The 121,896-nt window shown below is 48.6% G+C and overlaps 1 protein-coding gene across 2 annotated transcripts; it reads right to left on the bottom strand.

The window, feature by feature from the left end:
- Nucleotides 1-212: 212 nt before the first annotated feature.
- On the bottom strand, nucleotides 213-66,108 carry GAS8 (growth arrest specific 8). Of its 2 annotated transcripts, XM_068260958.1 has the most exons (12): nucleotides 65,976-66,108; nucleotides 57,383-57,532; nucleotides 31,591-31,695; nucleotides 29,465-29,662; nucleotides 26,161-26,367; nucleotides 25,960-26,014; nucleotides 19,306-19,511; nucleotides 13,462-13,629; nucleotides 8,160-8,246; nucleotides 5,124-5,333; nucleotides 2,972-3,037; nucleotides 213-1,202 (listed from the first exon to the last, which is right to left on the bottom strand). In XM_068260958.1, exons 2-12 carry the CDS (start codon nucleotides 57,473-57,475, stop codon nucleotides 1,053-1,055), a joined length of 1,545 nt encoding a protein of 514 aa, XP_068117059.1. In that variant the 5' UTR covers nucleotides 57,476-57,532; nucleotides 65,976-66,108; the 3' UTR covers nucleotides 213-1,052. The 2 variants fall into 2 exon arrangements, with proteins under 2 accessions (XP_068117059.1, XP_068117060.1); XM_068260959.1 differs by lacking the exons at nucleotides 57,383-57,532; nucleotides 65,976-66,108 and adding an exon at nucleotides 34,421-34,604.
- Between the last annotated feature and the right edge of the window lie 55,788 nt (nucleotides 66,109-121,896).

Genomic DNA, 121,896 nt, shown 5'->3' with positions numbered 1-121,896 from the left:
TTAACCCTAGTAAAAAAAATTCCTAAACACATCAGATAGATAAGAAATCTATCTGATGATCTATCTGCTGCTAATCTGACGAGTGTATGGCCACCTTTACTGTACGTAGACAGATAAGTCAGTGATTGTATGATCTCCCAATGTACAGGATAGATGACAGCAATCTTACCATACACACAGAAAACATGTCAGAGAATGTACGATCTCCAGCATTTTGGATAGATATCAGCAGAGTTTACTATACAAAGAGAGATCCATATAAATATATCTGCAAACAGCACTCAACCAAAGAGTCTTAAATATTGTCCACCAATAATAAAAGTAAAGTTAGATATCCTCATGTAGTGTCTGGTGCATAGCTTATTGAGGACACGCCTCTTCCTTAAACACGTGATATCAGACAAGCTGCGCTTCATGTCTTTTCCCTGAAATTCTTTGTGTCCAGACCAGAACCAGCAAAAGCCATACACGGCAATGATAACTCCTCCATGATCTCCTCCTTGTGGTGAGAAGACTCTCTCTATCCAATATCCACCAATAACTGCCAACCACCACTGAATACCAACCTCCGTTACAGTAGATCAGAAGCAGTGCTGAAGTGTAGATCACCTCTTGCCTTTCTGGCTGCCCCCCCCCCCCCCCCACCCCCACTCCTGGCCGTTCTGACTGGAACTAGAGTAGTATCTCAGGAAAAGAGCAGACTCCTCAAATATAAGTAGATGCCTCCATTGCATTAAACGGATGAATCAATTAAAATGTGGTTTGTGTTTGCACTTGGAGAGGAACAGGATCAAAATAGGTCTGAGTGCTAGCCAGCTCCCCCCTGATCACCATTCTGGGTCTGGTGGTCTGGTTGCCCTGTCTTTTCTCATGGTAGGGTTGGTCTTCTCACCGGGGGGGGGGGGGGGGGGTCCCTTTGCCCTTAAAGGCCGGGTTTCTGGTGTAGATACTGAGAACCTGAGGAGATAGACCTGGAAGTGCAGCTTGTCTACTATACACTGTGTAATGGGCAGATGCAAGTCAGATCTTCCAGCGTCTGTACAAAGGTGGCCTCAGGTGCTGCTTGCCACCAGTCCTGCTGGGCCTTGACCCAATGTCTGACCCGGAACCAGGCTCTCCAGAGGCTTAAATCCCAGCTCTTCCACAGGGATGCCAAACCCTCGCATCTTAGCCTCGTACGTCCGCAGGAGGTCATTATGTGCCTGGAAAACACAAAAATAGTCACAAACAGGTCACTTACGGCACTGCTCAAGTACTACATTCAGTTCAAACTTTTCGATTCTTGATGGTTACCCTTAATCTCTAAGTATCTGTATGAGAGAAACCAGCAGCCCGATCAGGTTTCCGATCAATTTTAAAATCGCCTGCGTACAAAAAAATTGATCGGAAAATTGATTGAACACCTGATTAGACCCGTCTGAAATTATCTATTCGACCTGTAGACGGGAAATTGCATGGTGCGTACCAGCCATAAAGGAAGTAAGACTTTATGGAACTGAATGGTCTCAAGTTGCTGCATACACACCCGGAAAATAATATTTCGATTTGTACATGTAAAGAAACAGATTTATACGGTTCTGATCCAGTTCTGTACCATGCCCAGGGCTGGTTCTTTCATGAAGCAAGGTGAAACATTTGTATCGGGCGGCAGAGATTACAGGGGCAGCATGTTTGTATTGTGTGTACAGCATGCAGTCAGAGTAGGAGGAGAAGCGAGAGGAGAGCGAGGTGAAGAGGTCATCATTGGGGAAAAACAGCTTGTTGTGCTGTGTGAGGAGTCTGACAGTGAGTGAGGAGGGGGGAGGCAGGAGAGCAGCAGTGTTTCATTAGACTTGCACAGCAGGAGGGAAAGGTGGCACTGCTGTCCTGAATATGGAGGATGGCTGAGGGTTAGCAGTTTGTTTGTCACAGACTGTGTGTTGAGCTGCAGCATGTCATGTGAGAACATTGCTTTGCGATAATTCCAAATCGGAGAACGGGGCATCATTACAAGTTTGCCTCAGGCAGCAAAAAGTCTCGAAACCAGCCCTGATCATGCCTGAAGAAGAAACGTAAAGTTTCGAAATCTTGTACAGTTAGTCATTAAAGGTGCTACCTAAACAACTTTTGTTGTTGTGTCTTTGGATTTTCCCCTTTATCTATGACTGAAAATACACCTTAAAGGGACTCTGGGCACTCCTGGTCCAGACTCCGGTAATTCAGCCACTTCATCTTAAGTCGCCCCCCCATGTGTGGTTCTCTAAGACCAGGACCACGGAAGGGACCAGGAGGACCTCGCGGGCTATGGAGGGCTGGAGGAAGCACCAGGTAAGTTCAAATTTCATTTTAATTCAGAGCTCAGGGTCCCTTTAACAGGGGAACCATCCACTGCTGGCTGTGTGTGATTCTCTATCCTCTGGGTTAGTAAACAACCGCCGATCTATCACTGGCAAGAGTTGGCCTCGTCATGTTTCTGGGGTGATGAAGTTAACCAGAGTTTTCTTCCTGTTCTGTAAGATTTGCATCGTATCAGCAGTGTAGAGCAGAGCAGGGACAAGGTCCTCGACCTCCCAAGGCTGAGACACCAAAGTGCGCCCCTCCATCCCTCCCACCCCAGCCGTCACACACTGATTGCTATTAGACTAAGAGGCGGCCCAGGGACCCCAACCACCTCCAACACCTCAATCTCTAGTTATCTGGCTTGCAGTCACCGTCGTGTATCCTCTTTTCTTATTTCTCTCTGCTTCAAACACAATAGGGGAATCATAGCTAAGTGAGTTGTGCTCCCCCTCCTACACTGTGCCCTAAGGCTGGAGCCTCTCTTGCCTCTGCCTCACCCCTGGTGTGGAGGAGGTATGGAGAGCTGTAGATGCTGTGCCCTCCTGCCTGTAGTGTCATTGTGAGCAGTGCCCTGGTCAGTGTGGTGTAGATACACAATCCCAGCACCACCCGCCACACTCCCTGCCCCCCCTCCATGCCACAGGACACTTACCTTACACACTCTGGCCAGTTCATACTGCAGGTCCTTGATGGCATTGTTTTTGGAGTCTAATACATCCTGTGTGTAAAGGGAGAAACAGACATATTAGTCACAATGGGAGATTGAATATTTCACATCATCTGACAGAACTGCAACACGAGATGGACTTTCCCTGATGTAACACTGCCTGGATAGTGTACTGGTTAAGGGCTCCGCCTCTGATGCAGGAGACCCGGGTTCAAATCTCGGCTCTTCATGTTCAGTAAGCCAGCACCTATTTAGTAAGGAGTCCTTGGGCAAGACTGCCTAACAGTGCAGGGTGGCTTACTGAGCATGTCCTGGTAGCCCAGGAGAAAAGTGCTATACAAATGTTAGGATTATTAACAGCCAGGGAGAGGGGAGCTGAAGGACAACATCAATTTAACATCTGTATTAAGTTTGATTTGATAGAAAAATATTAATCCTCCTAACTTGTTCGGAATAATATATATATATCTTGTACTGCACTGTATTTCTCTGAGTGACTATTTTTCATGTATCTGGCTATGATGCTCTTTGACGCTAATTAAGAACATTGGGCTTTGGCCCGGGACTCTGGGGCTGATGGGTTGTGGGAGGGGTTGGGTACGGGACGTTGTATGTTATGTACTTGTCTTTTCTTGTTATAAAACAATAAAATTGTTTGCCACAAGTCTGATTTGATAGGTATAGTGAGGACTGAAGAATAGTGATGAAACACAGAGCGGAATCAAGAGGCACAAGGCAGAGAAAGGGATGAGATGTATTGAGGTGTGTTGTACAGAGAAGGATGAGGTATTACAAGACAGGGGGGCAGCAGCACTGAGTTGTGATGACTCAATGAAGGACAGGTGGATGTGTCAGCCCTCCTCTGCCATAAACCAGGTCTCTAAATGAGTGTTCCCCAGTAGTGTACAATCATTGGTCTTCGCAGTATATGACTGCATCTAGGCTGTCAGAAGACTATTCCTCTAGTGATATTAAATTATGTAGATTGACCCAGTCACAAATTAATGTTGGAATTGGTATGGACAAGTGCTTTGGATGAGGGGGGGGGGGGGGCATTCTTACAGAGGCCCCCCCAACATCATGCACCATGCGGGTTGGTATAGCTCAGGGTGTGGTGCCCCACGCAGTCCAGGTTCCAAATTCTAGCTATACCAGCCTGCACGGGTGATAGAGATGAAAGAGGCTTGGGAGGGGGAGCCCTACACTGTCCATTGATACAATGGATGAAATATGTGCACAGAACTCACTATATAAATTATAATATTAAAGTGTACCACAGCAAAATGTCAAATCTTTAAAAAAAAATTAAAAATCGATTTTTGAAAAATGAGGTGAGGTCTTTTTGAAAATTATTTTTCGTCTTGTTCCTAAATAATTACATTTTTCATTTTTGTGTGATCACAAAAATTACGGAACATAATTAGTTATGCACAAAATTACAAATCTGAAGAAAATGTTACATTACGATTCCGCGTTGTAATGGCAAATTTTGATGTGTAATGAGGATTATGCGAAATTCGAACTTAAAGAGAAACAGTTTTACTGTAAAAAAATAAATAAAAAAAAGAGAAACCGTAACCAAGAATAGAACTTCATCCCAATCACTAGCTGATACCCCCTTTCCCATGAGAAATCTTTTCCTTTTCTCAAACGGATCATCAGGGGGCTCTGTATGGCTGATATTGTGGGGAAACTCCTCCCACAGTGTGATGTCAGGACCATATTGCATTGTGGGAAATAACTGTTTACAGCTGTTTCCAACTGCCAAAAAAGCAAGCAGCATCTCCTTCCAGTAACATCACCTGCCAGCAGTAAAAATGTCACCATGTGATAAAATGTCAGAATGTAAATCAGGGAGAGGAAAGATTTTACAATGGGCAAACACTGACAATCATTTATACATAATTATTGTAAAAATGAAGTACTTTTTTATTACATTATTTTCACTGGAGTTCCTCTTTAATACTAGTAGCTGCATTCACACAGGCGCGTAAGTGCTCAGAATGCTTTTTCTGGATTCATTGAGGTCCCTCCTCCAAACACCAGTTCCAGAGAAAAAAAGTGAGCAAGATCTGCAGCTGGGAGGGTCCCTGATCAGTATGCTGGTAATAAACCTGGTCGGCTATGTAAAGCATACCTCTAGTTTGCGGGTGACAGTGCTCAGGGCGGTGGGGTCCAGGTTAGACGCTGCCAGCACTTCATTCAGCTGCGCTTCCTTTTTCTCTAGAGTGTCACCGAGCGCCTGTAGCTTCCGTTCCAGTAGGAGGTTCTTGAAGCCGTTCTTCTGCTGCACCTCCTGAATGGCAGCTGTGAACTTGCTATACAGCTCATCACGTTCCACTTGTATCTATATTAGGGCACAAACCAAAAAATGTTAGTCACAAACAGGGATGGCTCTGCCTTGAAGAACTCATGGAAAAGCATGTGATCAGTTTGATCAGCTGATAGATTTGTAAAGGTCTGATTTGCTGTAATGACTTCCTGGATGGGGTGCTCTACAGAAATAAATTGAGATGTGGTTCTTTACAGAGATCTGACCTATAACCGGACCTGAGGCCATTTGTGACTCTTCACTATGAAACCTTCCTCCTCCTTCCTGTTGAATTGTGCCTCCTTCCTGTTAGACACTCTGAAGCCTCTTAAAAATCCTTTTTTTATTAAACCATCCTGTTTAATACCTTAATCCTACCTAAACCGCCGCATTCCCGCGGCTGTAAGCTATCTAGAACCCCCTAACTCCCCGGGGGGCGATCCGAGGAGCGCTTCCGTGTGAGGCAGAGCTATGAGCTGCAGCCCTGCCTCACGCGCGTCTGTCAGCGGCAGATCTCCGCCTCTCCCCCGCCACTCTCAGTCTTCCTTCGCTGAGAGGGGCGGGGGAGAGGCGGAGATCCGCCGCTGACAGATGCGCGTGAGGCAGGGCTGCGGCCGACCCGGAAGCCGACCTGGCGAGGTCGGCTTCTTCAGCGCTGGACGCCTGGAGGGAGAGGAGCTGCGCCCAGGGCACCGATCGACTGCCAGGAGCTGGAAGAAGCCCCAGGTGAGTGCAGTTTGGTTTTTTTTAGATGCGCGGATCTACCCTTTAATAAGTATTAGAGGTGAAATGCCGCATTCTCGTGGCAAAACGAGGGGTTTAGACCCCCAAAATCCCGGGACAAACAGCCATTTTGCTGCCCGGGGAGGCAGAGCTGTGAGCTGTAGCTCTGCCTCACTGAAGTCAATCTGCCCACAGATCTCCACCTCTCCTGTGAAGGAAGATTGAGAGGGGTGGGGAGAGGTGGTGATTGACTTCATTAGAGGCAGAGCTGCTGACCTCTGCCTCTTTCAGGAAGCTCTGCCCAGAATTCCCTCCCGGGGATTTAGGGGGTCTAAACTCCTCATTTTGCCGCAGGAATGCAGCCTTTCACCTCTTCTTATACTTCTTAAGCAAACTAGCAGGTAAAAATAACTATTTATTTTCACTTCAGACTCTCTGTAACCTGCTGAGCGGTCTGGACGAGCTCAGCTCGTCCAGTACCGCCAGAGCCTGCCGCTCAGGCCCTGCTGGGCCGATTTGGCTCAAATAAAAAGCAGCACACGCAGCCAGCACTTTGCCAGCCGCGTGTGCTGCCTGATCGCCGCTGCAGTGCGGCAATCCGCCGCATGCAGCGGCGAAAGAGGGTCCCCCCAGCCGCCTGAGCCCAGCGTAGCCGGAACAAAAAGCTCCGGCCAGCGCTAAGGGCTGGATCGGAGGCTGCTGACGTCAGGACGTCGGCTGACGTCCATGACGTCACTCCGCTCGTCGCCATGGCGACGAGGTAAGCGAAACACGGAAGGCCGCACATTGCGGCCTTCCGTGTTACTTCTGGCCGCCGGAGGCGATCGGGAGAACGCCTCCGGAGCGCCCTCTAGTGGGCTTTCATGCAGCCAACTTTCAGTTGGCTGCATGAAATAGTTTTTTTTTTATTAAAAAAAACCCCTCCCGCAGCCTCCCTGGCGATCTTAATAGAACGCCAGGCAGGTTAAGTCCTGCACAGGCCCGGATTTAAATCACAGGAGCCTATAGGCACAGATCTCCTGGCACCTTAGATTTCTCCTTCCATGAACCTACAATCCCCTAGTGAATCACACCGCAAGTGTGCTGGCTGGCCCAGCTGTCACTTCTCCCTTACTTACCTTGCCCATCATAGGTAGCTACATGTGCCCCTTAGTATTAGGTAGCCAGAAGTACCCTCAGTATTAAGTAGCTAGTGGTGCCCCCGACTGAAGGGAGATCTCATCAGAGGAATGCAGAAATAACCTTTCATTTACGCTCTGCTCAGGACACTGCATAGGGAAGGAGAGAGGGAGCCGCCTTTCCATCATCAGGCGCCTGTAGGCACGTGCCTACAGTGCCTTATGGTAAATCGGTCCCTTGTCCCGCTTCACTTTGCCCCATCTGCTTCATCGAGCCCCCTTCCTGTCAAACTCTGTCCCCTTCTTAAAAACCAATTCAAATACATTAGAATCCACGGTATCAGTGCAAAGACTGATTCAAAAGTCCACTTAAAGGGAGTCTGAAGTGATTGTAAAAAAAAATAATAATATATAAATAAGGAGAGGCTCTGGGCCCTATAGAGCCTTCCCACTCCCAACATTCCAGCGCTGGTTCCCCAGTTAGCAGTCTCTAACCGATGGGTCTGATGACTGCTCTCTGCCGCTGCGGGAGGCTTCAGCAGTCTTCCGGAGCCCACGTGCTCCTGAAACAGGCCGCTCCGAACGGTACCTGCGCTAGCATGCTCTCTCGTGCATGCACAGTACGGCGGGGGATTTGAACGGGGATCCTATGCTGGAACGAGCGGACCATGAGAGGAATGGGAAGGCCTTAAAGTGACACCACCACATCACCCTATAAAAAGGGGCACTCACCTTTTCCATAGACCCACAGTAAGATTGGGTCAACAGTGCTTTGGGGTCATCTAGCTTACCCTTTCTGCCTTTCTCCATAGCTATGACCCCTGACTGCTAAGCCCCACCCCTATTTCTTGCCCGTATCAATACCGTCTGCAAACAAAATATTGTTTTCATGGCTGTAAGAAGGCGAAAGGAGAACAGTCTGGCCTGTATGGGGTATTATGGCTGGGAATGGAGAGATTATTACTAGGAACACAACCTTTCAGGATTAGTGTTCTGTGTCACGGATTCTCCCAATAGTTACCTTGTAGAACCTCTGCATTAACACCTCGTGTTCCCACTTCACGTCATTCAGCTCCTTCTCGGTGGATCTCAGACGCGCTTTCGTACTCTGTAGGGAAAAACACACCGATCACAATGATGTACTTACAGGGGCATAGCAATAGGGGTTGCAGAGGTTGCGACCGCATCAGGGCCCTTGGGCCAGAGGGGCTCCTAGCTCCCATCTGTCCCTTTTTCGGAGGGACAGTCCCTTTTTGGGAGCCCTGTCCCTCTGTCCCTCTTTCACCCTCATTTGTCCCTCTTTCAGGACTTTGTCCCTCTTTCTACGTAAATATATATATTTCTATACTAAAAATGTGTTTGATTGACTCTAAACTTTATTCCCAACTTTTAACTTGATATATTACTAATTTTAAAATGTTACTATGAAGGAAAATAAACCAGGATAGAAAGGACCAGCGTAGTTTGAATTATAATACATATGTTTCTTATGAAATCTTTATGGTATGCGTGACTAGAGGGGTGGTGAGGGCGTGGCCAGGGTGTGACAGGGGCGGGGCTTAAGTGTCCCTTTTTCTCATCTCAAAAAGTTGGGAGGTATGGCTCCATAGGACCCTCCCTCAACTGCAATATTAGCGCTTTATTGACCCTGTGCTTATAATAATCACTTCTATAGAAGCTTTGAATAGTAGTAATAATTAACAAACTTTTCCCCATCTCCTTCTTATCCTCTCCCTTCCCTCTTCACAGGATGGAACAGGCTGTTGATCCTCCCCTCTCCATAGTACACCCCCCCCCCCTTCCATAGCACAAATCATGCTGCTCACCCCCCACCCCCCTCCCCATAGCACAAATCATGCTGCTTACCAATCTCCCTCTTCCCATGCAGTTCCTTTCTTCTTTCTCCATTATAAAATGCATCCAGCTCCTTAGGACAAAATATACTGCCCCTCCACTCTTCACAAACACAAAATGCAGTTTATCTTCTCCCTTCCTGCCGCCATCCTGCGTTAGGCAGTCACAGAGTGGTTAAACAGGGGTCCCATCTCAACCCCCTATACAGGTAAAACTGGAAAAATTAGAATATTGTGCAAAAGTCCATTTATTTCAGTTGTCCAACTTAAAGCCAATGGGTACCGTATTAAAAAAGAAAAAGTCAGATACTCACCTAAGGAGAGGGAAGGCTCGGTCCTAATGAGCCTTCCCTCTCCTCTCCCGGTGCCCTCGGTGCTGCGCTGGCTCCCCCGTTCGCGTCCGCCGCCGCAGGGACTTCGGAGGTCTTCGGGAGCACTCGGGCTTCCGAAGACGGGCCGCTCCATACTACGTATGCGCGAGTGCGTCATAGAGGGCGCTCGCGCATGCGTAGTATGGAGCGGCCGCGTCATCGGGAGCCCGAGTGCTCCCGAAGGCTTCCGAAAGCTCCCGAAGGCATGCGGAAGTGGCAGTATTTGACCGAACTGGTCGAATTACTGCCACAGGGGATCCTGCGCGGGAGCGGGCACCGGGAGAGGAGGGGGAAGGCTCATTAGGACCGAGCCTTCCCTCTCTTTAGGTGAGTATCTGACTTTTTATTTTTTTAATACGGTAAACATTAACTTTAAAAGGGAAAGCTAATATATGAAATAGGAACCCTTTGCAGGTGCTTTGGATGAATTAGCTGATTAGAGTGTGACAGCTGATTAGAGTGTGACATTTTGAGCCGAGAATATTGAACATTTCCACAACATTCTAATGGTCTGAGATTTAGATTTTGGGGTTATCATAAGCTGTAAGCCATAATCATCAAAACTGTCACAAATAAAGGCTTGGAATATCTTGTGTTGCATGTCATGAGCAATTTCAAATATTGGTTTCACTTTTTACCGGTAAATTGAATTACTGAAATAAATGGAGTTTTGCATGATATTCAAAATGTTCACGTTTTACTCGTATAGCAGTAGTAGGCAGCTTTTTTTTTTCTCCACCACCCTAAATCAGCAGTGGGCACAGTGGAGCCTGATGTACGTCCGGACTCGCTTATCATGACTCTGTCTCTCTTGATAAGCTCCCAGGCTTCTTTTCAGGCAAAGAGGAAGTGGTTGCCAATATGCACTGGGTGCGGAGTATCAGTAGGTGCAAAGTTGCAGTAAGTGCCGAGGTGCAGTGGATGCAAAGTTGCAGTGGGTGCTAAGATGCTACAGTCCAGTTTGTGCTCAGTTGCAGTGGGTGCTGAGGTGCCAAACTACAGTCTGTGTCAATTTGCAGTGGGTACAAAAGGTCTAGTTTGTGATAAGTTGTAGTGGATGCTAGGTACCATTTGGTGTTAATTTGCAGTGGGTGCTAAGCAGTATTGGGTGCTGACTGAGAAGCACATGGTGCTAAACAGTAATGGGTGCCATATGAGAGCTAATTGGTACAAAGTGCCATGTGAGTGCAGGGCCAAGGGTGGGTACTGGGCGCATGTAGGTGCGGTTGATAAGATATGAGTAGATAGGGAGTGCCATGTGTGTTGGATGTGCACCATGGGTGGTTACTGGATGTTCAGTATTTGGGTTCAGACCATGGAAGGCAGGGGCGTCTCTAGCCATTTTGTCACTCCAGGCGAGAAATCCTGTGGCACCCGCCCCGTGATTGCCCCCAGTCCCATACCCCGCACCCCTCATGGTGAGCACCACTCCTGTGGTGAACCCCACCCCCAAGACCCCCGAAAATCATAATGCAGCAGCGTTTCACCAGAAAATGTACTTATTGCGGCATGGGTTCACCAGAAAATAGTTGTTATGCAGCAGAGCGTTTCACCATAAAATATACTTATTGCGGCATGCACTCACACACACCACACACAGTACACACACACACACAGTGTACACACACACACACACACAGTACACACACACAGTGTACACACACACACACACACAGTACACACACACAGTGTACACACACACCACACACAGTACACACACACACACAGTGTACACACACACACACACAGTACACACACACAGTGTACACACACACACACACACACACAGTACACACACACAGTGTACACACACACACACACACAGTACACACACACAGTGTACACACACACTACACACAGTACACACACACACACAGTGTACACACACACACACACAGTACACACACACAGTGTACACACACACACACACACAGTACACACACACAGTGTACACACACACACACACACACACACACACACACACACTGCACACAACATACACACTATACACAGTACACACACACACACACACTCTAGACATGCACAGCACAGTACACACACTATACACACAGACACACACACACACACACACACACGCACACACACACTGCACACAACATACACACACACACACAGTACACACACTGCACACAACATACACACTATACACAGTACACACACACACACACACACACACTTTAGACACGCACAGCACAGTACACACACTGCACACAACACACACACACACACACACACACACACACACACACACACACACACACACACACACACACACACACACACACAGTACACACACTGCACACAACATACACACACACACACAGTACACACACTGCACACAACACACACATACACACACATACACACACACACACACACACACACACACACACACACACACAGAGCACACTATACACAGCACACAGTAGACATACACTATACACATACAGAGATAGGAGGAGTGGAGTGAGACTGAGAATAGCCTGAGATGGAGCAGTTTATCTGTATTGCAGTCCCACATTACACAGAGACTAGTTGCTGGTAATAGGACTGCTGTCCCTGCCAATCTCTTACACAAGTCAGCAAGCAGCCCTCCTGGAGTCTAGGGACTGTCAAAACTTTTCAACCTGTTTAAGACCTTATCTGCACATGCAGTCATTATAACAATGGGGAGAGACCAGACAGATTTTTTCCCACTGACCCTCCAGACGAGTTCTACATCATGCTGTGTATATTTACCAGCTAGCCTGCCCTCTAATTGCACTTTTATCAGCTAGCCTAGTATTTTACATTGCCTTACATCAACAAACCTGAATACAGCAGACACAGGACCAACCCTAAATCATTGAATGAAAGGCGGCCTGGGGGGGAAGTCAATGCCTGGCTGCTACACAGTCTCTACATCCACGCAGTTAGCAGTAGCAGAGAGAGAGGGACTGAATTCTCAGGAGTCGGACTCAGGAGCTGATGATGCTGTACTCCTCGGATCCCTGACTATGATGAGTGCCTTCTCTCACTGACTCATTCATTACTGTGGTTCTTTGAATCATTGAGCTGAAGTCCAGTCAGCCCCGCTGCTGCTGCTGCTGCTGTGTAAACTGACACCTGAGTCAGCTGAGAGGCATTTCTTCTCTCACTACTCAGTGCAGAAGCGCCCTTGCCTCTTCCTGTCGCCTTAGGCGAAAATTTATAGCTGCCTAATGGCTCGGACGCCTCTGATGGAAGGGTACATAATGGCTAGATACTGGGTGCTATGTGGGTACAATCTATGGGTACTGGGTGTGGGCCATGAAGGTTATTTGGTGTCTTGTGGGTGCTGGCTACTGGGTGCCATATGGGAGCTAGTTGCTAGGTATGGGAAATACTAAATCCCATATGGGGGCTGAGCAGTGGCGTAGCTAAGGAGCTGTGGGCCCCGGTGCAAGTTTTACATGGGGCCCCCCCAAGCACTCTATACATAACAATTGATACGGCGCACCAAAACCTGCTAAGGACAACCACAGTGTCAGAGTTGCAAGAAGGGAATGGGGAACAGTTTGTTAATGATTACTACTATTCAAAGCATCTATAGAAGTGATTATTACCAGCACAGGACCAACAGAGAGCTAATACTGTGATAGAGGGTGGACACTTCGGGGCCCCTCTGGCCCAAGGGCCCTGATGCGGTCGCTACCTCTGCACCCCCTATTGCTACGCCCCTGGGGCTGAGTGCTGGCTATGGGGAAAACTAGTTGCCCTGGGATTACTGGGTGTGATGTGGGTGCTGGTTATGGAGGGGGTATTGGTCATTATGTGGGTGTTGAGTGCAGGTACTCAGTTCCATATAGGTTCTGGGTGCAGGTACTACACCCACTATCGCAAATACTTTCTGTTTTTAGAAAGCAAACTTTTGATTAAAAGTAATCATTTTGAGCAACAGCTGTAATACCTTTTGCCAAACAGCAGGTGGTGACCACGTTCCTGTCTATACCATAAGGGCAGCATACCCAGCCACTTGTAGAGCATTGCAGCTTTCTAGTCTGTGCATTATGATGATCACATGACTGATATGAACGTGTGTTTGAGAGTCGCCACTTACAGCCAGGGACGCCTTGTCCTTTTCATAGTTGGCCAACTGTTTCTGGAGATCAGCCACATCCTCCCGCGCCTTCTGCAGAGGCTCCGTCAGCCGCCGATTCTGTAACTGGAGGTCGGCCATCTCCTTCTCTAGCCGGTCCTCCTTCTTCCTCATCTCCTCCATCTGCTCCTGTGAGGGGAAAACAGAGGCATGTATCTGCTGGAGAACAGACTTGGTAATGGGAGAGATCAGCAATGAATCAGCCTACTACAAACAGAGATGACCCGTGTGATTCCCCTATCCCATTATTATCGGCCACTGAGAGCAGCCACGTTATGGGAGACACAATCCTCTGTCCATACATAGCAGCCATGCCACTGAGGCAGCCACGTTATGGGAGACACAATCCTCTGTCCATACATAGCAGCCATGCCACTGAGGCAGCCACGTTATGGGAGACACAATCCTCTGTCCATACGGAGCAGCCATGCCACTGAGAGCAGCCACGCTATGGGAGACACAATCCTCTATCCATACGGAGCAGCCATGCCACTGAGGCAGCCACGTTATGGGAGACACAATCCTCTGTCCATACGTAGCGGCCATGCCACTGAGGCAGCCACGCTATGGGAGACACAATCCTCTATCCATACGGAGCAGCCATGCCACTGAGGCAGCCACGTTATGGGAGACACAATCCTCTGTCCATACGTAGCAGCCATGCCACTGAGGCAGCCACGTTATGGGAGACACAATCCTCTATCCATACGGAGTAGCCATGCCACTGAGAGCAGCCACGTTATGGGAGACACAAACCTCTGTCCATACGTAGCAGCCATGCCACTGAGGCAGCCACGTTATGGGAGACACAATCCTCTGTCCATACGTAGCAGCCATGCCACTGAGGCAGCCACGTTATGGGAGACACAATCCTCTATCCATACGTAGCAGCCATGCCACTGAGGCAGCCACGTTATGGGAGACACAATCCTCTATCCATACGTAGCGGCCATTCCACTGAGGCAGCCACGTTATGGGAGACACAATCCTCTGTCCATACGTAGGAGCCATGCCACTGAGAGCAGCCACGTTATGGGAGACACAATCCTCTGTCCATACGTAGCAGCCATGCCACTGAGGCAGCCACGTTATGGGAGACACAATCCTCTGTCCATACGTAGCAGCCATGCCACTGAGAGCAGCCACGTTATGGGAGACACAATCCTCTGTCCATACGGAGCAGCCATGCCACTGAGAACAGCCACGCTATGGGAGACACAATCCTCTATCCATACGGAGCAGCCATGCCACTGAGGCAGCCACGTTATGGGAGACACAATCCTCTGTCCATACGTAGCAGCCATGCCACTGAGGCAGCCACGTTATGGGAGACACAATCCTCTGTCCATACGTAGCAGCCATGCCACTGAGAGCAGTCACGTTATGGGAGACACAATCCTCTGTCCATACATAGCAGCCATGCCACTGAGGCAGCCACGTTATGGGAGACACAATCCTCTGTCCATACGTAGCAGCCATGCCACTGAGAGCAGCCACGTTATGGGAGACACAATCCTCTGTCCATACGTAGCAGCCATGCCACTGAGAGCAGCCACGTTATGGGAGACACAATCCTCTGTCCATACGTAGCAGCCATGCCACTGAAAGCAGCCACGTTATGGGAGACACAATCCTCTGTCCATACGTAGCAGCCATGCCACTGAGGCAGCCACGTTATGGGAAACACAATCCTCTGTCCATACGTAGCAGCCATGCCACTGAAAGCAGTCACGTTATGGGAGACACAATCCTCTGTCCATACGGAGCAGCCATGCAACTGAGAGCAGTCACGTTATGAGAGACACAATCCTCTGTCCATACGTAGCAGCCATGCCACTGAGAGCAGCCACGTTATGGGAGACACAATCCTCTGTCCATACGTAGCAGCCATGCCACTGAGAGCAGCCACGTTATGGGAGACACAATCCTCTGTCCATACGTAGCAGCCATGCCACTGAAAGCAGCCACGTTATGGGAGACACAATCCTCTGTCCATACGTAGCAGCCATGCCACTGAGGCAGCCACGTTATGGGAAACACAATCCTCTGTCCATACGTAGCAGCCATGCCACTGAAAGCAGTCACGTTATGGGAGACACAATCCTCTGTCCATACGGAGCAGCCATGCAACTGAGAGCAGTCACGTTATGAGAGACACAATCCTCTGTCCATACGTAGCAGCCATGCCACTGAAAGCAGTCACGTTATGGGAGACACAATCCTCTGTCCATACGTAGCAGCCATGCCACTGAGAGCAGTCACGTTATGGGAGACACAATCCTCTATCCATACATAGCAGCCATGCCACTGAGAGCAGCCACGTTATGAGAGACACAATCCTCTGTCCATACGGAGCAGCCATGCCACTGAGGCAGCCACGTTATGAGAGACACAATCCTCTGTCCATACGTAGCAGCCATGCCACTGAGAGCAGCCACGTTATGGGAGACACAATCCTCTGTCCATACGTAGCAGCCATGCCACTGAGGCAGCCACGTTATGGGAGACACAATCCTCTGTCCATACGGAGCAGCCATGCCACAGAGCAGCCACGTTATGGGAAACACAACCCTCTGTCCATACGTAGCAGCCATGCCACTGAAAGCAGCCACGTTATGGGAGACACAATCCTCTGTCCATACGTAGCAGCCATGCCACTGAGGCAGCCACGTTATGAGAGACACAATCCTCTGTCCATACATAGCAGCCATGCCACTGAGGCAGCCACGTTATGGGAAACACAATCCTCTGTCCATACGGAGCAGCCATGCCACTGAGAGCAGCCACGTTATGGGAGACACAATCCTCTGTCCATACGGAGCAGCCATGCCACTGAGAGCAGCCACGTTATGGGAGACACAATCCTCTGTCCATACATAGCAACCATGCCACTGAGGCAGCCACGTTATGGGAGACACAATCCTCTGTCCATACGTAGCAGCCATGCCACTGAGGCAGCCACGTTATGAGAGACACAATCCTCTGTCCATACGTAGCAGCCATGCCACTGAGGCAGCCACGTTATGGGAGACACAATCCTCTGTCCATACGTAGCAGCCATGCCACTGAAAGCAGCCACGTTATGGGAGACACAATCCTCTGTCCATACGTAGCAGCCATGCCACTGAGGCAGCCACGTTATGGGAGACACAATCCTCTGTCCATACGTAGCAGCCATGCCACTGAAAGCAGCCACGTTATGGGAGACACAATCCTCTGTCCATACGTAGCAGCCATGCCACTGAGGCAGCCACGTTATGGGAGACACAATCCTCTGTCCATACGTAGCAGCCATGCCACTGAGGCAGCCACGTTATGGGAGACACAATCCTCTGTCCATACGTAGCAGCCATGCCACTGAGGCAGCCACGTTATGGGAGACACAATCCTCTATCCATACATAGCAGCCATGCCACTGAGGCAGCCACGTTATGGGAGACACAATCCTCTGTCCATACGTAGCAGCCATGCCACTGAGGCAGCCACGTTATGGGAGACACAATCCTCTGTCCATACGTAGCAGCCATGCCACTGAGGCAGCCACGTTATGGGAGACACAATCCTCTATCCATACGTAGCAGCCATGCCACTGAGGCAGCCACGTTATGGGAGACACAATCCTCTATCCATACGTAGCGGCCATGCCACTGAGAGCAGCCACGTTATGGGAGACACAATCCTCTGTCCATACGGAGCAGCCATGCCACTGAAAGCAGCTGATTACTATGTGTCTACTATTATACTGGATCACCTTCATGTGACTGCTAGGACAAATGATCATCCTATTCCTTTTAAATAAGGGAAGCCACTGTTTAAGAGGTTTGGGGAGGCGCCCAATTTTTCTACTAATGGGTCTAAGTGTGGTAGTGCAGTAATATAGAAAGAGGTTTCTTACTTCCAAAGAAGACCCACACGATGGGGTATAAGGAGACTTTATTAAAGTGGTTAACTGTAGACAACGCGTTTCACGGGTCTAAGCACGCCCTCTCAGGTCAATAAAAATAAATAACCTTTAACAGGAGCTGTGTGGGGTGCGGGCACCCCCCACAGCTCCTGTCCCGGTCTCCCCCCCCCCCTTTTCTACAGGCCGAAGGATCTCCACTCCCATTGTGAAGGGACCTCCAGAGACCTGGACCAATTCTAAATAAGGGAAGAATAGTTTAGTTTAACCACTTCTGTAACTGCGGTCTCGGGCCAATTAAAGGACCTCTGTTGCGAAAATCTTAAAATTTAAAATACATGTAAACATATAGAAATAAAAATAAAACGTTTCTTCCAGGGTAAAATGAACCATGAATTACTTTTCTCCTATGTTGCTGTCACTTACAGTAAGTAGTAGAAATCTGACATTACCGATAGATTCTGGACTAGCCCATCTAGGAGGAAGGGGACAACTGGCAAAAAAATATTTTATATAAGCCAGTGCCCGCATAATAGCAAATACCTCTATGAGTGCTGGTAGTGATAAAAATGCACTTTGTTTAATAATTGATGCTTAACTGTTATTGTATTGTTGTTTGCACAGCCCTGCTGTGGGGGTATGGGTGCATGTGTGTCTCCACGAGTTTCATCCTTGGGGTCACACATGCACGCAGCCCCACATGCAGCGCATATATGTATCTGTATGCACGTTCATGTTAATGTTTTTTGCTAGGTTGCACAAAGTTGCACCTTGTATGCACTGAGTCACTTTATTAATCATAGAGGTATTTGCTATTATGCGGGCACTGGCTTATATAAAAAAAAAATTGCCAGTTGTCCCTTTCCTCCTTCCTGATTGTTTATTTAACATTTTTTAATTTTTTCTGTATACATAAAGGACAGTAGCAACATATAAACACTTTTTTGTTGGGTCCACACATTATCCACTTTTTCTGCACTCTTTTTTGCACATTAATGGCGATAGAATATATTTTTCAGCCTGCTGTGGACATCTACATATAATTAACACATTTATGATTCAATAATGAATGTCTGGGCTGAGTTACCAAGAGCCCTTGGTTTAATTTGGGAGATTTTAATTTGTTTTAAATTGTAATTTATTGGATTTGCTGAATACATTTTATTTTTTACTCTTTATACTATACATGCATGTTAAGTATCTATTACTTTTCTATATTTGCTCCGGTCTAGATTGGCTTCTTTTGCTAGTTAAATAGTTTATGATTACCAGCCAATTGGGTCAATTACCTTGCTAATAAATTTGTATAAGACCCTAGGGTCTAAATCGCCCTTTTCAGAGTACTTTAGGCCTCGAGTCAGAAGTCGAGAAACGAAACAGAGCGGCGGCGGGAGAACGGAGGATCGTGGAGGACCGGAGCGGGACAGGAAGGCTGCTGGGGGCTTTCAGAAACCCCAGGCAAGTGAAACTGTTTGTTTTAAACCAACTTCAGTTTCGTTTTAAGTAAATCTGAACTCCAAACAGACAGTGAACATAGCTAAATATTTGTACAATATACAGTATGTGTAAATATTTTCACTTCTGTGCTTAGTCTTGTGATTCAGACAGCCCTGCCTAACAGCACAGCCAGTTTTGTGCTCTATTCTCCCCTCAGTACCAGATTATTGTAATCTGGGCAAAGCCTGCAGACTGGACAGGGAAGATCAGCAGCTTATTGATAACTGTACAGGGCAGTTGAGGCAGATTGGCTTGCAGTGCAGCCCTCCAGCTCTCAGCTTTAGTGTGCAGCTGTGAAGGTTATATACTGTAAGGATATTTATGTGTCTGGAGTCTGACTTTATTGCTCCACGCTGGGCAGCTGCTATTATTATACATAGGACGCTGCAATTACTTGGCCGCTCTACCTTCAGTGAGTTGATCAGAGCCAGATTGTTCAGTGTGATGTCATTGTAGTAGTTTTTGATGTCACTGAAGGCCTTCTCGTGGTTCTTCATCAGTGTGTTAATCTGCCCGTTCTTCCTCTCCTCTACTTCGTGGATTTCTGTCTTCCGGCGCAGCTCCAGCTCGTCCCGCAGGATGTGCATCTTCTTCTCATACTTCAATTCAATCTCTGCGAGTCAGAGAGAGGTCACAGCATTAACATGCTCCACTTTCCTTATACAAATGTTATAAACACAGAGCAGGACTGTTCATGTTAGGAGAAATGATATCTCCACTCAATAGGCAGCCAACTATGGCTTGTCAAAGCTAACAGCAGTTAATTTTGATGCACCAGTTGCATACCTCCTAACTTTTTGAGATGAGAAAGAGGGCCACTTAAGCCACGCCCCTGATCCCGCCCCGTCACACCCCTAGTCACACATACCATAAGGATTTCATAAGAAAAATATGTTGTTTTATAATTCATATCACACTGGTCCTTTCTATCCTGGTTCATTTTCCTTCATATTCATATTTAAAAATTAGAAATATATCAATGTAAAGATTGGGAATAAAGTTTAGAGTCAAACACATTTTTTAGTAGAGAAATCTATATATTTACATAGAAAGAGAAACAAAGTCCTGAAAGAGGGACAAATGAGGAGGACAGAGGGACAGAGCTCCTAAAGAGGGACTGTCCTTCCAAAAGAGGGACAAATGAGGAGGACAGAGGGACAGAGCTCCTAAAGAGGGACTGTCCTTCCAAAAGAGGGACAAATGAGGAGGACAGAGGGACAGAGCTCCTAAAGAGGGACTGTCCTTCCAAAAGAGGGACAAATGAGGAGGACAGAGGGACAGAGCTCCTAAAGAGGGACTGTCCTTCCAAAAGAGGGACAAATGAGGAGGACAGAGGGACAGAGCTCCTAAAGAGGGACTGTCCTTCCAAAAGAGGGACAGTTGGGAGCTATGCCAGTTGCCCAGAAATTCCCACCTACCACATAAGAAATAATAAGACACTGGCATCAATTCACTAAACATCACCGCATTTGGCGTTGCAGAAAACAGGAGCTTTCATCAAACATCTTATTAAACAATTCACTAAAGCTATTACTGCACTGAAAAGTTAAATTACTGACTTGCAAGATAAATTACCGACGTGTGCTGTATACCTCACATAGCACTTGTCTAACGTCAATTCACAAAGATCAGAGCAGTAAGTGAAGCAAGAAAAATGTTCAGTATTTTAAAGGGGTTCTGTGATCATTAAAAAAAAAATCTGACACTTACCTGGGGCTTCTATTCGCCCCCTGCAGTTGTAATGTCCCGCGCCGACCTCCTACGATCCTCTGTTCCCGACGCCGGTACCGGTCCAATTATTCTTCTGACACAACTGCGGCTGTCGCTCCCGCTCGCATCTCCGGGAGCTTACTGCGCAGGCGCAGTATGGGGAAACTTGCGCCTGCGCAGTAAGCTCCTGGAGATGCGAGCGGGAGCGCGCACTATTCGTCTAGTTAGACGTACAATTGACCGGTGCTGGCGGCGGGGAACGGAGGATCGTAGGAGGACGGCACGGGACGGCATCCCCCCACCCCCTCTGGCGATCAGGCCAGTCAGGAAATACCGTTCTGAATGGGATTTCCATTAGGGCTTCCCCCGGCGGGAGTGATGACGTCACCGACGTCATGGACATCGTGACGTCAGAGGGAGTACCAATACACCCCTCAGCGCTGCTTGGCACTGATTGGCCAGGCTGCGCAAAGTGCTAGCTGCGTGCATCAAAAAATTACGCAAATCGGCCCAGCAGGGCCTGAGAAATACTCCTGCGCGGCATAGCCCGAGCTCAGCTCGTGCTTACCGCCAGGAAGGATAATCAAGGACAGATTTACCATAAGGCACTGTAGGCGTGTGCCTACAGACGCCTAATGATGGAAAGGTGGCTCACTCCCCTCCCCTAGTGCCTATCTCCTTCCTTCCCTATGCAGAGTACCGAGTGGAGTGTAAATGAGAAGTTACTCGCCCAGCTCTTGGTTTTCCAGTGATGAGATCTCCCTTCACTCGGGAGCACCACTAGCTACTTAATACTAGGGTACCTCTGGCTACCTAATGGTCAGGGGCACCTGTAGCTATGAAGGGAAATGGAAGGACACTTGTGGTGCAATTCGGAGGGGGTTTGTAGGTTTGTGGAGGACAAAGTCTAGGGTGCCAGCGAGGACATCTGTGCCTATAGGCTCCTGTGATATAAATCTGAGCCTGCCCATAATCAAGTCTCTAAAGTTAGCCAAACGTGTCAATTTACCCGGTAGATTCGATCGCTCAGAAAGAAAAACCCCATAAATCAATCAAAATTATGGACTGGACCAGATAGAAGAATTTAATTGATCAGGGGCGGGGTGGGAGTGGCAGTAGTTTGACAGTCCATAGCATTGCACAACATTGAGCAATGGAACAGTATGGTTTTAAAGATTTTTTTTTTTTTATCAAAAAGTGGACCCTCGAGGCCCACAAAATAATCGTCAGAGTGATGGCCATATGCCTATGTAACAATAAAGCCTTTGGTTCCTGTCAACCTGTTTGTGTGCAGACTCACTTTGGATTTAAAGGACCTCTGTCGCAAAAATCTTAAAATGTAAAATATATACAATCAAGAAGTATGTTTCTTCCAGAGTAAAATTAAAATGAGCCATAAATTACTTTTCTCCTATGTTGCTGTCACTTACAGTAGGTAGTAGAAATCTGACAGAACCGATAGATTTTGGACTAGCCCATCTCCTCATGGGGGGTTCACAGGGATTTCTTTATTTTCAAAATGCACTTAATGACTGGCAGTTGCTCCGTCCAACTGCAAAAAAAAGTGTACGGTGAGCAGGCAGGCTCGTCAGCATCTTTGTATAAATCTTTTTCAGGGAGTGTCTTTATAAAGAATAAAGGCCATGCTGAGAATCCCCTATGGAGAGATGGACAAGCCCAGAACCTGTCGGTAATGTCAGATTTCTACTATTTACTCTAAGTGACAGCAACATAAGAGAGAAGTAATTTATGGCTCATTTTATTCAGGAAGAACCGCACTTCTCAGTTGTATGTGTATTAAATGTTAAGATTTTCGGATACAGTTCCTCTTTAAGGGTTAGGTATAGGACAGCAGGTGAAGTTATGGTTAAGCGAAGTAGTGGTTAAGTATGGTTAGGCACAGTGTAGGGGGTGGAGTTTACAGTGAGGCAGGTGAGTAGGAGTGAGGTTAGTGTTAGGCACAGGAAAGGTGGTGAGGTTAAGCTGAAACACATGAGCAGGGGGTGATATTTGATTAGGCTAGGTAGGCGTGTTTGGAAGACTTGCTAAGACCCGTTAATGCAAATATGGGCAGAAATCGCCACAGCTGATACCTGGTTCCCACATTGCCAGGCACCAGGCCCGTTTCTAGGGCCATGCGGCCGCCCTGAGCGCTGACAGAAGGGGGCGCTGTAATGGAGGGGGAGCTGCAGCCGCGGGGAGGGCAGCCCGACCTCTCCCTCCCTTCCTCTCCATTGCTGCCCTCCGTGCTCCCCCTCTCCGATGCAGAGCACAGCAGGAAGCGCTGGAAATAGTCACTCACCTCCCTGGTTTCAATCGCTGCTCACTAGCCGCTGGTCTCCTCTCTGCATAAACGCGTAGACACACGCTTCCTGTTTAGCTGGAAGCAGCATGTGTATCAGCGTGTATGCAGAGGAGGAGACCAGCGGCAAGTGAGTGGTGATTGGAACCAGGGAGGTGAGTTGTGACTATTACAGCGTTTCCCTGCTGGCTGCTGCGCTCTGCATCGGAGGGGAGAGCACGGAGGGCGGCCCGGGGAGAGGAAGGGAGAAGTCGGGCTGCCCTCCCCGCAGCTGACTCCCCCCTCCATTATGGGGAGGGGGTACCTACCTACCTACCCTGGGGGGCAGCTACCTATCTAACCTTTACTGGGGAGCACCTGCCTAACCTAACCTATACTGGGGGGCAGCTACCTATCTAACCTATACTGGAGGGCAGCTACCTATCTAACCTATACTGGGGGGCAGCTACCTAATCTAACCTATACTGGGGGGCAGCTACCTAATCTAACCTATACTGGGCGGCAGCTACCTAATCTAACCTATACTGGGGGGCAGCTACCTAATCTAACCTATACTGGGGGGCAGCTACCTAATCTAACCTATACTGGGGGGCAGCTACCCATCTAACCTATACTGGGGGGAAGCTACCCATCTAACCTATACTGGGGGCAGCTACCTAATATAACCTATACTGGGGGGCAGCTACCTAATATAACCTATACTGGGGGGCAGCTACCTAATCTAACCTATAGTGGGGGGCAGCTACCAATCTAAACTATACTGTGGGGCAGCTACCTATCTAATCAATACTAGGGGGAACCTACCTATCTAACCTAGACTGGGTGCACCTACTTAGCTAACCTGTATTGGGGGCACCTACCTACCTAGCTAGCCTATACTGGTGGCAACTATACTTGCTACCTATATTGGAGGCACCTACTTAACTAACCTATGCTGCGGGGCACCTACCTAATCTAACCTATACTGGGGGCAGCTACCTATCTAACCTATACTGGGGGGCAGCTACCTAATCTAACCTATACTGGGGGGCAGCTACCAATCTAAACTATAATGGGGGGCAGCTACCTAATCTAACCTATACTGGGGGGCAGCTACCTAATCTAACCTATACTGGGGGGCAGCTACCTAATCTAACCTATACTGGGGGGCAGCTACCTAAACTAACCTATACTGGGGGGGCAGCTACCTAATCTAACCTATACTGGGGGCAGCTACCCATCTAACCTATACTGGGGGGAAGCTACCCATCTAACCTATACTGGGGGCAGCTACCTAATATAATCTATACTGGGGGGCAGCTACCTAATCTAACCTATAGTGGGGGGCAGCTACCAATCTAAACTATACTGTGGGGCAGCTACCCATCTAATCAATACTAGGGGGAACCTACCTATCTAACCTAGACTGGGTGCACCTACTTAGCTAACCTGTATTGGGGGCACCTACCTACCTAGCTAGCCTATACTGGTGGCAACTATACTTGCTACCTATATTGGAGGCACCTACTTAACTAACCTATGCTGCGGGGCACCTACCTAATCTAACCTATACTGGGGGCAGCTACCTATCTAACTTATACTGGGGGGCAGCTACCTAATCTAACCTATACTGGGGGGCAGCTACCAATCTAAACTATACTGGGGGACAGCTACCTATCTAACCTATACTGGTGGGCAGTTACCTATCTAACCTATACTCGGGGGGCAGCTGCCAATCTAACCTCTACTGGAGGCACCTACCTATCTAATCTATACTAGGGGCACCTACCTATCTAACCTATACTGGGGAGCACCTGCCTAACCTAACCTATACTGGGGGGCAGCTACCTATCTAACCTATACTGGGGGCAGCTACCTAATCTAACCTATACTGGAGGGCAGCTACCTATCTAACCTATACTGTGGGAAGCTACCTAATCTAACCTATACTGGGGGGCAGCTACCTAATCTAACCTATACTGGGGGGCAGCTACCTAATCTAACCTATACTGGGGGCAGCTACCCATCTAACCTATACTGGGGGGCAGCTACCCATCTAACCTATACTGGGGGGCAGCTACCCATCTAACCTATACTGGGGGGCAGCTACCTAATCTAACCTATAGTGGGGGGCAGCTACCAATCTAAACTATACTGTGGGGCAGCTACCTATCTAATCAATACTAGGGGGAACCTACCTATCTAATCAATACTAGGGGGAACCTACCTATCTAACCTAGACTGGGGGCACCTACTTAGCAAACCTGTATTGGGGGCACCTACCTACCTAGCTAGCCTATACTGGTGGCAACTATACTGGCTACCTATATTGGAGGCACCTACTTAACTAACCTATGCTGCAGGGCAGCTACCTAATCTAACCTATACTGGGGGTCAGCTACCAATCTAAACTATACTGGGGGACAGCTACCTATCTAACCTATACTGGTGGGCAGTTACCTATCTAACCTATACTCGGGGGGCAGCTGCCAATCTAACCTCTACTAAGGGCACCTACCTATCTAATCTATACTAGGGGCACCTACCTATCTAACCTATACTGGGGCACCTACTTAACTAACCTGTATTGGGGGCACCTACCTACCTAGCTACCCTATACTGGTGGAAACTATACTGGCTACATATATTGGAGGCACCTACCTAACTAACCTATGCTGGGGGCAACTATTCTGGCTCCCTATTAGAGGCACCCACCTAGCTAACCTGTACTGGGGGCACCTACCTATCTAACCTATACCGGGGGCACCTGCCTATCTAACCTATACTGGGGGCAACTATACTGGGGCACCTATGCCTGGATACCTATATACCTATACTGGGGTACCAGTGCCTGGCTACCTATACTGGTTGGACCTATAGCTGGCTAGCTGGGGGGGGGGGGGGGGGGGGGAGGGGCGCATTTTAGCCTAGAAAATGCCCTGCCAGGCACCCAGTTTAAACATCCCCACTCCCCCAGGCACAGACACGGGTTATTGAAATACTTTCCAGTACCACAAGCCGTTACGCAATTCATGTTTTGGTGAAAGGACAGGTCCACTTCAACACTGACCTCTCACTTGTCTCTCAAAGTCATTCCTCAGCCGTGTGATCTCCTCGTCTTGTTTCTGCAGAGAGGGAACAAGGCTGTGAGAAATGGAATAGCTTCTGTCCTTGAATAGAGTGTGAAGGTTATATTCCCCCCGAAGCAGAAGCACACAGCGAAGTGCAGCTGTAAGCTCTGCTTAGCCGTCACCCTGCTCCCTCCTCTCACCAGCTTCAGGTTCTTCAGCAGCATCTCATTGGCCAGCTCCTGTTCTTTAAGGTCCACCCGCAATCCATGCATGTCCCGACGCAGCGTGTTCTCCTGCCCGTGATGTTCCGTCTGTGCCAGCTTCATAGCAACGCTGCCCTCTGCCTTCAGCTCTGAGATGTTATTCTGGTGCTCATATAACAGATGCTTCACCTTCTGCTTATACACCTGCAATACAGGAAGGACAGCTAAGCACAGGTGCCTGTGTCTAAAGGGAAAAGCAATGAAAGAGACAGTTGGACTTACGTTTACATATCCTATACCTGCTAGATTCTGTAAAATGTGTACCATTCTTCAATGAACAGAAAGCGATCAGGCAAGCGATCAGGCAAAACATCTCTTTTATTGTTAATGAGATTTAAAAAAAAATAAAAAAATAAAAAAATTTAAATATATATATATATATATATATATATATATATATATATATATATATATATATATATATATACACACGTGTGTGTGTGTACGTGTGTGTGTGTGTGTACGTGTGTGTGTGTGTGTGTGTGTGTGTGTGTGTGTGTGTGTGTGTGTGTGTGTGTGTGTGTGTGTGTATATATATATCGCTTGTGGCCGCATTCCCGTCCCTGAATGAGCACGGCCGCAGTGTGCAGGCCCCAGCAGGGATCATGCCTGTGCAGTTGTACAACGCTACTTGCACACGGCTTTTTCCTTTGTGCACCGGCGCAAGTGCACACCCTACTAGCACCTGCACTGTATGGCCACGCACAGCCACGGATGGGAGCGCAGCCCTTTTCCTTCATACAATTGCGTAAACACACACCCTACTAGCACCTGCACTGTATGGCCACGCACAGCCACGGATGGGAGCGCAGCCCTTTTCCTTCATACAATTGCGTAAACACACACCCTACTAGCACCTGCACTGTACGACCACGCACAGCCACGGATGGGAGCGCAGCCCTTTTCCTTCATACAATTGCGTAAACACACACCCTACTAGCACTTGCACTGTATGGCCACGCACAGCCACGGATGGGAGCGCAGCCCTTTTCCTTCATACAATTGCGTAAACACACACCCTACTAGCACTTGCACTGTATGGCCACGCACAGCCACGGATGGGAGCGCAGCCATTTTCCTTCATGCAATTGCGTAAACGCACACCCTACTAGCACCTGCACTGTACGACCACGCACAGCCACGGATGGGAGCGCAGCCCTTTTCCTTCATACAATTGCGTAAACACACACCCTACTAGCACTTGCACTGTATGGCCACGCACAGCCACGGATGGGAGCGCAGCCATTTTCCTTCATGCAATTGCGTAAACGCACACCCTACTAGCACCTGCACTGTATGGCCACGCACAGCCACGGATGGGAGCACAGCCCTTTTCCTTCATACAATTGCGTAAACACACACCCTACTAGCACTTGCACTGTATGGCCACGCACAGCCACGGATGGGAGCGCAGCCCTTTTCCTTCATACAATTGCGTAAACACACACCCTACTAGCACTTGCACTGTATGGCCACGCACAGCCACGGATGGGAGCGCAGCCCTTTTCCTTCATACAATTGCGTAAACACACACCCTACTAGCACTTGCACTGTATGGCCACGCACAGCCACGGATGGGAGCGCAGCCCTTTTCCTTCATACAATTGCGTAAACACACACCCTACTAGCACTTGCACTGTATGGCCACGCACAGCCACGGATGGGAGCGCAGCCCTTTTCCTTCATACAATTGCGTAAACACACACCCTACTAGCACTTGCACTGTATGGCCACGCACAGCCACGGACGGGAACGCAGCCCTTTTCCTTCATACAATTGCGTAGATGCACACCCTTCTAGCACTTGCACTGTATGGCCATGCACAGACACGGATGGGAGCGAGACCCTTTTCCTTCATGCAATTACGTAGACGCACACCCTACTAACACCTACACTGTACGGACACGGATGGGAGCGCGACCATTTTCCTTAATACAATTGCATAGACGCACACCCTACTAGCACCTGCACAGTACGGCCACGCACAGCCACAAATGGGGGAGCGGCCCTTTTCCTTTGTGCAATTACAAAGATGCACACCCTACTAGCACCTGCACTGTATGGCCACACAGACACGGATGGGAGCGCGACCATTTTCCTTCATGCAATTGCGTAGACGCACACCCTACTAGCACATGACTGTACGGCCACGCACAGACACGGATGGCAGCATGCCCATGGAGGTGAAGCCAGCAGTGGAGGATCAAGGAAGCTTCTGGACAAACCATTGCCACGTGAGTGTGTACATACTGCTGGGTCACTACAGGCACTGGGAGATGATGGCAGCGTAGAGGAAGGAGCGCCCCAGCTGGAGAGGTGAGCGTCAGAGAGATCTGCTGCACTAATACGCTGCATACTGGAGAGCAGCATTAGCAGGGGGGACATGTCACCAGATGTAGGCCCTCAGTATTAATACTGCTGCACCCCCGCCACACCCCTCGACCAGAAAATAAACCTCTCCTCTCCGATTGGTACTGGCGGCCGATTTCAGCTACAAATTGATCAAAATTATTATTTAGTATCTATATAGCGCCAACATCTTCCACAGCGCTGTACAGAATATATTGTCTTGTCACCAACTGTCCCTCAGAGGAGCTCACAATCTAATCTTATCTGTATGTTTTTGGGATGTGGGAAGAAACCGGAGTGCCTGGAGGAAACCCACCTTGACCCAGGGAGAAATACAAGCTCTGTTCAGAAGGTGCCCTGGCTGGGCTTTGAACCAGGGATCCAGCACTGCAAGGCGAAAGTGCTATCCACTATGCCACCATGCTGCCCAAAACGAGAAACTTTTACTGCCCAATGTGGGGAAAGAACCCACGACTCCGAGATTACAAGTTTCATGCTCTACCAACTGGGCTAGCCAGGTTTGAGGCAGCATGTTGGGGCAACAATCTTCAGCAGATTCAATCACAGTTATCTAATTTGCCAAGGAATGTCTCATGAGTAGGGATGATCAAAGAGATGCAAATGCTTCCGAGGTGATGCGATTTTTTTATGCAAAAGTATGCAGTTTAAAAATGGACCAATCAATTTAAACCCAGGTTTAAACTGATTGGTCCTTTTTTCAAGCTGCATATATTTGCAAAAAAATTTGCATAATTTTGGAAGTATTTGCATCTCATTGATCATCCCTACTCATACTGCACAACAACGATTGAAGGGTGGGTGTGGCCGACGTTAGTCTGCAAGCTTCTCTAGGCAGGAAGTGACATCACAGATAGTCAGATGCTGTCCTCACCTTGATCTCCACTTGATGCCTCTCCTCCGCCTCCTCCATCTCGCGGTCCTTGTTCCGCAGTTCTGCTTTCTTCTCCTCCATCTGGCGCCGTGTGATCTCCCAGAAGGTGTGGATTTTATCTCTCTCCAGCTGGAAGTAGTTCCTCTCTTCCCTCTCTCTGTCCAGCTCCTCTCGCAGCCGCACAATGTGCTCCTCAAGCTGAAAGCCAATCACAATGCAATGCTAGGATTTATTATATGTATATTCAGTGGCAATGTCACACAGTGTCAAGGTAGACATGACTTATACAATACTAGCACATCTATGCAGTATAAGGTTAAAGTGAACCTCCAGACTAAAAATCTACTCGGCATCACTGAAAAGGTTTGGTGTTTCACAGCATCAGAACGTTGTTTTTCTTACCAAAGCATCATTTTTAGCTGCATTTTTAGCTAAGCTCCACCCATCAAAGAAACTGCCCGGGCGTTTTTTCCCTGATGCTGTGCAAAGCATGATGGGATTTCCTATGTTGTTATTCACATTGCCTAGCAACTGGGAGGGGTGATCAGCACACAGGACAGTTGGAACTGTGTCTCATGCTCCCTGTCACCTCCTTTCAACCAAAAAGATGGCTGCCCCCATGAAATCACAAACATTTGCCTGTTCTTTTAAAACCAGGGTGGGTAACAGATTATATTACCTATCTATTTTAATTAACATAACTAATGTAACTTAATGACAGTATGTTTGTTTAGGCTGAAGTTCCTCTTTAAGCATTTTTTTTTTTTTTACACAGGTTAGCGTACTAGATACACAACTTTGTTGTTTAAAATAAAAATGTTGTGATCATTTTGGGTGATATTCTAGCAGCGGTCTGTTACTGTTGCCGCTGTTTTAATGCAACAAAAGAGCTATACTTATACAGTTGGTGGTGCCGACCCATCTGTGCTTTACTCTTACTTACGGAGACAGTGGCACACAGTGTATAATTTGGGCACTGGACAAAGCGGAAAGTTGAATTTAAATTTAAAGAGACACTGAAGCGAAAAAAAAACCCCATTATGATATAATGAATTGGTTGTGTAGTACAGCTAAGAAATAAGACCTTAGGAGCAGAGACATTTATATTGTTTCCAGTACAAGACTCTGAAGCGAGTCTAAATCCGCGTTTTTAACGTCTATTTATGTAAAGCACAATAGATAGTGCTTAACCGCCGCATCCCCGCGGCAAAACGATGGGTTTATACCCCCCAAATACCCTTGTCTAAGTCCTGGGAGCGCTTCCTGCTTGAGGCAGAGATTAGGGCTGTAGCTCTGCCTCTTTGCGCGTCAATCCCCGCTGGTCGTCACATCTACCCTCCTCTCTCAATATTCCTTCACAGAGAGGGGCGGGGAGAGGCGGAGATCCGCGGGCAGACTGACGCGAATGGAGGCAGAGCTGCAGCTCAAAGCTCTGCCTCCATGGGCAGCAAAATCCACAACCAAGAAAGTTGTGGATTTTGCACAGGGAATTTAAGGGGTATAAACCCCTCGTTTTGCTGCGGGGATGCGGCGGTTTTGCACTAACTATAGTGCTTAACATAAAGAGAAGTGAAATAAGTGAATTTAGACTTGCTTCAGAGTCTCTTTAAGAAACTCCAGTTGAGCCACTGAGTTCCATGGCTTCAAAGTCACAGAGAGCTCTGTCTTCTGAAACGTATTATCTCAAGTGTCTGTCACAGTATTTCATTTTTTTTACTACAGAGGAAAGTTCAAAAGTTCACTAGCCTGCTCTGTAAAATCATTTAGATTGCTGAGTAGTGTGTAAACTGCAAATATTAGAGAATGATGCAGTGTTATAAAAAAAACAACAACTATATAACTGAAAATAAAAATATGAGAATATTTTCTTTGCTACTAATGTTCTAGTAATTATCCGTACTACACAACCAATTCATTACATCTTAATTTTTTTTAGTCTTTTTTTTTGTGTCTCTTTAAGAAGCGATGAGTATTGTTAGGTGTAGTGTTTACAGTAGGTCTAGTTTTAGGAGTAGCTATGGGGGAATATTAATGTTAGGAGGAGGGGATATATATGGGCAGTATTGCTAATATTCTATTAGCTTCACCCAGCGCCTTTGTACGTCTCACATTCAACGCTCTCCTACCTGCTCTTTACTCATCTCTTCTGTGGCCAGTCCGTCCACCAGTCCGGGGCTCTTCTTCCCTTTGGCAGACTTCTTCTTCTTCCCATCCTTCTTTTTCTTCGGAGGCTGGAAATGCAGTGAAGGAAAGTCAGGAATTAGCAAAGAAAATGAAACGTTCGCTCAGAGCAGAGAAGGAGCTGTTCCCAGCATCCTCTACACCAGATAAGCTTAGCCTGAATCTGACACATGCGGTTTCAGCATGCTGAGCGACACCCGCTACATGCATTTCAAAAAACAACATTTTAAATTAATTTTGAATACACCTGCAGTAACAATTCATGGTTTCTCACCTTCTCCTCAGCGACCTCAAGCTGCCACAGCTCCTCAGCGACCACAGCCCCCGCTCTTACTAGAAAGCAGAGCCTGATTATTCACAAGGCAACTTAGGCAATTGCCGAGGGTGCAACGGGTGCACATGGGCCTGGCTGGCACTTCGTCTGATGACGAACCTCACATTACCAAAAAAGCAAGGTGGGGTAGCCTGCGCTGCTATCCTGTCTGGGACCCCATTTCACCTTAGTCCTTCCCTGCTAGAGAGTGAAAACTGCAATACAAGGGCTGGTTCACACTACAAGAGCTCTTTAAGCACTAGTGGCTTTCCCACTTCAAAAACTGCACCTGAATTTGAGTCACACAGCTGTCCCTCCCATGCTGGGGGAAGGGTATGTGGTCACACAGCTGTCCCTGCCATGCTGGGGAAAGGGTATGTGGTCACACAGCTGTCCCTGCCATGCTGGGGAAAGGGTATGTGGTCACACAGCTGTCCCTGCCATGCTGGGGAAAGGGTATGTGGTCACACAGCTGTCTCTGCCATGCTGGGTAAAGGGTATGTGGTCACACAGCTGTCCCTGCCATGCTGGGTAAAGGGTATGTGGTCACACAGCTGTCCCTGCCATGCTGGGGAAAGGGTATGTGGTCACACAGCTGTCCCTGCCATGCTGGGGAAAGGGTATGGGGTCACACAGCTGTCCCTGCCATGCTGGGGAAAGGGTATGGGGTCACACAGCTGTCCCTGCCATGCTGGGGAAAGGGTATGTGGTCACACAGCTGTCCCTGCCATGCTGGGGAAAGGGTATGGGGTCACACAGCTGTCCCTGCCATGCTGGGGAAAGGGTATGGGGTCACACAGCTGTCCCTGCCATGCTGGGAGTAGGGTATGTGGTCACACAGCTGTCCCTGCCATGCTGGGGGTAGGGTGTGGGGGTTCACACAGCTGTCCCTCCCATGCTGGGGGAAGGGTGTGGGGGTCACACAGCTGTCCCTGTCATGCTGGGGAAGGGTATGGGGGTCACACAGATGTCCCTGCCATGCTGGGGAAGGGTATGTGGTCACATCTGTCCCTTCCATGCTGGGGAAAGGGTATGTGGTCACACAGCTGTCCCTGCCATGCTGGGGAAAGGGTATGGTGTCACACAGCTGTCCCTGCCATGCTGGGGAAAGGGTATGGGGTCACACAGCTGTCCCTGCCATGCTGGGGAAAAGGTATGGGGTCACACAGCTGTCCCTGCCATGCTGGGGAAAGGGTATGTGGTCACACAGCTGTCCCTGCCATGCTGGGGAAAGGGTATGGGGTCACACAGCTGTCCCTGCTATGCTGGGGAAAGGGTATGGGGGTCACACAGATGTCCCTGCCATGCTGGGGGTAGGGTATGGGGTCACACAGCTGTCCCTGCCATGCTGGGGGTAGGGTATGGGGTCACACAGCTGTCCCTCCCATGCTGGGAGTGGAGTATGTGGTCACACAGCTGTCCCTGCCATGCTGGGAGTAGGGTATGGGGTCACACAGCTGCCCCTGCCATGCTGGGAGTAGGGTATGTGGTCACACAGCTGTCCCTGCCATGCTGGGGAAGGGTATGGGGGGGGGGTCACACAGATGTCCCTGCCATGCTGGGGGAAGGGTATGGGGTCACACAGCTGTCCCTGCCATGCTGGGGGAAGGGTATGGGGTCACACAGCTGTCCCTCCCATGCTGGGGGTAGGGTATGGGGTCACACAGCTGTCCCTTCCATGCTGGGAGTGGAGTATGTGGTCACACAGCTGTCCCTGCCATGCTGGGGGAAGGGTATGTGGTCACACAGCTGTCCCTGCCATGCTGGGAGTAGGGTATGTGGTCACACAGCTGTCCCTGCCATGCTGGGAGTAGGGTATGTGGTCACACAGCTGTCCCTGCCATGCTGGGAGTAGGGTATGTGGTCACACAGCTGTCCCTGCCATGCTGGGGGAAGGGTATGTGGTCACACAGCTGTCCCTGCCATGCTGGGGAAAGGGTATGGGGTCACACAGCTGTCCCTCCCATGCTGGGGGTAGGGTGTGGGGGTTCACACAGCTGTCCCTCCCATGCTGGGGAAAGGGTATGGGGCCACACATCTGTCCCTCCCATGCTGGGGGAAGGGTACGTGGTCACACAGCTGTCCCTGCCATGCTGGGGAAGGGAATGTGGTCACACAGCTGTCCCTCCCATGCTGGGGGAAGGGTACGTGGTCACACAGCTGTCCCTGCCATGCTGGGAGTAGGGTACGTGGTCACACAGCTGTTCTTGCCATGCTGGGGAAAGGGTGTGTGGTCACACAGCTGTCCCTGCCATGCTGAGGGTAGGGTATGGGGTCTGCCATGTTGAGGGTAGGGTATGAGGTCTGCCATGTTGAGGGTAGGGTATGGGGTCTGCCATGCTGTGGTTAGGGTATGGGGTCTCCCATGATGAGGGTCACACATCCCAGTGTCTGGTGGTGGGGGGGGGGGATCACACAGGTCCCGATGTCGGAGTAACACGCCGGGCTCACACAGATCTCACCATGATGCTTCTGGCTGATGATCTTCCACTGATAAAAAGGTAAGAAAGTCACCTAATCCTTCCAGAGCAACTTGGATGTCATATCAACCAACCACGGTCTCCTAGCAACATGGCGAGCATCGCGAGACTCAGCCTGCAGACTCACGTGATGTCCCCGGCAAAGTGTCTGCGGCTGCCATAGCAACCCCACCCGAGGGCCGAGACAAACACGGAAGCGGTGGGCGTGTCTCCATCACAGAAATATGAAGAGAGGCTACAAGAGGGCCGGTGTGATGTCAGATATTGCAGCCCCGCATGCGCAATAGGAGCCTGCGCCCCATTACATTGTGCAGCCACGTGTGAAACGTCATAAATATCTCTGCTTCCGCACCACGTACACCCCCGAAATTTTCAGGGGAGGGAGGGGACCCCCACATCTAGCTTTGTGCCGAATTGCAGCCCCCGAGCCCCGCTGGTTCCCGAGACTGATTGCAGCAAACCTATCTCGGGAACTAGCGGGGCTAGGGGGCTGCAATTCGACACAGAGCTGGATCTGGGGGTCCCTTCCCTCCCCTGAAAATTTCGGGAATGTACGTGGTGCGGAAGCGGAGATATTTCAGCTAAATTATGTTTAACTTCCCACTGAGCATGCGCGATACTCAGTGAGGAAGGCTGCTTCCGGGCTGCAATATCTGACATTACACGGAGATATCAGACATTACAGATGTTGTTACACCAGTGTACTGTCAGAATGGGCAGCCCCACAGATTGGAGGCAGCCCTACCTGCGTCCCATTAAATTGTGCAGCTCCTAAAACGTCCTAAATATCTCCACTTCAGCACCATGTACACTCTAGAGATGGGAAGTTCGGATCTTTTTAATGATCCGGATGATTCGAATCGGATCATTGAAAAGATCCGGATCTTTGATCCGAATCTCATCATTTTACTACCGAAGCATTCGGGGTGAAATGAATAGCAGGACAGGTCTTTCCCTGCTGTGGACAGGAGAAGGGGAGGGGGGTGGACACACAGAGAAGGGGAGAAGATGGACAGAGGGCAGGGAGTGGACAGAGAAGGGAGGAGGGACAGGCAGAAATGTTTGCTTGCACATAATACCCACATGCTGCAATCATATGCTTTACATGTATTTCACCTATATGCTCATCTGTGTACTTTGAATGCAAATGTCGCACAGTGAAAGAAAGCATTCCCCAAAGCATTCCCAGAAGTAAAGTGCAGCTGTTTAGAGCAGTGCAGGAGGATCATATTGCCCTGCAATCACAGTGCCTGCAAAGTTACTGAGCTGTGCTGAGCTGAGCCAAAAGCTTCCAAAGTGTTCACTGTGCACAACTACGAACAGACAGCCTGTAATCAGCAGCACGTTATAGCCAGTATGCTCTACACATATCTGGCAGTGGCACCCATGTCCCCTCTCTCTCATCTACCTGTCCCTGGCTCCCCTCCAACAGAGCGATCCATCTCAGCTCTGCTTCCCGGACCACCCTGCCCGCTGAGAGGGGGCGTGTCGCTCCTGGCCCCGCCCCTTTTGCGATCCGAATCACTCATTTTGATGATTCGGATGATTCGACTCACAAAATAGATTCGGATCAAAGATCCGAATCGTTCATGATACGGACAACACTAGTATACTCCCGAAATTTTCAGGGGAGGGAGGGGACCCTCAGATCTAGTTCTGTGCCGAATTGCAGCCCCCGAGCCCCCCTGGTTCCCGAGACTGATTGCAGCAAACCTATCTTGGGAACTAGCGGGACTTGGGTGCTGCAATTCGACACAGAGCTAGATCTGGGGGTCCCCTCCCTCCCCTGAGTGTAGGAGGTGCGGAAGCGGAGATATTTCAGGTAAATAATGTCTTACTTCCCACTGAGCATGCGTGATACTCAGTGAGGAATGCTGCTTCCGGGCTGCCCATTCTGACATTACACCGGTGTAATGTCTGATCGCGCTGCCCGGAAGCTCCCCTCCACACTGAGTAGCACACATGCGCAGTGGAATTATGCTGCTGATGGTAACATAATAAATATCTCCGCTTCCACATATCCTACACTCCTCAAATTTTCAGGGTAGGGAGGGGATCCCCCGAACTACCTCTATACCAAATTGCAGCCCCCAAGCCCCACTGGCATTACCATTGACACATGGAGACCCCCTCCACTTCTGTCTGCCATTCAGTGTTGCCAACTCATCCCTTTAATTACTGACACATCTAAGTTATACACTTTCTGGGGCTACTTACACATAATCAATGCCTTAACTGCATCTACCTAGCCACGAAATCTGTATAATTCATATGTGTCAGTAATTAAAGGGATGAGTTGGCAACACTGCTGCCATTGTGCATTTAAACTGTCACGGAGGAGACCCCTCTGTACCTAGATCTGTTATCCTTACTGACTCGTGCAGATCACCTGTACCGTTCTTTTGTTATTATATATGCTTACTGACTTATAGAAACTAGAGTGACCAGATTTTTGTGGGTCCAACCTGGGACGGGGAGGGGGGCGTGGGGTGGGGGGGGGTGAAAAGTGGGGAGGACTGAGGAGCGCGCAGCAACGAAGACTGGGCGGAGGGGGGTGAAAAATGGGCGTGTCCATGACATTGTATGGGTGGAGCTAACGTAATGATGTAACAGCGAGGCATAAGAAAGCAGTGTTTACGCCATGATGTGGACAAACGAGACTTTGCATCATGGGTGTGCAGAAACTGTGTGATGATAATAGTATACCGTAACCACAAAGCAGCAAACATAGCCATCTATGACCATTAAATAATAAATGCAGTAACAGTTACCCCGGACACCAGAAAATAAACGCAATAGGCAACATGTCAGCACAAAATAACCGCAATGCGGGCAACATGTCAGTATAAAATAAATGCAATGCGGGCAAACATTTCACCAGAAAATAAACGCAATGCGGGCAAACATGTCAGTACAAAATAGACGCAATGCGGGCAACATGTCAGTACAAAATAGACGCAATGCGGGCAACATGTCAGTACAAAATAAACGCAATGCGGGCAAACATTTAACCAGACAATAAACGCAATGCGGGCAAACATGTCAGTACAAAATAAACGCAATGCGGGCAAACATTTCAGTACAAAATAAACGCAATGCGGGCAAACATTTCACCAGAAAAGAAACGCAATGCGGGCAAACATTTCACCAGAAAAGAAACGCAATGCGGGCAAACATTTCACCAGAAAAGAAACGCAATGCGGGCAAACATTTCACCAGAAAAGAAACGCAATGCGGGCAAACATTTCACCAGAAAAGAAACGCAATGCGGGCAAACATTTCACCAGAAAAGAAACGTAATGTGGGCAAACATTTCACCAGACAAGAAACGCAATGCGGGCAAAGTTCACCTGGAAAAAAAGCATTTACTCACCTGGCAGAAGTCTCCGACCTCTGGCGCGCTCCTCCCGGGACCACCTTCCCCCTGCATATCTCCCGCGCTGACAGGGCTACGGCAAGATGGCGCCCGAAGCCCTGTACTGGAGACACAAATAGTCTCCAGTACAGGGCTCCGGCAGCCATCTTGCCGTAGCCCTGCTCGCCTGCCGGTGTCGGAACAGACACCGGAAGAGGAGGCTGGAGCGGAGCTGCAGGCAATGAACTGGCACGGCGTCTATAGACGCCGCTGCCAGTTCATGAGGAGAGAGTGGCCAGAGTCCCGAGGCCGGGACGTCCCGCTGCTGAAAGCGGGATGTTTCCCGGGACCTTATTAAGCCTGGGGCAGCGGACCCCGAATCCGGGACGCGTCCCGGGCAATCCGGGACGTCTGGTCACTCTATTATATGACATTAACCTCCCTGGCGGTAAGCCCGTGCTGAGCACGGGCTATGCCGCCGGGAGGCACCGCTCAGGCCCCGCTGGGCCGATTTGCATAATTTTTTTTGCTACACGCAGCTAGCACTTTGCTAGCTGCGTGTAGCATCCGATCGCCACCGCTACCCGCCGATCCGCCGCTATTCGTCGCGCCGCGGTCGCCCCCCCCAGACCCCGTGCACTGCCTGGCCAATCAGTGCCAGGCAGCGCTGTGGGGTGGATGGGAGTCCCCTTTGACGTCACGACGGGGGAAGCCCTCCAGGAGATCCCGTTCTTTGAACGGGATCTCCTGATCTCCGATTGCCGCCGGCGATCGGAGGGGCTGGGGGGATGCCGCTGAGCAGCGGCTATCATGTAGCGAGACTGTCTCGCTACATGAAGAAAAAATTAAAAAAAAACAAAAAACACTACTTTGCTGCCCCCTGGCGAATTTTTTTAAACCGCCAGGAGGGTTAATGCCACGTGAAGACCCCTTTATTTCTGTCTGTCTATGTACTTTTAAAATTACATGCGAAAACCCCCTCTACCCCTGTCTGTCGCCATACATCTTTACTGACACATGAAGACCCTGTGTACCCCTATTTGTAATTTTTCACTCTCACTCAGGGCCGGGCCGAGGCATAGGCTGGAGAGGCTCCAGCCTCAGGGCGCAGTGTAGGAGGGGGCGCACAATTCATTCAGCTGTCATTCCTAATTGTGTATAAAGCAGAAAGAAATAAGAAAAGGGGATACATGGCAGTGACTGCAAGCCAGATAACTAGAGATTAAGGTGTTTGGGGGGTTGTGGGCCCTGTGGCCCTCTTAGTCTAATAGCAATCAGTGTGTGACAGCTGGGGTGGGAGGGATGGGGGGCGCACTTTGGGGTCTCAGCCTTGGTTGCTGGAGGACCTTGTCCCAGCTCTGGTCTGCGGGGCACCGTTAGAAGCCCCGGGTAAGTTCAACTCATTTTCATTTCACGTGACCCGTTCGGCCAATCACAGCGCTAGCCGAACGTTCGGGGAACGTTCGGCCATGCGCTCTTAGTTCGGCCATATGGCCGAACAGTTTGGCCGAATACCATCAGGTGTTCGGCCGAACTCGAACATCACCCGAACAGGGTGATGTTCTGCAGAACCCGAACAGTGGCGAACACTGTTCGCCCAACACTACTTCTAAGTCTGGGATAGCGCTGTCTTTTTACTGGAAAATAGTGTTAAATAGAGGGTAGAACATAAGAAAGAGGAATACCCAGGACTTTCTGGACTCCCATTAAAGAAACGGTCCAGGCAAAACTACTATTAAAGTTCTCACTCAACAGTCATAAAGTAGATCAAAAAGAGGGGGGGAAAAATGTAAAATTCATGTATTTAGATGCAATCAGCTGCAGTTATGTGACCGGCACATACACTCGCAGTGTCCGGGAGAAAGTTACTGACTTTGCACCAGTGCACACCAAAAACCGCTAGCATATCCACAAACGCTAGCCGATTTTCAGAGCAATTCTAGGCATGTTTGGAGCGATTTAGAAACATGCCTAGAGTTTTTGGAGTTTTTTTGGTGTAACTGAACAGTTTCTGTAACAAAAATGCTTGCAAAACCGCTCTGATCACTTTGTTCACCACTTTCCTATACTTTACTTTGAGGCAGAAACTCCCCAGAAATCCGCAAAAATGCTGCAGGGCCCAAGATTGCGTTTGAGGGAAAAAAGAACCGCTCTGGTGTGCGCCATTCCATTGCAATACATTAGGCATGCGGTTTTCAACCTGCAAGCGTTTTTTAAAAACGCTCAGAACCGCTCTTGGTGTACAGCAGCCCTTTGACTGGAGGAAAGGAATGCTGATTTGACGCACACCACTCCAACCAAGACATGGGGGCGTGGACAAGGTGTCCATTTTTCCGGTATAGTGTCCCTTTAACAGAAGGCAGAGGATTCAGTTGTAGTCTCCTTTGATCTTGCTAAGTAAAGCCTGCCTATTGCCGGATACGATGGTCAGCGATGGTCACATGACTACTGCTGCTGCTGCTAGCATCACAATACAATTACTTACAAATCTTTCAAACCCCAACTCTATTTTTTAAAATGCTATTGGGAGAGGAAGAGAGCTAGACCTTTAAAGTGGGATAAAACTCTGATATAACATTCCATAAAAATTTTTTATTACCCATATAGTTATCATATTTGCTTTTGTGCAAATGTGCAGTAATATTGTCTGTTTACAAATTCCCAAAGTACAGTTTATCTGCTTTGAAAGCGGCCATTGCATTTTATTGCAGAGCTGCTGTATTTATATATTAAGCTCCAGCAATTTGCTAATGTTTACTAAATGTATCTGACAAAGGAATGTAAACAAAAGATAATGGTATCACCTCTTCAGATGCTGCCAGAAGCTTTCAATTCAAGCAAGAAGCTTTCCCCTAAAGCAAGGTACTTTCCACTGAAGAACAAAGTGCTGTGTTTAGCTGTCTGAATGCTGTTCTGCTACATTTTTATTTTATTTTATTTGTGTGTGGTAGTAGTTTTTACGCTGTAAATAATCTTTAAGAACAAAGTGGAAATGCTGAGTTTCATAGCACTTTAATACATTTTTTTGCCAGGGTAACTTTGAAGCACACATACAGTACACCGGTGCAGCACAGATCTGAGTGTATGGCAATCATGAAATGATGAAAGAAGAATTTCCTTACAACCCAGCTGACTGGAGCAGGAGGAATAAATAGAGAATCTCCTACCACTCCACAAGACCTGACTGTAGAACCAGCAGCTACACATTGCTGTTCTCCTTTACTTATGAGGTAGCTACACATTGCCTTCTAAGGGCAACAATGGTTAATTTGCATATATTCAGCAGTGATGCACTGGGAGACATCTCAAGCTTACTCCAACCTGAATTATAGCACATTCTTTCTGTTTTAAGAAAGCAAACTTTTGTATTCATAGCATTTTAGTAAGGGGGCTTTTGGGACCATTGTAGCCCCTCACACACTCCAATGAGTTCTGGGTCACCATGAACTTGCTGTTTAGTCTGTACCTCTCGGTGTTACAAGCCTTACTCCACAGAGCCAAATTAATCCATGCCATGCACTGATGAGGATCAAACAATCCGAAACAGTCTGTATGCATGTTGGATTAGTATGGCTCTGTACAAATTAACAAGCTGACACATCATTGTATTCCAGCGGATCTGGAGGTGTGTTTAGCTTCTAAGGGTACAATGGTTAATTTGCATATATTCAGCAGTGATGCACTGGGAGACATCTCAAGCTCACTCCAACCTGAATTATTGTAAATTCTTTCTGTTTTAAGGCAGGAAGATGGATCGGAGAACCACGTTTGTTGGGAGGCGTCGCTGTGAGGTTCCCCGATCCATCATTAGGCGAGCATACAGCTTTAAAGGGATACTGTAGGGGGGTCAGGGGAAAATGAGTTGAACTTACCCGGGGCTTCTAACGGTGCCCCGCAGACATCCTGTGTTGGCGCAGCCACTCACCGATGCTCCGGCCCCGCCTCCGGTTCACTTCTGGAATTTCAGACTTTAAAGTCTGAAAACCACTGCGCCTGCGTTGCCGTGTCCTCGATCCCGCTGATGTCATCAAGAGCGCACAGCGCAGGCCCAGTATGGTCTGTGTCTGCGCAGTACACTCCTGGTAACATCAGCGGGAGCGAGGACACGGGCGTGCAGGCGCAGTGGTTTTCTGACTTTAAAGTCAGAAATTCCAGAAGTGAACTGGAGGTGGGGCCGGAGCATCGGTGAGTGGCTGCGCCAACACAGGATGTCTGCGGGGGACCATTAGAAGCCCCGGGTAAGTTCAGCTCATTTTCCCCCGACCCCCCTACAGTATCCCTTTAGGGCCCGTTTCCACTAGGGCGGTTTCGCGGCGATTCTGCAGAGTTTCCCCGTACATCATTCGCACAGGGAAACTCTGCCATAGGGGATGACGGCGCCGCGGCGGAATCGCTTGCGGGAGCGATTCGCCCGGAACCCCCTGCAGATTTCGCCACGGAGGCTGCGAATCCCATAGCCGTGCATGGCACGGCTCATGGGATTCGCCTGCGATCCCGCCCACCGGCTCAGTTCGGTGTGCGTCTGCGAGACGCACGCCGCACTAGTGGAAACGGGCCCTTAAACAGCCCTGTAACAACAGCTGACAAGGAGGTTAATTTACGAGAATGCATTATGACTAAAGCAGGGGTCACACTTGTCTTCCAATTTTCTCCATGCATCGTTTGTTTGACCTCCTCACGTCTGTGCAGCTTTTTTAAGAGGCACAGTAGTCACATGCAGTAAATTATTCAGGCGACCCACTTTTTTGGTAAGGTTTGTGGTTTCAGCAACAGAAACACTTCCCACATATATTCCTGTATACCTCTCAGTGATGTTTAGCCTAGGCTGATTAAAGGTGCGTACACACATGCGACTATGGTCGTTTGAAACGATAGTTCCCCGATCGTTTCAAACGACGATCGTTTAAAAAAAAGCAGCCAACGACCATTAAGTCTAACGACGGACGAGCTAGATCGTTAAAAACGAACGATCTAGCTTGGCGGATTTTTTCCAACGACGATCGTTTGCAAAAGTAGTTAATCGTTGGAAACGGTCGTTCGTACTAGGCTTGACATGTGCATTTCGCTATTTCTCCATGGAACTTTTCATTTTGATGCGCAAGCGCAATAGTTGCTTTACTTGATGTAACGTTCGTTCTAACGATCAGATCGTTACATACTTTTAAAAGCTAACTTTACTTAGATCGTTCTTTCCTCAATTAAAAGATCGTTCGTCGTTCACAACGAACGATCGCTGTCGCATGTGTGTACGTAGCTTAACTGTGCGGAATCCTCCTCCCAGAGCATTCTGGGAACCCAGGTATATTTTGTAAAGGCTTTGGAACTCTCAGTAGCCAAACATTCTGCACCTGACAGCAGAAAAGATGTCATCGCCTTTGATACATTTCAGAATGTAAATCAGGGCGAGGAATCATTTTACAATTAGCAAATACTGCCTGTATAATATAAAAACGAACATTGTATTAAAAAAAAAAAAAAAAGAAGCTATTTTATTTGTAATTTTCATCACAGTTCCTCTTTTATTTCTTGCAATAACAGTAACAAAAAAAAAAAAAAAAAAAAAAAAAAAGACACAACCTAAAAGTAACCAGAGGCCTGGAACCCACTAGAGTGCTTTTTTGAGCATTTAGGGAGCACTTTAAATCGCTAGCGTTTTCCCTTAACACTCTGCCAATGTAAATAAATGTAACAAATTCCACAGTAGCGATTGGGATTAGCAAAAATCGCAATCGCAGGCCATGCAGCAATTTGGGAGCGTTTGTGCTTCAATATAAAGTATATAAGCGCTGGCTAATCGATATGAAAACCGCTACAAATGCTGCAAACTGTAAAAAATGTATAATAATTTGAAAAGGACCAATCAGAAATAAAATCGCAAATCGCTATCACAATCGCTGGTAAAAAGCTTACACTTTTTAAAAATCGCTACCAAAATCGCTGGAAAACGCTCATGGGATCACGTACAAAATGCTCATGAAAAACGCTAGCGATTGCGATAGCGCTTTGCGATTTGTAGTGGGTTCCAGGCCTAAAGATGTTGTTGATATAGGAATACATGGACTATATGACCTACGAAAACAAATGTTAACCATTTGAAATCACTCCATGACACACATCAACGGTACCAACAGATTGATTGCAATAATTGCTACAGCTACTACGGAGATATATTAATCTTGTATACTGCTGAGAAGAGTTGGGGAGGGGGCATGAAGGCTGTTATAGGTATTTATTTCCTTTTAAGCAATACCAGTTACCTGGCTGTCCTGCTAATCGTCTGCGTCTAATATTTTTAGCCATAGGCCCTGAACAAGCATGCAGCAGATCAGGTGTTTTTGATATTATTGTTAGATCTGACAAGATTAGCTGCATGCTTATTCCTGGTGTTATTCAGAGATTACTGCAGCCAAACAGATCAGCAGAATGCCAGGCAACTAGTATTGTTTAAAAGGCAATAAATATGGAAGCCTCCATAGTCTTCTCATTTCAGTTTTCCTTTAAAACACCAGTGTATGATGTATGGCACTATTCCCAGCTGTGAAAAGAGAGATCTGCTGGTGGATATCTCTGCTTCATACTGCCCATATCCCAGAAGCCACTGCAGGAACGCCCATCAATAATGTGATGTGATTTTCAGCTGTGTGGAGAGGACGATGGGGATGTAATAACATGAAGGCTCACACACAATGACACACACACTTATCATAAACCCTGAAAATCTTTTAATGACTCCACAAGCCTACAAAATCGAAGTTTGTATATCTGCCTGGACTTTTAAATCATTTCTACTCAAAGGATTTCTTCGGGGAAAAAAAAATGCGCCAGATGCTTCCAGCGGCTGCAGACCGCACTAATAAAGGTCGCTGCATAAACATGCTAAGCCTGGATAATTATTCCTAAAAGCTGAGCCATACATTCCTACAGGCAATATTTGTTATTTACTGGGAGGAACACAGGATGCTGCAGGATAAACACTCGTCTGGCATGGGATATCGCTAGTGTGATGGCAAACCTTCCCTATCAGACGAGAACACCACAGCGGAGATACCGGAGCTGAGAGGAGCATGGCGCCAGCTATCACTCCCTCCCCATCAGACAAGAACACCACAGCGAGGGTACCGGAGCTGAGAGGAGCATGGCGCCAGCGATTGCACCCTCCCTAGCAGACGAGAACACCACAGCGGGGGTACCGGAGCTGAGAGGAGCATGGCGCCAGCTATTGCACCCTCCCTAGCAGACGAGAACACCACAGCGGGGGTACCGGAGCTGTGAGAAGCATGGCGCCAGCTATTGCACCCTCCCTATCAGACGAGAACACCACAGCGGGAGTACCGGAGCTGAGAGAAGCATGGCGCCAGCGATTGCACCCTCCCTAGCAGACGAGAACACCACAGCGGGGGTACCGGAGCTGAGAGGAGCATGGCGCCAGCTATTGCACCCTCCCTAGCAGACGAGAACACCACAGCGGGGGTACCGGAGCTGTGAGAAGCATGGCGCCAGCTATTGCACCCTCCCTATCAGACGAGAACACCACAGCGAGGGTACCGGAGCTGAGAGGAGCATGGCGCCAGCTATTGCACCCTCCCTATCAGACGAGAACACCCCAGCGAGGGTACCGGAGCTGAGAGAAGCATGGCGCCAGCTTTGAACCCTCCCTATCAGACGAGAACACCCCAGCGGGGGTGCCGGAGCTGAGAGGAGCATGGCGCCAGCTATTGTATCTCCCTATCAGACGAGAACACCACAGCGGGGGTACCGGAGCTGAGAGGAGCATGGCGCCAGCGATTGCACCCTCCCTAGCAGACAAGAACACCACAGCGGGGGTACCGGAGCAGAGAGGAGCATGGCGCCAGCTATCACTCCCTCCCCATCAGACAAGAACACCACAGCGAGGGTACCGGAGCTGAGAGGAGCATGGCGCCAGCGATTGCACCCTCCCTAGCAGACGAGAACATCACAGCGGGGGTACCGGAGCTGAGAGGAGCATGGCGCCAGCTATTGCACCCTCCCTAGCAGACGAGAACACCACAGCGGGGGTACCGGAGCTGAGAGGAGCATGGCGCCAGCGATTGCACCCTCCCTAGCAGACGAGAACACCACAGCGGGGGTACCGGAGCTTAGAGGAGCATGGCGCCAGCTATTGCATCCTCCCTAGCAGACGAGAACACCACAGCGGGGGTACCGGAGCTGTGAGAAGCATGGCGCCAGCTATTGCACCCTCCCTATCAGACGAGAACACCACAGCGGGAGTACCGGAGCTGAGAGAAGCATGGCGCCAGCTATCACTCCCTCCCCATCAGACAAGAACACCACAGCGAGGGTACCGGAGCTGAGAGGAGCATGGCGCCAGCTATTGCACCCTCCCTAGCAGAAGAGAACACCCCAGCAGGGGTACCGGAGCTGAGAGGAGCATGGCACCAGCTATTGCACCCTCCCTAGCAGACGAGAACACCACAGCGGGGGTACCGGAGCTGAGAGGAGCATGGCGCCAGCTATTGCAACCTCCTTATCAGACGGGAACACCACAGTGGGGGTACCGGAGCTGAGAGGAGCATGGCGCCAGCTATCGCTCCCTCCCCATCAGACGAGAACACCCCAGCGGGGGTGCCGGAGCTGAGAGGAGCATGGTGCCAGCTATTGCAACCTCCCTATCAGACGAGAACACCACAGCGGGGGTACCGGAGCTGAGAGAAGCATGGCGCCAGCTATCACTCCCTCCCCATCAGACGAGAACACCACAGCGGGGGTACCGGAGCTGAGAGGAGCATGGCGCCAGCTATTGCACCCTCCCTATCAGACGAGAACACCCCAGCGGGGGTACCGGAGCTGAGAGAAGCATGGTGCCAGCTTTGAACCCTCCCTATCAGACGAGAACACCCCAGCGGGGGTGCCGGAGCTGAGAGGAGCATGGCGCCAGCTATTGCACCCTCCCTATCAGACGAGAACACCACAGTGGGGGTACCGGAGCTGAGAGGAGCATGGCGCCAGCTACTGCATCTCCCTATCAGATGAAAACACCACAGCGGGGGTACCGGAGCTGAGAGGAGCATGGCGCCAGCTATTGCATCTCCCTATCAGACGAGAACACCACAGCGGGGGTACCGGAGCTGAGAGGAGCATGGTGCCAGCTATTGTATCTCCCTATCAGACGAGAACACCACAGCGCAGGTACCGGAGCTGAGAGGAGCATGGCGCCAGCTATTGCACCCTCCCTATCAGACGAGAACACCACAGTGGGGGTACCGGAGCTGAGAGGAGCATGGTGCCAGCTATTGCAACCTCCCTATCAGACGAGAACACCACAGCGGGGGTACCGGAGCTGAGAGAAGCATGGCGCCAGCTATCGCTCCCTCCCCATCAGACGAGAACACCCCAGCGGGGGTGCCAGAGCTGAGAGGAATATGGTGCCAGCTATTGCAACCTCCCTATCAGACGAGAACACCACAGTGGGGGTACCGGAGCTGAGAGAAGCATGGCGCCAGCTATCACTCCCTCCCCATCAGACGAGAACACCACAGCAGGGGTACCGGAGCTGAGAGGAGCATGGCGCCAGCTATTGCACCCTCCCTATCAGACGAGAACACCCCAGCGGGGGTACCGGAGCTGAGAGAAGCATGGCGTCAGCTTTGAACCCTCCCTATCAGACGAGAACACCCCAGCGGGGGTGCCGGAGCTGAGAGGAGCATGGCGCCAGCTATTGTATCTCCCTATCAGACGAGAACACCACAGTGGGGGTACCGGAGCTGAGAGGAGCATGGCGCCAGCTACTGCATCTCCCTATCAGACGAAAACACCACAGCGGGGGTACCGGAGCTGAGAGGAGCATGGCGCCAGCTATTGCATCTCTCTATCAGACGAGAACACCACAGCGTGGGTACCGGAGCTGAGAGGAGCATGGCGCCAGCTACTGCATCTCCCTATCAGACGAAAACACCACAGCGGGGGTGCCGGAGCTGAGAGGAGCATGGTGCCAGCTATTGCATCTCCCTATCAGACGAGAACACCACAGCGGGGGTACCGGAGCTGAGAGGAGCATGGCGCAAGCTATTGCATCTCCCTATCAGACGAGAACACCACAGCGGGGGTACCGGAGCTGAGAGGAGCATGGCGCCCGCTACTGCATCTCCCTATCAGACGAAAACACCACAGCGGGGGTGCCGGAGCTGAGAGGAGCATGGCGCCAGCTATTGCATCTCCCTATCAGACGAGAACACCACAGCGGGGGTACCGGAGCTGAGAGGAGCATGGCGCCAGCTATTGCACCCTCCCTATCAGACGAGAGCACCACAGTGGGGGTACCGGAGCTGAGAGGAGCATGGCGCCAGCTACTGCATCTCCCTATCAGACGAAAACACCACAGCGGGGGTACCGGAGCTGAGAGGAGCATGGCGCCAGCTATTGCATCTCCCTATCAGACGAGAACACCACAGCGGGGGTACCGGAGCTGAGAGGAGCATGGCGCGAGCTACTGCATCTCCCTATCAGACGAGAACACCACAGCGGGGGTACCGGAGCTGAGAGGAGCATGGCGCCAGCTTTGAACCCTCTCTATCAGACGAGAACACCCCAGCGGGGGTTCCGGAACTGAGAGGAGCATGGCGCCAGCTATTGTATCTCCCTATCAGACGAGAACACCACAGCGGGGGTACCGGAGCTGAGAGGAGCATGGCGCCAGCTATTGCACCCTCCCTATCAGACGAGAACACCACAGTGGGGGTACCGGAGCTGAGAGGAGCATGGCGCCAGCTACTGCATCTCCCTATTAGACGAAAACACCCCAGCGGGGGTACCGGAGCTGAGAGGAGCATGGCGCCAGCTATTGCATCTCTCTATCAGACGAGAACACCACAGCGTGGGTACCGGAGCTGAGAGGAGCATGGCGCCAGCTATTGCACCCTCCCTATCAGACGAGAACACCCCAGCGGGGGTACCGGAGCTGAGAGAAGCATGGTTCCAGCTTTGAACCCTCCCTATCAGACGAGAACACCCCAGCGGGGGTGCCGGAGCTGAGAGGAGCATGGCGCCAGCTATTGCACCCTCCCTATCAGACGAGAACACCACAGTGGGGGTACCGGAGCTGAGAGGAGCATGGCGCCAGCTACTGCATCTCCCTATCAGATGAAAACACCACAGCGGGGGTACCGGAGCTGAGAGGAGCATGGCGCCAGCTATTGCATCTCCCTATCAGACGAGAACACCACAGCGGGGGTACCGGAGCTGAGAGGAGCATGGTGCCAGCTATTGTATCTCCCTATCAGACGAGAACACCACAGCGCAGGTACCGGAGCTGAGAGGAGCATGGCGCCAGCTATTGCACCCTCCCTATCAGACGAGAACACCACAGTGGGGGTACCGGAGCTGAGAGGAGCATGGTGCCAGCTATTGCAACCTCCCTATCAGACGAGAACACCACAGCGGGGGTACCGGAGCTGAGAGAAGCATGGCGCCAGCTATCACTCCCTCCCCATCAGACGAGAACACCACAGCGGGGGTACCGGAGCTGAGAGGAGCATGGCGCCAGCTATTGCACCCTCCCTATCAGACGAGAACACCACAGTGTGGGTACCGGAGCTGAGAGGAGCATGGCGCCAGCTATCGCTCCCTCCCCATCAGACGAGAACACCCCAGCGGGGGTGCCAGAGCTGAGAGGAATATGGTGCCAGCTATTGCAACCTCCCTATCAGACGAGAACACCACAGTGGGGGTACCGGAGCTGAGAGAAGCATGGCGCCAGCTATCACTCCCTCCCCATCAGACGAGAACACCACAGCAGGGGTACCGGAGCTGAGAGGAGCATGGCGCCAGCTATTGCACCCTCCCTATCAGACGAGAACACCCCAGCGGGGGTACCGGAGCTGAGAGAAGCATGGCGTCAGCTTTGAACCCTCCCTATCAGACGAGAACACCCCAGCGGGGGTGCCGGAGCTGAGAGGAGCATGGCGCCAGCTATTGTATCTCCCTATCAGACGAGAACACCACAGCGGGGGTACCGGAGCTGAGAGGAGCATGGCGCCAGCTATTGCACCCTCCCTATCAGACGAGAACACCACAGTGGGGGTACCGGAGCTGAGAGGAGCATGGCGCCAGCTACTGCATCTCCCTATCAGACGAAAACACCACAGCGGGGGTACCGGAGCTGAGAGGAGCATGGCGCCAGCTACTGCATCTCCCTATCAGACGAAAACACCACAGCGGGGGTGCCGGAGCTGAGAGGAGCATGGTGCCAGCTATTGCATCTCCCTATCAGACGAGAACACCACAGCGGGGGTACCGGAGCTGAGAGGAGCATGGCGCCAGCTATTGCATCTCCCTATCAGACGAGAACACCACAGCGGGGGTACCGGAGCTGAGAGGAGCATGGCGCCAGCTACTGCATCTCCCTATCAGACGAAAACACCACAGCGGGGGTGCCGGAGCTGAGAGGAGCATGGCGCCAGCTATTGCATCTCCCTATCAGACGAGAACACCACAGCGGGGGTACCGGAGCTGAGAGGAGCATGGCGCCAGCTATTGCACCCTCCCTATCAGACGAGAGCACCACAGTGGGGGTACCGGAGCTGAGAGGAGCATGGCGCCAGCTACTGCATCTCCCTATCAGACGAAAACACCACAGCGGGGGTACCGGAGCTGAGAGGAGCATGGCGCCAGCTATTGCATCTCCCTATCAGACGAGAACACCACAGCGGGGGTACCGGAGCTGAGAGGAGCATGGCGCGAGCTACTGCATCTCCCTATCAGACGAGAACACCACAGCGGGGGTACCGGAGCTGAGAGGAGCATGGCGCCAGCTTTGAACCCTCTCTATCAGACGAGAACACCCCAGCGGGGGTTCCGGAACTGAGAGGAGCATGGCGCCAGCTATTGTATCTCCCTATCAGACGAGAACACCACAGCGGGGGTACCGGAGCTGAGAGGAGCATGGCGCCAGCTATTGCACCCTCCCTATCAGACGAGAACACCACAGTGGGGGTACCGGAGCTGAGAGGAGCATGGCGCCAGCTACTGCATCTCCCTATTAGACGAAAACACCCCAGCGGGGGTACCGGAGCTGAGAGGAGCATGGCGCCAGCTATTGCATCTCTCTATCAGACGAGAACACCACAGCGTGGGTACCGGAGCTGAGAGGAGCATGGCGCCAGCTACTGCATCTCCCTATCAGACGAAAACACCACAGCGGGGGTGCCGGAGCTGAGAGGAGCATGGTGCCAGCTATTGCATCTCCCTATCAGACGAGAACACCACAGCGGGGGTACCGGAGCTGAGAGGAGCATGGCGCCAGCTATTGCATCTCCCTATCAGACGAGAACACCACAGCGGGGGTACCGGAGCTGAGAGGAGCATGGCGCCAGCTACTGCATCTCCCTATCAGACGAAAACACCACAGCGGGGGTGCCGGAGCTGAGAGGAGCATGGCGCCAGCTATTGCATCTCCCTATCAGACGAGAACACCACAGCGGGGGTACCGGAGCTGAGAGGAGCATGGCGCCAGCTACTGCATCTCCCTATCAGACGAAAACACCACAGCGGGGGTACCGGAGCTGAGAGGAGCATGGCGCCAGCTATTGCATCTCCCTATCAGACGAGAACACCACAGCGGGGGTACCGGAGCTGAGAGGAGCATGGCGCGAGCTACTGCATCTCCCTATCAGACGAGAACACCACAGCGGGGGTACCGGAGCTGAGAGGAGCATGGCGCCAGCTTTGAACCCTCTCTATCAGACGAGAACACCCCAGCGGGGGTTCCGGAACTGAGAGGAGCATGGCGCCAGCTATTGTATCTCCCTATCAGACGAGAACACCACAGCGGGGGTACCGGAGCTGAGAGGAGCATGGCGCCAGCTATTGCACCCTCCCTATCAGACGAGAACACCACAGTGGGGGTACCGGAGCTGAGAGGAGCATGGCGCCAGCTACTGCATCTCCCTATTAGACGAAAACACCCCAGCGGGGGTACCGGAGCTGAGAGGAGCATGGCGCCAGCTATTGCATCTCTCTATCAGACGAGAACACCACAGCGTGGGTACCAGAGCTGAGAGGAGCATGGCGCCAGCTACTGCATCTCCCTATCAGACGAAAACACCACAGCGGGGGTGCCGGAGCTGAGAGGAGCATGGCGCCAGCTATTGCATCTCTCTATCAGACGAGAACACCACAGCGTGGGTACCGGAGCTGAGAGGAGCATGGCGCCAGCTATTGCACCCTCCCTATCAGACGAGAACACCACAGTGGGGGTGCTGGAGCTGAGAGGAGCATGGCGCCAGCTATTGCATCTCCCTATCAGACGAGAACACCACAGCAGGGGTACCGGAGCTGAGAGGAGCATGGCGCCAGCTACTGCATCTCCCTATCAGACGAAAACACCACAGCGGGGGTGCCGGAGCTGAGAGGAGCATGGCGCCAGCTATTGCATCTCCCTATCAGACGAGAACATCCCAGCGGGGTTCCGGAACTGAGAGGAGCATGGCGCCAGCTATTGTATCTCCCTATCAGACGAGAACACCACAGCGGGGGTACCGGAGCTGAGAGGAGCATGGCGCCAGCTATTGCACCCTCCCTATCAGACGAGAACACCACAGTGGGGGTACCGGAGCTGAGAGGAGCATGGCGCCAGCTACTGCATCTCCCTATTAGACGAAAACACCACAGCGGGGGTACCGGAGCTGAGAGGAGCATGGCGCCAGCTATTACATCTCCCTATCAGACGAGAACACCACAGCGGGGGTACCGGAGCTGAGAGGAGCATGGCGCCAGCTATTGCACCCTCCATATCAGACGAGAACACCACAGTGGGGGTACCGGAGCTGAGAGGAGCATGGCGCCAGCTATTGCATCTCTCTATCAGACGAGAACACCACAGCGTGGGTACCGGAGCTGAGAGGAGCATGGCGCCAGCTACTGCATCTCCCTATCAGACGAAAACACCACAGCGGGGGTGCCGGAGCTGAGAGGAGCATGGCGCCAGCTATTGCATCTCTCTATCAGACGAGAACACCACAGCGTGGGTACCGGAGCTGAGAGGAGCATGGCGCCAGCTATTGCACCCTCCCTATCAGACGAGAACACCACAGTGGGGGTGCTGGAGCTGAGAGGAGCATGGCGCCAGCTATTGCATCTCCCTATCAGACGAGAACACCACAGCAGGGGTACCGGAGCTGAGAGGAGCATGGCGCCAGCTACTGCATCTCCCTATCAGACGAAAACACCACAGCGGGGGTGCCGGAGCTGAAAGGAGCATGGCGCCAGCTATTGCATCTCCCTATCAGACGAGAACATCCCAGCGGGGTTCCGGAACTGAGAGGAGCATGGCGCCAGCTATTGTATCTCCCTATCAGATGAGAACACCACAGCGGGGGTACCGGAGCTGAGAGGAGCATGGCGCCAGCTATTGCACCCTCCCTATCAGACGAGAACACCACAGTGGGGGTACCGGAGCTGAGAGGAGCATGGCGCCAGCTACTGCATCTCCCTATTAGACGAAAACACCACAGCGGGGGTACCGGAGCTGAGAGGAGCATGGCGCCAGCTATTACATCTCCCTATCAGACGAGAACACCACAGCGGGGGTACCGGAGCTGAGAGGAGCATGGCGCCAGCTATTGCACCCTCCCTATCAGACGAGAACACCACAGTGGGGGTACCGGAGCTGAGAGGAGCATGGCGCCAGCTACTGCATCTCCCTATAAGACGAAAACACCACAGCGGGGGTACCAGAGCTGAGAGGAGCATGGCGCCAGCTATTGCATCTCCCTATCAGACGAGAACACCACAGCGGGGGTACCGGAGCTGAGAGGAGCATGGCGCCAGCTATTGCACCCTCCCTAGCAGACGAGAACACCACAGCGGGGGTACCGGAGCTGAGAGGAGCATGGCGCCAGCTATTGCAACCTCCCTATCAGACAAGAACACCACAGCGGGGGTACCGGAGCTGAGAGAAGCATGGCGCCAGCTATCACTCCCTCCCCATCAGACAAGAACACCACAGCGAGGGTACCGGAGCTGAGAGGAGCATGGCGCCAGCTATTGCACCCTCCCTAGCAGACGAGAACACCACAGCGGGGGTACCGGAGCTGAGAGTAGCATGGCGCCAGCTATTGCAACCTCCTTAACAGATGGGAACACCACAGTGGGGGTACCGGAGCTGAGAGGAGCATGGCGCCAGCTATCGCTCCCTCCCCATCAGACGAGAACACCCCAGCGGGGGTGCCGGAGCTGAGAGGAGCATGGTGCCAGCTATTGCAACCTCCCTATCAGACGAGAACACAGCGGGGGTACCGGAGCTGAGAGGAGCATGGCGCCAGCTATTGCAACCTCCTTATCAGACGGGAACACCACAGTGGGGGTACCGGAGCTGAGAGGAGCATGGCGCCAGCTATCGCTCCCTCCCCATCAGACGAGAACACCCCAGCGGGGGTGCCGGAGCTGAGAGGAGCATGGTGCCAGCTATTGCAACCTCCCTATCAGACGAGAACACCACAGCGGGGGTACCGGAGCTGAGAGAAGCATGGCGCCAGCTATCACTCCCTCCTCATCAGACGAGAACACCACAGCGGGGGTACCGGAGCTGAGAGGAGCATGGCGCCAGCTATTGCACCCTCCCTATCAGACGAGAACACCCCAGCGGGGGTACCGGAGCTGAGAGAAGCATGGCACCAGCTTTGAACCCTCCCTATCAGACGAGAACATCACAGCGGGGGTGCCGGAGCTGAGAGGAGCATGGCGCCAGCTATTGTATCTCCCTATCAGACGAGAACACCACAGCTGGGGTACCGGAGCTGAGAGAAGCATGGCGCCAGCTATTGCACCCTCCCTATCAGACGAGAACACCACAGTGGGGGTACCGGAGCTAAGAGGAGCATGGCGCCAGCTACTGCATCTCCCTATCGGACGAAAACACCACAGCGGGGGTGCTGGAGCTGAGAGGAGCATGGCGCCAGCTATTGCATCTCCCTATCAGACGAGAACACCACAGCGGAGATACCGGAGCTGAGAGGAGCATGGCGCCAGCTATTGCACCCTCCCCATCAGACAAGAACACCCCAGCGGGGGTGCCGGAGCTGAGAGGAGCATGGTGCCAGCTATTGCAACCTCCCTATCAGACGAGAACACCACAGCGGGGGTACCGGAGCTGAGAGAAGCATGGCGCCAGCTATCACTCCCTCCCCATCAGACGAGAACACCACAGCGGGGGTACCGGAGCTGAGAGGAGCATGGCCCCAGCTATTGCACCCTCCCTATCAGACGAGAACACCCCAGCGAGGGTACCGGAGCTGAGAGAAGCATGGCGCCAGCTTTGAACCCTCCCTATCAGACGAGAACACCCCAGCGGGGGTGCCGGAGCTGAGAGGAGCATGGCGCCAGCTATTGTATCTCCCTATCAGACGAGAACACCACAGCGGGGGTACCGGAGCTGAGAGGAGCATGGCGCCAGCTATTGCACCCTCCCTATCAGACGAGAACACCACAGTGGGGGTACCGGAGCTGAGAGGAGCATGGCACGAGCTACTGCATCTCCCTATCAGACGAAAACACCACAGCGGGGGTACCGGAGCTGAGAGGAGCATGGCGCAAGCTATTGCATCTCCCTATCAGACGAGAACACCACAGCGGGGGTATCAGACGAGAACACCACAGTGGGGGTACCGGAGCTGAGAGAAGCATGGCGCCAGCTTTGAACCCTCCCTATCAGACGAGAACACCCCAGCGGGGGTTCCGGAACTGAGAGGAGCATGGCGCCAGCTATTGTATCTTCCTATCAGACGATAACACCACAGCGGGGGTACCAGAGCTGAGAGGAGCATGGCGCCAGCTATTGCACCTTCCCTATCAGACGAGAACACCACAGCGGGGGTACCGGAGCTGAGAGGAGCATGGCGCCAGCTATTGCATCTCCCTATCAGACAAGAACACCACAGCGGGGGTACCGGAGCTGAGAGGAGCATGGCGCCAGCTATTGCATCTCCCTATCAGACGAAAACACCACAGCGGGGGTACCGGAGCTGAGAGGAGCATGGCGCCAGCTATTGCATCTCCCTATCAGACGGAAACACCACAGTGGGGGTACCGGAGCTGAGAGGAGCATGGCGCCAGCTATCACTTCCTCCCCATCAGACGAGATCACAACAGGGGGGGGTACCGGAGCTGAGAGGAGCATGGTGCCAGCAATCGCACCCTCCCTGAAGGAGGAGAAGGGAGCGGTGAGGACACAAACTACTATTCCTAGAGAGGGGAGGATGGCTGTTTATCTTCACGGGTTACATTTTACTCAGAACATGGCATTGGGGAGAACTTACCATACAAAATACATTTAGTGTTCTTTTCTTCTTCCAAAAGACCATGTATGGGGAAATCTTATGCCTGCTGTATTACTAACCCAGACGTCCAGTCCCCCACCAGACATACAATAATGTCTTGTATGTGCCCGGGGTGAAACCCACACTAAACACAGAGGGAACATACAAACTCCATGCAGATAACGTTGAGATTCAAACTACCATAGGTACAAAGTGCTGCAACATTATTCTGTGCAGAACTCGGCACCAAAATGTTGCCCGAAGGATCAAGTCCCGAACCCTGCAGGTGACAGTCTCTGCACCCTCCAGTCAGGCTTCCCTCTGAAGCGCATCCCCTCCCCTACATTCCATCATAAATGCAGTAGCCATCTACTCCTTCCACATTGGCATCTCCACGACTCCCCTATGCAAATCCTTCCCCTGTCTCCTGATCCGCTTCAGAATCGGTTTCAAGATCCTGTGCCTGGCCTACACATCTATACACAAGTTTTGCTTGGCCTACATCTCTGACCTGGTCAGCAGATACAAGCCTGGCTGCCCACTTCCCTAATCCAATGACCTCTTCCTAACCATACCATACATTTAGCACGCCCATGTGCAACTACAGGACTTTACTAGAGCTGCCCCCATTCTTTGGAACTTTCTCCACCTGTCCATCAGGTTTCCCCTTACTTCAAGTGTACCTGAGATCATGGATAAGAAAGATTTTGTATTTGCCCAGGCTTCCTCCAGCCCCATGAGCACCGCTGCATCCCTCTGCGTCCTCCCGAGTGCATCCGTTTGGCCGTAATCAGCCACGGTAACTGGCTTGGCCACGCATGCGCAGAAGAACCCGATTGGCGCAGCCGAGCCAGATTAAGAGGGCTGATTGGGGCTGAATGGAGCTTCCCGGGAGGGCGGCAAGGGACGCAGTGGTGTTCATGGGGCTGGAGGAAGCCCAGGGTAAGTATAAAATCTTTCTTATCCATAAACTCAGGTATGCTTTCAGCACCTTCAAACAAGGCCTCAAAACTCACCTATTCAAGAAGGCCTACCTCACCACTGCCCTAACTGTCTTTGCCAAGTGTATGATCTGGCATTGTGTGTCGTACTGCTTATTACCTGTATTGTGTTGTCGGTCACCGCGCAGCATAATAATATGTTGGCGCTATATAAATCCAATAAATAAATAATAGTGTGTACATGGCTCAAGTCATTTCGCCAACAATTGCCAAGTGGATTTCAGGTGCTCCTGTGCATTTTTACAGTAGCAGCAGTGGTGGGCAGACACAAGCAGCAACAGGTTGGTTTTAGGCATACCTGGCACAGCTGCAAAATCTCTGGGGGACACTGGGGTGGATGGGCCCGCCTTGTGGCTGTCTTCATGCTGCACATCAGAGTCAGTAGCAGCATTCAGCTGTGATCTGCCAAGCACGGGCGGGGTAGCTGCTGGCTCCGAGTCGATGATTTCTGTAGGGGGAAAAAAATTAAAAAGTCATATTTTCTGCACTACAACTAGTGTTGGGCGAACAGTGTTCGCCACTGTTCGGGTTCTGCAGAACATCACCCTGTTCGGGTGATGTTCGCGTTCGGCCGAACACCTGATGGTGTTCGGCCTTTTAAGTTCGGGTTCGCCCCGAACTTCTAATGGCCCCCGAACAGGGCCGAACAGGGCCCCTGTTATGCCGAACAGGGCCCTGTTCGGCCGAATACTGCCCCCCTATGGGGTCGCAGGCATAAGGGGGGAGCATGCCCCGATCGCAGGGGGGGGTCGGAAATTCCCCCCACCCCCTCCGCTAGCGCTCCCCCCTCTGCCCGCTTCCCCATACAAAAGTTTAAGCAAAGTACCTGTAGTGGATGGCCTGGCAGTGGGCGGCACTGTGGAGTGAGGAGGAGGAGTCCGGAGAGTGACGAGTTGAGGGAGGCCGGGCAGCGGGCGTGAGGTCAGAGAAAGGGCGGAAGTACCACAAGGGTACTTCCGCTGAACCGCCCGCTGCCCGGCCTCCCTCAACTCGTCACTCTCCGGACTCCTCCTCCTCACTCCACAGTGCCGCCCACTGCCAGGCCATCCACTACAAGTACTTTGCTTAAACTTTTGTATGGGGAAGCGGGCAGAGGGGGGAGCGCTAGCGGAGGGGGTGGGGGGAATTTCCGACCCCCCCCCCCCGCGATCGGGGCATGCTCCCCCCTTATGCCTGCGACCCCATATGGCCCCCAAAAGCTGGATGTTCGGAAAGTTCGGGGTTCGGCCCGAACATGCCGAACATCTCGGCCATGTTCGGCGAACTTTCCCGAACCCGAACATCCAGGTGTTCGCCCATCACTAACTACGACTTCCCAATGCCAATCCCATTTTATAAACAGATCTGAGGCTGCGGCAGTCACATATTATTCCAAAAATGGTGCAGCTGCTGGGAGAATGTGGACAGACCTGACGCTTTCCAGATTCAGGACAAAGAATGTGCTGACCTTCAGGCTGATAGTGTGACTCAGGAGGAGTCCCTCCCAGGCCACTCAGCCAGGCCATCTCTCTGCACCCGGGACATCACAAGTCTGCAGCAACCTCACATGCCAAATATCTATGGCAGCAGATACACATTACCCAGGGGCGTAGCAATAGGGGTTGCAGCGGTAGCAACCGCATCGGGGCCCCTGGGCCAGAGGGGCCCCAAGGGGCCCTCCCTCAAATGCAGTATTAGCTCTCTATTGGTCCTGTGCTGGTAATAATCACTTCTATAGACACTTTGAATAGTGGTAATCATTAACAAGCTGTCCCCCATCCCCTTCTTGCACCTCTGACACTGTAGTTGTCCTTGGCAGGTTTTGGTGCGCCGTATAAATTGTTATGTATACAGTGCTTGGGGGGGCCCATGTAAAACGTGCATCGGGGCCCACAGCTCCAAAGCTACGCCACTGACATTACCGCTGGGAGAGCCTTTGGCTGACAACCAATAAAATGCTTGCTCCCAGACCCAGTGCTGGCCAAGATATACTCGCAGAGTGCACCTTATGCTGCATACACACTTGAGATAAAAGTCTTTGGAAAAGGCAAGATCACAGACCAATTTTACCCCATTACATATAGTATGAGAGCCATACTCTACACCAGGGGTCTCAAACTCGCGGCCCGCGGGCCATTTGCGGCCCGCGATACAATATTTTGTGGCCCCAAGGCCCCAGAGCTTGTAGGGGCCCCCAGTGGCTACAAGAGGAAAAAATTTTTTTTCAAATCGGCCTTATAGTTTTTGAGAAAATCGATTTTAAAGTTGCAAAGGAAAAAAATACACATTTAAAAACCCGCCGACTTTAATGGTTAATAGCAAATCCACCTTAAATGCTAGAAACCCTAAATTTGCAGGATATGTTAAGGAGATCATTAGGAATAAGAGGAAAAAACAATTTTTCAAAAAGACCTTATAGTTTTTGAGAAAATCGATTTTAAAGTTTCGAAGGAAAATAGTATACTTTTAAATGCGGTAAATGTCACTTTTAGTAGCAAGCCTAACGGTAGTGTAATTTTACATGTATCAAAAGAAAGAGCAATACATTTCCTGACAGTGTTTCCAGGGGGTCCATACGCAGCCGCAGCGCTTTGGCCAGGTATCGCTATACAGCCGTAATATGGCTGTATGAAGATTCCTGGCATTTTTTCCTATTTTCCCAATTTTTTTTTTTATGTTTAGAGTGGGCGGGCAGAGGCGGCGATCCGCCGCGATTGACGTCAGGAGGGGCAGAGCTGAAGCTGAAAGCTCTGCCCCTTCCAGGAAATGCCGGCGGATTGCCCCCGGGGCAATTTGGGGGCTCTGCAGCCCTCGTTTTGCGGCGGGGACACGTGAACTCCCTTATGCGGCCCAGCCTCATCCTGACTTTGCCTCCTGCGGCCCCCGGGTAAATTGAGTTTGAGACCCCTGCTCTACACAGTCTATTCTATGGAGCTGAACTCCCCATCAGACAGAAATCTTTGCAAGATGCTGCACACAGAGATGCCCGTACACATTCAAAAGATCATTATCTGCAAAAGATCTTTTCCTGCAATAGATCCATTCCTGCAAAATGCATTCATAGTCTATGAGATCTGCAGATCATCATACACACCTTGTTTAACAGGCAATCATCCGCAGATCAGATCCACCAGGATGGATTTTCAGATCTGCAGATGATTGCCAGATATGCAGATGAAGTCTGTTAAACAAGGTGTGTATGAGGATCTGCAGATCTCATAAACTATGAATGCATTTTGCAGGAATGGATCTATTGCAGGAAGAGATCTTTTGCAGATAATGATCTTTTGAATGTGTACGGGCATCTTTGCGTGCAGAATCTTGCAAAGATTTCTGTCTGATGGGGAGTGCAGCTCCATAGAATAAACTGTGTAGAGTATGGCTCTCATACTACATGTAATGGGGTAAAATTGGTCTGTGATCTTGCCTTTTCCAAAGACTTTTATCTCAAGTGTGTATGCAGCATTAGTTTAACCCTTCCAATACCAAATAACTAATGATCTGCACAGCTCAGACAAGAAAACATGGTACAAGCTTGGGAGTTCATCAAACACTCTCTATGTATCGTAGTTTCTGAAAACACAAAATTACAAGATAGCAGCTCAGCACAATCTTAAAGAATTAAGAAAGTAGCAATGTGTACAGGGGCATATCTGGGTAATCTAGAGCCTATGGCAAACACTTATATAGTGCCCCCCCCCCCCCTTGCCAGTCAGAGCCCCCTTCCCCTCTAAAAACAATGTTCTTTCTCGCGTACATGTTATGGTTGCCTGTGTTTTTTGGCTCGGGAGATTGCTGAAGTTACTTTTTGGGAAGTATTTCTACTTATTTCCTCTCTGCCCTCTTTTCTAACACTAAGCCAAGTGAGAAAAGAGGGCAGATTAAGTACCCATGTTCCCCAGATAGTCTTATTTGAGGCATGAGGCATGGCACCCCACGGTGCTGTGGCGCCCATGGCACAAGCCATGCCTGCACCCCTCTAGATACGCCTCTGAGTGTGTAGCAACTACAACACAAGAGGATGAAGCACCAAGCTGCTGCTAGAGTGGAATAGATAGTAGCAATACCATAGGATAACATTAGCAGCAAGTGTGCTAGCGGTATGTGCAATATGTTCACAGTGGGGCATTTCGGTGTAAAGTGAAGGCCATATTGCAACGCAGTTTTCCGCACTGCAATGAAAAAACAATGTGACGTTCAGTGTGGCCGGTGCTGTGTTTTTTAACAGCGTGTGGCATCCCAACGTGTAATGAAAAAAACACATGCGTTTAACGGTGACAGTGAAGCATACTTTTCAGTGACTGTATGCTTCACTCTATGCGATGCAATGCACAGATGAAATTTCGCGTGACTTTTCCATTCTGCTGAGCTCTTGCTTTTATGGAAAACGCAACACAACACCCACTGCAAACCTTGATCCTTGCCAGTTTGGCGCCCGGGCACTTTGGCACAGGGTGAGCCAAATGACAGCAGTTGCCAGAACCCTGAATAACCACTGCGTAGGCCGTGAACTGTAGCACTGTGAATATAGTGGCGCCCATTGCAGGCGCTACCCGGCAAGCACCAAGACGCCCTGCGTCGTGCGAACCTTGCCTTATAGTTTCACAAATAAGCAAATACGCATGCAATCTTATAAATATATAAGGGGAAACACTAAAACATAACATTTGAGCACAAGGCCAATTTAGTATAGCTAGTACCAGATTATACACAAGGCAATCTGGATGGTTGTCTAGGGTCTGCTGGAAGTCAAGGAGCCACCTCGGATGCCGACCTCTCATATTACTTCTTACCAAAAATGTTCAGAGGAGGCATAAGCTTGTACCTCAATTAGCGCTCGTTCACATCTAGGGCGTTTTTGGCCTTTTTTCAAGCGCAGGTGATTTTTAAAATCGCCCCCAAAACGCTTGCGCAATGAATGTCTATGAGAAGGTTTATATCAGTGCGGGTCGTGCGCTGTGCGTCCAGCAAAGCGGTGCCTGTACCATTTTTGGGGCGATTTTGCTATAATGGAAGGTATAGGAAAAACGCAAAACGCTCACAAAATCACTTTGTGCAGCGATTGAGTTCGCGTTTTAAAGAATAAATACATTGTATTTATTATTTTCCGAGTCAAAGAGTTCACTTCCTGACTTGCGTCAGGGAGTGAATAAAAAAAAACCCTTGGGAAAAGCACTTAGAAAAACGCTTTTCACAAGAACGGAACGCCAACCCAAGCGCCGGGAATCGAAAAAAAAATCGCTACAAAAAATCTCAACATGAAAGCTAACGCGAGCGGAATGCAATGTGAATGAGCCCTTAGGGCCCCATATTACTTCATTTAGCCACTCTAGCCTTTAAAATGAACCTTAAAGAGACTCTGTAACATCAAAAACCTCCCCTGGGGGGTACTCACCTCGGGTGGGGGAAGCCTCCGGATCCTAATGAGGCTTCCCACGCCGTCCTCTGTCCCAAGGGGGTCTCGCTGCAGCCCTCCGAACAGCCGGCGACAGACCCGACTGTAGCTTCAATATTTACCTTTGCTGGCTCCAGCGGGGGCGCTGTGGCTGCTTTCGGCACGGAAATAGACGGAAATACCCGATCTCCGTCGAGTCCGCTCTACTGCGCAGGCGCCGGAAACTTGCGCCTGCGCAGTAGAGCAGACCCGACGGCGATCGGGTATTTCTGCCTACTTCGGAGCCGACAGCCGTCAGAGCGCCTGTGCAGGAGCCGGGAAGGTAAATATTGACGTCACCGCTGCACGGAGGGCTGCAGAGAGACCCCTGAGGGATGGAGGACGGCGTGGGAAGCCTCATTAGGATCCGGAGGCTTCCCCCACCCGAGGTGAGTACCCCCCAGGGGACGTTTTGTCGTTACAGTTCCTCTTTAAGTCAACCAAAAAAAATGAGTTTTACTCACCTGGGGCTTACAATAGACCCTGCAGCTGTCCGGTCCCTCCGATCTTCCTGTCCCCGCTGGCAGCCACTTCCGGTTTTGCCGCCAGGAGCCGACAGGCTGGGAACGCGAGTAATTCTTCGCGTTCCCAGCCACAATATGGCCCTCTATGCTGCTATATGCTTGCTATAGCCTGTCTGGTCCTGACAGCGAAACCGGAAGTGGCTGTCGGCGGGGACAGGAGGATTGGAGGGACACGGCGAGGGCACCGGACAGCTGCAGGGGGCTATTGGAAGCCCCAGGTGAGTAAAACTGTTTTTTTTTTGGTTGACTTTAGGATCACTTTAAGTAGGCAAGCAAAATTTGAGGTAACAGAAACCCCGCAAGAGCAATGAAAATAATCACCCCTTCATTTTGCATCATAGCTAGGTAGGAATACCTCCTGTTGCTGCCCTGTGTATGTGGTTTTCAGAGGCAAATGGTATATGTAAACTGAAAAGGTAAATATGGAAAGCAATGCAAATCTGTTACCTTCTTTAAAGTGATCCCAACATGTTTTGCTCAAATGTAAATAAAAGGTGAGAAATGTTTTCTTTCCCACAATAATGCCTCTTGTACATTGTCTTATTAAGTTTTGGGAGACATCTATGTCATTTCTGATCAAAAAATTACTTGCTGGTTGAATAAAAGTAACTTTAAGTCAAAATTTGCCAGGGGTATGAATAATTAAGGGCAGCACTGTAGCTCTCACCTCAGGTTCCCTTTAGTTTATTTCTGCTTCATCTGTGCCTTCCTCACATCTCTACAATCAAATTCCGCACTACCAACCTGCCCCAAAACAACTGCAAGATTTACAGTAAAGTTAAATCCCATATATCCCAGGATAGTAAACACTCATCTTATGTAGGGAAAAATATGAAGCAGTACCTGTGCTGAATCCCTACTTGGTATGAAACATCCTAATACAAGCTCTGCCCCTAATCTCACTTTCATCAAATCATCTGGGAATCTATAGCCTCCAACAAATTTACATTTGCAAAGGTGTACTGAGATGATGTTATCGACAAGTAATACTTTACAAACTAACTATTTAATTATAGTGTATTAGCTACACCAGGGGAGGACTGGGACCTTTCAGCCTGCGGGGGGGGAACACAAACTAGAGGCCCGTTTCCATGGCAGCCCCAGCCCAAATGACATCAGACACGCACCCAACGTGCTATATGCTGGTAGTCATGTGGAGCGCCCATGTGGAAATAAAAAAGGACACTTCCAGGGCAGTGTGACAGGTAAAGTATAACTGCACAGGCGCTGGGTGTCACATAATACATTTGGAGGGATGACAGCAAGGGGTTTTCTTTGTGTCCGTCATTTGTGATTATCGCACTTCGTTACCGCTGCGCACCAAATCAACCACATCGGCCTGAGATTTCCCAGCATCTCAGATACTACCAATTTCCGAACAAAATCAGTCAAATCGTCAATTGTGCATGCTTGTGGTGGCACCGATTTTCACCCAATCCGATAGTAATTATCAAAACAGTTGGTTGATCGCCGAGACAACAGATGTATGGCCGTATTAATTACCCAAGATTCTAACCCCCCCCCCCCCCCCCCACACACACACACACACTTATGTCCATAGAGGTACTGTCCCTTCAGAAGAGGGACATTTGGGAGCTATAATGCTGTGAAAGCAGACAGAGTTTTTTTTTCTATGGACCCTGCAGGCAAGCCTCTGCTCTGCATATTGCTGTGTACATTTACCAGCTTACCCATCCTCTAATTGCTCCGTATTTACACCTTTATTTCTCTCAGCCAGCCTAATGTTTCACATCGCCTTATACAAAAACCTGAATGCAGCAGGCACTGTACCAGCCCTAAATCATTAAATGGAGGCAGCCTGGGGGGAAATCTCCCCCTTTCCCCCCTGGCCAGTCCTCCCCTGCGCTACACTGATGTTGAGAAACCTGATCTGATCTGGCACAACATCTGTAGAAAAAGAGCATGCAATCTACGAGGAGTGGTGTTGGGTCTGGAACCAGCAAAACATCAAAATGAACTTCTGCACACTCGTGCAAATCCATTTACAAAAATCATGCAGCAATCAATGCTGTCCCTACAGCTAAGTTAAAAGCTGGGATCTTCGTTACAAGAATAAAGTGTTTTGCGTAGTCACATACACCGCGTAGAGCAGGGGTCTCAAACTCAATTTACATGGGGGCCGCAGGAGGCAAAGTCAGGATGAGGCGGGGCAGCATAAGGAATTTCACAATCGCGGCGCATCGCCGCCTCTGCCCGCCCCTCTCACTCTTCCTTCACAGAGAGGGGCGGGGAGAGGCAGCGATCTGCGCGGCGATTGACGTCAGGAGGGGCAGAGCTGAAGCTGAAAGCTCTGCCCCTTCTAAGAAATGCCGGCAGATTGTCCCCCGGGCGATTTGGGGGCTCTGCAGCCCTCGTTTAGCGGTGGGGATGCGGCGGATTACTTGGGAGCACTGAAGCGAACTATAAGGAAGCTTTTGCTGGCGAGGGCCACAAAATATTGTATCGAGGGCCGCAAATGGCCCGCGGGCCGCGAGTTTGAGACCCCTGGCGTAGAGGTAGCCCAGTGTCGTTTGTGTCCTAACTCTGGCCCTGTAACATGCATAGCACAAACATGCACACGTTCGGGCACGTCAAAACCTACCTAGGGAATAGGAGCATATATCCTTACTGTCCTCCCTGAGACAGATAGTGCATCTAACTAATCCTGCAAGGGAGCTGCTAGTACCAAACAATCACAAACAAAGGAATAGCTGCTGATGACTTGCAGACACTGTTGGGACCTGTGGAGGAGTTCAGAAACTGCCCCCCTGCTCTGTATGTCCATCTGTACACTGGCCAAGCCTGGAGGGGCATATCCAGGCACATGACCCAGCAATGTAGTGTCAGGAATGACTGGCTGACGTCTTGCCCCCATCTCTGCCCAGTTGAGAGCAGCACCCTGTCATCACCTGGGCGTGTATGGGCTCCCTGCACACAATGCCCCCCATGCTCACCAGTACAGCAGCATGTTCTCCCATGCAGTGAGGTGCTGAGGGGTGTCCTCCCTGCAGTGCCAATGCCAGCAGATCCACTTGCAGACTGTCACACCTCTCCTTCCATTCTCTCTCTACTTCCACACTGCTGTACTCTGCAATTCTAGCTGACTGTACGGCCAGGCCGCACCAATCTATCGCTCTTCGCCTCACTCACTAAACTCCCTGCACTCACGTGCAGCGCTCAATTGCTTTTCCCTGTGGCGGTCAAAGGCAGATGTACTGCGCATGCTGGCCGTTGGTAGCGTTCTAAATAAATATTTTTACTGCAAGACTGGCCTGTGTGTTCCATTCCTGGCTGCGCGCGCCGACGTCATTAACCCTATAGTGAGTTCCGCAGTGTGCTGGCTTCAGAGTGCCAAGCTCTGGCTGCATAGCCTTTTTGGCCTGCGTGGGTTTGTGAAGGTTTCCCGTTATCTAACTTGGTTAATCAGAACTGAAGACGTTGCTTAGAGCAATTAAATGTTTCTCAACATCTTTACCACATGATGTAATCACTTACATACCTCCCAACTTTTTAAGATGAGAAAAAGGGACACTTAAGCCACATTCCTGCCACACCCCTGGCCACGCCCTCACTACGCCTCTAGTCACGAATATCATAAAGATTTCATAAGAAAAATATGTTGTTTTATAATTCAAACCACACTGGTCCTTTCTATCCTGGTTCATTTTCCTTCATAGTAACATTTTAAAATTAGTAATACATCAATTTAACCACTTCCCAACTGAGGGGTTTTACCCCCTGACCACCAGAGCAATTTTCACCTTTCAGTGCTCCTTCCATTCATTCGTCTATAATTTTATCATTACTTATCGCAATGAAATGAACTATATCTTGTTTTTTTCGCCACCAATTAGGCTTTCTTTAGGTGGGACATTATGCCAAGAATAGTTTTATTTTAAATGTGTTTTAATGGGAAAATAGGAAAAAATGTGGGAAAAAATTTATTATTTTTCAGTTTTCGGCCTTTATAGTTTTTAAATAATGCATGCTACTGTAATTTAAACCCATTAAATGTATATGCCTATTTATCCCGGTTATAAAACCGTTTAAATTATGTCCCTATCACAATGTTTGCCGCCAATATTTTAGTTGGAAATAAAGGTGCATTTTTTTCAGTTTTGCGTCCATCCCTAATTACAAGCCCATAGTTTATAAAGTAACAGTGTTATACCCTCTTGACATAAATATTTAAAAAGTTCAGTCCCTAAGGTAACTATTTATGTATTTTTTTTAAATTGTAAATTTTTTATTTATTTTTTAATTACAAAAAAAAAATTGGGGAGTGTGGGAGGTAAGGAGTTAATTTTTTGTGTAACACAAGTTTATTTGTGTGTAAAAAATGGTTAGGGTGTAGTTTTACTATTTGGCCACAAGATGGCAACATTACCAATTTGTTTCATGCGACCTGCAAGCGTCCTTCCGGATGCTTGCAGGAAGTAGAAAGAGGCTGGGACTTTGTTATTTTTTCACAATGATCGTCCGCTGCTCAACCGAGCGGCAGCAGATCATTGCGGGGCTTAGATCAACGAACGGGAATGGATTTTCCCGTTCGTTGATCTCTGGGCGAGCGGGCGGCGGCGTGTTTACTAGCGGCGGGCGGCGTGTTTACGAGCGGGTGCGCGGACAGCGGCGGGAGTGCGCAGAGTACGGATTTCTCCGTCCCTGGGGGTGAAAGGATGGAAAAAGGGGCGGAGAAATCCGTACGCGCGGGGGTAAAGTGGTTAAAGGTTGGGAATAAAGTTTAGAGTCAATCAAACACATTTTTAGTACAGAAATATATATATTTACATAGAAAGAGGGACAAAGTCCTGAAAGAGGGACAAATGAGGATGAAAGAGGGACAGAGGGACAGGGCTCCCAAAAAGGGACTGTCCCTCCGAAAAAGGGACAGTTGGGAGCTATGCACTTATGAAGGATACATTTTATCAAGCACCGACTGCTGTGGTTATCATCTGGAGTACCCTCTTGACTTCCATGTTTTTATTAGCAGTGAGTGCTCTGTAAATGTTTAAGAATGCTTTCTTAGGGCTTGTTCACACTATAAGAGCTTTTCTAAGCGCTTGTGATTTTAATAGCTTGTGAAAATCCCCCATAGAATTGCATTACCAAGAAACGTTTAAAATCTCTTGCGTTTAAAAAGCTCTTGTAGTGTGAATCAGCCCTTAACTTTCATTTAGGTGGCCGCACACTTATGATATCAGGGCGTTCTCAACTTTTTGAGTTAAGAAAAAGGGACACTTTAAAGTGAACCTAAACCGTTTGAAAAAAGTTTCACTTACCTGGGACTTCTACCAGCCCCCTGCAACCAGCCTGTGCACACGCCATCAATCAACAATCCTCCGGTCCCCCGCTGTGGCTTAGTTTCGTTCTTCAGTCGATGGCCAGTGCGTCTGCGTGTCCCTGGCCGTGAGCGTCCTCGATCACGCGCCTATTGCCAGGAGCATCCCACTGTGCACTACACTTCATGGGACGGGAGCGTGATCGAGGACTAGTGTTGGGCGAACAGTGTTCGCCACTGTTCGGGTTCTGCAGAACATCACCCTGTTCGGGTGATGTTCGGGTTCGGCCGAACACCTGACGGTGTTCGGCCAAACTGTTCGGCCATATGGCCGAACTAAGAGCGCATGGCCGAACGTTACCCGAACGTTCGGCTAGCGCTGTGATTGGCCGAACGGGTCACGTGTAGTGTTGGGCGAACATCTAGATGTTCGGGTTCGGGCCGAACATGGCCGAACTCCGAACATAATGGAAGTCAATGGGGACCCGAACTTTTTGTAAAGCCTCCTTATATGCTAAATACCCCAAATTTACAGGGTATGTGCACCTTGGGAGTGGGTACAAGAGGGAAAAAAATTTAGCAAAAAGAGCTTATAGTTTTTGAGAAAATCGATTTTAAAGTTTCAAAGGGAAAACTGTCTTTTAAATGCGGGAAATGTCTGTTTTCTTTGCACAGGTAACATGCTTTTTGTCGGCATGCAGTCATAAATGTAATACATATAAGAGGTTCCAGGAAAAGGGACCGGTAACGCTAACCCAGCAGCAGCACACGTGATGGAACAGGAGGAGGGTGGCGCAGGAGGAGAAGGCCACGCTTTGAGACACAACAACCCAGGCCTTGCATGAGGACAAGAAGCGTGCGGATAGCAATTTGCATTTTGTCGCCATGCAGTCATAAATGTAATACAGATGAGAGGTTCAATAAACAGGGACCGGAAACGCTAACCCATCACAGATGTTCATTGTTCATGTTACTTGGTTGGGGTCCGGGAGTGTTGCGTAGTCGTTTCCAATCCAGGATTGATTCATTTTAATTTGAGTCAGACGGTCTGCATTTTCTGTGGAGAGGCGGATACGCCGCCGATCTGTGACGATGCCTCCGGCAGCACTGAAACAGCGTTCCGACATAACGCTGGCTGCCGGGCAAGCCAGCACCTCTGTTGCGTACATTGCCAGTTTGTGCCAGGTGTCTAGCTTCGATACCCAATAGTTGAAGGGTGCAGATGGATTGTTCAACACAGCTACGCCATCTGACATGTAGTCCTTGACCATCTTCTCCAGGCGATCGGTGTTGGAGGTGGATCTGCACGCTTGCTGTTCTGTGTGCTGCTGCATGGGTGTCAGAAAATTTTCCCACTCCAAGGACACTGCCGATACCATTCCCTTTTGGGCACTAGCTGCGGCTTGTGTTGTTTGCTGCCCTCCTGGTCGTCCTGGGTTTGCGGAAGTCAGTCTGTCGGCGTACAACTGGCTAGAGGAGGGGGAGGATGTCAATCTCCTCTCTAAAGTCTCCACAAGGGCCTGCTGGTATTCTTCCATTTTGACCTGTCTGGCTCTTTCTTCAAGCAGTTTTGGAACATTGTGTTTGTACCGTGGATCCAGAAGGGTATAAACCCAGTAATTGGTGTTGTCCAGAATGCGCACAATGCGTGGGTCGCGTTCAATGCAGTCCTAGGCCGAAGAGGTCATAGCCTAGGGTCACAAAACCTGTTTATTTGGGCAATTTCAATGGTGGCGAGTCTGACGTACATAAATCGCAGCAATGGCCGTTAGCAACGTCTGAATCTCACGAAATGTCTCATGCAGGTAGAAGACATATTGTTAGACTTGGGCTCCAAAGATGGGGTCCCTACATCTCTGCAAACCAGAGTTACAGGGCTCCAAATTTGGTAAAATCCCCCATAGGCTTTCATTGGGCCTCCTATTTACAGTTCCAAAATCTCACATCTTTTCAAAGGGCAATTACTCAGCAGTGGCAAATTTTCTAGCATTGTAGGGACCCTTAGGGGGAACATTACTGGTGAGTTTCGGGCCCCTAGGCCGAAGAGGTCATAGCCTAGGGTCACAAAAACCTGTTTATTTGGGCTATTTCAATGGTAGTGATGGTGACGAACATAAATCGCAGCAATGGCCGTTAGCAAAGTCTGAATCTCACGAAATGTCTCATGCAGGTAGAAGACATATTGTTAGACTTGGATTCCAAAGATGGGGTCCCTACATCTCTGCAAACCAGAGTTACAGGGGTCCAAAATTGGTAAAATCCCCCATAGGATTTCATTGCCTCCCTATTTCACTTTCCAAAATCTCACATCTTTTCAAAGGGCAATGGCTCAGCAGTACCAAATTTTCTAGCATTGTAGGGACCCTTAGGGGGAACATGACTGGTGAGTTTCGGGCCCCTAGGCCGAAGAGGTCATAGCCTAGGGTCACAAAAACCTGTTTATTTGGGCTATTTCAATGGTAGTGATGGTGGCGTACATAAATCGCAGCAATGGCCGTTAGCAAAGTCTGAATCTCACGAAATGTCTCATGCAGGTAGAAGACATATTGTTAGACTTGGATTCCAAAGATGGGGTCCCTACATCTCTGCAAACCAGAGTTACATGGGTCCAAAATTGATAAAATCCCCCATAGGATTGCATTGCCTCCCTATTTCACTTTCCAAAATCTCACATCTTTTCAAAGGGCAATGGCTCAGCAGTACCAAATTTTCTAGCATTGTAGGGACCCTTAGGGGGAACATGACTGGTGAGTTTTGGGCCCCTAGGCCGAAGAGGTCATAGCCTAGGGTCACAAAAACCTGTTTATTTGGGCTATTTCAATGGTAGTGATGGTGGCGTACATAAATCGCAGCCATGGCCGTTAGCAACGTCTGAATCTCACGAAATGTCTCATGCAGGTAGAAGACATATTGTTAGACTTGGATTCCAAAGATGGGGTCCCTACATCTCTGCAAACCAGAGTTACAGGGGTCCAAAATTGGTAAAATCCCCCATAGGATTGCATTGCCTCCCTATTTCACTTTCCAAAATCTCACATCTTTTCAAAGGGCAATGGCTCAGCAGTACCAAATTTTCTAGCATTGTAGGGACCCTTAGGGGGATCATGACTGGTGAGTTTTGCCACTGCTGACTGAGCCATTGCCCTTTGAAATGGTGTGAGATTTTGGAACGGTAAACAGGAGGCCCAATGAAATCCTATGGGGGATTTTACCAATTTTGGACCCCTGTAACTCTGGTTTGCAGAGATGTAGGGACCCCATCTTTGGAATCCAAGTCTAACAATATGTCTTCTACCTGCATGAGACATTTCGTGAGATTCAGACTTTGCTAACGGCCATGGCTGCGATTTATGTACGCCACCATCACTACCATTGAAATAGCCCAAATAAACAGGTTTTTGTGACCCTAGGCTATGACCTCTTCGGCCTAGGGGCCCGAAACTCACCAGTCATGTTCCCCCTAAGGGTCCCTACAATGCTAGAAAATTTGGTACTGCTGAGCCATTGCCCTTTGAAAAGATGTGAGATTTTGGAAAGTGAAATAGGGAGGCAATGCAATCCTATGGGGGATTTTACCAATTTTGGACCCCTGTAACTCTGGTTTGCAGAGATGTAGGGACCCCATCTTTGGAATCCAAGTCTAACAATATGTCTTCTACCTGCATGAGACATTTCGTGAGATTCAGACTATGCTAACGGCCATTGCTGCGATTTATGTACGTCACCATCACTACCATTGAAATAGCCCAAATAAACAGGTTTTTGTGACCCTAGGCTATGACCTCTTCGGCCTAGGGGCCCGAAACTCACCAGTCATGTTCCCCCTAAGGGTCCCTACAATGCTAGAAAATTTGGTACTGCTGAGCCATTGCCCTTTGAAAAGATGTGAGATTTTGGAAAGTGAAATAGGGAGGCAATGCAATCCTATGGGGGATTTTACCAATTTTGGACCCCTGTAACTCTGGTTTGCAGAGATGTAGGGACCCCATCTTTGGAATCGAAGTCTAACAATATGTCTTCTACCTGCATGAGACATTTCGTGAGATTCAGACTTTGCTAACGGCCATTGCTGAGATTTATGTACGCCACCATCACTACCATTGAAATAGCCCAAATAAACAGGTTTTTGTGACCCTAGGCTATGACCTCTTCGGCCTAGGGGCCCGAAACTCACCAGTCATGTTCCCCCTAAGGGTCCCTACAATGCTAGAAAATTTGGTACTGCTGAGTAATTGCCCTTTGAAAAGATGTGAGATTTTGGAACTGTAAATAGGAGGCCCAATGAAAGCCTATGGGGGATTTTACCAAATTTGGAGCCCTGTAACTATGGTTTGCAGAGATGTAGGGAACCCATCTTTGGAGCCCAAGTCTAACAATATGTCTTCTACCTGCATGAGACATTTCGTGAGATTCAGACGTTGCTAACGGCCATTGCTGCGATTTATGTACGTCAGACTCGCCACCATTGAAATTGCCCAAATAAACAGGTTTTGTGACCCTAGGCTATGACCTCTTCGGCCTAGGACTGCATTGAACGCGACCCACGCATTGTGCGCATTCTGGACAACACCAATTACTGGGTTTATACCCTTCTGGATCCACGGTACAAACACAATGTTCCAAAACTGCTTGAAGAAAGAGCCAGACAGGTCAAAATGGAAGAATACCAGCAGGCCCTTGTGGAGACTTTAGAGAGGAGATTGACATCCTCCCCCTCCTCTAGCCAGTTGTACGCCGACAGACTGACTTCTGCAAACCCAGGACGACCAGGAGGGCAGCAAACAACACAAGCCGCAGCTAGTGCCCAAAAGGGAATGGTATCGGCAGTGTCCTTGGAGTGGGAAAATTTTCTGACACCCATGCAGCAGCACACAGAACAGCAAGCGTGCAGATCCACCTCCAACACCGATCGCCTGGAGAAGATGGTCAAGGACTACATGTCAGATGGCGTAGCTGTGTTGAACAATCCATCTGCACCCTTCAACTATTGGGTATCGAAGCTAGACACCTGGCACAAACTGGCAATGTACGCAATAGAGGTGCTGGCTTGCCCGGCAGCCAGCGTTATGTCGGAACGCTGTTTCAGTGCTGCCGGAGGCATCGTCACAGATCGGCGGCGTATCCGCCTCTCCACAGAAAATGCAGACCGTCTGACTCAAATTAAAATGAATCAATCCTGGATTGGAAACGACTATGCAACACTCCCGGACCCCAACCAAGTAACATGAACAATGAACATCTGTGATGGGTTAGCGTTTTCGGTCCCTGTTTATTGAACCTCTCATCTCATCTGTATTACATTTATTTACTCGGGAGCAAATGCAAAGGATAGGCTCAAACTCCAGAGAGTCATCAATGTGGCTGAGAAGATCATTGGGTCGCCCCTGCCACCCCTGGACCTTCTCCACACATCCAGAATGAGGTCCAGGGCAAATAGAATCACACTCGATCCCTCCCACCCTGGCAATCACTTCTTCAGTCCCCTTCGCTCGGGACGTCGCTATAGGTCCATATACACCAAAACCACCAGGCGTAGGAACACATTCTTCCCTCAAGCTATCACTCTCCTCAACTCAGACCCTCTCCCCAATGCCATCTCCTAATCCCCTTCTGCACTCGGGGCACTGGAGGACGTATGCGCGCCCATAGGCTGACACTCATGTCCATCTCTGCCAAATAGAGAGGCAACCGCTCTATGTATCATTGCTATGTTGAAATGCTTCTTTTTTAATGCTTCTTTTTAATTGTACTATGTGAAATTGTTACTTGCACTGTTTGCACCTGCCAATATGCCTTGTCCACAAATAATTCCGGGGGCGGCGCCTGTCGCACTTGGCGAATAAAGTGATTCTGATTCTGATTCTGATGGCGACAAAATGCAAATTGCTATCCGCACGCTTCTTGTCCTCATGCAAGGCCTGGGTTGTTGTGTCTCAAAGCGTGGCCTTCTCCTCCTGCGCCACCCTCCTCCTGTTCCATCACGTGTGCTGCTGCTGGGTTAGCGTTACCGGTCCCTTTTCCTGGAACCTCTTATATGTATTACATTTATGACTGCATGCCGACAAAAAGCATGTTACCTGTGCAAAGAAAACAGACATGTCCCGCATTTAAAAGACAGTTTTCCCTTTGAAATTTTAAAATCGATTTTCTCAAAAACTATAAGCTCTTTTTGCTAAAAAAAAATTTCCTCTTGTACCCACTCCCAAGGTGCACATACCCTGTAAATTTGGGGTATGTAGCATGTAAGGACGCTTTACAAAGCACAAAAGTTCGGGTCCCCATTGACTTCCATTATGTTCGGAGTTCGGGTCGAACACCCGAACATCGCGGCCATGTTCGGCCTGTTCGGCCCGAACCCGAACATCTAGATGTTCGCCCAACACTATTGAGGACAAGCCAGGGCCACTCAGGCGCACTGGCCATTGACTGGTCTATTTCTGAAGAACGAAACAGCCACGGCGGAGGACCGGAGAATCGTTGATGGACGGCGCATGCACAGGTCTTTTTTTCAACCGGTTTAGGTTCACTTTAAAAGAAACCTGAGACCAAAAATAAATGAACACTTTTATATGTACCTGGGGCTTTCTCCAACCCCATTCAGACATGGGCTTCCCTCGCTGTCCTCCCGGGCTGCTTCGATCATCCACTGGCTGTCCTAGTAAAGTCCTGTGTCGTTCTGAGTTGCGCTTTACTGCGCATGCCCCTATCTAGCTCCTGACGGAAGCATTCTGCACCTGCACAGTACTACCTCTAGCCACACCCCTAGTCAAACATATCACAAAGAAGTTGTGATCACAAAGAAGTTCGAAAGCAAAATAATTTGTTTTATCATTCAAACTATGCTGGTCCTGTCTACCATCAATTAGTTTATTTCATAATATTTAAAAGTAAGAAATTATTAATTTAAGTCCCGGGCCACACTGGCACAGATAGAAAACTGATGCCTTTAAAAACTGATCCATGGATTTTAAAGGCATTAGTTTTCCATCTCCAGCACTCCGTTCCTTTAGCAGGTGTTGGGATGGGGGGATGTGCGTGCTTGTTTTGTGGGGGCATGTTTGGGGACTGTTTCAGAATTTTCTGTGGGGGATAAGTCTGGGGTTTTTCTGCTGTTGTTGTATGGTAAAGGTGGACACGCCCCCTCTGATGTCATAGTACTGCCCCTGCTGATGTCATAGTACTATTAAATGAGGTGCTTGTAACGTGTGACACAGTGCAGCCAGCAGTGGCAGGATGAGGCAGCACGAGGCTGATGCTCAGGTAAGTTCTGGCCTGGCAGCGTTAGGTCTTTGTTTCGAAATCCCAGCCAGGGCACTATATGCAGGAGATTTGTGTGTTTTCCCCTTGTCTGTGTGGATTTTCTCTGCACACTCCAAAATTCACATTTTAATTTGGTTTAACTGCCAAAATATTTGGTCCACGTTTGGTGACTGTAGCTTCAAAACTGTATAAGTGGCAGTGATAAGAATACAGCTACATTTTGATTGGCTGCGGGGAGGAGGGGATATGCGTGCCTGCTCTTTGGGAGATATGTCTTGGAAATGTACCAGAATTTTCTGTGGGGAATAAGTCTGGGGTTTTTCTGTTGTTGTTGCCTGGTAATGTTGCCCACGCCCACTCTGATGTCATAGTACTCTTTACACTATAAGTAAATGAGGTACTTGTAAGCAGAGCCGGGACAAGGTCCTCCAGCACCCAAGGCTGAGACACCAAAGTGCGCCCCTCCATCCCTCCCACCTCAGCCATCACACACTGATTGCTATTAGACTGAGAGGCGCCACAGGGCCCACAACCTCCCCAACACCTCAATATCTAGTTATCTGGGTTGCAGTCACTGCCATGTATCCCCTTTTCTTATTTCTTTCTGCTTCAAACACAATTAGGAATGACAGCTGAATGAATTCTGCGCCCCCTCCTACACTGCGCCCTGAGGCTGGAGCCTCTCCAGCCTATGCCTCGGCCCGGCCCTGCTTGTAAGTGCAGCCAGCAGTAGCAGGATGAGGCAGCACAAGGCTGATGCTCAAGTAAAATATGGCCTGGCAGCTCTAGGTCTTTGGTTGTTTCCTCAAATATTTTGTTCAAGTTTTTTGTGAGTATAGCTTCAAAACGGTATAAGTGGCAATGATAAGAATATAGCTACATTTTGATTGGCTGCGGGGGAGGGGGGGGGGGTTGGGGTGGGGGGATGTGTGTGCTTGTGTTTTGTGGTAATGTCTTGGAAATGTTCTAGAATTTTCTGTGGGGGATAAGTCTGGTGTTTTTCCGTTGTTGTTGTCTGGTAAAGTTGGCCACACCCCCTCTGATGTCATAGTACTGCCCCTGCTGATGTCATAGTATGCTTCACACTATATGTAAATGAGGTGCATGTAACATGTGACACAGTGCAGCCAGCAGTGGCAGGATGTTCTAGAATTTTCTGTGGGGGATAAGTCTGGTGTTTTTCCGTTGTTGTTGTCTGGTAAAGTTGGCCACACCCCCTCTGATGTCATAGTACTGCCCCTGCTGATGTCATAGTATGCTTCACACTATATGTAAATGAGGTGCATGTAACATGTGACACAGTGCAGCCAGCAGTGGCAGGATAAAGCAGCACAAGGCTGATGCTCAGGTAAGTTCTGGCCTGGCAGCGCTAGGTCTTTGATTCGGAATCCCAGCCAGGCCACTATATTATTATTATTATTATTATTTTTTTTATTATTATTTTTAGTATTTATATAGCGCCGACATATTACGCAGCGCTGTACAGTGTATATATATATTGTCACTAACTGTCCCTCAAAGGAGCTCACAATCTAATCCCTACCATTGCCATATGTCTATATTATGTAGTGTAAGTACTGTAGTCTAGGGCCAATTTTAGGGGGAGCCAATTAACTTATTCATATGTTTTTGGAATGTGGGAGGAAACCGGAGTGCCCGGAGGAAACCCACGCAGACACGGAGAGAACATACAAACTCTTTGCAGATAGTGCCCTGGCTGGGATTCGAACCAGGGACCCAGCGCTGCAAGGCGAGAGAGCTAACCACTACGCCACCGTGCTGCCCATGCATCTGCAGGAGATTTGAGTGTTTTCCCCTTGTCTGTGTGGATTTTCTCTGCACACTCCAAAATTCACATTTTAATTTGGTTTAACTGCCAAAATATTTGGTCCACGTTTGGTGACTGTAGCTTCAAAACTGTATAAGTGGCAGTGATAAGAATACAGCTACATTTTGATTGGCTGCGGGGGAGGAGGGGTTATGCGTGCCTGCTCTGTGGGAGATATGTCTTGGAAATGTTCCAGAATTTTCTGTGGGGGATAAGTCTGTTTTTTTTGTTGTTGTTGTTGTCTGATAATGTTCGCCACGCCCACTCTGATGTCATAGTACTCTTTACACTATAAGTAACTGAGGTACTTGTAACATGTGACACAGTGCAGCCAGCAGTGGCAGGATGAGGCAGCACAAGGCTGATGCTAAGGTAAGTTCTGGCCTGGCAGCTCTAGGTCTTTGGTGGGAATCCCAGCCAGGGCACTATATGCAGGAGATTTGTGTGTTTTCCCCTTGTCTGTGTGGATTTTCTCTGCACACTCCAAAATTCACATTTTAATTTGGTTTAACTGCCAAAATATTTGGTCCAAGTTTGGTGACTGTAGCTTCAAAAAAGTATAAGTGGCATTGATACAGCTACATTTTGATTGGCTGCGGGGGAGGAGGGGATATGCGTGCCTGCTCTGTGGGGGATATGTCTTGGAAATGTTCCAGAATTCTCTGTTGGGGATAAGTCTGGGGTTTTTCTGTTGTTATTGCCTGGTAATGTTGGCCACGCCCACTCTGATGTCATAGTACTCTTTACACTATAAGTAAATGAGGTACTTGTAAGTGCAGCCAGCAGTAGCAGGATGAGGCAGCACAAGGCTGATGCTCAGGTAAATTATGGCCTGGCAGCTCTAGGTCTTTGGTTGGTTCCCCAAATATTTTGTTCACGTTTTTTTTGTGAGTATAGCTTCAAAACGGTATAAGTGGCAATGATAAGAATATAGCTACATTTTAATTGGCTGCGGGGGAGGGGGGTTGGGGTGGGTAGGATGTGTGTGAGTGTTTTTTTGTGGGCATGTCTTGGAAATGTTCCAGAATTTTCTGTGGGGGATAAGTGTGGGGTTTTTCCGTTGTTGTTGGCTGGTAAAGGTGGCCATGCCCCCTCTGATGTCATAGTACTGCCCCTGCTGATGTCATAGTACTATTCACACTATAAGTAAATGAGGTACTTGTAACATTTGACACAGTGTAGCCAGCAGTGGCAGGATGAGGCAACACAAGGCTGTTGCTCAGGTAAGTTCTGGCCTGTGGCCTGGCAGCTATAGGTCTTTGGTTGTTTCCCAAAATATTTGGTTCAAGTTTTTTGTGACTATAGCTTCAAAACGGTATGAGTGGCAGTGATAGAAAAATAGCTAATTTGTGATTAGCTGTTTTAGGCTCCACCCATTTTAGGGTAAGCCCCCAAAATTCACATTTTAATTAGGTTTGACTCCCAGAATATTTCCTCCAATTTTAGTGACTGTAGCTTCAAAACTGTATCAGTGGCAGTAATTTTAAAATTATTTTTTCATTGCGTGTTTTAGGCTCCAACCACATTGGGGTAAACCCCATAAATTTACATTTTACTTCAGGTTGACTCCCAAAATATTTGGTCCAGGTTTGGTGACTGTAGCTTCAAAACTTAATAAGTGGCAGTGGCAAGAATATGGCTACATTTTGATTGGGTGCGGGGTGGGGGGATGAGTGTGCTTGTTTTGTGGGGGCATGTCTGGGGACTGTTCCAGCATTTTCTGTGGGGAATAAGTCTGGGGTTTTCCGTTGTTATTGTCTGGTAACATTGGCCATGCCCACTCTAATGACATAGTACTCTTTACACTATAAGTAAATGAGGTAATTGTAACATTTGACACAGTGCAGCCAGCAGTGGCAGGATGAGGCAGCACAAGGCTGATGCTCAGGTAAGTTCTTGCAAAGAGATAAAAACAGGGAACACCAAGAGCCCCAATAGTGTAATACGTACTGGATAAGGGGGCAATAAATTTGTATTGCTAGATACAAGTCAGGGTCACCAGCAGGCAACCACTGTTAAGGCAGGTGGGGAGATTCTTCTGACCCCACTCAGGATTAAGAAGTCGCTCTCTATGGACAGGACAAAAGGGTAGCAACCCTCCACCAAGGGTAGACTCGAAATTGTATACAGTGAACAGAGGCGCCAAAAGTATAAAATTACATTAAATGAGCTTGAAAACCGACTCAAATGGCAAAAATGAAGGAGGAAGTGGTGGTCTTACCTCCCTCAAGCAGACACGACAACGACTGTGATTCAGACAATCAAACACATTTATTAGAAACTCCCAAAACAATTTTTGCAACAGGTTTCGCAGGCTCAATTCCGCTTCATCAGGCAATACAGGGAGGAGTATCAAGCGATCTGCACAAGGCTTCAAGAGGTGCTTAACTTGAATCCTTGTGTGTGATCTATGCGTGATGAGGTCTATGCGCATCACGTGACTACAAACACTTCCTCCTTCAACCCGGAAGGAGGAAGTGTATGTAGTCACGTGACCGCCGCATGGACTGCATCGTGGGAGGCACCAAGGACGGACGAAGAAGACATCAGACAGGTAAGATTGACCCCCCCCCCGCCCACCCCGCACAGGTTTACTAAGACATATCCTAATAGAAACTCTCCGGGTGTCTCCCGGATCTGGATTTGAGCATCACTGGTGAGGATTGCCATGGCTGTAGGGGAGGAGGAGGCCATACTTAGGCGACATATTTAAATCCTTTTTTTAAATATGCTCGGAGTGGTACCCTGCCATGATTGGCGAGGATTGGCATGGCTGTAGGGGAGGAGGAGGTCATACTTAGGCACCATATTTAAATAATATTAAATATGCCCCAGAGTGGTACTCTGCAGGTTGCCACATTTGGTGAGGATTAGTGATGCTCAAATCCAGATCCGGGAGACACCTGGATAGTTGCTATCGGATATCTCCCAGTAAACCTGTGCGGAGTGGACGGGAGGGGGTCAATCTTAACTGTCTGACGTCTTCTTCGTCCGTCCCTGGCGCCTCCCACGATGCGGTCAATGCACATCACGTGACTACAAACACTTCCTCCTTCAACCCGGAAGGAGGAAGTGTATGTAGTCACGTGACCGCCGCATGGACTGCATCGTGGGAGGCACCAAGGACGGACGAAGAAGACATCAGACAGGTAAGATTGACCCCCCCCGCCCACCCCGCACAGGTTTAGTAAGACATATCCTAATAGAAACTCTCCGGGTGTCTCCCGGATCTGGATTTGAGCATCACTGGTGAGGATTGCCATGGCTGTAGGAGAGGAGGAGGCCATACTTAGGCGACATATTTAAATCCTCTTTTTAAATATGCTCGGAGTGGTACCCTGCCATGATTGGCGAGGATTGGCATGGCTGTAGGGGAGGAGGAGGTCATACTTAGGCACCATATTTAAATAATATTAAATATGCCCCAGAGTGGTACTCTGCAGGTTGCCACATTTGGTGAGGATTAGTGATGCTCAAATCCAGATCCGGGAGACACCTGGATAGTTGCTATCCGGATATCTCCCAGTAAACCTGTGCGGAGTGGACGGGAGGGGGTCAATCTTAACTGTCTGACGTCTTCTTCGTCCATCCCTGGCGCCTCCCACGATGCGGTCAATGCGCATCACGTGACTACAAACACTTCCTCCTTCAACCCGGAAGGAGGAAGTGTATGTAGTCACGTGACCGCCGCATGGACTGCATCGTGGGAGGCACCAAGGACGGACGAAGAAGACATCAGACAGGTAAGATTGACCCCCCCGCCCACCCCGCACAGGTTTACTAAGACATATCCTAATAGAAACTCTCCGGGTGTCTCCCGGATCTGGATTTGAGCATCACTGGTGAGGATTGCCATGGCTGTAGGGGAGGAGGAGGCCATACTTAGGCGACATATTTAAATCCTTTTTTTAAATATGCTCGGAGTGGTACCCTGCCATGATTGGCGAGGATTGGCATGGCTGTAGGGGAGGAGGAGGTCATACTTAGGCACCATATTTAAATAATATTAAATATGCCCCAGAGTGGTACTCTGCAGGTTGCCACATTTGGTGAGGATTAGTGATGCTCAAATCCAGATCCGGGAGACACCTGGATAGTTGCTATCCGGATATCTCCCAGTAAACCTGTGCGGAGTGGACGGGAGGGGGTCAATCTTAACTGTCTGACGTCTTCTTCGTCCGTCCCTGGCGCCTCCCACGATGCGGTCAATGCACATCACGTGACTACAAACACTTCCTCCTTCAACCCGAGGGGAGGAAGTGTATGAAGTCACGTGACCGGCGCGTGGACCACATCATGGGAGGCGCCAAGGACAGACGAAGAAGACGTTAGACAGGTAAGATTGACCCCACCCGGCACAGGTTTACTAAGCGATATCTGGATCGCAACTATCCGGGTGTCTCCCGGATCTGGATTTGAGCATCACTGGTGAGGATTGGCATGGCTGTAGGGGAGGAGGTGGCAATACTTAGGCGGCATATTTAAACCATTTTTTTAAATATGCCCGGAGTGGTACTCTGCAGGTTCCCACGATTGGCGAGGATTGGCATGGATGTAGGGGAGGAGGAGGCCATACTTAGGTGGCATATTTAAATCATTTTAAATACGCCCCTGAGTGGTACTCTGCAGATTGCCACATTTGGTGAGGATTGGCATGGCTGTAGGGGAGGAGGAGGCCATACTTAGGCGGCATATTTAAATAATTTTAAATATGCCCCGTAGTGGTTTTCTGCAGGTTGCCACATTTGGTGACGATTAGTGATGTTTAAATCCGGAGACACCCGTATAGTTGCTATCCGGATATCTCCCAGTAAACCTGTGCGGGGTGGGCTGGGGGCTCAATCTTACCAGTCTGACATCTTCTTTGCCCATCCCTGGCGCCTCCAACGATGCGGTCCATGCGCATCACGTGACTACAAACACTTCCTTCAACCCGGAAGGAGGAAGTATTTGTTGCCACGTGACCGCCACGTGGACTGCAGCGTGGGAGGCTCCAGGAACAGACGAAGAACACATCACACAGGTAAGATTGACCCCTCGCCCACCCCGCACAGGTTTACTAAGAGGTATCAGGAGAGCAACTATCCGGGTGTCTCCCGAATCCAGATTTGAGCATCACTGGTGAGGATTGGCATGGCTGTAGGGGAGGAGGAGGCCATACTTAGCCAGCATATTGAATTCCTTTTTTTAAATATGCCCAGAGTGGTACTCTGCAGATTGCCACGATTCGCGAGGTTTGGCATGGCTGTAGGGGAGGAGGAGGCCATGCTTAGGCGGCATATTTAAATAATTTTAAATATGCCCCAGAGTGGTACTCTGCAGGTTGCCACATTTGGTGAGGACTAGTGATGCTCAATTCTGGATCCCGGAGAAACCCGGATAGTTGCAATCCAAATATCTTGCAGTAAACCTGTGCGGGGTGGGCGGGGTTAATCATACCGGTCTGACATCTTCTTCGTCCGTCCCTGGCGCCTCCCACAATGCGTTCTATGCGCATCACGTGACTACAAACACTTCCTCCTTCAACCTGAGAGGAGGAAGTGTATGTAGTCACGTGACCGCCACGTGGACTGCATCGTGGGAGGCACCAACGACGGACAAAAAAGACGTCAGACAGGTAAGATTGACCCCCCCCCCCCGCCCACCCCGCACAGGTTTACTAGGAGATATCCGAATAGAAACTCTGCGGGTGTCTCCAGGATCTGGATTTGAGCATCACTGGTGAGGATTGGCATGGCTGTAGGGGAGGAGAAGGCCATACTTAGGCGGCATATTTAAATCATTTTTTTAAATATGCTCGGAGTGGTACTCTGCAGGTTGCCATGATTGGCGAGGATTGGCATGGCTGTAGGGGAGGAGGATCCCATACTTATATGGCATAGTTAAATAATTTTAAATATGCAGTTTGCCACATTTGGAGAGGATTGGCATGGCTGTAGGGGAGGAGGAGGCCATACTTAGGCGGCATATTTAAAACATTTTAAATACGCCCCTGAGTGGTACTCTGCAGATTGCCACATTTGGTGACGATCAGTGATTCTCAATTCCGGTTCCCGGAGACACCCATATAGTTGCTATCCAGATATCTCCCAGTAAACCTGTGCGGGGTGGGCGGGGGGCTCAATCTTACCTGTCTGACGTCTTCTTCGTCCATCCCTGGCGCCTCCAACTATGCGGTCCAGTCGCATCACGTGACTACAAACACTTCCTCCTTCAACCCGGAAGGAGGAAGTGTTTGTAGTCACGTGACCGCCACGTGGACCGCATCGTGGGAGGCGCCAGGGACGGACGAAGAAGACGTCAGACAGGTAAGATTTATCCCCCCCCCGTCCACTCCACACAGGTTTACTGGGAGATATCCGGATAGCAACTATCCGGGTATCTCCGGATCCTTATTTGAGATTCACTGGTGAGGATTGGCATGGCTTTAGAGGAGGAAACCATACTTAGGTGGCATATTTAAATAATTTTAAATATGCCCGGAGTGGTACCCTGCAGTTTGCCACATTTAGTCAGGATTGGCATGGCTGTAGGCAGAAGGAGGAGGCCATACTTAGGCGGCATATTTAAATCATTTTAAATACGCCCCTGAGTGGTACTCTGCAGATTGCCACATTTGGTGACGATTAGTGATTCTCAAATCCGGTTCCTGGAGACACCCGTATAGTTGCTATCCAGATATCTCCCAGTAAACCCGTGCGGGGTGGGCTGGGGGCTCAATCTTACCAGTCTGATGACTTCTTTGTCCATCCCTGGCGCCTCCAACGATGCGGTCCATGCGCATCGCGTGACTACAAACACTTCCTCCTTCAATCCGGAAGGAGGAAGTATTTGTAGTCACGTGACCACCACGTGGACTGCATCATGGGAGGCGCCAGGGACGGACGAAGAACACATCAGACAGGTAAGATTGACCCCTCGCCCACCCCGCACAGGTTTACTAAAAGATATCTGGATTGCAACTATCCGGGTGTCTCCGGATCCGGATTTGAGCATCACTGGTGAGGATTGGCATGGATGTAGGGGAGGAGGAGGCCATACTTAGGCAGCATATTTAAATCCTTTTTTTAAATATGCCCGGAGTGGTACTCTGCAGGTTGCCATGATTGGCGAGGATTGGCATGGTTGTAGGGGAGGAGGAGGCCATACTTAGGTGGCATATTTAAATAATTTTAAATATGCCCCGGAGTGGTACTCTGCAGGTTGCCACATTTTGTGAGGACTAGTGATGCTCAAATCCGGATCCGGGAGACACTCGTATAGTTGCTATCCGGATATCTCCCAGTAAACCTGTGCGGGGTGGGCGGGGGGCTCAATCTTACCAGTCTTCTTTGTCCATCCCTGGCGCCTCCAACGATGCAGTCCATGCGCATCACGTGACTACAAACACTTCCTCCTTCAACCTGGAAGAAGGAAGTGTATGTAGTCACGTGACCGCCGCGTGGACTGCATCGTAGGAGGCACCAAGGACGGACGAAGAAGACGTCAGACAGGTAAGATTGACCCCCCCCCCTCCCACCCTGCACAGATTTACCAAGAGATATCTGAATAGCAACTGTCAGGGTGTCTCCCGGATCTGGATTTGAGCATCACTGGTGAGGATTGGCATGGCTGTAGGGGAGGAGGAGGCCATACTTAGGCGGCATATTTAAATCATTTTAAATTCGCCCCTGAGTACTACTCTGCAGATTGCCACATTTGGTGAGGATTGGCATGGCTGTAGGGGAGGAGGAGGCCATACTTAGGTGGCATATTTAAATAATTTTAAATATGCCCCGCACTGGTTTTCTGCAAGTTGCCACATTTGGTGACGATTAGTGATGCTCTAATCCGGATCCCGGAGACACCCGTATACTTGCTATCCGGATATCTCCCAGTAAACCTGTGCGGGGTGGGCGGGGGGCTCAATCTTACCTGTCTGACGTCTTCTTAGTCCATCCCTGGCGTACTCCAACGATGCCGTGCATGCGCATCACTTGACTACAAACACTTCCTCCTTCAACCCGGAAGGAGGAAGTGTTTGTAGTCACGTGACCACCACAAGGAACGCATCGTGGGAGGCGCCAGGGATGGACGAAGAAGAAGTCGGACAAGTAATATTGACCCCCCCCCCCCCCCCACTCACCGCGCACAGCTTTACTAAGAGATATCTGGATAGAAACTATCCGTGTGTCTCCCGGATCCGGATTTGAGCATCACTGGTGAGGATTGGCTTGGCTGTAGGGGAGGAGGAGGCCATACTTGGGCGGCATATTTAAATCATTTTAAATACGCCCCTGAGTGGTACTCTGCAGATTGCCACATTTGGTGAGGATTGGCATGGCTGTAGGGGAGAAGGAGGCCATACTCAGGCGGCATATTTAAATCATTTTAACTATGCCCGAGTGGTACTCTGCAGAGTGCCACATTTGGTGAGGATTGGCATGGCTGTAGGGAAGGAGGAGGCCATTCTTAGGTGGCATATTTAAATAATTTTAAATATGCCCCGCAGTGGTTGTCTGCAAGTTCCCACATTTGGTGACGATTAGTGATGCTCAAATCCGGATCCCAGAGACACCCGTATAGTTGCCATCCGGATATCTCCCAGTAAACCTGTGCGGGGTGGGCGGGGAGTTCAATCTTACCTGTCTGACGTCTTCTTTGTCCATCCCTGGCGCCTCCAACGATGCGGTTCATGCGCATCACTTGACTACAAACACTTCCTCCTTCAACCCGGAAGGAGGAAGTGTTTGTAGTCACGTGACCGTCACAAGGACCGCATCATGGCAGGCGCCAGGGACGGACGAAGAAGACGTCAGAAAGGTAATATTGACCCCCTCACCCACCGCGCACAGGTTTACTAAGAGATATTTGGATAGCAACTATCAGTGTGTCTCCCGGATCCGGATTTGAGCATCACTGGTGAGGATTGGCTTGGCTGTAGGGGAGGAGGAGGCTATACTTGGGCGGCATATTTAAATCATTTTAAATACGCCCCTGAGTGGTACTCTGCAGATTGCCACATTTAGTGAGGATTGGCATGGCTGTAGGGGAGGAGGAGGCCATTCTTAGGCGGCATGTTTAAATCATTTTAACTACGCCCGAGTGGTACTCTGCAGATTGCCACATTTGGTGAGGATAAGCATGGCTGTAGGGGAGGAGGAGGCCATTCTTAGGTGGCATATTTAAATAATTTTAAATATGCCCCGCAGTGGTTTTCTGCAAGTTGCCACATTTGGTGACGATTAGTGATGCTCAAATCCGGATCCCGGAGACACCCGCATAGTTGCTATCCGGATATCTCCCAGTAAACCTGTTCGGGGTGGGCGGGGGGCTCAATCTTACCTTTCTGACGTCTTCTTTGTCCATCCCTGGCGCCTCCAACGATGCGGTTCATGTGCATCACTTGACTACAAACACTTCCTCCTTCAACCCATAAGGAGGAAGTGTTTGTAGTCACGTGACCGCCACAAGGACCGCATCATGGGAGGCGCCAGGGACGGACAAAGAAGACGTCAGACAGGTAATATTGACCCCCCCACCCACCACGCACAGGTTTACTAAGAGATATCTGGATAGCAATTATCCGTGTGTCTCCCGGATTCGGATTTGAGCAACACTGGTGAGGATTTGCTTGGCTGTAGGGGAGGAGGAGGCCATACTTGGGCGGCATATTTAAATCATTTTAAATACGCCCCTGAGTGGTACTCTGCAGATTGCCACATTTGGTGAGGATTGGCATGGCTGTAGGGGAGAAGGAGGCCATACTCAGGCGGCATATTTAAATCATTTTAACTACGCCCCTGAGTGGTACTCTGCAGATTGCCACATTTAGTGAGGATTGGCATGGCTGTAGGGAAGGAGGAGGCCATACTTAGGCAGCATATTTAAATCATTTTAACTACGCCCGAGTGGTACTCTGCAGATTGCCACATTTGGTGAGGATTGGCATGGCTGTAGAGGAGGAGGAGGCCATTCTTAGGTGGCATATTTAAATAATTTTAAATATGCACCGGAGTGGTACTCTGCAGGTTGCCACATTTGGTGAGGCTTAGTGATGCTCAAATCCGGATCCCGCAGACACCCGTATAGTTGCTATCCGGATATCTCCCAGTAAACCTGTGCGGGGTGGGCGGGGGGGGGGGGGGGGTGTCAATCTTACCTGCCTGACGTCTTCTTCGTCCATTCCTGGCGCCTCAAACGATGCGGTCCATGCGCATCACGTAACTACAAACACTTCCTCCTTCTGTCAGGATCATGTCCTGTCATGATCATGTTTGTGACTTATCCTGCTGTCAACGATGTTTCTGCGCCTGCTGTTGCCTGGTGTAAGGCAACCGATTAGCAAGTGTTTACGCTATCTGTTTGTCTGTGTTGATCGCTTGCTCTCGCAAGCGTTCATTCTGTCTGTCTCGGTCTATTTGTGTTCATTTGTATTACTTGTTGTAGTTAGGGTGGCACGCTTGTCACTGGGCGACTAACGCGCGGTGATCGTGTCTTAAATGCGTTCTCTGTTGCGAATGAGTGCGGAGTTCGCGTTTAGCTAGCGTTTGTTCTTTTCCTTACTTTGTTATTTTACTGTGTGTTCCTCTATTCCTTTCTTGCTGTTTCTGTCTGTCTCTGTCTATTTGTGTTCATTTGTATTAATTGTAGTTAGGGTGGCACGCTTGTCACTGGGCGACTAACACGCGGTGATCGTGTCTTAAATGCGTTCTCTGTTGCGAATGAGTGCGGGGTTCGCGTTTAGCTAGCGTTTGTTTTTTTCCTTACTTTGTTATTTTACTGTGTGTTCCTCTATTCCTTTCTTGCTGTTTCTGTCTGTCTCTGTCTATTTGTGTTCATTTGTATTACTTGTTGTAGTTAGGGTGGCACGCTTGTCACTGGGCGCCTAACGCGCGGTGATCGTGTCTTAAACGCGTTCTCTGTTGCGAATGAGTGCGGAGTTCGCGTTTAGCTAGCGTTTGTTTTTTTCCTTACTTTGTTATTTTATTGTGTGTTCCTCTATTCCTTTCTTGCTGTTTCTTTCTGTCTCTGTCTATTTGTGTTCATTTGTATTACTTGTTGTAGTTAGGGTGGCACGCTTGTCACTGGGCGACTAACGCGCGGTGATCGTGTCTTAAACGCGTTCTCTGTTGCGAATGAGTGCGGAGTTCGCCTTTAGCTAGCGTTTGTTTTTTTCCTTACTTTGTTATTTTACTGTGTGTTCCTCTATTCCTTTCTTGCTGTTTCTGTCTGTCTCTGTCTATTTGTGTTCATTAGTATTACTTGTTGTAGTTAGGGTGGCACGCTTGTCACTGGGCGACTAACGCGCGGTGATCGTGTCTTAAACGCGTTCTCTGTTGCGAATGAGTGCGGAGTTCGCGTTTAGCTAGCGTTTGTTTTTTTCCTTACTTTGTTATTTTACTGTGTGTTCCTCTATTCCTTTCTTGCTGTTTCTGTCTGTCTCTGTCTATTTGTGTTCATTTGTATTACTTGTTGTACTTAGGGTGGCACGCTTGTCACTGGGCGACTAACGCGCGGTGATCGTGTCTTAAACGCGTTCTCTGTTGCGAATGAGTGCGGAGTTCGCGTTTAGCTAGCGTTTGTTTTTCCTTACTTTGTTATTTTACTGTGTGTTCATCTATTCTTTTCTTGCTGTTTCTGTCTGTCTCTGTCTATTTGTGTTCATTTGTATTACTTGTTGTAGTTAGGGTGGCACGCTTGTCACTGGGCGACTAACGCGCGGTGATCGTGTCTTAAACGCGTTCTCTGTTGCGAATGAGTGCGGAGTTCGCGTTTAGCTAGCGTTTGTTTTTTTCCTTACTTTGTTATTTTACTGTGTGTTCCTCTATTCCTTTCTTGCTGTTTCTGTCTGTCTCTGTCTATTTGTGTTCATTTGTATTACTTGTTGTAGTTAGGGTGGCACGCTTGTCACTGGGCGACTAACGCGCGGTGATCGTGTCTTAAACGCGTTCTCTGTTGCGAATGAGTGCGGAGTTCGCGTTTAGCTAGCGTTTGTTTTTTTCCTTACTTTGTTATTTTACTGTGTGTTCCTCTATTCCTTTCTTGCTGTTTCTTTCTGTCTCTGTCTATTTGTGTTCATTTGTATTACTTGTTGTAGTTAGGGTGGCACGCTTGTCACTGGGCGACTAACGTGCGGTGATCGTGTCTTAAACGCGTTCTCTGTTGCGAATGAGTGCGGAGTTCGCGTTTAGCTAGCGTTTGTTTTTTTCCTTACTTTGTTATTTTACTGTGTGTTCCTCTATTCCTTTCTTGCTGTTTCTGTCTGTCTTTGTCTATTTGTGTTCATTTGTATTACTTGTTGTAGTAAGGGTGGCACGCTTGTCACTGGGCGACTTACGCGCGGTGATCGTGTCTTAAACGCGTTCTCTGTTGCGAATGAGTGCGGAGTTCGCGTTTAGCTAGCGTTTGTTTTTTTCCTTACTTTGTTATTTTACTGTGTGTTCCTCTATTCCTTTCTTGCTGTTTCTGTCTGTCTCTGTCTATTTGTGTTCATTTGTATTACTTGTTGTAGTTAGGGTGGCACGCTTGTCACTGGGCGACTAACGCGCGGTGATCGTGTCTTAAACGCGTTCTCTGTTGCGAATGAGTGCGGAGTTCGCGTTTAGCTAGCGTTTGTTTTTTTCCTTACTTTGTTATTTTACTGTGTGTTCCTCTATTCCTTTCTTGCTGTTTCTGTCTGTCTTTGTCTATTTGTGTTCATTTGTATTACTTGTTGTAGTTAGGGTGGCACGCTTGTCACTGGGCGACTAACGCGCGGTGATCGTGTCTTAAACGCGTTCTCTGTTGCGAATGAGTGCGGAGTTCGCGTTTAGCTAGCGTTTGTTTTTTTCCTTACTTTGTTATTTTACTGTGTGTTCCTCTATTCCTTTCTTGCTGTTTCGTCCTGCTCTGTTTATCTGTCTGCTATCACGGTTCTTGCGATTAGCTATCTCGTTTTATCTGTTCTGCTCTTGAATGGGTGGCGACTAGATTGACGGACATTCACCCAGTACAGCGCTTGCGCACGATCTCCTCTGTGTCAGCGTGCGCATTGCACACTGACTGTGGAGATTATCCCGCAAGCATCACACCTTCAACCCGGAAGGAGGAAGTGTATGTAGTCACGTGACCGCCGCGTGGACCGCATCGTGGTAGGCACCAAGGACGGACAAAGAAGATGTCAGACAGGTAAGATTGACCCCCCCACCCACCCCACACAGGTTTAATAAGAGATATCCGGACAGCAACTATCCGGGTGTCTCCCGAATGTGGATTTGAGCATCACTGGTGAGGATTGGCATGGCTGTAGGGGAGGAGGAGGCCATACTTAGGCGGCATAGTTAAATAATTTTAAATATGCCCCGCAGTAGTTTTCTGCAAGTTGCCACATTTGGTGACGATTAGTGATGCTCAAATCCGGATCCCGGAGACACCCGTATAGTTTCCATCCAGATATCTCCCAGTAAACCTGTGCTGGGTGGGCGGTGGGCTCAATATTACCTGTCTGACGTCTTGTTTGTCCATCCCTGGCACCTCCAATGATGCGGTTCATGCGCATCACTTGACTACAAACACTTCCTCCTTCAACCCGGAAGGAGGAAGTGTTTGTAGTCTCGAGACCGCCACAAGCACCGCATCATGGCAGGCGCCAGGGACGGACGAAGAAGACGTCAGACAGGTAATATTGATCCACCCACCCACCGCGCACAGGTTTACTAAGAGATATCTGGATAGCAAATAACCGTGTGTCTCCCGGATCCGGATTTGAGCATCACTGGTGAGGATTGGCTTGGCTGTAGGGGAGGAGGTGGCCATACTTAGGCGGTATATTTAAATCATTTTAAATACGCCCCTGAGATCGTGCGCAAGCGCTGTACTGGGTGAATGCCACATTTGGTGAGGATTGGCATGGCTGTTGGGGAGGAGGAGGCCATACTTAGGCGGTATGTTTAAATCATTTTAACTACGCCCGAGTGGTACTCTGCAGATTGCCACATTTGGTGAGGATAAGCATGGCTGTAGGGGAGGAGGAGGTCATTCTTAGGTTGCATATTTAAATAATTTTAAATATGCCCCACAGTGGTTTTCTGCAAGTTGCCACATTTGGTGACGGTTAGTGATGCTCAAATACGGATCCCAGAGACACCCGGATAGTTGCTATCTGGATATCTCCCAGTAAACCTGTGCAGGGTGGGCGGGGGGCTTAATATTACCTGTCTGACATCTTCTCTGTCCATCCCTGGCGCCTCCAACGATTCGGTTCATGCACATCACGTAACTACAAACACTTCCTCCTTCTGTCAGGATCATGTCCTGTCATGATCAAGTTTGTGACTTATCCTGCTGGCCGCGATATTTCTGCACCTGCTGTTGCCTGGTGTTAGGCAACCGATTAGCAAGTGTTTACGCTATCTGTTTGTCTGTGTTGATCGCTTGCTCTCGCAAGCGTTCATTCTGTCTGTCTCTGTCTATTTGTGTTCATTTGTATTACTTGTTGTAGTTAGGGTGGCACGCTTGTCACTGGGCGACTAACGCGCGGTGATCGTGTCTTAAACGCGTTCTCTGTTGCGAATGAGTGCGGAGTTCGCGTTTAGCTAGCGTTTGATTTTTCCTTACTTTGTTATTTTAATGTGTGTTCCTCTATTCCTTTCTTGCTGTTTCTGTCTGTCTCTGTCTATTTGTGTTCATTTGTATTACTTGTTGTAGTTAGGGTGGCACGCTTGTCACTGGGCGACTAACGCGCGGTGATCGTGTCTTAAACGCGTTCTCTGTTGCGAATGAGTGCGGAGTTCGCGTTTAGCTAGCGTTTGTTTTTTTCCTTACTTTGTTATTTTACTGTGTGTTCCTCTATTCCTTTCTTGCTGTTTCTGTCTGTCTCTGTCTATTTGTGTTCATTTGTATTACTTGTTGTAGTTAGGGTGGCACGCTTGTCACTGGGCGACTAACGCGCGGTGATCGTGTCTTAAACGCGTTCTCTGTTGCGAATGAGTGCGGAGTTCGCGTTTAGTTAGCGTTTGTTTTTTTCTTTACTTTGTTATTTTACTGTGTGTTCCTCTATTCCTTTCTTGCTGTTTCTGTCTGTCTCTGTCTATTTGTGTTCATTTGTATTACTTGTTGTAGTTAGGGTGGCACGCTTGTCACTGGGCGACTAACGCGCGGTGATCGTGTCTTAAACGCGTTCTCTGTTGCGAATGAGTGCGGAGTTCGCGTTTAGCTAGCGTTTGTTTTTTTCCTTACTTTGTTATTTTACTGTGTGTTCCTCTATTCCTTTCTTGCTGTTTCTGTCTGTCTTTGTCTATTTGTGTTCATTTGTATTACTTGTTGTAGTTAGGGTGGCACGCTTGTCACTGGGTGACTAACGCGCGGTGATCGTGTCTTAAACGCGTTCTCTGTTGCGAATGAGTGCGGAGTTCGCGTTTAGCTAGCGTTTGTTTTTTTCCTTACTTTGTTATTTTACTGTGTGTTCCTCTATTCCTTTCTTGCTGTTTCTGTCTGTCTTTGTCTATTTGTGTTCATTTGTATTACTTGTTGTAGTTAGGGTGGCACGCTTGTCACTGGGCGACTAACGCGTGGTGATCGTGTCTTAAACGCGTTCTCTGTTGCGAATGAGTGCGGAGTTCGCGTTTAGCTAGCGTTTGTTTTTTTCCTTACTTTGTTATTTTACTGTGTGTTCCTCTATTCCTTTCTTGCTGTTTCGTCCTGCTCTGTTTATCTGTCTGCTATCACGGTTCTTGCGATTAGCTATCTCGTTTTATCTGTTCTGCTCTTGAATGGGTGGCGACTAGATTGACGGACATTCACCCAGTACAGCGCTTGCGCACGATCTCCTCTGTGTCAGCGTGCGCATTGCACACTGACTGTGGAGATTATCCCGCAAGCATCACACCTTCAACCCGGAAGGAGGACGTGTATGTAGTCACGTGACCGCCGCGTGGACCGCATCGTGGTAGGCACCAAGGACGGACAAAGAAGATGTCAGACAGGTAAGATTGACCCCCCCACCCACCCCACACAGGTTTAATAAGAGATATCCGGACAGCAACTATCCGGGTGTCTCCCGAATGTGGATTTGAGCATCACTGGTGAGGATTGGCATGGCTGTAGGGGAGGAGGAGGCCATACTTAGGCGGCATAGTTAAATAATTTTAAATATGCCCCGCAGTAGTTTTCTGCAAGTTGCCACATTTGGTGGCGATTAGTGATGCTCAAATCCGGATCCCGGAGACACCCGTATAGTTTCCATCCAGATATCTCCCAGTAAACCTGTGCTGGGTGGGCGGTGGGCTCAATATTACCTGTCTGACGTCTTGTTTGTCCATCCCTGGCACCTCCAATGATGCGGTTCATGCGCATCACTTGACTAGAAACACTTCCTCCTTCAACCCGGAAGGAGGAAGTGTTTGTAGTCTCGAGACCGCCACAAGCACCGCATCATGGCAGGCGCCAGGGACGGACGAAGAAGACGTCAGACAGGTAATATTGATCCACCCACCGCGCACAGGTTTACTAAGAGATATCTGGATAGCAACTAACCGTGTGTCTCCCGGATCCGGATTTGAGCATCACTGGTGAGGATTGGCTTGGCTGTAGGGGAGGAGGAGGCCATACTTGGGCGGTATATTTAAATCATTTTAAATACGCCCCTGAGATCGTGCGCAAGCGCTGTACTGGGTGAATGCCACATTTGGTGAGGATTGGCATGGCTGTTGGGGAGGAGGAGGCCATACTTAGGCGGTATGTTTAAATCATTTTAACTACGCCCGAGTGGTACTCTGCAGATTGCCACATTTGGTGAGGATAAGCATGGCTGTAGGGGAGGAGGAGGTCATTCTTAGGTTGCATATTTAAATAATTTTAAATATGCCCCACAGTGGTTTTCTGCAAGTTGCCACATTTGGTGACGGTTAGTGATGCTCAAATACGGATCCCAGAGACACCCGGATAGTTGCTATCTGGATATCTCCCAGTAAACCTGTGCAGGGTGGGCGGGGGGCTTAATATTACCTGTCTGACATCTTCTCTGTCCATCCCTGGCGCCTCCAACGATTCGGTTCATGCACATCACGTAACTACAAACACTTCCTCCTTCTGTCAGGATCATGTCCTGTCATGATCAAGTTTGTGACTTATCCTGCTGGCCGCGATATTTCTGCACCTGCTGTTGCCTGGTGTTAGGCAACCGATTAGCAAGTGTTTACGCTATCTGTTTGTCTGTGTTGATCGCTTGCTCTCGCAAGCGTTCATTCTGTCTGTCTCTGTCTATTTGTGTTCATTTGTATTACTTGTTGTAGTTAGGGTGGCACGCTTGTCACTGGGCGACTAACGCGCGGTGATCGTGTCTTAAACGCGTTCTCTGTTGCGAATGAGTGCGGAGTTCGCGTTTAGCTAGCATTTGATTTTTCCTTACTTTGTTATTTTAATGTGTGTTCCTCTATTCCTTTCTTGCTGTTTCTGTCTGTCTCTGTCTATTTGTGTTCATTTGTATTACTTGTTGTAGTTAGGGTGGCACGCTTGTCACTGGGCGACTAACGCGCGGTGATCGTGTCTTAAACGCGTTCTCTGTTGCGAATGAGTGCGGAGTTCGCGTTTAGCTAGCGTTTGTTTTTTCCTTACTTTGTTATTTTACTGTGTGTTCCTCTATTCCTTTCTTGCTGTTTCTGTCTGTCTCTGTCTATTTGTGTTCATTTGTATTACTTGTTGTAGTTAGGGTGGCACGCTTGTCACTGGGCGACTAACGCGCGGTGATCGTGTCTTAAACGCGTTCTCTGTTGCGAATGAGTGCGGAGTTCGCGTTTAGTTAGCGTTTGTTTTTTTCTTTACTTTGTTATTTTACTGTGTGTTCCTCTATTCCTTTCTTGCTGTTTCTGTCTGTCTCTGTCTATTTGTGTTCATTTGTATTACTTGTTGTAGTTAGGGTGGCACGCTTGTCACTGGGCGACTAACGCGCGGTGATCGTGTCTTAAACGCGTTCTCTGTTGCGAATGAGTGCGGAGTTCGCGTTTAGCTAGCGTTTGTTTTTTTCCTTACTTTGTTATTTTACTGTGTGTTCCTCTATTCCTTTCTTGCTGTTTCTGTCTGTCTTTGTCTATTTGTGTTCATTTGTATTACTTGTTGTAGTTAGGGTGGCACGCTTGTCACTGGGCGACTAACGCGCGGTGATCGTGTCTTAAACGCGTTCTCTGTTGCGAATGAGTGCGGAGTTCGCGTTTAGCTAGCGTTTGTTTTTTTCCTTACTTTGTTATTTTACTGTGTGTTCCTCTATTCCTTTCTTGCTGTTTCTGTCTGTCTCTGTCTATTTGTGTTCATTTGTATTACTTGTTGTAGTTAGGGTGGCACGCTTGTCACTGGGCGACTAACGCGCGGTGATCGTGTCTTAAACGCGTTCTCTGTTGCGAATGAGTGCGGAGTTCGCGTTTAGCTAGCGTTTGTTTTTTCCTTACTTTGTTATTTTACTGTGTGTTCCTCTATTCCTTTCTTGCTGTTTCTGTCTGTCTTTGTCTATTTGTGTTCATTTGTATTACTTGTTGTAGTTAGGGTGGCACGCTTGTCACTGGGCGACTAACGCGCGGTGATCGTGTCTTAAACGCGTTCTCTGTTGCGAATGAGTGCGGAGTTCGCGTTTAGCTAGCGTTTGTTTTTTTCCTTACTTTGTTATTTTACTGTGTGTTCCTCTATTCCTTTCTTGCTGTTTCGTCCTGCTCTGTTTATCTGTCTGCTATCACGGTTCTTGCGATTAGCTATCTCGTTTTATCTGTTCTGCTCTTGAATGGGTGGCGACTAGATTGACGGACATTCACCCAGTACAGCGCTTGCGCACGATCTCCTCTGTGTCAGCGTGCGCATTGCACACTGACTGTGGAGATTATCCCGCAAGCATCACACCTTCAACCCGGAAGGAGGAAGTGTATGTAGTCACGTGACCGCCGCGTGGACCGCATCGTGGTAGGCACCAAGGACGGACAAAGAAGATGTCAGACAGGTAAGATTGACCCCCCCACCCACCCCACACAGGTTTAATAAGAGATATCCGGACAGCAACTATCCGGGTGTCTCCCGAATGTGGATTTGAGCATCACTGGTGAGGATTGGCATGGCTGTAGGGGAGGAGGAGGTCATACTTAGGCGGCATAGTTAAATAATTTTAAATATGCCCCGCAGTAGTTTTCTGCAAATTGCCACATTTGGTGACGATTAGTGATGCTCAAATCCGGATCCCGGAGACACCCGTATAGTTTCCATCCAGATATCTCCCAGTAAACCTGTGCTGGGTGGGCGGTGGGCTCAATATTACCTGTCTGACGTCTTGTTTGTCCATCCCTGGCACCTCCAATGATGCGGTTCATGCGCATCACTTGACTAGAAACACTTCCTCCTTCAACCCGGAAGGAGGAAGTGTTTGTAGTCTCGAGACCGCCACAAGCACCGCATCATGGCAGGCGCCAGGGACGGACGAAGAACGTCAGACAGGTAATATTGATCCACCCACCCACCGCGCACAGGTTTACTAAGAGATATCTGGATAGCAACTAACCGTGTGTCTCCCGGATCCGGATTTGAGCATCACTGGTGAGGATTGGCTTGGCTGTAGGGGAGGAGGAGGCCATACTTGGGCGGTATATTTAAATCATTTTAAATACGCCCCTGAGATCGTGCGCAAGCGCTGTACTGGGTGAATGCCACATTTGGTGAGGATTGGCATGGCTGTTGGGGAGGAGGAGGCCATACTTAGGCGGTATGTTTAAATCATTTTAACTACGCCCGAGTGGTACTCTGCAGATTGCCACATTTGGTGAGGATAAGCATGGCTGTAGGGGAGGAGGAGGTCATTCTTAGGTTGCATATTTAAATAATTTTAAATATGCCCCACAGTGGTTTTCTGCAAGTTGCCACATTTGGTGACGGTTAGTGATGCTCAAATACGGATCCCAGAGACACCCGGATAGTTGCTATCTGGATATCTCCCAGTAAACCTGTGCAGGGTGGGCGGGGGGCTTAATATTACCTGTCTGACATCTTCTCTGTCCATCCCTGGCGCCTCCAACGATTCGGTTCATGCACATCACGTAACTACAAACACTTCCTCCTTCTGTCAGGATCATGTCCTGTCATGATCAAGTTTGTGACTTATCCTGCTGGCCGCGATATTTCTGCACCTGCTGTTGCCTGGTGTTAGGCAACCGATTAGCAAGTGTTTACGCTATCTGTTTGTCTGTGTTGATCGCTTGCTCTCGCAAGCGTTCATTCTGTCTGTCTCTGTCTATTTGTGTTCATTTGTATTACTTGTTGTAGTTAGGGTGGCACGCTTGTCACTGGGCGACTAACGCGCGGTGATCGTGTCTTAAACGCGTTCTCTGTTGCGAATGAGTGCGGAGTTCGCGTTTAGCTAGCGTTTGTTTTTTTCCTTACTTTGTTATTTTACTGTGTGTTCCTCTATTCCTTTCTTGCTGTTTCTGTCTGTCTCTGTCTATTTGTGTTCATTTGTATTACTTGTTGTAGTTAGGGTGGCACGCTTGTCACTGGGCGACTAACGCGCGGTGATCGTGTCTTAAACGCGTTCTCTGTTGCGAATGAGTGCGGAGTTCGCGTTTAGTTAGCGTTTAATTTTTTCTTTACTTTGTTATTTTACTGTGTGTTCCTCTATTCCTTTCTTGCTGTTTCTGTCTGTCTCTGTCTATTTGTGTTCATTTGTATTACTTGTTGTAGTTAGGGTGGCACGCTTGTCACTGGGCGACTAACGCGCGGTGATCGTGTCTTAAACGCGTTCTCTGTTGCGAATGAGTGCGGAGTTCGCGTTTAGTTAGCGTTTGTTTTTTTCTTTACTTTGTTATTTTACTGTGTGTTCCTCTATTCCTTTCTTGCTGTTTCTGTCTGTCTCTGTCTATTTGTGTTCATTTGTATTACTTGTTGTAGTTAGGGTGGCACGCTTGTCACTGGGCGACTAACGCGCGGTGATCGTGTCTTAAACGCGTTCTCTGTTGCGAATGAGTGCGGAGTTCGCGTTTAGCTAGCGTTTGTTTTTTTCCTTACTTTGTTATTTTACTGTGTGTTCCTCTATTCCTTTCTTGCTGTTTCTGTCTGTCTTTGTCTATTTGTGTTCATTTGTATTACTTGTTGTAGTTAGGGTGGCACGCTTGTCACTGGGTGACTAACGCGCGGTGATCGTGTCTTAAACGCGTTCTCTGTTGCGAATGAGTGCGGAGTTCGCGTTTAGCTAGCGTTTGTTTTTTTCCTTACTTTGTTATTTTACTGTGTGTTCCTCTATTCCTTTCTTGCTGTTTCTGTCTGTCTTTGTCTATTTGTGTTCATTTGTATTACTTGTTGTAGTTAGGGTGGCACGCTTGTCACTGGGCGACTAACGCGCGGTGATCGTGTCTTAAGCGCGTTCTCTGTTGCGAATGAGTGCGGAGTTCGCGTTTAGCTAGCGTTTGTTTTTTCCCTTACTTTGTTATTTTACTGTGTGTTCCTCTATTCCTTTCTTGCTGTTTCTGTCTGTCTCTGTCTATTTGTGTTCATTTGTATTACTTGTTGTAGTTAGGGTGGCACGCTTGTCACTGGGCGACTAACGCGCGGTGATCGTGTCTTAAACGCGTTCTCTGTTGCGAATGAGTGCGGAGTTCGCGTTTAGCTAGCGTTTGTTTTTTTCCTTACTTTGTTATTTTACTGTGTGTTCCTCTATTCCTTTCTTGCTGTTTCGTCCTGCTCTGTTTATCTGTCTGCTATCACGGTTCTTGCGATTAGCTATCTCGTTTTATCTGTTCTGCTCTTGAATGGGTGGCGACTAGATTGACGGACATTCACCCAGTACAGCGCTTGCGCACGATCTCCTCTGTGTCAGCGTGCGCATTGCACACTGACTGTGGAGATTATCCCGCAAGCATCACACCTTCAACCCGGAAGGAGGAAGTGTATGTAGTCACGTGACCGCCGCGTGGACCGCATCGTGGTAGGCACCAAGGACGGACAAAGAAGATGTCAGACAGGTAAGATTGACCCCCCCACCCACCCCACACAGGTTTAATAAGAGATATCCGGACAGCAACTATCCGGGTGTCTCCCGAATGTGGATTTGAGCATCACTGGTGAGGATTGGCATGGCTGTAGGGGAGGAGGAGGCCATACTTAGGCGGCATAGTTAAATAATTTTAAATATGCCCCGCAGTAGTTTTCTGCAAGTTGCCACATTTGGTGACGATTAGTGATGCTCAAATCCGGATCCCGGAGACACCCGTATAGTTTCCATCCAGATATCTCCCAGTAAACCTGTGCTGGGTGGGCGGTGGGCTCAATATTACCTGTCTGACGTCTTGTTTGTCCATCCCTGGCACCTCCAATGATGCGGTTCATGCGCATCACTTGACTACAAACACTTCCTCCTTCAACCCGGAAGGAGGAAGTGTTTGTAGTCTCGAGACCGCCACAAGCACCGCATCATGGCAGGCGCCAGGGACGGAAGAAGAAGACGTCAGACAGGTAATATTGATCCACCCACCCACCGCGCACAGGTTTACTAAGAGATATCTGGATAGCAACTAACCGTGTGTCTCCCGGATCCGGATTTGAGCATCACTGGTGAGGATTGGCTTGGCTGTAGGGGAGGAGGAGGCCATACTTGGGCGGTATATTTAAATAATTTTAAATACGCCCCTGAGATCGTGCGCAAGCGCTGTACTGGGTGAATGCCACATTTGGTGAGGATTGGCATGGCTGTTGGGGAGGAGGAGGCCATACTTAGGCGGTATGTTTAAATCATTTTAACTACGCCCGAGTGGTACTCTGCAGATTGCCACATTTGGTGAGGATAAGCATGGCTGTAGGGGAGGAGGAGGTCATTCTTAGGTTGCATATTTAAATAATTTTAAATATGCCCCACAGTGGTTTTCTGCAAGTTGCCACATTTGGTGACGGTTAGTGATGCTCAAATACGGATCCCAGAGACACCCGGATAGTTGCTATCTGGATATCTCCCAGTAAACCTGTGCAGGGTGGGCGGGGGGCTTAATATTACCTGTCTGACATCTTCTCTGTCCATCCCTGGCGCCTCCAACGATTCGGTTCATGCACATCACGTAACTACAAACACTTCCTCCTTCTGTCAGGATCATGTCCTGTCATGATCAAGTTTGTGACTTATCCTGCTGGCCGCGATATTTCTGCACCTGCTGTTGCCTGGTGTTAGGCAACCGATTAGCAAGTGTTTACGCTATCTGTTTGTCTGTGTTGATCGCTTGCTCTCGCAAGCGTTCATTCTGTCTGTCTCTGTCTATTTGTGTTCATTTGTATTACTTGTTGTAGTTAGGGTGGCACGCTTGTCACTGGGCGACTAACGCGCGGTGATCGTGTCTTAAACGCGTTCTCTGTTGCGAATGAGTGCGGAGTTCGCGTTTAGCTAGCGTTTGATTTTTCCTTACTTTGTTATTTTAATGTGTGTTCCTCTATTCCTTTCTTGCTGTTTCTGTCTGTCTCTGTCTATTTGTGTTCATTTGTATTACTTGTTGTAGTTAGGGTGGCACGCTCGTCACTGGGCGACTAACGCGCGGTGATCGTGTCTTAAACGCGTTCTCTGTTGCGAATGAGTGCGGAGTTCGCGTTTAGCTAGCGTTTGTTTTTTTCCTTACTTTGTTATTTTACTGTGTGTTCCTCTATTCCTTTCTTGCTGTTTCTGTCTGTCTTTGTCTATTTGTGTTCATTTGTATTACTTGTTGTAGTTAGGGTGGCACGCTTGTCACTGGGCGACTAACGCGCGGTGATCGTGTCTTAAACGCGTTCTCTGTTGCGAATGAGTGCGGAGTTTGCGTTTAGTTAGCGTTTGTTTTTTTCTTTACTTTGTTATTTTACTGTGTGTTCCTCTATTCCTTTCTTGCTGTTTCTGTCTGTCTCTGTCTATTTGTGTTCATTTGTATTACTTGTTGTAGTTAGGGTGGCACGCTTGTCACTGGGCGACTAACGCGCGGTGATCGTGTCTTAAACGCGTTCTCTGTTGCGAATGAGTGCGGAGTTCGCGTTTAGTTAGCGTTTGTTTTTTTCTTTACTTTGTTATTTTACTGTGTGTTCCTCTATTCCTTTCTTGCTGTTTCTGTCTGTCTCTGTCTATTTGTGTTCATTTGTATTACTTGTTGTAGTTAGGGTGGCACGCTTGTCACTGGGCGACTAACGCGCGGTGATCGTGTCTTAAACGCGTTCTCTGTTGCGAATGAGTGCGGAGTTCGCGTTTAGCTAGCGTTTGTTTTTTTCCTTACTTTGTTATTTTACTGTGTGTTCCTCTATTCCTTTCTTGCTGTTTCTGTCTGTCTTTGTCTATTTGTGTTCATTTGTATTACTTGTTGTAGTTAGGGTGGCACGCTTGTCACTGGGTGACTAACGCGCGGTGATCGTGTCTTAAACGCGTTCTCTGTTGCGAATGAGTGCGGAGTTCGCGTTTAGCTAGCGTTTGTTTTTTTCCTTACTTTGTTATTTTAGTGTGTGGTCCTCTATTCCTTTCTTGCTGTTTCTGTCTGTCTTTGTCTATTTGTGTTCATTTGTATTACTTGTTGTAGTTAGGGTGGCACGCTTGTCACTGGGCGACTAACGCGCGGTGATCGTGTCTTAAGCGCGTTCTCTGTTGCGAATGAGTGCGGAGTTCGCGTTTAGCTAGCGTTTGTTTTTTTCCTTACTTTGTTATTTTACTGTGTGTTCCTCTATTCCTTTCTTGCGGTTTCTGTCTGTCTCTGTCTATTTGTGTTCATTTGTATTACTTGTTGTAGTTAGGGTGGCACGCTTGTCACTGGGCGACTAACGCGCGGTGATCGTGTCTTAAACGCGTTCTCTGTTGCGAATGAGTGCGGAGTTCGCGTTTAGCTAGCGTTTGTTTTTTTCCTTACTTTGTTATTTTACTGTGTGTTCCTCTATTCCTTTCTTGCTGTTTCTGTCTGTCTTTGTCTATTTGTGTTCATTTGTATTACTTGTTGTAGTTAGGGTGGCATGCTTGTCACTGGGCGACTAACGCGTGGTGATCGTGTCTTAAACGCGTTCTCTGTTGCGAATGAGTGCGGAGTTCGCGTTTAGCTAGCGTTTGTTTTTTTCCTTACTTTGTTATTTTACTGTGTGTTCCTCTATTCCTTTCTTGCTGTTTCTGTCTGTCTCTGTCTATTTGTGTTCATTTGTATTACTTGTTGTAGTTAGGGTGGCACGCTTGTCACTGGGCGACTAACGCGCGGTGATCGTGTCTTAAACGCGTTCTCTGTTGCGAATGAGTGCGGAGTTCGCGTTTAGCTAGCGTTTGTTTTTTCCTTACTTTGTTATTTTACTGTGTGTTCCTCTATTCCTTTCTTGCTGTTTCTGTCTGTCTCTGTCGATTTGTGTTCATTTGTATTACTTGTTGTAGTTAGGGTGGCACGCTTGTCACTGGGCGACTAACGCGCGGTGATCGTGTCTTAAACGCGTTCTCTGTTGCGAATGAGTGCGGAGTTCGCGTTTAGCTAGCGTTTGTTTTTTTCCTTACTTTGTTATTTTACTGTGTGTTCCTCTATTCCTTTCTTGCTGTTTCGTCCTGCTCTGTTTATCTGTCTGCTATCACGGTTCTTGCTAATAGCTATCTCGTTTTATCTGTTCTGCTCTTGAATGGGTGGCGACTAGATTGACGGACATTCACCCAGTACAGCGCTTGCGCACGATCTCCTCTGTGTCAGCGTGCGCATTGCACACTTACTGTGGAGATTATCCCGCAAGCATCACACCTTCAACCCGGAAGGAGGAAGTGTATGTAGTCACGTGACCGCCGCGTGGACCGCATCGTGGTAGGCACCAAGGACGGACAAAGAAGATGTCAGACAGGTAAGATTGACCCCCCCACCCACCCCACACAGGTTTAATAAGAGATATCCGGACAGCAACTATCCGGGTGTCTCCCGAATGTGGATTTGAGCATCACTGGTGAGGATTGGCATGGCTGTAGGGGAGGAGGAGGCCATACTTAGGCGGCATAGTTAAATAATTTTAAATATGCCCCGCAGTAGTTTTCTGCAAGTTGCCACATTTGGTGACGATTAGTGATGCTCAAATCCGGATCCCGGAGACACCCGTATAGTTTCCATCCAGATATCTCCCAGTAAACCTGTGCTGGGTGGGCGGTGGGCTCAATATTACCTGTCTGACGTCTTGTTTGTCCATCCCTGGCACCTCCAATGATGCGGTTCATGCGCATCACTTGACTACAAACACTTCCTCCTTCAACCCGGAAGGAGGAAGTGTTTGTAGTCTCGAGACCGCCACAAGCACCGCATCATGGCAGGCGCCAGGGACGGACGAAGAAGACGTCAGACAGGTAATATTGATCCACCCACCCACCGCGCACAGGTTTACTAAGAGATATCTGGATAGCAAATAACCGTGTGTCTCCCGGATCCGGATTTGAGCATCACTGGTGAGGATTGGCTTGGCTGTAGGGGAGGAGGAGGCCATACTTGGGCGGTGTATTTAAATAATTTTAAATACGCCCCTGAGATCGTGCGCAAGCGCTGTACTGGGTGAATGCCACATTTGGTGAGGATTGGCATGGCTGTTGGGGAGGAGGAGGCCATACTTAGGCGGTATGTTTAAATCATTTTAACTACGCCCGAGTGGTACTCTGCAGATTGCCACATTTGGTGAGGATAAGCATGGCTGTAGGGGAGGAGGAGGTCATTCTTAGGTTGCATATTTAAATAATTTTAAATATGCCCCACAGTGGTTTTCTGCAAGTTGCCACATTTGGTGACGGTTAGTGATGCTCAAATACGGATCGCAGAGACACCCGGATAGTTGCTATCTGGATATCTCCCAGTAAACCTGTGCAGGGTGGGCGGGGGGCTTAATATTACCTGTCTGACATCTTCTCTGTCCATCCCTGGCGCCTCCAACGATTCGGTTCATGCACATCACGTAACTACAAACACTTCCTCCTTCTGTCAGGATCATGTCCTGTCATGATCAAGTTTGTGACTTATCCTGCTGGCCGCGATATTTCTGCACCTGCTGTTGCCTGGTGTTAGGCAACCGATTAGCAAGTGTTTACGCTATCTGTTTGTCTGTGTTGATCGCTTGCTCTCGCAAGCGTTCATTCTGTCTGTCTCTGTCTATTTGTGTTCATTTGTATTACTTGTTGTAGTTAGGGTGGCACGCTTGTCACTGGGCGACTAACGCGCGGTGATCGTGTCTTAAACGCGTTCTCTGTTGCGAATGAGTGCGGAGTTCGCGTTTAGCTAGCGTTTGATTTTTCCTTACTTTGTTATTTTAATGTGTGTTCCTCTATTCCTTTCTTGCTGTTTCTGTCTGTCTCTGTCTATTTGTGTTCATTTGTATTACTTGTTGTAGTTAGGGTGGCACGCTTGTCACTGGGCGACTAACGCGCGGTGATCGTGTCTTAAACGCGTTCTCTGTTGCGAATGAGTGCGGAGTTCGCGTTTAGCTAGCGTTTGTTTTTTTCCTTACTTTGTTATTTTACTGTGTGTTCCTCTATTCCTTTCTTGCTGTTTCTGTCTGTCTCTGTCTATTTGTGTTCATTTGTATTACTTGTTGTAGTTAGGGTGGCACGCTTGTCACTGGGCGACTAACGCGCGGTGATCGTGTCTTAAACGCGTTCTCTGTTGCGAATGAGTGCGGAGTTCGCGTTTAGTTAGCGTTTGTTTTTTTCTTTACTTTGTTATTTTACTGTGTGTTCCTCTATTCCTTTCTTGCTGTTTCTGTCTGTCTCTGTCTATTTGTGTTCATTTGTATTACTTGTTGTAGTTAGGGTGGCACGCTTGTCACTGGGCGACTAACGCGCGGTGATCGTGTCTTAAGCACGTTCTCTGTTGCGAATGAGTGCGGAGTTCGCGTTTAGCTAGCGTTTGTTTTTTTCCTTACTTTGTTATTTTACTGTGTGTTCCTCTATTCCTTTCTTGCTGTTTCTGTCTGTCTCTGTCTATTTGTGTTCATTTGTATTACTTGTTGTAGTTAGGGTGGCACGCTTGTCACTGGGCGACTAACGCGCGGTGATCGTGTCTTAAACGCGTTCTCTGTTGCGAATGAGTGCGGAGTTCGCGTTTAGCTAGCGTTTGTTTTTTTCCTTACTTTGTTATTTTACTGTGTGTTCCTCTATTCCTTTCTTGCTGTTTCTGTCTGACTTTGTCTATTTGTGTTCATTTGTATTACTTGTTGTAATTAGGGTGGCACGCTTGTCACTGGGCGACTAACGCGCGGTGATCGTGTCTTAAGCGCGTTCTCTGTTGCGAATGAGTGCGGAGTTCGCGTTTAGCTAGCGTTTGTTTTTTTCCTTACTTTGTTATTTTACTGTGTGTTCCTCTATTCCTTTCTTGCTGTTTCTGTCTGTCTCTGTCTATTTGTGTTCATTTGTATTACTTGTTGTAGTTAGGGTGGCATGCTTGTCACTGGGCGACTAACGCGCGGTGATCGTGTCTTAAACGCGTTCTCTGTTGCGAATGAGTGCGGAGTTCGCGTTTAGCTAGCGTTTGTTTTTTTCCTTACTTTGTTATTTTACTGTGTGTTCCTCTATTCCTTTCTTGCTGTTTCTGTCTGTCTTTGTCTATTTGTGTTCATTTGTATTACTTGTTGTAGTTAGGGTGGCACGCTTGTCACTGGGCGACTAACGCGCGGTGATCGTGTCTTAAGCGCGTTCTCTGTTGCGAATGAGTGCGGAGTTCGCGTTTAGCTAGCGTTTGTTTTTTTCCTTACTTTGTTATTTTACTGTGTGTTCCTCTATTCCTTTCTTGCTGTTTCTGTCTGTCTCTGTCTATTTGTGTTCATTTGTATTACTTGTTGTAGTTAGTGTGGCACGCTTGTCACTGGGCGACTGACGCGCGGTGATCGTGTCTGAAACGCGTTCTCTGTTGCGAATGAGTGCGGAGTTCGCGTTTAGCTAGCGTTTGTTTTTTTCCTTACTTTGTTATTTTACTGTGTGTTCCTCTATTCCTTTCTTGCTGTTTCTGTCTGTCTTTGTCTATTTGTGTTCATTTGTATTACTTGTTGTAGTTAGGGTGGCACGCTTGTCACTGGGCGACTAACGCGCGGTGATCGTGTCTTAAACGCGTTCTCTGTTGCGAATGAGTGCGGAGTTCGCGTTTAGCTAGCGTTTGTTTTTTTCCTTACTTTGTTATTTTACTGTGTGTTCCTCTATTCCTTTCTTGCTGTTTCTGTTTGTCTCTGTCTATTTGTGTTCATTTGTATTACTTGTTGTAGTTAGGGTGGCACGCTTGTCACTGGGCGACTAACGCGCGGTGATCGTGTCTTAAACGCGTTCTCTGTTGCGAATGAGTGCGGAGTTCGCGTTTAGCTAGCGTTTGTTTTTTCCTTACTTTGTTATTTTACTGTGTGTTCCTCTATTCCTTTCTTGCTGTTTCTGTCTGTCTCTGTCTATTTGTGTTCATTTGTATTACTTGTTGTAGTTAGGGTGGCACGCTTGTCACTGGGCGACTAACGCGCGGTGATCGTGTCTTAAACGCGTTCTCTGTTGCGAATGAGTGCGGAGTTCGCGTTTAGCTAGCGTTTGTTTTTTCCTTACTTTGTTATTTTACTGTGTGTTCCTCTATTCCTTTCTTGCTGTTTCTGTCTGTCTTTGTCTATTTGTGTTCATTTGTATTACTTGTTGTAGTTAGGGTGGCACGCTTGTCACTGGGTGACTAACGCGCGGTGATCGTGTCTTAAACGCGTTCTCTGTTGCGAATGAGTGCGGAGTTCGCGTTTAGCTAGCGTTTGTTTTTTTCCTTACTTTGTTATTTTACTGTGTGTTCCTCTATTCCTTTCTTGCTGTTTCTGTCTGTCTTTGTCTATTTGTGTTCATTTGTATTACTTGTTGTAGTTAGGGTGGCACGCTTGTCACTGGGTGACTAACGCGCGGTGATCGTGTCTTAAGCGCGTTCTCTGTTGCGAATGAGTGCGGAGTTCGCGTTTAGCTAGCGTTTGTTTTTTTCCCTTACTTTGTTATTTTACTGTGTGTTCCTCTATTCCTTTCTTGCTGTTTCTGTCTGTCTCTGTCTATTTGTGTTCATTTGTATTACTTGTTGTAGTTAGGGTGGCACGCTTGTCACTGGGCGACTAACGCGCAGTGATCGTGTCTTAAACGCGTTCTCTGTTGTGAATGAGTGCGGAGTTCGCGTTTAGCTAGCGTTTGTTTTTTTCCTTACTTTGTTATTTTACTGTGTGTTCTTCTATTCCTTTCTTGCTGTTTCGTCCTGCTCTGTTTATCTGTCTGCTATCACGGTTCTTGCGATTAGCTATCTCGTTTTATCTGTTCTGCTCTTGAATGGGTGGCGACTAGATTGACAGACATTCACCCAGTACAGCGCTTGCGCACGATCTCCTCTGTGTCAGCGTGCGCATTGCACACTGACTGTGGAGATTATCCCGCAAGCATCACACCTTCAACCCGGAAGGAGGAAGTGTATGTAGTCACGTGACCGCCGCGTGGACCGCATCGTGGTAGGCGCCAAGGACGGACAAAGAAGATGTCAGACAGGTAAGATTGACCCCCCCACCCACCCCACACAGGTTTAATAAGAGATATCCGGACAGCAACTATCCGGGTGTCTCCCGAATGTGGATTTGAGCATCACTGGTGAGGATTGGCATGGCTGTAGGGGAGGAGGAGGCCATACTTAGGCGGCATAGTTAAATAATTTTAAATATGCCCCGCAGTAGTTTTCTGCAAGTTGCCACATTTGGTGACGATTAGTGATGCTCAAATCCGGATCCCGGAGACACCCGTATAGTTTCCATCCAGATATCTCCCAGTAAACCTGTGCTGGGTGGGCGGTGGGCTCAATATTACCTGTCTGACGTCTTGTTTGTCCATCCCTGGCACCTCCAATGATGCGGTTCATGCGCATCACTTGACTACAAACACTTCCTCCTTCAACCCAGAAGGAGGAAGTGTTTGTAGTCTCGAGACCGCCACAAGCACCGCATCATGGCAGGCGCCAGGGACGGACGAAGAAGACGTCAGACAGGTAATATTGATCCACCCACCCACCGCGCACAGGTTTACTAAGAGATATCTGGATAGCAACTAACCGTGTGTCTCCCGGATCCGGATTTGAGCATCACTGGTGAGGATTGGCTTGGCTGTAGGGGAGGAGGAGGCCATACTTGGGCGGCATATTTAAATCATTTTAAATACGCCCCTGAGATCGTGCGCAAGCGCTGTACTGGGTGAATGCCACATTTGGTGAGGATTGGCATGGCTGTTGGGGAGGAGGAGGCCATACTTAGGCGGTATGTTTAAATCATTTTAACTACGCCCGAGTGGTACTCTGCAGATTGCCACATTCGGTGAGGATAAGCATGGCTGTAGTAGGGGAGGAGGAGATCATTCTTAGGTGGCATATTTAAATAATTTTAAATATGCCCCGCAGTGGTTTTCTGCAAGTTGCCACATTTGGTGACGGTTAGTGATGCTCAAATCCGGATCCCGGAGACACCCGGATAGTTGCTATCCGGATATCTCCCAGTAAACCTGTGCAGGGTGGGCGGGGGGCTCAATCTTACCTGTCTCACATCTTCTTTGTCCATCCCTGGTGCCTCCAACTATGCGGTCCATGCACATCACGTAACTACAAACACTTCCTCCTTCTGTCAGGATCATGTCCTGTCATGATCATGTTTGTGACTTATCCTGCTGGCCGCGATATTTCTGCGCCTGCTGTTGCCTGGTGTTAGGCAACCGATTAGCAAGTGTTTACGCTATCTGTTTGTCTGTGTTGATCGCTTGCTCTCGCAAGCGTTCATTCTGTCTGTCTCTGTCTATTTGTGTTCATTTGTATTACTTGTTGTAGTTAGGGTGGCACGCTTGTCACTGGGCGACTAACGCGCGGTGATCGTGTCTTAAACGCGTTCTCTGTTGCGAATGAGTGCGGAGTTCGCGTTTAGCTAGCGTTTGTTTTTTTCCTTACTTTGTTATTTTACTGTGTGTTCTTCTATTCCTTTCTTGCTGTTTCGTCCTGTTCTGTTTATCTGTCTGCTATCGCGGTTCTTGCGATTAGCTATCTCGTTTTATCTGTTCTGCTCTTGAATGGGTGGCGACTAGATTGGCGGACATTCACCCAGTACAGCGCTTGCGCACGATCTCCTCTGTGTCAGCGTGCGCATTGCACACTGACTGTGGAGATTATCCCGCAAGCGTCACACCTTCAACCCGGAAGGAGGAAGTGTATGTAGTCACGTGACCGCCGCGTGGACTGCATCGTGGTAGGCGCCAAGGACGGACAAAGAAGATGTCAGACAGGTAAGATTGACCCCCTGTTAAGCTTGGGGGTGTAATCTCCACAGTCAGCATACAACACATAAGCTGACGTGAAGGAGGTACACACACCAGCACAAGGGATCAGGATATCCCCAGTTTAGTGGAGGAGAGGACTGACTCCAATAGGAGATTGTGGTGCACAGAGCCGGTGCAGATCTGAACAGCCACAAACACTTTCGTAATAACGTCTCAGCGCAAAGTAGCGCTGAGCGCATAAACCAGGACTGAGGAGATCAGGACAGGTAGACAGAATGAACGCTTGCTAGCTAGCGATTACTTAGCGACAGCAAGCGTCCAAAACCAGACAGACTGGAATGAGGCAGCCAATGCGTTGCGGCGATGGCGTGCCTCACAAAGACAGGACAGGAGAGACGGGAAATAGCAGGATCGAGATAGATGAACGTAACACAGATAAATATACAATAAGTATGTTTTCCTAGCGTATTACAATTACAGCTATCAATGAAACTATTCGTAACGTCTGACTAACATATGTATATATTGGCAATGAACCGATATATGACATAAGCAGGAACTCTGACTAAGACTGAAGTAATACAGGGAACAGGACTCAGAAGGATTCGCTATCTCTTCGCAGAGATGAACGCAATCCACAAACAGGACCAGGAACAGGATTCAGAAGGATTCGTTATCTCTTCGCAGAGATGAACGCAATCCACAAACAGGACCAGGAACAGGATTCAGAAGGATTCGTTATCTCTTCGCAGAGATGAACGCAATCCACAAACAGGACCAGGAACAGGATAACTAGCTCAGCACGGGTGTTCACGATACGCGCAAACTACCAAAACGTGCTGGAAAACTGACTAACTGAACACAGGAAATAAACAGTTCGTGTACGTATATATCAGCGACACTGATATATTAACGTAACACGAATACAAGGAAAATAACAAAATGCGCAAGTATGCGTATATATTGGCGATGAACCAATATATGACACAAGACAAGCAAGTAGCAACTTCTAGAACAAGAACAGAACTAGGAGGACTCGCTGACCCCTTCGCAGGAGTCAGCGCAGTCCACACGGACCAGGAACGAGGTGGGGCACGAGCAGAGTAACAGATAGAGTCTGAAACTATGATAGCCCATGAGGCATTGCAGGAAGCAGTTCTTTATACTGAGGTCATCCAATGGGAGCAGACCTGCAGATTCCCACACAAGTGAATGGTAATTAATCACAGGCTGATAGCAGGAAAAGGCAGACAATGATATGCAGCCTGCAGGAAAGGGACCGCCCCTCCACTGCAGCAGACAATGTTTGTTTACACAAAAGCATATTAAACTGTCATTAACTTCAGAGCGACTGCAGATGGAATCAGCAACTAGTTTAAGTGCAAACCAAACTATGCAAGCAAATGCATGTAATGACATTAGAACTGCTTGGTTTGCAATACCACTGCAGTCAGCAGTAAACGCTGCAGAAGCGATCATAACAGTACCCCCTCCCTTAAACGCGGCCTCTGGACGCCTATGAAAACTGACATATTTCTCCTGAACCACCCAAACCAAAAAATCAGAAGTGGGAAATCCAGCAAACTGATCTGACTGAAAATTCATGAAGGTCGGATCCGTCCGACAAAACCAAATTCCCGAATCAGTCTCACCAAAACTAGACCAATTGGAACCAGAACCTACCGAGCCATGCCCGTCAGCACCACAAGCCTCAGTGTGATACCCATCAGAACCACGACTTCCAGAGAAAAGCCCCCAGAAACTCTCTGAGCGATACCCATCGCCTTCCCGGGACTGTCCAAAAACGCCAAAGCCTTTGCAATGCCCACCGGAACTGTCCCCACCAACACAAAACCCACCGTTGAACCAGTCCAAGGTACCAGGACAAGTTTCCCCAGAGATCTCCCAGAACACTTGGAAGCTCCAAAGAGATCCCCACAGGTCAGAACGCCCCTTAGGCTCACATGGAGAACCATCAAGAACCCCTATGGAACCCAGGGCGACTCTAGAGTCAGGGTCACAAGGACAAACATCAAGATCAGGGTTTTTAGGGACCAGAACCATCTCCGGGCATGCAGGCCAACCGGCAACATCAGAACATGTCTCCACTAGGGAAGCGTGTGAGCACGCCAACACAGACACACTTGGGCGCTCTGGCATACAAAGCACATCTGGGCACACTGGCACAAGAGAGACTTCTGGGCATGTCAAGGAACTGCAAACCTCAAAGTCAGTCAAGGTAGGACCGAAACCAGGACTGGGCAAAAAAAAATCATCATGACTAGACTTCACAGTTACTGGATTCTCACTAAAAAATTCAGGATCAGACTTAGATGTCTCTGATTCCAGCAAAGTTATTAACAAATCATGTTCAGGGGCATTTACAAGACAGGACAAATCTTCTGATGTATGCACCGAACTAGACAGGGTTCCCATAACTTCTTCTGGACTAGACAGAGACTCATCAAATACACTGGATTGGAGCTCATGAAGGGCTGCAAAACAAGTCAATAGTGCAGCAATCCCCACTGAACTAGGCAAAACTGAGTAACTCACTGGACAGGAAGGGAATTCAGGAACTTCTGCCACACCGGCCAGAGAACCAGAATTTTCCAGGATACAGGGCTGGGTTTCAGAAACACTCATTAACCCGGACTGAAATTCTGATATTTCTATTATTTTTTCCAGCGAGTCAGAATTATCCATGTTACAGGGCAAGACTTTTGAAACATTCAGAGGACAGGGCTGGAGTTCCTCGGCTGTTACAACACTGGAGAGGGACTCAACAACATTGGTTAAATCAGACTGTGTACAGGGCAAGGTATCTAACACACTTGCTGACGAGGACAATATTTCAATGGCTTCTGCTTCGCTGGGCAGAAATTCATTAAGTTTTATTAGAGCAGACTGTAATTCCAAAACAGCTGCTAGACAAGTGAATATTACTGTAACACCAACTGAGGTAAGCAGTGCCTCAGACTGTTCTGCTAGAGGGTTTGAAGTATCCAAAGTACTGGGTGAAGCATAAGACTCTGTGACCACAGCTTCACTGGACAGGATCACCGAACAGTCCACACTGCAGGGCAAAACCATGGAAGCACCTGCTGGACAGCATAATGATTCTGTGACCTGAGTTTCATTGGAGAGATCTACTGCACAATTCATGGTACAGGGCAAGTTCACTGGAACATTTTCTGAACACGGTAATAATTCTGCGATTTCGGACTCACATAGCAGACGCTCTGAGTTATTCATGAAACTAGAGTGAGGTGTAGAAACAGGAAGATCAAAACACAATGTTTGCGCATCTAAATCACCATTCAATTGTGAAATTGGAAAATTCAGATGCTGGGGTTCTGAGATTTCTGGACAGGATTGCTGGGACTCAGAAACTGATGTAGTGCATCTATTGGCATCTGCTGGATCAGACAGGAGTTGAACTTTATTAACACAGGTAATTTCTGCAGAAGTGTTTGCAGAGACAGGCAAGATTTTTCTGGTGTCTGTTTCACTGAACAAAGACTCATGAGTACTAGCTAGGCTGGACTCAGAAGTCAGCAGGACCTCTGGGTCCTCTGCTGAGAAATTTGTGCAGGGCAAGATTAAGGAAGTATTAGTAATTTCTGTCTTACTGGGAAGTAACACTGAGTTATCCATGGTACAGGGTGGAATTACAGGAACTTCAATTTCACACAAAAGGAGCTCTGAATCACTCGCTGAATCAGCCAAAGGTGCTGAAGCAGGCGAGTCCTCAGGAACTGAGGAAGTGGAACAATCTCCACTTGACAGTGTGTCTTCCCTGGTATCAACTGATTGAATCCATAGGCGGACTGGCCTGGGGGGATGGGGGGCAGATGCCCCCCGGGCCGCCTCCTGCCTCTGTGTTTTGGGCCGCTTTGTGGATGCCTAAAAGAGGAAAGGGCTGACTTCTTTCCTCTCTCGCTTCCCTGCTGTGTCCCGTCAGTAGAGAGGCTGCAGCAGGAGCGTTGTTAGGGCAAGTGGTTCGTGGCACTTCCCCCGAACCTCTGCCAAGGTCCCCCGGATTATCAGGGAAGGGAGTGCCCATGACAGTGCCCCAAATGTTTCTGGCAAGGCAATTTTAAAAATCCGGATGTTGTGGCATTTGGGTGACTGCTCCTAGCTGCTCAGTCACTCGGCCAACGTGCAGGTTTCTAGCTGTACCGCATTGCTCAGTCTGCCTGTCTGAGCCCATGTGTGCAGATGCCGGACGCCATGCATGGACTGGAGAGAGCCTGCAACAGCCAGCAGGCAGACTCTCCCAGGCAGCACCACCAGCGGCTTCCCTTTGCTTCACTTCAGCTGCTTAGCCGCTGTCAAGTGTCCGGCCAGGCGTGACGTCAGCCCTCTGAGCCCAGCCAGGACTGAATGCAGCTGGGGAGGTGTCGCTGGCAGATCGAGACCCCCTCCCCCGAAAGGAAGTTTTGCTATGCAGGGCTCCAGACTGCAAAAATGTGTGTCTCCTGCCTTGTAGTGTGTAAGTATATTCTGTACACAATGCACTTTTTTTTTAGTATATACTCTTTGTACAGTGCATGTTTTTGTGGGCATATGTAATGTGTTTATATCTAGTATGTGTGTGTGGGTGTAGTTTGTAAGTACAGTGTATGTGTTTGCATAGATTGTATGTATAGTGTGTGTGTGTGTGTGTGTGTGTGTGTGTGTGTGTGTGTGTGTGTGTATAGATTGCATGTACAGTATGTTTGTGTGCTGTGTGGGTATGTACAGTGTGTGTGTATAGATTGCATGTACAGTATGTTTGTGTGCTGTGTGGGTATGTACAGTGTGTCTGTGTATAGATTGCATGTACCATATGTTTGTGTGCTCTGTGGGTATGTACAGTTTGTGTATATGTTGTGAATGTGTGTGTATAGATTGTATGTATATAGTGTGTTTGTGTACTGTACACAGTGTGTGTGTGTGTGCGTGCGTGCGTGCGTGCTCGCGTATGTGTGTGTATATATATATATATGTTTCATTTTTCTCCCCTCCCCAGCCAGCACCCAGTTATTTGATGTTCCCCTCCACCCACTGTAGCTAGTACCCAGTTTTTAACCCTCCTTCCCACCCACCACACCAGAGCCCAGTGTTTTACTCCCCCGCCAGCACCAAGCGTTTACCGCTCCCACCAGCACCCAGCTAGTCGAATCGGATGGTCGATCAGCCGCCAAGTCGCCTGCTGTATGGCCACCTATAGTCTAATGTCCTAGCGTATTATTATTATTATGTATTTATATAGTACTGACATCTTCTGCTGCATATTACAGAGTACATAGTCCTGTCACTGACTGTCCTCAGAGGAGCTCACAATCTAATCCTACCATAGTCATAGGCTAATGTCCTACCATATTATTATTATGTATTTATATAGCACTGACCTCTTCTGCAGCACATTACAGAGTACATAGTCATGTCACTGACTGTCCTCAGAGGAGCTCACAATCTAATCCTACCAATACCATAGTGATAGCCTAATGTCCTACCATATTATTATTATGTATTTATATAGCACTGACCTCTTGTGCAGCACATTACAGAATACATAGATATGTCATTGACTGTTTTCAGAGGAGCTCACAATCTAATCCCTTCCATACTCCTCATTTTGTTTTCACTATAGACTTGATTTGGGGCAAACCAACTATCTAGTGGAATGGTGGCCACACACCACACAATTTTTTTTTAAATATCTGTTCAATTCAAGAATCGCAATCAATTTATCTGACTGATTGTAACATTTCAAAAATCTGACCAATATAACACACACCTATGTTAAATTTTTCCCCAATCATGAATAACATAATTGAAAACTCAGAAAAAATTGATTGGAACCGTACATCAAGTAATTGACAATACATCACAGACAATACTATTTTTCATAAAGTTGGTCTGAAATTCAAAAACAATGGGAAATTGAATCGGATTTAATGATCGAAAACAAAGAAAAGTTCTAATTTTTTGGGGACAACTGATCGAAATTATCGAATTGTTGAAAAATTGGATCTTTTAATTGTATGGTGTGTGGCCACCTGAAGACCAACCCAGGCTTTTGATCACTGCTAATAGCAACTTATTTTTTACCCCAAGCCTGGGTTGCTGAGGGCAGGGGGGTTCTCTATGTAATTGCATGTAATGCTGCTTTACACTACCGTATATACGTCCGCTCACAAAGAAGATATGGCTTTGGGCTGGGACTACCGTAAAAGGGCCTCTAGGTTGTGTTTTCCCCCCAGGCCAAAAGGTCCCAGTCCTCCCCTGATTGAATCGCATAAAAATCGTCCAGAATCATTCTCCACACATCGATCAATGGAGCCACAAAGTCATACCCACACACACCAGTTTTTATTAGGTTATAGGCAGACTTAATGCATGCATTCAATACTAATTCACTTTTTGCACTGTAAAACTGACAAAATGAACTTGCATCTTTCTTCCATTCATAGACCAGGGCTTCCATCTCTCCTCTCTCAAATGGAGGATCCCATGCATATTTAACAGCTGAGCATTCCGGCTGATCATAGTTTGCAAATGTGTTAGTGGCAGAAACATACATTGGGTTATTTAGCAGGTGATTGGCCGATTTCTTATTCCTAAGGGTCTCCAATACCTGTAGCAAGTGTTGAACTGTAGTGTATGCAAATTTCCCTTGCTGCACGAATAAATTGATCTGTTCAATACTCTGTAATATATCTTCATAATCATATTCAGATAATTCATTTAAACAAGAACTTTTATTTTCCCTGGCTAGCAATGAAAGTTCATTAGTAGTTTCATAGGTCCATTTGACTCCCCTGAATGGTGACTGAATTTCATTATCTGCTACTGGCGGAGTCTCATTACAGATCTGATGCGCAGTCGCTAAGGGCAACGACTCCGCTGATTGTAACGCCTTTCTTTTGGAGCGTTTACGTTTGGCTTTAGACCCTGCTGCCTTAGCAGAAGAAAAGTTATCAGAACAATTATCTGCTTGCTGATTATTTTTGTAGGCAGTAGAAGGAGCAGCTGATTGACAAGCTGCCAGGAGCTTATCAAAAGGGCTAGGCAAATCGGTTTTGCGCAGCCAGTTATGGATCACAAACGCTAGAAATTCCAGTGGTCTTTCTTTTAAATTGGTATGATCTAAGACATCGTAGGCCCACTGAAACAATCTTCCCTTAAATAAAACATAAACTAGCTGGGAGGCCCACGTTGAAACAGGAGTAGCCTGGAGCTCGGGATTAGCCAGGAACCTGGTACATTCAGAAAAAAACTCATTTTCTGTTTCAGAATTGAGCTTCTCAAATTTCTTAAAGGAACAGGAACCATAACCAACAGTGTCATTTTTGCTGGGAACCCCCCCCCCCACAATGGGGATTGGTAATGGGGCTATCATAATGTTAAGCTTGGGGGTGTAATCTCCACAGTCAGCATACAACACATAAGCTGACGTGAAGGAGGTACACACACCAGCACAAGGGATCAGGATATCCCCAGTTTAGTGGAGGAGAGGACTGACTCCAATAGGAGATTGTGGTGCACAGAGCCGGTGCAGATCTGAACAGCCACAAACACTTTCGTAATAACGTCTCAGCGCAAAGTAGCGCTGAGCGCATAAACCAGGACTGAGGAGATCAGGACAGGTAGACAGAATGAACGCTTGCTAGCTAGCGATTACTTAGCGACAGCAAGCGTCCAAAACCAGACAGACTGGAATGAGGCAGCCAATGCGTTGCGGCGATGGCGTGCCTCACAAAGACAGGACAGGAGAGACGGGAAATAGCAGGATCGAGATAGATGAACGTAACACAGATAAATATACAATAAGTATGTTTTCCTAGCGTATTACAATTACAGCTATCAATGACACTATTCGTAACGTCTGACTAACATATGTATATATTGGCAATGAACCGATATATGACATAAGCAGGAACTCTGACTAAGACTGAAGTAATACAGGGAACAGGACTCAGAAGGATTCGCTATCTCTTCGCAGAGATGAACGCAATCCACAAACAGGACCAGGAACAGGATTCAGAAGGATTCGTTATCTCTTCGCAGAGATGAACGCAATCCACAAACAGGACCAGGAACAGGATTCAGAAGGATTCGTTATCTCTTCGCAGAGATGAACGCAATCCACAAACAGGACCAGGAACAGGATAACTAGCTCAGCACGGGTGTTCACGATACGCGCAAACTACCAAAACGTGCTGGAAAACTGACTAACTGAGCACAGGAAATAAACAGTTCGTGTACGTATATATCAGCGACACTGATATATTAACGTAACACGAATACAAGGAAAATAACAAAATGCGCAAGTATGCGTATATATTGGCGATGAACCAATATATGACACAAGACAAGCAAGTAGCAACTTCTAGAACAAGAACAGAACTAGGAGGACTCGCTGACCCCTTCGCAGGAGTCAGCGCAGTCCACACGGACCAGGAACGAGGTGGGGCACGAGCAGAGTAACAGATAGAGTCTGAAACTATGATAGCCCATGAGGCATTGCAGGAAGCAGTTCTTTATACTGAGGTCATCCAATGGGAGCAGACCTGCAGATTTCCACACAAGTGAATGGTAATTAATCACAGGCTGATAGCAGGAAAAGGCAGACAATGATATGCAGCCTGCAGGAAAGGGACCGCCCCTCCACTGCAGCAGACAATGTTTGTTTACACAAAAGCATATTAAACTGTCATTAACTTCAGAGCGACTGCAGATGGAATCAGCAACTAGTTTAAGTGCAAACCAAACTATGCAAGCAAATGCATGTAATGACATTAGAACTGCTTGGTTTGCAATACCACTGCAGTCAGCAGTAAACGCTGCAGAAGCGATCATAACACCCCCCCCCACCCACCCCACACAGGTTTACTAAGAGATATCTGGATAGCAACTAACCGTGTGTCTCCCGGATCCGGATTTGAGCATCACTGGTGAGGATTGGCTTGGCTGTAGGGGAGGAGGAGGCCATACTTGGGCGGTATATTTAAATCATTTTAAATACGCCCCTGAGTGGTACTCTGCAGATTGCCACATTTGGTTAGGATTGGCATGGCTGTTGGGGAGAAGGAGGCCATACTTAGGCGGTATGTTTAAATCATTTTAACTACGCCCGAGTGGTACTCTGCAGATTGCCACATTTGGTGAGGATAAGCATGGCTGTAGGGGAGGAGGAGGTCATTCTTAGGTTGCATATTTAAATAATTTTAAATATGCCCCGCAGTGGTTTTCTGCAAGTTGCCACATTTGGTGACAGTTAGTGATGCTCAAATACGGATCCCAGAGACACCCGGATAGTTGCTATCTGGATATCTCCCAGTAAACCTGTGCAGGGTGGGCGGGGGGCTCAATATTACCTGTCTGACATCTTCTCTGTCCATCCCTGGCGCCTCCAACGATTCGGTTCATGAACATCACGTAACTACAAACACTTCCTCCTTCTGTCAGGATCATGTCCTGTCATGATCAAGTTTGTGACTTATCCTGCTGGCTGCGATATTTCTGCGCCTGCTGTTGCCTGGTGTTAGGCAACCGATTAGCAAGTGTTTACGCTATCTGTTTGTCTGTGTTGATCGCTTGCTCTCGCAAGCGTTCATTCTGTCTGTCTCTGTCTATTTGTGTTCATTTGTATTACTTGTTGTAGTTAGGGTGGCACGCTTGTCACTGGGCGACTAACGCGCGGTAATCGTGTCTTAAACGCGTTCTCTGTTGCGAATGAGTGCGGAGTTCGCGTTTAGCTAGCATTTGTTTTTTTCCTTACTTTGTTATTTTACTGTGTGTTCCTCTATTCCTTTCTTGCTGTTTCTGTCTGTCTTTGTCTATTTGTGTTCATTTGTATTACTTGTTGTAGTTAGGCTGGCACGCTTGTCACTGGGCGACTAACGCGCGGTGATCGTGTCTTAAACGCGTTCTCTGTTGCGAATGAGTGCGGAGTTCGCGTTTAGCTAGCGTTTGTTTTTTTCCTTACTTTGTTATTTTACTGTGTGTTCCTCTATTCCTTTCTTGCTGTTTCTGTCTGTCTCTGTCTATTTGTGTTCATTTGTATTACTTGTTGTAGTTAGGGTGGCACGCTTGTCACTGGGCGACTAACGCGCGGTGATCGTGTCTTAAACGCGTTCTCTGTTGCGAATGAGTGCGGAGTTCGCGTTTAGCTAGCGTTTGTTTTTTTCCTTACTTGGTTATTTTACTGTGTGTTCCTCTATTCCTTTCTTGCTGTTTCTGTCTGTCTTTGTCTATTTGTGTTCATTTGTATTACTTGTTGTAGTTAGGGTGGCACGCTTGTCACTGGGCGACTAACGCGCGGTGATCGTGTCTTAAACGCGTTCTCTGTTGCGAATGAGTGCGGAGTTCGCGTTTAGCTAGCATTTGTTTTTTTCCTTACTTTGTTATTTTACTGTGTGTTCCTCTATTCCTTTCTTGCTGTTTCTGTCTGTCTTTGTCCATTTGTGTTCATTTGTATTACTTGTTGTAGTTAGGGTGGCACGCTTGTCACTGGGCGACTAACGCGCGGTGATCGTGTCTTAAACGCGTTCTCTGTTGCGAATGAGTGCGGAGTTCGCGTTTGTTTTTTTCCTTACTTTGTTATTTTACTGTGTGTTCCTCTATTCCTTTCTTGCTGTTTCTGTCTGTCTTTGTCCATTTGTGTTCATTTGTATTACTTGTTGTAGTTAGGGTGGCACGCTTGTCACTGGGCGACTAACGCGCGGTGATCGTGTCTTAAACGCGTTCTCTGTTGCGAATGAGTGCGGAGTTCGCGTTTAGCTAGCGTTTGTTTTTTTCCTTACTTTGTTATTTTACTGTGTGTTCCTCTATTCCTTTCTTGCTGTTTCTGTCTGTCTCTGTCTATTTGTGTTCATTTGTATTACTTGTTGTAGTTAGGGTGGCACGCTTGTCACTGGGCGACTAACGCGCGGTGATCGTGTCTTAAACGCGTTCTCTGTTGCGAATGAGTGCGGAGTTCGCGTTTAGTTAGCGTTTGTTTTTTTCTTTACTTTGTTATTTTACTGTGTGTTCCTCTATTCCTTTCTTGCTGTTTCTGTCTGTCTTTGTCTATTTGTGTTCATTTGTATTACTTGTTGTAGTTAGGGTGGCACGCTTGTCACTGGGCGACTAACGCGCGGTGATCGTGTCTTAAACGCGTTCTCTGTTGCGAATGAGTGCGGAGTTCGCGTTTAGCTAGCGTTTGTTTTTTTCCTTACTTTGTTATTTTACTGTGTGTTCCTCTATTCCTTTCTTGCTGTTTCTGTCTGTCTTTGTCTATTTGTGTTCATTTGTATTACTTGTTGTAGTTAGGGTGGCACGCTTGTCACTGGGCGACTAACGCGCGGTGATCGTGTCTTAAACGCGTTCTCTGTTGCGAATGAGTGCGGAGTTCGCGTTTAGCTAGCGTTTGTTTTTTTCCTTACTTTGTTATTTTACTGTGTGTTCCTCTATTCCTTTCTTGCTGTTTCTGTCTGTCTCTGTCTATTTGTGTTCATTTGTATTACTTATTGTAGTTAGGGTGGCACGCTTGTCACTGGGCGACTAACGCGCGGTGATCGTGTCTTAAACGCGTTCTCTGTTGCGAATGAGTGCGGAGTTCGCGTTTAGCTAGCGTTTGTTTTTTTCCTTACTTTGTTATTTTACTGTGTGTTCCTCTATTCCTTTCTTGCTGTTTCTGTCTGTCTTTGTCTATTTGTGTTCATTTGTATTACTTGTTGTAGTTAGGGTGGCACGCTTGTCACTGGGCGACTAACGCGCGGTGATCGTGTCTTAAACGCGTTCTCTGTTGCGAATGAGTGCGGAGTTCGCGTTTAGCTAGCATTTGTTTTTTTCCTTACTTTGTTATTTTACTGTGTGTTCCTCTATTCCTTTCTTGCTGTTTCTGTCTGTCTCTGTCTATTTGTGTTCATTTGTATTACTTGTTGTAGTTAGGGTGGCACGCTTGTCACTGGGCGACTAACGTGCGGTGATCGTGTCTTAAACGCGTTCTCTGTTGCGAATGAGTGCGGAGTTCGCGTTTAGCTAGCATTTGTTTTTTTCCTTACTTTGTTATTTTACTGTGTGTTCCTCTATTCCTTTCTTGCTGTTTCTGTCTGTCTTTGTCCATTTGTGTTCATTTGTATTACTTGTTGTAGTTAGGGTGGCACGCTTGTCACTGGGCGACTAACGCGCGGTGATCGTGTCTTAAACGCGTTCTCTGTTGCGAATGAGTGCGGAGTTCGCGTTTAGCTAGCGTTTGTTTTTTTCCTTACTTTGTTATTTTACTGTGTGTTCCTCTATTCCTTTCTTGCTGTTTCTGTCTGTCTCTGTCTATTTGTGTTTATTTGTATT

Source organism: Hyperolius riggenbachi, chromosome 11 (genome assembly GCF_040937935.1).
Source record: "Hyperolius riggenbachi isolate aHypRig1 chromosome 11, aHypRig1.pri, whole genome shotgun sequence".
Taxonomy (NCBI): domain Eukaryota; kingdom Metazoa; phylum Chordata; class Amphibia; order Anura; family Hyperoliidae; genus Hyperolius; species Hyperolius riggenbachi.
The sequence above is the reverse complement of the archived record's forward strand: the minus strand, read 5'-3'. Positions and strand labels throughout refer to the sequence as shown.

Excerpts from the sequence above, each read along its gene's own strand:
- GAS8 (XM_068260958.1), bottom strand. The coding sequence starts at position 57,475 with ATGCTGCTACTGACTCTGATGTGCAGCATGAAGACAGCCACAAGGCGG. Across the intron at positions 26,015-26,160 it reads TGCTGAAGAACCTGAAGCTG|AAACAAGACGAGGAGATCAC; the intron begins GTGAGAGGAGGG and ends CCCTCTCTGCAG. Across the intron at positions 5,334-8,159 it reads TAATGCAGAGGTTCTACAAG|ATACAAGTGGAACGTGATGA; the intron begins GTAACTATTGGG and ends GCCCTAATATAG.